Below are 144,179 nucleotides of genomic sequence, written 5' to 3'. Positions count from 1 at the left end.
CACATCCAGCGTTGTCCGGTAAAAGACCAAGCCCGATAGTAAGACGGAGGCTACTATCGGGTGGGATCTCTGCCAGAAAGACCTCATCTACATCGACACTCCTTCCGGTGAGTCTACGGTGGTCCACCCACGCACTCGAGCATCACGCCTTGTTGGATTCTGGGGCAGAGGGTAATTTCATGGACTTCCAGTTCGCTAGTAAGCTTAACATTCCTCTTACCTCCCTCAAACACCCCATTGCACCCTTTGCTCTCAATGGACACAGACTACCAGTCATCACTCAGACCACCTTACCTGTTTCCCTCACCACATCTGGCAATCATACTGAGGAGATATCATTTTACATTACGGACTCACCTCAATCCCCCATCGTTCTCGGTCACACCTGGCTTCAGAAACACAACCCCAGCATCAATTGGCGCCTTGGATCTGTGGTTAGCTGGAGCGAGGAATGTCATTTGTCTTGTCTTTTGTCTGCTGGTGTTAATGTTTCTGAGTCTGTGTTTCAGGGGGAAGCAGTGGATTTGACTAGCGTGCCCGCGGAGTACCACGACCTGAAGGAGGTGTTCAGTAAGTCTCGTGCTGATTCTCTTCCTCCTCATCGTCCCTATGACTGTGCGATAGAGTTATTGCCAGGTACTTCTCCGCCTAAGGGCAAGTTATATTCTTTGTCTGTTCCAGAGACGGCGGCCATGGAGAAATATATATCCAGTTCTCTAGCAACGGGGTTTATCCGCCCTTCCTCTTCTCCAGCGGGGGCGGGGTTCTTTTTTGTGGGAAAGAAGGACGGATCCTTGCGACCTTGCATTGACTACCGAGGGCTGAACAACATAACGGTAAAGAATACCTATCCTTTGCCGCTTATGTCTTCAGCTTTTGAGAGGTTGCAGGGAGCGTCCGTTTTCACTAAATTGGACTTACGTAATGCTTATCATTTGGTCCGCATCAGGGAGGGGGATGAGTGGAAGACTGCCTTTAACACCCCTAGAGGCCATTTTGAGTACTGCGTTATGCCGTTCGGGCTAACCAACTCGCCGGCAGTCTTTCAAGCACTCGTTAATGACGTGTTGCGAGACATGGTCGATCTGTTCATATATGTTTACCTGGATGACATATTGATTTTTTCTTCGTCTCTCCAGGAACACGTGCAACACGTACGACGAGTGCTTCTGCGGTTGCTAGAGAATGGATTGTTTGTCAAGGCGGAGAAATGCGTTTTTCATGCACAGTCTGTTTCTTTTCTAGGACACATCATTTCGACTGAGGGTGTTCGCATGGATCCTGAGAAGGTTAAGGCTGTGGTAAATTGGCCATCCCCAGAGTCTCGCAAGGCCCTGCAGAGATTTCTGGGGTTCGCCAATTTTTACCGGCGTTTCATTCGCAATTTCAGCCAACTAGCCGCTCCTCTGACCGCCTTGACCTCCCCTAGTTTGACGTTCAGGTGGTCAGACGCAGCTGAGGCTGCGTTTGCCAAACTGAAAAGCTGCTTTGTTTCAGCTCCCATTCTCGTCACCCCTGATCGCTCACGTCAATTCATAGTGGAGGTCGACGCGTCAGAGGTGGGGGTAGGAGCAGTGTTATCCCAACGCGCATCCTCAGACGGAAAGGTGCATCCGTGCGCGTATTATTCTCACCGTTTATCTCCTGCAGAAGTTAATTATGACATTGGCAATCGAGAGTTGTTGGCAGTCAAACTTGCACTGGAAGAATGGCGTCACTGGCTTGAGGGGTCGGGTGTACCTTTCATTGTATGGACGGACCATAAGAATCTCGAATACATTAGAACCGCCAAAAGACTTAACTCCAGGCAGGCTCGGTGGGCATTGTTTTTCGGTCGTTTCGATTTTACACTTTCTTACCGGCCGGGTTCCAAAAACATCAAACCCGATGCTTTATCCCGTCTTTTTGAGCGTTCCGATCGTACTGCTACTCCCGAGCCCATTTTACCGGGGACCATCATTATCTCCGCGCTCAGGTGGGAGGTCGAATCGAAGGTGTTGACCGCCTTAGAAGGGGTAACGCCCCCGGCTCGTTGCCCACCGAACCGATTGTTTGTGCCGGAGAGGTTACGGTCAGACGTTCTCCAGTGGGGTCATTGTTCCAGTGTTGCTTGTCACCCAGGGGTTAGTAGAACTAGATTTCTGGTCAAGCAACGATTTTGGTGGCCTGGTATGGCTCGTGACGTCCACGATTTCGTCTTGGCTTGTTCAGTTTGCGCTATTGGTAAGACTTCCAATCGACCTCCAGATGGGTTACTCTTACCGCTGTCTGTCCCTTCAAGACCCTGGTCCCACATTTCGCTAGATTTTATCACCGCCCTCCCGCCCTCTAAAGGCAATACGGTGATTTTAACCGTAGTGGACCGGTTCTCGAAGGCGACTCATTTTATTCCCTTGCCCAAATTACCTTCAGCCAAGGAAACCGCGGTAGCTGTCATTGACCACGTCTTCCGCATACATGGCCTCCCGACAGACGTGGTTTCTGACAGGGGTCCCCAATTTGTGTCCAAATTTTGGCGAGAATTTTGTAAATTGTTAGGAGCGACTGTTAGTCTTTCTTCCGGGTTCCATCCCCAGAGCAATGGTCAAACCGAACGAGCCAATCAGGATGTCGAGAGGGTTTTGCGATGTTTGGTTTCCAATAATCCTTCGTCCTGGTGTCAGCAACTCTCAGTTGTGGAGTACGCACACAATTCTTTGCCAGTGTCATCTACGGGCATGTCTCCATTTAAGTGTAGTTTAGGGTACCAACCACCTAATTTTGTCAGTACGGAATCCGAGGTTTCGGTCCCCTCCGCACACGCATTAGTCCAGAGGTGTCACCGCACCTGGACCAGAGCTCGCAGAGCTCTGCTCCAGGCTAGGTCGCGCACCAAGGCTAAGGCCGATCGCCACCGGTCGAAGCCTCCCCGTTACGTCGTCGGTCAAAGAGTGTGGCTTTCTACCCAGAATATTCCTATGCGGTCCGTTTCTAACAAACTTGCTCCCAAATTTATTGGCCCGTTTTCTATTACCAAGATTATTAATCCGGTAACCGTGCGTCTTAGCCTTCCTCCGGCGTACAGGAGGATTCATCCCGTGTTCCACGTCTCCAAAATTAAATCGGTGATTTCTTCCCGTCTTAATCCGCCTGCTCCGGTTCCCCCCCCGCCTCGTCTCGTTAATGGGGAAACCACCTATTTGGTTAATCGTATTCTGGACTCTAGACGGAGGGGACGCGGTTTTCAGTACTTGGTGGATTGGGAAGGTTACGGTCCGGAGGAGAGGAGCTGGGTTCCTGCTCGGGACATATTGGATCACCACCTTATAGATGATTACAATCTACAGGTAAAGCAGGCTGGGAACGTCAGGTGACGTCCTAGGGGAGAGGGTACTGTCACGGTAGGAAATCCAGTGTTTCCTCCGTGTCATGTTTTGTTATTGTTTTTGTACTTACGTTGTCTCCATGTGCTCGTTTAGTTGATTGTCATCACCTGGGTGTTGATTGTCTCGCTCCAGCTGATCGTCATCATACCTCTGCTACTTATACTCACCTCGCTCTCTCTCTGTTGTCAGATCCTCTCTTATGTCTCCATGCACTAGCTGGATTACCGTCCTCCGTGTTTGTGTGCTGGTTTGGATTCGTGTTGTCGTCCGCGTGTCAGTGTTCCGGTCTGTTCCTGGTTCCAACCATTGACCACCTTCACCTGCACCGCTGACTTCACCTTCCCGCTCTTCTCACGCCACCGTAGACCTTCCTTGCCATTGCCAACACTCTGGACACTCTTTATCAATAAACAACATCTGATTGCCTGCAATTGCTTCCTCCTCTTTTATCTGTCGTTACAATAACACACACTATGTGGTGATGCCGTAGGACTTAGTGAGAACCACTATGGATGATAAATTTGCTCTGCAGCCTTTTTATTATTTTCATGCACACCGCACTATAATGTGATGCATAAAAAATACAGAGTTTTGGCCGTTACAAAGTCTCCAAGTCTCCAAAATACAAAAAAATATACTCATGTGTGGTCAAGTATCCTTGTGCAGGTGTCAGGAGAATGGAAGAGACTTGTGCTGTTTTCACTCAGGAAGATTTTAGATTTGCAACAGCTCTGCAGAAGGGATGATTGAAAGCATTTTATAGATCATAACACAGACTATGAGAGCTACTGAAGTGAGACGTTGGTGATGAGCTCTAGAGACCAGGGAGCAATAGATCAGATAAACAGGTATGAGTGGCAAGGTAATGTGTGTCTGCAGTGTTACACTGAGGCTGGATGCAGATGAGCCCTGAGACAGAGACTTCTATGGAGAAACACTTATTATAAATTAAGGGAGCTGCCAGAAGCAAATAATAGCAGAAATATGAACAAATACACTAATGTTCAAAAGTTTGGGAGGTCAATAAGATTATTTATTTAAAATAAAATTATACTTTTATTCAGCAAGAATGCATAAAACTAATCAAAAGTGACAGTAAAGACATTTGCAATTTTACAAAAAATTTATACTTCAAATAATAAAAAACATATATATATTTCATAATATTACTTTTTACTGTATGTTTATATTAATTCAATACATCCTTTTGAGTACAAGAGACTTCTTTCAATGTGAAAATGCCAGGATGCAAAAAATAATAATCATCTTTACAAAAAAAAAAATTACCAAATTCCTTTCAGACTTAAACTGAAAATCTATTGATTGATAAAATATTTGTAATATTAAAGGAATTTAAAGTCAGATTCCACTACAGTTGTTCAAAATGCCTAAAACTAAAAAAGCATCACAATTAATCCTAATTTTACAGTCTGACAAAAAAAAAAAGAAAAGATTTTATTCCTCTTGGTTGAAACAAGTCATTTGATTGATTTGCTAACTACACATACTGTGTTCACCCTCAACAGGTGCGTCTACAGTGAAGCAGTGCTCAGTCACCGTGTTCGTCCTTGTGCTGACTTAGGAAATGTTGAAAGTAGGTCTCAGCTGTGAGGAAGCAAGCAGGCTTATGTGCCAGTTTAGTGCTGAGGCAACAGTTTTCTGGTCATGGGATATACGGTTTCTTCTATCTGAGATTAATTATTTTTAACTATAATATCCAGAGGATATAGGATCAGTGGCATTATGATTTAAAGGGACAGTTCACCCATTTATTAATAAAAAATAAAAACAAAAAAGAAATTGGTCCATGCACTGAAAGCCAGTGGGGTCCAAAACAGCACTGGACCCCTATGACTCTCATTAAAAATCTTTTCCTTCAAAATATATTACAACATTATAAAAATTAGTAAGTTATTTTCATTTTGGGGTGAACGTTCCCTGTAACAATCCATGGCAAAAAGTGATTAATGATTTACTTAATTTATTCAAACACTATAAAACATGGTGTCACAATGCTTTTATTTGACTATTTTTCTAATGCAATATAAAAAAATAAAAATAAAAATAAAAATCAAAGGACATACTTACCAACTACCCTCCTGCTGTCATTATCATCACTGTCTCCATCCTCAGATGAACTTGTGCTGGCTTTTCTTTCACGCTGCTCCATTTCTCCAGGGCTAGGAGGCTGGAAGACAGAGAGAGGACACAGAGTAAAAATAAACCAGTGCTGTAACAAAGTGCAAGTACAGTAGGTCTACGTGTACAAGTGTGCATTGGGATAACAGTGTGCTAAAAGAAGGCCAAAGACAGAGGAATGGAATTTTAAATAAAGCCTAAAAACAGTGCGCTACTGTACCTCCCTGTTTAAACCTTGTACAGGTGATCGGACAAAAGATCACTGTTCACATCTTATTAACATTTAAATACATCTCCTGTGACCAATTGTGATTCCAGAGTCTCTGATGACTACTACTAACTGTGGTTTGATTTGAAAACATTTTGGATTCAATTTACACATCAATTTAATATTCTACTGATTAAACTAAAATAAAGCAAACAGTAGATGCTGCCTTAACTAAAAATAAGCATAAGTATGTTTTCTCAACCAAAATATTCTGAGAAGATGGAGAGAGGCATTATGACATATGTGCGTATGTGTGTGTGTGTGTGTGTGTGTGTGTTCAACAGAAGAAAGAAGTCCATACAGGACTGGAACAACATAAGGGTTAGTAAATGGTGACAACTGTATTTTTTCGGTGACCTATACCTTTAATATAATGCAGTAGCAAACCCTATGTTACAAAATAACAAAGGTAAAATTTCCGTTTTTATTGCAGAATTGGAGGTCACACAAGACACTTCAGACAGTAATTTTCCATTCTGCAGCAGGGAAGTAAACTTCAATTACAAGCGGTGCTGAGAAGCTATCAGTGAACTAACATCTGGAGCTGCAGTAGCAGCCGTAAAGCATCACTCTCTAAATTCGATTTCACTGAATATGCCACTCACAGCTGCCACTGCCACCATTTCAATCAAAATTCAATTTGCTGTTCAGCAGGACAGGCAGGAAGCAGATTCGTGTTTTCTGGGGTGTTGGTAATGCGAAACTCTCCATGCTGTTTCTGCACCAGCCGCAGATGGATGCGGGACACTCAAAGAATAGCCATGAGCTTGCTTTCCTCTGTTTAAAGAACAGTCTCACTCTTGACATGCTATCTGTCCCCACTGAGTCTAATCCCAGGCCATACACAGTGGGTGACTCAAGTGATTTCTACAAGCTTATGGGAAGCTGGTCTTTCAAACATGGATCTGCCATTCAGCAGGTAGGCTGGTATTTCAGAGTTACACACACACTGAAAATGCTGAGCGCTTGAGGAATAAATCATTCTGTAACACAGTGCCTGGCCAGCAATAAAAAAAAGGATAATAAGTGAGAGAGGGGGGCGAGAGCCATATTCAGCACTTTACATAAACTTAGAAAACCTACACTGGAGTTTCTTTCAGTGCCAATGAAGAAAATGACATTAGAACAGGACTATATTTAAAAAATAAAAATAAAATGACAGCAAATAACCAATAACAATCCAACTTCCCGCAGAGTTGAGCTCCAACACACCTGCCTGAAAGTTTTTAGTGACGCTGGCCTGAAGACCTTGATCAGCTGGTTCAGGCGTGTTAACTGGGCAGGAGCCAAAGGAGGCCCTCCAGTGGGAAAAATAAAACATTTCAAAGGACCCTATAATAATAATTATTATAATAATGAGGTTTTATGAATTCAGTTGATTAACTTTTTTTCTTTTATTAAACCATTTAGATGGAATCTAGAAATTTTTTAACTGGGAAAGTAATAATAATAATAATAATAATAACAAAATGTGTGAAAAAAAAAAAAAAAAAAGATTTCATAGGGTGTTACACCAGGAGTGGGGCTGAACACCTCTGGTTTATACCATACAGGCTGGGGTTACCTGTAATTTGTAACAATGCAAAAATGATACAAAATGATGTGAAAAACCTGTTTTTCTCAAGAAATGTTTCTTGAGCACTAAATCAGCATATTAGTACAATTTCTGACACTGAAAATTCAGCTTTGCCATCCTAGGAATAATTAACATTTTAAAATATATTCAAACAGAATTTTTATTTTATTTCAAATTGTAAAAAACAATTCACAATATTAATAATATTACTATTTTTATTGTATTTTTGGTCAAATAAATGCATCCTCTGTGAGCATCAGAGACTTCTTTTCAAAAACATAAAAAAATTCTACCAAACCCAAACTTTTGAACTGTAGTGTTTCAAACGGTCATATAAGATGGTCACATTCTGCACTCCTATGGAGCTTTTCCACTGCACGGTATGGCTCGGTATGGTTCACTTTTGGGGGTTTTCCACTGGGTACAGTACCTGGTACATTTTTTTTAGTACCACTTCGGTTGAGGTTCCAAGTGAACTGTACCGTTACCAAAGCGTGACGTGTAAACTCTGCTGATCATGGATTGGCCGGAAATAATCATCACTACCTGCATCACTGAACTTGCAACACAAACACAAAAAAACTGCTAGATTTAAACAAGCACAGCCAGCGAAGGATCGAACACAACTGTTTTGAACAGGCACAACAATAAAGACGTGAATAATCTCCCCCACTCTAAAGAGGTACTAAAATGCAGTGGAAATGCAAAGCGAGTCGAGCCGTGCTGTACAGTACTGAGCCGTACAAAGCTGAATCGTACCACACAGTGGAAAAGCACCACTATATTGATGTGCTAAATGGCCTTGCAAAAAAAAAAATTACATACACGCAAAATCAAAACAATGAAATTCTTTAAAGGGGTCGTCGGGCGTTCATTTTCCACAAGTTGATATGATTCTTTGGGGGTCTTAATGAAAAGCCTGTAACATAGTTTGGTTAAAATTTCTCAATGGTAGTGTACTAAAAAAATTTTTTTTTACCCTGTCAAAAACAGCTCTTTTCAGAGCAAGCCATTTTGTAGCATTTTCCTTTAAATGTTAATGAGCTCTGCTGACCACGCCCCTCTCTTTCCTAGCCACTGTCAGAGGGACTGTTTACTGTAGCCACACTCATGAAACTTGCTAATTAGCACATTATTAGGAAAGGTGATTTGCATAGATTCCTTAAAATAACCTTATACTCACTACTTCTGTTGGTGAAGCTGGATCACGAATGATTCATGCAAAGATAGACGCATTTAGGTAGATCGTAGGGCGCATTCCTTTCAGAAACAAATGTAATCCACTGCGTCTCAAATGTTAGGAGCAAATGACGACTGCTGTGTTCATTATTACATCCAAGAACCGAACACCTTGATCGCTTAAGAGACATTCTTGAGTAAAACAAAGGACTGATGACAGCTCACTCAGAGTGGGTCTAAAATAAGAAACCAATCCTGGTGAAACCCTACTGTCAATCAAACAATTGTGGGAGGGGCCTATCTGTGTAACATCACAAAGATGGGCATTTAGTAGAAAAAAAAACACTGAGTAGATTTTTATCATTACAGGGTAGTTGTGTACACACACGGCCAACATATATTTCAGTTCAAACAACTAGTAAAAGAGCATGTAGCATCAGATGATACCCTTTAATATAGTTTGTGCCAAGCTAATACGTAGCCTAAGGTTAGTTTGTTAATCACACAGACAATTTAGTTTACACGGGCAAAGTGAGCTCTATTAAGTCTAAAGGCTTTAAAAATAACATGAAGAACCCTCAAATAAGAACATTTTTTCAGGAAAAAGAAAATACAAAATATAATTAATAAATACATTTTGCATTACGTGAAGAATAATTTGCCCAAAAAGACCAAATTTCAACAAAACCTATTATGGTCTTTGCTTGTTATCTGAATGTTTTCAAATGAGTTTCCACTATATACGAAACATACCTACTAAATAAATAAACAAGTGATATGACGACTAATATTTTCTAGAAAATAAATAAATTAATCCGTATTAATTAAATACAAATGTTTTTTTACTTGATCACATCATGTTTATTTGTTTACAACCTTGTCCCTTTAAAAATCTGTCTAGGGAATTTATGATTTATAGACAGAATTAATGAACCTGTAAAAGGCTGGTAAACAAAGAGTGTTTATAATAGTTTTTTTTTTTTTTTTGTCTGTGTTTATATTGCTATGATACACAGGTAACGTTCATCTAACACACTAAACAGCGCCATCTGATCCATGTGTAAGGAAAACCAAATCTAACACAAACACGAAGCGCTTTAAAGTGCCCCATCGTGATAAACATACATATATTTGTGTTTTAACGAGGATAGAGTGATGTCCCTACCTCATCTCTGGATGTAGGACTCATTTTCAATACCGTTTCGGACTCGTTTGACTCGGGCGCAATATTTCCTCTTTTACTGTCTATGAATATTTCCCGCGGTCTTCTGGGAGTGATGCTACGAAGTTCAAAAGCGGAACTCAACGCGTTGGTTCACACTGCATTACTGAACATATGCTAGTACGAGATGATTATCACTAATGGAAAAAACAACTATGATCCAGGAAACAGATGCCTTGATATTGTTTTACAGTATATTTTAATGTCTTGAGGCTAATTTAATGTTCTGTCCACGCCACAGCAAAATAAGTGTAATTTAATAATTAATGCTAAGAGAAAGACAGTTTTTTTTTTCTTTTTTTGATTGGTTTGTGTTTTTCTTACAACTATTGTTTCCAGGAATCACTGTTTATGTCATAGTCGTCAATTAGTGGCACTTTTGATTACTTCGAATCCTCTGTCTTAATTCATCACACATCTTAGAATAAAGATCTGATCATACTTTGAAAAACCTTCAAACTAGTAGGCCTAATACCGGTGTTTTTTTTTTTTTTTTTTTTTTTTTTTTTTTTTATCACAACTCTCAAAAGAATAATTGATCTGATGCTTAATAAACACTTTTAGATCATGAGAGAAAATCAACAACATTTCTGATCTTCACACACTGTCCCTCCGGTCTGTTCACCAGACACCTCTTATTAACATTTACATTTAGTCATTTAGCAGATGCTTTTATCCAAAGCCACTTACAAATGAGGACAGTGGAAGCAATCAAAAACAACAAGAGAGCAATGATATTTACATTTAATCATTTAGCAGAATTTAAATAATATAATAAATAAAAAGAAAACAGATAGAATAGATAAAGAATAGAGCAAGCTAGTGTTAGAGATCTTTTTTTAAGAATAGAATTAGAATAGTGAGTGCTAAATTATTTCCATCAAAGCCAAAAATAAACTCTTTTTAAAAGGTGCTGTCTAAATTTTTTGGCATGATATTAATAATAATAATAATAATAATAATAATAATAATAATAATAATAATAATAATAATAATAAAAAAATTCTACACCTTAAAAAAATTCTACACCTTAAAAAGGCACAATGTATAACTTATAATTTTGGCTATGATAATTTATCATGTAAAACTTGGTAATATAACTTATTTACTTTAAAATCATAGGGGACAACTGTTAAAGAATCATATACATCATTAACCTGAAAAAAAAAAATGATTTAATTTAATTTAATTGAACTGTGAATTAAAAAAAAATGTATCTAAAGCTTACAGCTGTTTTGCATAAACTGTTATCCACAGTAAAGTATTTATTCTATAAAATGCCCATTTCATCTAATTTCATATCATCCCTTTTTATCTCTTATCATAAAGGCACATAAAAAATTTTTTTTAAAAACTTGCACAAAGGGAACGGATGCTATATGTCTATAAAAAGAGATTGGTATTTAGTTACAGGCCATGTAACAGTGCCCATATTTTCAACCGTCTCTGTATCATTGTTTACATTAATCATTTCAAGGATTGCATTTGGTCTGTTGTACAAATCCTCTTGTTTATTGACACTAACCACAATCTCTGGTTCTGTAAGCTTTTAACCGTACAGCTCTTAATACTCAGGATGCATGTTTTCTTAGAAGCATCACTCTGATAAATGCTGCCTCCTCATGTAGGCTATGCATGAGTCATGAACAGCTTGTGGTTTGAAAAATACCTACACCTACTTTCAAACCATGTGTTTGACACAATAAATAACTGCATTTATCTGCACACACTGTATAATGACAAAGACAAAATGAGCGTTTAACAACTTCATGCCAAGCATTCTTGACCGATCATGCTCTTGTTTCGTGAAGGCTAAGACAGTGGATATTTTTTTTTGTTAAATAGGCTATTATTCCATCCCAGAGGGCGTTTATTTTCCCATGCAGCGTTTGTTTAAGGGCTGATGTGTCATTTTCTTTAACTGAAACAACACGTCTGTTGTGAAGTGACCTGAACTGCCTCCTTGCTATTGTTGTTATTTCCACTTCTGACTCTCTCAAAGCAGTTAGTCTGCAAAAGTGTGAATGTCAAGGGACATAAAATATCTGTGCCGAGCTTCAGGCTACTCAAGACATCTCCTCCTCTTCCAGGAGCAGAGCTTTTCACAATAAAGTGGGGGAGGGTATAGCTCTTACACTTTTTTGCTAAATGTTTACAGTAAAACAATTATGAAACACAAACATATTTACACTATGATGCAACAAAAGGTAAAGGGAAACACTGAAAAACAATTCACTCAGAAGTATCTAGTCAATTTCAAATAATTACAAAGAAACGGCAAGTAACAGATTTAATTACGCATGCAATAATGAATCAGAAAGGCTGAAATAATTTTTTGTAAAACTTACTTCAATAATCCACTAATCTACACTGTTTTTAAATAAACAGAAAATAATTTATGTAATAATCTACCAAAATCTATCAATCAAACCATTATTTTGGACAGCAGATACTGGAATTAATTCATTTACATTGGTTAGATGGTCTTGAAAACAAGAATTTTTCACCTTAACATTTTGCATTCAAAAATTATCTTTGAAAAAAAATCTAAATTATCATGAAAATACTTAGATTCATAAAATAAAATACTTTTTTCAAATACTTAGATACTTCAATTAGGATATATTTTTAATTAAAAATCAAGGTCCCACTTTATATTAGGTGGCCTTAACTACTATGTACTTACATAAAAAATAAGTACAATGTACTTATTGTGTTCATATTGTATTGTAAAACACTTTTGCTGCTATTGAGCTGGGATAGGGGTAAGGTCAGGGAGAGGGTTGGAGGTATGGGTAAGTTTAAGGGTGGGTTAAGGTGTAAAGTATGGGTCAACAGTGTAATTATCAATGTAATTACAGAAATTAAATACAGATGTAATTACATGTAGTTTTTTTTAAATATAAGTACAATGTAAAAACATGTATGTACACAATAAGTACATTGTACTAAATTATTAATTAAAATGTAAGTACATAGTAGTTAAGGCCACTTAATATAAAGTGGGTCCAAAATCAAATATATTACTGTAAATATTAAATATAAAATATTTTATGATTGGGACAGTAAGTTTTTTTTATTTTAAGATTGTATATGTATATTATCAAGGATGCATTAAAAATAGATCAAAATAAATAATTTAATGCTGCTCTTTGGAACTTTCTATGTATCATTTATTCTTATTCTATTTTTCATTATATAAAGTGAGTTAAAAGGTTTTTTTTTTCTTTGTCCAAATAAATAAATCTTATATTCAAAATACAACACTGCCATCTATTGGTACTAAAAAGTTCATTGACTGCACTTCCTTCGTTTAATTCCAAATTAGAGCAGAAACAAAGTACACAATTTATAAGAACAATTAAAACGTCAATATTCAAATGTTCAGAATACCTGATATGCTATACAGCGCTCAAATCTAAGCCCTTATAAATTTATTCATGTGTATTCATGTTGGTTCCATACATTTTTTAACTAAAGTTTTGATTTAATAACTTTACATGTCAAGTTGTACAATGGTAAAAGCTTTTCTGTACTGAATATACACACAAGTATACACATCATTTTCATAAAAAGAAAGCTTTTAAAAAGCTCAGACTCTTATTTAGACATTTTTTTAAACATCTCCCAACATCATCAAGACAGAATTTGAATATATCAATTGAAAACGTGTTCATTACTGGAAAGTGGTATTCAGGTTACTGTCTTCTATCACTTAAATAGACAAACAAATGTTTTTCTGTCAATGGCTGTGTATAGGCAGCCTAGCTTTGAGTAATATAATGTTTGACGTGCTACATTTATTCTGTCCAGAGTCAGCTGAAGCAGCAGGCACAGAGCTACTCACAGCAGCCAAACGTTTCATGCTCCTATTTAACGTGCAAAGTTGCTTCACATTTAATGTTCCTTAATGTGAACTAGAGGATAAACAAACAGCATAATGATTCCCTTAATGTACCATGCATAAAGAGCTGATCTCTGTGCCTGACAAAAATATAATGTATGTATTTGTTACATTTTATTGCATTTTATTGCATTAGATTTATGTTGAGTACCTCAATTACAATACATAGTACAGCTAAGCTAAATATATTAGTATAAATATGAAATATAGTTTAATCATATATACAGTGAACAATCAAAATAAAAATACATTTAAATTACCATTTTAAAATAATCAGTTACTTTTTTTTAAAGAAATTGATATTACTTTTCAGCAAAGATACATTAAAATAATATATATATATATATATATGTTGTATTCATTAAAAATTCAAAAAAATATGTTATTTTAAACTTTCTCTAATTCAAAAAATCCTGATTTGAAAAAGTATAGCAGTTTCCATAAAAATATTAAGCAGTTCCGTTTTCAGCATTGATAATAGTAAGAAATGTTTCTTGAGCAGCATATCAGCATGCTAGAATGATTTCTGAAGGATCATGTGGCACTGAAGACTGGAGGAATGATGCTGAATAATTTACATTTTAAAATATTTTGAAATAGAAAACAAATTGTAATAATATTTCACAATATAACAGCTTTTTCTGTTTTTTGAATCAAATAATTGCAGCCTTGATAAGCAAAAGAGACTTATCACCCCCCCCCCCCCCCCCCCGATTTTGAGCAGTAGTCGATTTTGATTTAAAACATGAAGCTACTTTTTTTTTTTTCGCAGTGAAATTTTATTTTAAGCACCTGATTCTCTTGTAAATGCAAAAAGTCAAACAATCAGAATTTGGGAGAAAAGAGCTCAATTGTCAATTTTCTGTGAAATGGAATGCTAAGGTAATTATCCTTTTGAAAAGCCAATGGTAGTTAATACATACATACATACATATATACATATATATATATATATATAGTATTGTTCAAAATAATAGCAGTACAATTTGACTAACCAGAATAATCAAGGTTTTTAGTATATTTTATTGCTACGTGGCAAACAAGTTACCAGTAGGTTCAGTAGATTGTCAGAAAACAAACAAGACCCAGCATTCATGATATGCACGCTCTTAAGGCTGTGCAATTGGGCAATTAGTTGAAAGGGGTGTGTTCAAAAAAATAGCAGTGTCTACCATTGACTGTACAAACTCAGAACTATTTTGTACAAACATTTTTTTTTTCTGGGATTTAGCAATCCTGTGAATCACTAAACTAATATTTAGTTGTATGACCACAGTTTTTTAAAACTGCTTGACATCTGTGTGGCATGGAGTCAACCAACTTGTGGCACCTCTCAGCTGTTATTCCACTCCATGGTTCTTTAACAACATTCCACAATTCATTCACATTTCTTGGTTTTGCTTCAGAAACAGCATTTTTGATATCACCCCACAAGTTCTCAATTGGATTAAGGTCTGGAGATTGGGCTGGCCACTCCATAACATTAATTTTGTTGGTTTGGAACCAAGACTTTGCCCGTTTACTAGTGTGTTTTGGGTCATTGTCTTGTTGAAACAACCATTTCAAGGGCATGTCCTCTTCAGCATAGGGCAACATGACCTCTTCAAGTATTTTAACATATGCAAACTGATCCATGATCCCTGGTATGCGATAAATAGGCCCAACACCATAGTAGGAGAAACATGCCCATATCATGATGCTTGCACCTCCATGCTTCACTGTCTTCACTGTGTACTGTGGCTTGAATTCAGAGTTTGGGGGTCGTCTCACAAACTGCCTGTGGCCCTTGGACCCAAAAAGAACAATTTTACTCTCATCAGTCCACAAAATGTTCCTCCATTTCTCTTTAGGCCAGTTGATGTGTTCTTTGGCAAATTGTAACCTCTTCTGCACATGCCTTTTTTTTAACAGAGGGACTTTGCGGGGGATTCTTGAAAATAGATTAGCTTCACACAGACGTCTTCTAACTGTCACAGTACTTACAGGTAACTCCAGACTGTCTTTGATCATCCTGGAGGTGATCATTGGCTGAGCCTTTGCCATTCTGGTTATTCTTCTATCCATTTTGATGGTTGTCTTCCGTTTTCTTCCACGTCTCTCTGGTTTTGCTCTCCATTTTAAGGCATTGGAGATCATTTTAGCTGAACAGCCTATCATTTTTTGCACCTCTTTATAGGTTTTCCCCTCTCTAATCAACTTTTTAATCAAAGTACGCTGTTCTTCTGAACAATGTCTTGAACGACCCATTTTTCTCAGCTTTCAAATGCATGTTCAACAAGTGTTGGCTTCATCCTTAAATAGGGGCCACCTGATTCACACCTGTTTCTTCACAAAATTGATGACCTCAGTGATTGAATGCCACACTGCTATTTTTTTGAACACACCCCTTTCAACTAATTCAACTAATTGCCCAATTGCACAGCCTTAAGAGCGTGCATATCACGAATGCTGGGTCTCATTTGTTTTCTGAGAATCTACTGAACCTACTGGTAACTTGTTTGCCACGTAGCAATAAAAAAATATACGAAAAACCTTGATTATTCTGGTTAGTCACATTGTACTGCTATTATTTTGAACAATACTGTATATATATATATATATATATATATATATATATATATATATATATATATATATCCAAGCAAGTATTGCAGTCTGGATAAAGTGTTATTACACAGCCTCAACAGATCCTGAATTCTATATTCATGCCAATCCACCAGTGACTTCACAGTTTACAGTATGCCACATAGCATGACCCAGAACAAATATCCACAGGATGTTTGCAGAAATACTTTCATAGCACTGCAAACACAGATATGAGATGGATATTAAAAATAGAAATGGTTGGCTGCTTTCTAAATGCAATATCACATAGAAAAAAAAAATGATGGTCTGATTCTTTTCCAAGTTGTCCGTGGAGGATATGAATAAATGATTTGTTTCATCTCCTTTCTGTTCCATTAAGTGTGACTAATAGGTTTGAGCTGACATGAGTTCAAGCCATTGCCACAGTCCCGCCATGATGTTATGAGACAGAATATTGTTTAGAGGGCAGGTTATCACAGCTCAGAGTTTTATATGTTTGAATGTGAAATCAAAGAAGCCTGGTTTCCCCACGGGAGACAGGAAGGATAACAAGAGGATACCGGCGTAGAGAGAGAAAAGCAAAGGAATGTCAGAAGCTTGTGTGCTGTAAGCATTGTGTCTTTGACAAAAAAACAATTGCAGCCTTCTAAGATACATAATTTTAAGAAATACAGAATCCATAGCAATAAGTGGGAAAAAATCAATCTGTGATGGTAGAGGAAGTAAGAGAAATTACTTTGGATTGTGCTGATAGTTAAAGAGATAGTTCACCCATGAATGAAAATTTAGTCATTTACTCATTTTCAAGTTGTTCCAAACCTGAATGAGTTTCTTTCTTCCACTGAGCGCAAAAGAAGATATTCTGGAGAATGTCAGTAACCAAACAGTAGCCTACCACAGTATGGGAAAAAAATACAGTGGTAGTGGCTCCTTGCAACTGTTTGTAAATGGTGACTGAATTTTGGGTGAACTATTCCTTTAAATAAAGATCCAGATTTTTGTTTATTATTGTCTCATGTCATTCAGTTTGGACTTTGTTGTCTGCATGCACTGTTCCCCTCCACTGAGTTAATTGTGCCATTCTGTTCAGGTTCATGTAGTTCATTCTCCTTGTTTGGTCTGTCGTCTGTGTATTTAAGTTCCTGTCTGTTCAGTTCCAGTTTGTCTGGTCTCGTCAGCGTTTATGCTACACTGTGTGTGTTGGATTGAAAACTTCATAAACTTTCTTTTTCGTCTTCCTGCATTTATTGTTAGAAGCGTAGCTGTGACAGTTATCACATATTGTTGCGTTTGATATGTATGGCCTCAGAAGTGTAGCTCTGGATCATGTAATTATTTATCATTCTGATACCATACCAAAATACCATATTTTATATAATAATAATAATAATAAATAATGGATACATTATTATTAATATTATATCAATATTTTATATTCATTCAGTGTCAATCTTAAAATGGCTTAATAAAAGTTTAAAACAATTGGCAGTTTTGATTATGTCATATGTTTTTATGATTAGTTAGTAATTTCGCAGCACTTTAAAAGCAGACTCTGTTGAAATCAATTTTGAGTTGAGGTACCTGTGTGCTAACTCTATATGTGTTGTTCCCTCTGTAGTGCTCTCCAAGGTTTAATGTAAGTCAGGATGTTCCCTCAAACGGCTGCTGTCCATATAGCTAGTAGATATCAAGGCAGCTTGGTAGGTTTTGGAGCAGAGCCATGCTGAACCTTTGGGAGAGATGAGCTCTCAGAGTGAATAAATGATGTGATACACAATGTGATTGTTGGTTTTCATCCCAGTGAACTGTTCTCTGGGGGCAACAGGAAAACTTATTGACATGCTCCTGGTGTTCCATGAAGAGCATGTCTCGGCTCTGAATCGATAGAGCTGGATACATCTTCTCTGTCCTTTCATTGACAGTCTGATGCATTTTGCTCACAAAAGTAGTCCAATTTGTTGTCTAAATTGTGTCTCTGAAAAAAATCTGTACTTATTACTTTACAATGGGCAGAATATATATAGCTTTATCTATTTTTCCTGGTGTATTCTGTCTAACTGTTAATTGAGTTTAATTATATACAGTATGATTTATCGTATTTTCCAGAAAACAAGTCATACCATGACTATAAATCACACCGGGTTGCTGAGAAAAAACAAAACAAACAAAAGAAAACAACACTGATAAGTCACATCCAACCCAGTCTCAAAAGAAAACATAACTATTTTATGAAGTAGTGATTTCATATGAATTTGTAAGATATGATTCATAAACCTACAATAATAATAATAAGAAAAAGTAAGCATGAAGGTCCACCACTACTGATAACCATCAGTAGGGCATTTGTTTCAGAATGTTCAAAGAACATTCAAATGTAACATTTCCATAACGTGTGCAAAATGCTAACAAAAAATAAATAAACATTAGCAGAATTGATTGATTTATTTTTATTTTTAGGAATATAAAACATAACTAGAACATAAATTAAAATATAAATGATTGTGGCTTTCATTATAAACAACATCTATTATAAACATCAAGCCTAAACTCATTTAATGTGCTACTATACAAATAAGCTTTGGTTTACGTACCCCTCTCATTCGGCACAAATCCAGATGTGTCAGCTTTGCATGTTTGTTGTTAATGGTATTATTTGTCACTTTGGAGAATAAGTTGCAGCACAAGGTGATTACATTTTTCTTATATATATATATATATATATATATATATATATATATATATATATATATATATATATATATATATATATATATATATATATATATATATATATTATTCTAAAAACATTTAAAAAACATTTCACCCCCCCATAAAATGCATGTACTTGTAAGTGAGTGGTTAGTCAGTGTAGCAAGTATAAGTCAGTGTGGACCAGAGCACTTTAGTCAGTTACCCCTATCTACATCTGATCTCTCTATGTGAGATTACAATGTTTTTTTTTTTTTTTTTTTTTTTTTTATCGAGCTGTTGAGATGTTCTACACTCCATTAAACATCACACTATTTGAAAGAGGTGTGATTCTGTGAGGCAGAGATCTGTGTCTGTCATTAACATCTGACAAAGCTGTGTTTGAGAAGCGGAAGATCTGACCATTTTTGTAATCCCTGCAACCTTGTGTTTGTATAAATTGAATAGTGGGCAACTGGACCAGAGTTGAATGCAGCTGCTGCCTGAACAGATACCAATGCTTATTGTGAAGTCTACCTCTACTCTGTGGGCAACCGCAGTGCTAAATGAACGGTTACGGGGGATGTGATGAAGTGAAGCAGTAGGAGGTGAATCTGTGGGAGGAACAGACCAACATTTAGCAGACATTTTAATTAATTCAGCATTTTGAGCATGTATCAACATTTTTTTAGCATGTATCATCCTGTTTATTGAACATCTGATTACCCAGCTTGATTTACGGCTTGACTAAGAGCAGTACTAACATTCGGTTTAATGTTTTTTGCAACAACATGAGGGTGAGTAAATGATTTTCATTTTTGTGAAAACTGTTCATTCATAGACCAAGAGGCAGTAGAAACACACAACTATCAAAGAAGACCCACAACTTGCTGAAAATGACTAATTATGTTATTATGACAATTGTAGATTACGTCAATCCAAGAAAAACTTGATGTGAACAATGGGCAATGAGAGCTTAATTTATCCCATTCTCACTGGGATTATACCCAGTGAGCAGCCGGACGTGTCTTTCACCAGCTCATTATGGGGTCTAAGCTGATAGGTAAGTAGCAAGTGATGCCAATTTCACAGGAGACTGGAAAGCTCAAGCTAGCTAAACGAGCACTTTCAAAACAAAAGCTGCCTTCTGCACTTCCTGCGAAACAGAGCATGCATATACCGAAAGCATGGCACACTTAAGGTATGGCAGATCTGGCACAATGTCATGAAACCAGCATATTGCTGTTGAAATGGGCTAATGTAAGTAGCTATCAAAAATAAAAGTTCACCCAAAAAAGACAATTTGCTGAAAATGCACTCACTCTCAGGCCATCCAAGATGTAGATGAGTTTATTTCTTCTTTTTTTTGGAGAAATTCAGCATGACATCACTTGCTCTACAAAGGATCCTCTGCAGTGAATGGGTGCCGTCAGAATGAGAGTCCAAACAGGAGATAAAAACATCTCAATAATCCATACTGTATGTATTCCACACCACTCCAGTTCATCAGTCAATTTTTTGCAAGGTGAAAAATTGCATATTTGTAAGAACCAGATTCATCATTAAGGCATTTTAAAGTTGAATTGTTGCTTCTGGTTAAAACATAAGTGCATAATAATGCTTCCTCTAGGAAAAAAAATCCAATTCACTGTTGTCCTCTCTCATTAAAATCAACTAACATATTCGTTTAGAACTGTTTTTGGACTGTTTTCGCTGTTGTAACTGGTGCCTGATCTGTGCATATTTCTCTACTGATTCAGACAAAACATCTTTTTCACTGGATAAAACTACGACATACCACAACAGAGAGAGACGGAGGCTGGAAAGTTAAAGTCTTCTTGGTATTATCCACAAATCTGAAGCAATTGCATTTCATTGAAAGATTATGAATCCATTTTTTAAACCAACAAATTGTGCACCATGAGACACAATTTATTAGGACAGTAAATAGGGTGAGTTTTGACTCCATGTTGATTATTAATGAAAATCGGCAAAGGCCAGAGAAGAAAAGCAATATTGAGAAAGGAGGATAAATCACTGTTTGTTTTCTGGGCCTTTCATCCCCCGAGGCATTTGTCTCCTGGTGTGTGCCGTGTGTGTTGCGGCTGCTGTGCTGATGCCCTAGTTTTCTGTAATTACGTAATCTAACTTGACTGCCTTGTGGAGGTACCTTTTCATTAAACATGATTTAACACAATTTATGGTGTCATCCTGCAAAGGTTTTTCTGGAGGGGGTATCATCTTTGCGATTAAGCCCATGAGACTTCTCTTATCTGCATTGTGTGTTCAGATGCAGCTAGCTTTTTCATAAATGTCTATTCATGTCCGTTCAGGCAGAGCAGCCCTGCCTGTCAAAAACAGGTTAGATGATAGCGCTGCTTTAATCCAGCAACACACACTCAGCTGACACCTATATTGATTACGACACTGAACACAATGTTAAATTCATCATAAATAATTAAAATGGCCCATTATGTTCTGGCCTAATTTAGAACATGTGCTCAGGGAGATTCAAAGAAAAAGAAATATAAGAAACTGAATATAATAAGCCACTTTATGCATGGTTTTACTATAGTCCACCCCAAAATGAAAGGCCATCTAAGATGTAGATGAGTTTGTTTCTTCATCTGAACAGATTTAAAGAAATTTAGCATTCACAATACAATACAAGGGGTGAATGAGTCAGAATGAGTCCAAACAGCTGATAAAACCATCACAGTATTCCACAAGTTATCCAGATGATCAATTACCATCCTTTGAAGTGAAAAGCTGCATGTTTGTAAGAAAACTTTTGAACTTTAATCCATTGTTTCCAAATAAAATGCAAGTCCTCTATTCATAATATTACTTTCTCCAGTAAAAAAAAAGGCATCGTGGCTGAATTGGCAAGAAATATGCACAGATCAAGCACTATTTACAAGAGCGAAAACAGATCTAACAAATATGTTGGTGGATTTTGATGTGGGAAGATAACGGGGGATGGACTTTTTACTGTAAGAAGCATTATGATGGATTATGGACTATGGATTATATTTTAGCCAGAGGTGACGACTCTGGTGAGCTTTAAGTACCTTAATGAGGGATTTGTTTTTTACAAACATAAAGCTTATCGCTTCAAACTAATTGATGGACTGTTAAATTTCTCCAAAGTTGTTGTGCTGTAGAAACAAACTTTACATCTTGAATGGCCTGAATGTGAGCATATTTTCAGCAATTTCACCTTTAATCTCATCAAATGGAATGATAACAGCATCTTATCGTTGTTTGGCCATGAACTAAGTTCAGTTTTCATTAGTGAAAAGCCCTGATCTCCAGCCTCTGGCAATTTAAAGGCCTTGTGAATGTTCTTCTGAATGCCTGAGGAACTTTACTGGTTTTTGTCTCTGATTGTGTAATGTAGAGTAACAGGTTTGAGTGGAAATAATTCACTCTGTATCGAAAAAATGAATAATATATATGAGAAGCAAGTGAAACATTATTCTTTGGACATTTATACATAAGAAGTAGAAAAAGACAAATTGTAGATAAGATGCAGACATTCAGCTTGTATGCAAAGAAACACAGCACAACTGAGATTGTTTCTCTTTAACTAGTCATAACTTAGCGGCTATCTCCATCCAAAATATTATTGACAAAGCTTTGGCTTTTTCTAATGTAGGTCCATGGACATTCTGGGTGTTTAAACGGCATTTACAGAAATTGCCAAAATTAGAATGAGGTCCAGATTTTATACAAAGACATTTCAAACCTAACAATGTTATAATAAAGAAAATGGAAATTAAAACAAGTGAATGATTATTTAAAAATAACTGCATAATTACATTTTTCTGTCATAAAAAAAGAAATGAAAAAGACAAGTAAAAAAGAAAGGTAATAAAAATGTGTTATTTTTAAATGAATCTTGTATTTATTAATTTATTTGTTAATTAATTTATTACTTTAATTTATTATTTTTGACTTTGTCTTTTTATTTTAAGGTCTTTTCATAATTATCTTTCATTTCATAATCATTATTTATCTGTTTTTTTTCTTTCATAATTGTTGTATAATTATTATCGTAGTTATTTAAAATAACAACACAATAATATGCACCATAGTGTACCATATATTGTGCTCTTAAATGAAGCTTTTTTTGTTGTTTTTCTAAATTGTGCGTTGATCGAGTGTTTAACCATTGTACTGTGTACTGTTATTTAAAGAAAAATGGCAGATTTTTTATACTTCATTTCATCCCATGAACGAATGATCTATTTTTGCAACTTTATGAATATATAAACAGTGCTGTTCTTGAATTCCAAGTTAGTTCCTATGGAACGTTCTATAAAGCATTAGCAACAGTAACCAAAGGCGGGAGCTTAACTGTGATTGTTATCCACAGATTTTTCACCTTGTACCAAGTGGAACTTTAAAATCTGTTGAAGTGTACGGCCAAGAATTATCCATGATGGAAATTTTAGCTTTGTCATACTTGCTATAAGCATCAATATCAACTTCATAAAAAAATAAAAAAATGTAATTGGAGGGAGCAATCTTAGTCTTAACTGACACACCAACCACCCTCAAAGTGCATTACTATCCATCAGCATAATAAAGATGACAGACAGGGCCGAGTTAGTTTCCTGGCTCTGAGTGGATGTGACAGGGGGTTTATTTCATGTCAGTAAATTCAGAAGCATTACAGTAATCTGGCTATAGATTTAATTAGTTTTGAATAATAGCGTTAATGACTTGGAACAGAATGTTTAATCCACTTATGACGACACAGGCTGATAGATGATTCTGCTCGATGAGCTGACTTAAAGGAAATCACTGAGCAGGCTGAGGAGCTTTTTAAAAACTGAACTACTTGACACGGACCTCAATCAATGCAACGCCTGTCATAAACAACTACATTTGTGTAATGTGAAGTTTTTGGAAAGCATCTAATTTTGATTTAACCGAGTTTCAGCAAATACGACTTTAATATCTATGCTTGATTTTGAATGACTGAGTGAATACTTTCGTGACTAATGAAGAAAACAAGCTGCTAAAGATTCGCTGGAAATCTCAATCAAATTTGAGGTCCAGAACTGTTGTATTAAAAAAGGACAAGTAAATGGGACATATGATGCAATTTCAAGTTTTCCTTTCTCTTTGGAGTGTTACAAGCTGTTTGTGAATAGATACGATCCCTAAATTTGCAAAGACTAAAGTCTCAAACCCAAAGAGATGTTCTATTTAAAAGTTAAGACTCATCCACACCTTCCTAAAACGACTCGTTAAAATTCGCCCCTACATGTCTTCGTCACTGTGTGGGAAGATTTGCATAACACCACCCAAATGTTTACACAAAGAAAGATGGCGTAACTTTTATTCTCGCTGTAGTATTGTTGCTGCCGCCGGTACCATGTCGTGGAGACGCTGTTTTTCATTGTGAAAGTGAAACTACTTTGTTTGGCCTTCCAAAAGAGGACACAACTAGAAATCAGTGTTTAAGTTGTATTCACAACACTGTTCCAGAACAGTTCAACCCATATATACGTGTGTGTGCAACGCATTTTACAGAGGACTGTTTCCTGAATAGCTGGCCAATCAGAGCAACACCTCACTTTTCAGTCCGATGAGCTAAATTATTATTGTGGAAAACAATGTTTTTGATACCTTAAACTGCATAAACACATTTTATTACACTTAATACACAAAATAATGTTTTTTTTTTTTTTTTTTTTTTTAGCAACGTCATATGACCCCTTTAAAGTGTTGTCCTGATCAGACTGTCAGGGTTTATTTTGTGACAATGATCAGCTGACTATGCATTTTTGGATGAAATACTTATTTAATACATTTTTTCAATAAAGCTTGCTGCAGCTGTTCATCAGAACTGTACATTTTTGGTACAAATGGGCATCATCCGGGACCACTGACATGCACACACCATGCACATTGCACATATTTGTGCATCTCTATCATCCAGCCCCTTAACAAGCCTGAGGCTTTAATGCTGGATGACATCTTTTAAACATCAGATCTCGCTACAGCTGCTAAATGCAAACAGTGTGTTGTCGGCAAGTGTCCAGGGCAGGAACTAATTGTTGCAGCACATGTAGTGAGCTTGAAATAATCATACAGCTTGAGTGAAATGTGCAGGTTCTCTTTGGAGCTGGCTCAGCACTCCAAACACTCCTCATTATGCTGATCAGGTTTCACTCGCTTCCATAACTGATAATTGTGCTGAGAGAGGGAGACATGGATGCCAAAAATAAAAAAATTAACCGTGAGATATTAACTTACGCCAGAATAATTTTAGAAGTGTTAGATAAATAAATAGACAGACAGACAGACAGATAGATAGATAGACTGATCCATGCTAAAATCAAGCCAGTAAAGAGAATCCTGAAATTAGGAAAAAGACAGACCCTTCAAGCTAAATTCTCATCATGAAGCAAAAGCACATTGTAATGAATGTATCTTTAAGTGAAGTGAATTGCTCTGGGGTAGTGTGATCAGTTTAACCTGAGGGAAGCTATAAAATAGTCAGTGGTGTAATGTAATGAAGTAAAAATACTTTGTTACAGTATTTTTTTGGGAGTATCTGTAGGCCTGCTTTACTTCAGTTCAGTCAGACGTTAGCATGTAGGCTATATCACCAAATCACTCACAGAGTGCACGCACATTCCCACATAGCAAAATGACTTGGCCCAAATGTTGCCTCAAGCTGCACTGCTGGCCTCCTGTTGGCAATGACATGCACCCTTTCAGCCAGAGCTGGGCCATGTGTATCTCCTTCCTCTATAGCTTTAGTAACAATTCGACAATTTGCTGTTAAGAAGTTTTACGGCAGCGATATCAAACACTGATTGGCTCTCGCCGATGTCGTCATAGATTGTGACATGCTGTGTTTATGGTGATGCGTGTTTTCAATGAGAAACACGCGCCTTGATGGAGTGGATTGTTATAGTATTTTCAGCGTTTAACAACTTAAATTATGCCCTGCTCCTCGCACTACTATTATATTCTGCCAGAGAGGAATGCAACTGCAATGCATCGTCATTTGGACTGCTGTGGTACTGCTCTTTGACACATCTTCAATAAATGTGTCCATCTGTTATGTTTCTCTTATAAACTGTGTACTTTATACACTCACTCTTTATTGGTTGATTTGTTCTTTATAAAAATAAATAGAACAATCAATGCAATAAGTTTTTTTTATTGCAGTTACATGATTTGTGGGTTTTAAGTCTGATTTTCTATTCAGTTTAATGTACTTTATTGGCATAGTTTGTGTGTGCATTACCAAAGCATGTCACAAAAATAATAATGGTGACTATAGTAATAATGCAATAGTATAAAATATAAAAACTCTGTATTCCCAGACAGCAACATAGTGTTGGCCCAGATCAGACCCACATATTGCGCGAGTGAAATCCATGTGGGCCAGATTTGGGCCTGAGTTGGGTCTGGGCTATTTAAGGCTGTGTGGATCAGATTTGGGGATTCTGGTTTACTTAAGGCAGAGGATTGGCACCAATAATAAAACCAGTTTTGGCCCAGTTCAGGGCCAGTTAAGGGTGATTAACTGGCTGAGATTCGGGCCGGTTATGGCCCATGTGTGGCCCTTGTCTTTAATCTAGTTCTGGGCCACTTCAGGCCGTCATTCTTTGTGGCACTTGGGCTGAGGGAAAAGTGATTGTTTGATTTGTCGGATTTGGGCCAGAAAACATTTGCTATGTGAGTTGATTTATTAGTCTATTAAAACTCTAAATTCCAGGCATTCTTAATTGTAGATGGCAAAAATGGTTCTGTATGCTTTCTATATTTACATAATTTAACGTAGGCCTAGTTAACTTAATCTATATCATACAAAGAGTACCATTTTTCGTACCAGATATTAGTATTCAACATTTTATGTTAAAAGCAAAACAATACGCCTATTTATGTATCTGTAACTGTATATATATATATATATATATATATATATATATATATATATATATATATATATATATATATATAGATTTGCTTCTTTTCCATTTTGCATTTATTTGTTCTTTTACTTAAAAAGATTTAAAAAATACTTTTCATTCTTAAGTACAATAAATATCACATACTGTAAGAGTTTTACTTAAGTAATTTTAACAGTGACTTCAACTTCTACCAAAGTCATATTCTGGTAAGATAGTTGTACATTTGCTTGAGTATGACTTTCAGGTACTTTACACACCACTGAAAATAGGAATAGAGTATTAAACACCTCATTCAAAGCAGAATTTGCACAATGACAGACACCTGGCCTGAAATAAATGAGATGAGCCTCAGACAGCCTGGGGAAATTGTTCTTCCATCAATTGTGTCTAATAATAATAATATAAAAAAAAGGAAAGAAACTGATAATAAGAAAAATATTAAAGCAAGCAGACAACATAATTACAAACCAGTTTGATGTTTTATTGTTACACAGTGAGGTTTTTTTTAGCTACTTAGTCATTTTCCCCTATTACTTTTTACCAGTGGGAATTCAAAAAATTATTCAACAAAACCAAACCAACCAGCATCAAGATTAATCAGAAACCCCACCCCCAGAACCCACTCCCACAAAACATTAAGCATTATTATATTATATATACTGTATTTTGATCAAATAAATGCAGGCTTGTTGTCTTAAAATGGAGATTCATGTCTAGTAGAAGTAGGCTGTGGTGAAAAAGAGGTTAACCGTAAACAGAGAAGGTGAAAAGAAGTTCCCTTCACTGAGCGCCACAGGAGGCCGGGACGAGTTCTGAATGTCAGAGGTCCCAGTGAGGACCCAGAGTTACTGCTGTGCGTGTGTATGTGTGGGAGAGAGAGAGAGATAGAGAAAGTGAGAAGGGTGCAGATGAAAAGCTCCTGGCTCAAGTTTTGCACGGCAAGTCTGTTCACGCTAAAATCACAAAGGGGAATTTAGCACACCTTTCAGCTGAATAGTTTATCAATTATGCTGTTGCATTCAAACACTGAACAGTGCACTGGAACAGTAATATGATACATTATCTACTACTGAAAACCATTTACTATTTTTTTTAGATCTGAGAATCTTAAATATGTACATCCAGATAGAGAGATTATATGTACAGATAGAGATATTGACATAATTTATATACTGAATATATTTTATTCGGGAAGTCGTGGCCTAATGGTTAGAGGGTTGGACTCCCAATTGAAGGGTTGTGGGTTCTAGTCTCGGGCCGGACGGAATTGTGGGTGGGGGGAGTGCATGTACAGTTCTCTCTCCACCTTCAATACCACGACTTAGGTGCCCTTGAGCAAGGCATCGAACCCCCAACTGCTCCCCGGGCGCCGCAGCATAAATGGCTGCCCACTGCTCCGGGTGTGTGCTCACAGTGTGTGTGTGTGTTCACTGCTCTGTGTGTGTGCATTTCGGATGGGTTAAATGCAGAGCACAAATTCTGAGTATGGGTCACCATACTTGGCTGAATGTCACTTCACTTTACTTTTATGATATAATTTCAGATAGAAAATCTCAGACTTTTTGACCTCTTTTACTATATTTGAACTGTATTTTCCCTTTCTGACATGGGATTGAGTGTGAAAGCAGCTTTACTCTGCATGCTGGCCTGTGTGCCACACCGAACACCAGGTGCATGCAACAGCCAGCACACTTTCTCCTTTCCAGGCGCATGGCATATAAGTACATCACTTTTGTGCCTTTGAGGCCTTTAAAGGGATTTCACATGTAGAAGGATATTTCCTCATCTTATAAAATATTTATTTTGAAGAAACCAAAGCAGGAGACTCTAGAACTGGAAAAAAAACTCATTAAATTACATTAAATCATTTGGCAGATGCTTTATCCACCTTTTTCTTCTATGCGGAAGTAAGCCTGTGGGTGAGACTTTCGGTTCATTAGCCGCTATAGTTAAATAATGAGGGGAATAACAACGTGCAGTAAACGGTAAAATTGTTTGCACTACAAACCAGTGTTTTTATAATTAAGATTATACATTAAAATATGATAAGCCACACAAACTTTCAATATCAAGCGGCAATTATGTAATTATACACATGTTATACAGTTTATCAGCATGCATGTCCTTGGGAATCCAACCTAAGACTTCGGGTTGCTAATGCAAATCTCTACCAGTTAAGCTACAGAATATTTTAATGTTCTTCAGTTATAAATTCAGGACCTTTTCTTCTTTAATATTTTTTTTTTTAAATTATTAAATAACACACTTAATACTTAGCAAATGACTTTTGTAATAAAAATAGAGTTTTGCCAAATACCTTTCAGAAAGCATTTGCTGCAGAAAATTAACTACACATTACAGGCAAATTGTTACAAAGAATGACTTTTTGAGGATTTGCAAAGGAAACCAATATCATATGTCTCTGCGGTGGTTTAAATCATTTAGTGCTTTATACAAATTAAGATTCTTTATTAGCAACGCATGTCACTGGGAACTGAACATGTGACATTAGTTAAACTACATAATAACATTGTAATGTTCTTCAATGCCAAATTCAGGCCTTTCCCTTTTATCTAATATTTAAATTGATTAAATAACACTATTAAATAACTCTTTACAAGGCTTCCCTTACAAAACAGAGTGTTCTGCCAAATCCCTTTAGAAAACATTTGGCAAACATTGTAGATGCAAATTAACCACACATTAGCAGCAAATTTTGCAAAGAAAGATGCTTTGTAAAGAAAACCAATATCATATGTCTCTATGGCTCTGGTTTATAAACTAGTGAGCAGCCATAGACAACTATCTTCTATGGCAGCATTTAAAATTAATTTTCATACCTATATGAAACAGTATATGAGAGAATCATTAAAAATATAGCCGACAAAGAGGTCCATTTCCCACTGTCTATAGTGTAGTAATGCACAAAGCTCCTTTCACACAAAAAGTCACTTCCAAAACAATAAAATAGGATTCTTTTGGTCATCACGGTGAATTTGCATTTTAAAAAACTAATGCAAAATCTGCCCAATGAAATGTCCCGCTCTTACGCGAATGACTGTGATGGGGAGTTTGGTCAAACTTTGGAAAGGATACAGCAAATGATTGTGTTAAATTAAAGACGGCAACATCCGCGGAGCCATTTGCTAGTCTCCTGGTTACCATGTCAGAAGCTGCAATGCCACAGCAGCAAATTCAGCAGCTTTTAGATCTTGGTGGTCCGACTTTGTCAAGACAAACTCGATGGAGCTACAGTAGCCTACCCCTCTGCCGTATAATTCAGCTGCTGCCAGCTCTCACCTTTCCTTCTCTTTTATTTTCTCTGCCATAGTAGCTTTGATTGGCCTATATGATTTTATTGAGTAGGTCATCCAATAACAGAAATGAGTGATTTACACCAATAATGTGATGTGGCTGCTGGCACTCAACCCTGGCTGTGGAGTAAATAAAAACACTATGGAAAATATATTATGATATTATAAATTACACTTTCAAAGGCCAGTGAAGGCATACTGCCAGTTAGTGATACGCATTATACGTTTGGGCACGAGGTTGCGGGTTCATTTAAAAAATAAATAAATAAATATTCAGGGTTGGATGTAGTTTCCAATTTTTATAATTTTTTAGAATAAGATCCCACGAGTCCTCATAAAGGCAATTTCAACTATTTCTTAAGAGATTTCTTGTTAAAAAGCACTCTTACTAGATTTTTTTTTTTTTTTTTTGTTGGACTTGTGTAGGCCTATGTTTATTTTATTTTTATATTTTGTTAAAAGCTGTTAAATTATTAAGCAGTGTTTTTTCTTAGTATTTTATATGTTGACCACTGGGAGGAGCTCGGGGAGTATATTTTTCTTCCTTGATGTGATGTATGTTGTAAAGTGAAAGTAAAAGTTTATTTCCTACAGGAAAGAGTTCTGTGTCTTTAAGTCAACACTTTTTTTTATAAAGAACACCGCTTTCTCATATAATGCACTGAAGCAGCCCGTGCAGATTAATTATTTCAGCACCACCGCCACGGACAGCGCCTGGTAACATCTCACATAAGAAGGTATACCTTAAGCAACCTAGAAAACACACCTAGAAAAGGTATAGTCTAACTTTAGTTAAGATATAATTTTCGAGTCTTCGTAGCGTGCTAACAGACAACGTTATCAAGAAACGCACTTTAGATTTCTCGTCTGATTTTCAGAACAGACTGGCATCTATGCTGGACACTCAGTGAGGCGTACCAGCCGCCCTCAGCAAGATCTAGTTTTTCAGCCCTCCAGAATTAATTCTCACTTTAGTGTCTGCGATCCAGTCCACTTCCTCTTTATAAATATTTCATGCCACCAGTCTCTGTGGGAAATCTCACTCTGCTCCTAATACAGAGCTGACAGAAGGTATCTTCAGGTTTCTTCCAACACCAAATGGATGCAGTCAGAGACTTTCACCTCAACTAGCCTGGTTAATGGCTGACTCGCTCACTTCCTGTTGGTTCCATCACAACAACAGCATGTGAAACGAACAAAATAAATAATTGGTCAAATGAGTGGGACCTACTTGTCTAAAAAAATTATCACGCAAACTGCTCATCTCACTGTAGAATGCTGACATCTCTATTTTGCTCCATGAAAGCACTTCATTTTTATAGCATCTTTGGGTCAAGGCGGCTCGTTTCCTTAAAAGAGACTCGCGCTAGATCTGCCAGACTCAATCAGAAAGGCAGGGATGCATAATTGAACAGCTGGTAAATTACACAAGAGCAGGTGATTACATTTCATGAAGGTCTTTTAGCGGTAATGATGCTGCATTACACTCATGCTGTATTGTCTAAAGGTCTGTTTGGTGAATCCCACTTTTATTGGTTCTTTTATGTACAAGGAGCTTATTTTTATGTATAGATTTGATTGTTTTACTCTTTTCAACAGACATCAGCCAAATAAATTAAAAAAAATTGATATTCTTACATTTTCAAAAAGCTAAGATCTAAACAAATATTGAAATAAAGATAAACTTTTCATATTTTACATAAATTGTATAATGTTATTATATTATAATTACATTATATTTCTGCAACAGTTGTGCAATCCATAAAGGTTTTTCAAAAGCTAGTGTACTTGTTTACCATATTAAGTATGGGGAAAATGCTATAAAGTTATAAATAAATGGCCTTTACTTATTTACACTTTTGTGAAATTAGAAAAAAAAGTGTGAAAGTATAATTTAAATGTGTATATTTAGGATACATAAATGCTAGTGATAAAATTAGCCTTATCAATACAAAGCATTCTGTCATTTTTTGTTTTAAAATTGTCTTTTCCACAACAAAATTGTTGAGTATTTGAGGTTGAGGTGATTTTTTTTTTCCTATGGTTGTTTATGACAAATGTTTTGCATGGATTTATTTTTATATTGGACAAAAAGTCAAACAGGTTTGGAACAACTTTAGAATTAGCAAATGATGACAGTTTTTTTTTTTTTTTTTTTTACTATGCATTTAAGAGAGATTAATTCCTTTGTCCAAAGGTCTAAAAATGGCCACATTTAACACGCAGCTCAGTTGATGGAGAGAGGCCGTTTTCATCTCAGCTCTTGTTACACTCCAGTTTTTATCATCTTGTCAAGTGATAAACCTGTGTCATGTTCTTCATTATCTCCCCCAGCGCTGGAATCACCATAATGAATCCACTATTATGTGTGAGCTTTGTAAAGAGCATGGCTCTTTTTCACTAACTGTAATGTGATCTTAAAATCTACCGCCTTTCAGAGAGATTGCAGTTTAAAAGCTTCCATATTTATTTCATGTCAATTCATTCACAAGACCAGACTGTGGTTACGGTGCTCTCTCAGAAAAATGAAAAGGGAAATGCAAGATTACATGTGCCTCCGAGGGACCCTTTTCACTTGTTAGACCAAGAACAGACAGTACAGAGGCCAAAGAGAGTAGAAGATCAGCACTTAAAATTGCACTATATTTGCAATATATATTATATGTACAAATCCAGATGTGAAGTTGAATTTTTTTTCTGTTTTAATGAACAAAACTCTAAAGGTATACTATAACACACACACACACACAATTAAATTCAAATTTTATCAATGATTGATTCGTGAAATCGGTCACATCTATGAATATTTAGTGAGAAAAGCCACATAATATCGATCATTTGAAAACTTTAAATCATCATGTGGCAGATGTGTAAAGCTGAATAGCCCTGGTTTTTGACCACTGCATTAAGTGTGATTTTTTTTGGAAATGAAAACAGATGCTTAGGTTTTCACACAAGACTACTCTAAAGGAATCTGGCAAATTGAGACCTTGTTCGTGTTTGGGACTGAGGATAAATATTTTTCTTTCTCAAGACTAGAAGGAAATCATTAACTGTGAATATAACTGTGAATATTTTATTTTATCGACAGACATAGTATTTAATATATTTATATGGGGGAAATTTGCATTTGCTTCCAATCTACATCTTTGAATACTTTCAAATATTTGTTGTATCTTTCTAAGGAGTTTCTCTTCAGTGATTTTTAACTTCTAACAGATTTTGAGAAATGGATTATTACATCACTTGCTTGCTCACCATTGGATCCGCTGCAGTGAATGGGTGAGAATGAGAGACCAAACAGCTGATAAAAACATCACAATAATCCATAAGTAATTATTATTGTGATGTTTTTATCACCTGTTTGAACTCTCATTCTGACGGCACCCATTCACTGCAATGTATCCATTGGAGAGCAAGAAATGGAATGCTAAATTTCTCCAAATTGCTATCATCTTGGATGGCCTGAGTATGAGTACATTTTTAAGGCAATATTTCTGATAAAAAAATGACTGTGATTTTATTGTAAAAAAAAAAAAAAACTATTAAAATGCTACAATACAAACCTTTTAAATGGTTAACGGTAATTTCCTGTAAAATTTACAGGGAAAAAAATGTAAACTGACGTTCCCAGAATTCTCTGCATTGCATTTCAAATTTTGTTTGAATTTGGTGTTTTTTCTTTGAAATAACAATGTTTATTCTTATTTTTTTCTTATCTTTTCTGTTTATTAGAGTTGTATGTTACATATAATGTTGTTAAATTAATGTTTATTGCATATTTCAGTTTAATGAGTCTCACTATGATGTTGTTTAGTGCTTGAGTGAATGACACTTTGCACATTCTATTTATCTTATTATTTAAAAGCAGATGTGCTTTGGTTCATCACGTGATTTTCTTATCAACACCTGCTTTTGGTGGTTATCAGTGTATTACAAAGGTACAAAACAGATTTCAGTACTTCAAAAGGTTGGTATATTAACATTATATCAGTTAATGAAATTACGGTATTTAGCTGTAGTTTTAAGGTAAAACCATAAAACCTACCCTACCCTTTTACTGTAAATTGTACAGATTTTGTTTTACAGTGCAGGTTCATACATCACTCTACTAGTAGATGGAAAAAAAAAATGCTGTCAACTTAATACAAAGTAAATATTTTCCAGAAAATATTTTCCACTGAACTTGGGAGCAGATGAGCGACAACATATTCCCTGTGACTGTAAAGACTTCATTAAACTTTACTGAAATGATGAGCCCTTAAGGACACGAGTGATTGTGAAACATGGCAGGATTCAGTGTCTACCTCCCCGGAGAGTCCTCTGAAACATTTGAGACAGAGAATAAAGAGTCACACTCTCCAGATCTAAAACTGGCTTGAGAGAGAAGAAACCTCAGAAATGTTGGATAAGATCTTGTAAATGTGATAAGTGCTCAGACCCAAGGGGACTGTGCTTGGTCTTGAGCAAGACTGTTTTGGCTATCTTCATTAGAGTGTTCTTCTCACTTACAGCCATGAAAACCCCAGAGGAGTGTTGCCGCCTGTCTCTTCCTTAGGAGGAATAAAAATAGAAACAAATGAGACAACTGTTGAAATACAGTATAGCAATAAAATTAATTTGGGAAAGATAGCTCAGATTATGTTTTTGGGAGAATTTGACTCAATAAATTAATAGTGAAATAATTTAATTATAGACTTTGGCATTTTGGCAAATGCAGTTTTACCTCTTTTTCACTGATATTGTCATTCATCGTCATTCACAATTTCAGTAAAGAAAAGTGGTTCAAAAGTTTTGACATGGAAAATGTAATCTCATATTCTCACCAAGGCTGCATTTATTACACTTACACTTTACTTTACTTGTCCTTTTAAAGGCAATTAGTTTTAGACATTAGAGGTAAAGGTACTGAATAATTGTTCAAAAGTTCAATAAATAATTCCTTTTCTTTTTTATTGTAATTTTAAATCATGCATAAGCAAACTTATTCATATCAATGTTGAAAACAGTTGAAGCATCCAGTTCAGCAGTATTATTATTATTATTATTATTATTATTATTATTATTAAGAATTTATTGAAAAAAATAATACTTCAAAAGAAAGTTTTTTTTTCTTTTTTTGTGTGAAAAAGTAACATTATAAAAGTATTAACTGTCACTTTGGGGCAATTTAATGCATCCTTTGAATAAAAATATTATTATTGTTAATTTTATTTTTTTATTCTAATCCAAACTTTCATGGTTTTCACAAAAAATATTCAGCAGTTGTTTTTAGCATTGATAATAATAAGAATAGTTTCTTGAGGAGCATATTAGAATAATTTCTGAAAGATCACATGGCACTGAAGAATAATGTGACTGCTGAAAATTCAGTTTTACATCACTTGAATAAATTAAATTTATTTAAATTTATTAAAGTTGTAAACAATTACTTTAAATTATATTTTACAATATTACTATGTTACTGTATTTTTGATCAAATAAATGCAGCCTTGATTATCATAAGATACTAAAAAAAAAAAAAAAAAAAAGGATTATTCCAAACCATCAGTGTATATATGTGTGTTGCTTTTGGGAACAACATACAGTTATCAAGTGACCTACTGGCCGAAATAAAAAAATCAGAATCAAGGACACATTTTACCTCCATTTTTAAGTGACATCCGTGTTTCCCTTTCTCTTGAGAATCACCAGCTGCCTGTAGTCATATTCACAAGTCCAGAGATGTGTTTCCACTCCCCTGTCTTTAAGGAGGGATGGAAAGACAAAATTTAATTTGGATCATCTGGTGGAGAAAAAGAGAGCAGCTCAAGAGTGGGACTCAGTTGCACCAAGGAAGGATTTTGAATGCAATCATGCAATCAGCGCTCACTTCCTTGGGGTGCACTTCATTAAGTAGGCTTCTTTGTATCACACACACACACACACACACACAAGCATATGCTTATTTCCCAAGGCCCCAATACAGAAGTTGCTGAGAACTACAGCAGTGTCGGAAAAACTCAAGCATCTTTATACAGCATGCTTTTTGTAATGTCATTGTAATGATGCTGTTTTACAGATCAAACATCTGTTACAGCACACACACACACACACACACACAGCTATGCGCTTTTGCAGGAACAGCACTTTCAAAACACACTCAACTGCCAAATTGGATCCGTTTTCAAGACCTAACTGCAATAGAGGCTTGGAAGATGTCCTACTTTATCTTCAGCTCTGTTTGACTGTAAAGGTTTGTGTTCATGTGGCGAAGAGCTCAGTAAATCACATGCCGAAGTGAGGGGGAACATCCATATTTTATGATGGAATAAGGCGGAAACCTCCAGCAATTCCAAACACATTTTCGTACATGAGTGGGAGGTCACAGCCCGTTTTACAAACAGTCAATCAGGAGGATGAGCTATTGATTTATGTCCCATCGCTGCCTTAAAACAACCATATGAATCACATTTCATTAGGCAAAGTATCACTGAATTAATTCACTCCATTCATAATTGGAGTCAGTCTAAATGAGCCAGGGTCATATTTGATTTGAGCCGGAGCCTTGCAGACCAATCTATCAACCTCTGTGATGTGTAACATTAGTTTAAAGACCTCATGGCCTCAAGAAGCTAAACGCTGGGTGTGAGGGATTAAAGACGGTCTCTTATTAGAGGATCTTCTACAATAGAGGCCTTTCAAGCCATAACCCATAAGCACAGGATTTATTTGAATGAATTTTTGAAGGCCACCAACAAATGAAGAAGTAAAATAATTAAATAGAGCATGCCGGCACTGGTAGGAAAAACTAAATATTCAACATAACATTTTCTGGCCATTGAACAAAGAGGTGCCCTGGATATAATGTACACTAAAAATGTTAGCGTTAGTTAGTCAAGTGCTGATGAAAAAGATGTCTTTAGGAGTTTTTTGGAAGATGGCCATAGACTGCTGCTCCACTAGCTTGGAACAGTCAAGGTAAAGTCCCTGAGAGTGATTTCATGCCTCTTTTGGATTTTACCACGAGCCATCATTCACTTATAGAACACAAGCTTCTGAAGGCTACATAAGTCTGAACTATCGATTTTAGGTACTTTGGTGCAGACCCAGTGGTTGTATTGTAGGCAAGCACCAGTGCCTTAAATTAGGTGTGAGCGGCTATTGGCAGCCAGTGCAAACTGGTGAAGGTGTGATGTGCGCTCTCTTCGGCTCATTAAAGACCACTCTTGCCACAGCATTCTGGATAAGTTGCAGTGGCTTGGTAGTGCATGCCAGAAAGCTACATGTAGGACAACTCAAGGTATCGCACACTGGACGCGCACATTCTATATGCGTGAGCTCAATTTCGCAGCAAGATGGGCGCTCTGTGGCGCGGCAGAAATTTGAACAGCGTTCTGAGTCGTAGCTGGGCGCCGCGGACAGACGCCGAATGGCGCCGCCGGTGTGTGTACTCACATAGAGAATAATGTGTTCGAATTTTAAAGACGTGGCGCGACGCGACGCGGCGCTGCGCTTCTCGTCCGGTGTGCGACCCCCTTTAGAATTCTCCACTCTCCACGTGCTTTCTAAAATTGCTGGTTTTAGAGTGGGTTTCTTAAACAGTGGGGTTACTCGAGCCAGTTTAAATGTTGTGGGAAAGATACCAGTGTGAAAAGGGGTGTTGATGATGTGAGAAAATGCAGGTATAACTGAAGAAGAAATGGCCTGAAGGAGGTGAGTGGGGATAGAATCAAGGGGACAGGCAGTATGATGCTTGAAAAGGATGTAATACATTTAATAAATTATGTATTTATATAGTTGCATCATAAAAAAATGTATTAATGTTATATATAAATATGAAATATTTTCAATAAAATCTTTCACCAAGCATTCAAATAATACATCTCATAATTTTGAAATACAGTTATATCTGATCAAAAGTGCATCATTATTCTTTAGCTTGGGTTAAATTAATTAATTTTACTTGATAGAAACAGCAGCTATGCTAATTATGTCTCTATTTGTTTAAGGGCTCAAACGATTCTTCGAGTAACTCGATTACAAAAAAATGATCGAGGCAAATTCTTCTGCCTCAAAGCCTCTTTTAATTTATTTTAAATCTCACGTCAAGTTCTTTCGCAATGATTTTTGTAATGTGACATAACGCATTTACGTCACCCACAAAGTGGAAGGAGACACAAGCGCTGCGTCAAAAATCACATACTGCAAGGAGTCAGCAGTGTTTTGATTTGAGTGCGCGGGGAAAGGTAAAGAGAATGTCGTGGCGTGTGTCCATTGCAAGATAGAGCTTGCATACCACAACTAGGGCCCTATGATTTCTGCGATGAAGAAAACGTGGAGGGAATCACGGAATCCAGTCATAAAAATGGAATTTATATATTAATGTGGAATGGCACGGAATTTGCCAAATTTTGAACGAATTAATCAAAAATAGGTCATTGCACTTACATCAAATCAGAATATGGACTAATATCTGTAGTTTAGTTTAAAGACAAGTATTTGCCAGATATGTATTACTTTTCTTCAGCAGAATGTAAAGTCTACTAAAAAAAAAAAAATGCACTTAATTCATCTGTCAACTTTATTGTCATTGTTCACAGTACAAGTATAGACAGAAAAACAATGGGTAATAAAATTTTTATTTTTGATGTATGCATTGCATTCCATGCATTTAATATATATATATATATATATATATATATATATATATATATATATATTTTTTTTTTTTTTTTTTTTCTAAAGTTACAGCCCTAATTTGTTTCTCTGTTTTGCCATGGTACTGACATCCCATGGTAACTAGGATTTACACAAGCTCTAGTCTGGATCCAGAATACCTGAGAAGAGATGATTCCAACCGTTTAGAGGACCTCAGATGATGCTGACCCTGAAACAACATACAGAACTAAAAAATTTTACTATAATAAGTGTGATTGCATAATATAATAATTGGTGTTAATAGTGTTCATCGTTTGTTTGACTACATCTTTAATTGATTTTTCCGAACATTTCTGCCAAATGCACATAAACTGACAGTCAACACTGATAAGCTACTACTAAATACTGTAGAAACTTAATTTTCTGTAAATTTGCTTTGCAATTATTTGTATCGTAAAAAGCGCTATACAAATAAACTTGAATTGAATAAAATTCAATAATTCTTTGTCATGAATATTAATCACTACTACAGTAACATGAATCATCACTGAAAATGGGAAAACAACAACAACAACAACAAAAACAACACAAAAATAAAAACAGTTGAATTATAGTACTGAACCCAAGCATACTGAGGATTACTGGCATTGATCCTCATGTTACTTTCATGTTGAGATTTATGTAAGACAAAATGACACAGCCAGTCATTGCAAAACAAAACTAATAAATACTGATAAGGTGACCAGGACCTCAAGGTGAAACCCTGAAGGGATTAACTTGAGAATAATGACACTATACAATGTAACCTGATCCTATTGCCCCTCTCTTTTTCTATCCCATAATTTATTGTCTTTTCTCTGCTTTTTTACAATAAAGTAGTAGCAAAAGGATCCAAAAAACATAAAAAAAAGACAAATTTTTTAGAGGAAGTTGAGCTGAAACATAACTTTTAAGTCAGCAATAAAAATAAAAGGCCCCTGAAGGGCACACAAATGACCTGACAGTGTTTCCCTCAGCAAAATAATCCATCGACTGACAGCAAATCTCTCAAGCTACACTGTGGGATCTGCACACAAATCAACACCATGATAACATATGGAGAAATGCTATTCTTCTGCATACCACACCCTATTGCAGCACAAAGATCATCTCAAAATGGTTCAGCCCTGTGAAAACCACAGCAACACTACTGATGACCACACAGTGCTATATGTGACAAAACTGCTATCTGCTTCCAAATTCAATCCAGCTGAGAACTGCAGCAAAGAGATCCGAGCAGAGAGAGAGAGTACGTGAGAATAAAGACACCTCACTTAAGAAAGACTGAGCCACATCTCTTTCCCCCAGTGGGACAGAGGATCTTTTTTCCTCCCTGAAGCGGGTTGAATGTGACACAGAGGCAGAGCCATCCCCTGACAGAGAAGCTCCAATGCAGGGGACAGATGTTCCAGCTGGGCCTGGCTGTCGTGACATCTCGGGCTGCAGCTGCTGACTACCCAATTTCCCATTACTCACAGAAGTCTTGCTATGGACAGGCCTTTGCTTTTCAAAAAGGAGAAATGGAATGGAGGGAGCCTAAATAAATTAGAGTGTAAAAACCACAGCCTCAGCTTGAGACTAGATACTGTAAGATAACTAGCATCACATTAAGATAGATCCACACTGCAGAGGATTTTGGTCAGGAACACCCAGTTAGCTGTTTTAGCAGTGGAGCGGTTTTAAAATAACCAACTATACTTTCACTTTGTTTTATGAGCTCTTGAAGGCCAATCTAAAATCAGATAAATGTGCAACATTTTCATAGTTTTAATACGCCTTTAGCATGAACAATTGTGCAATATCATAAGAAAGAAAATGCTAAAGAATTCAAACTTTTAACAGCAAAGCACACTTTGCACAATGTATCCCACAATGCAATGTAATAAATTAATAAAAAATAGTTTTATTTACATAGAACAGAAATCAGCATATTAGAATGATTTCTGAAGGATCTTGTGACAATGACTGATAAAAATTCCACCTTATCACACACACACACACACACACACACACACACACACACACATATATATATATATATATATATATGCTTTTATATGTATAACAGGTTTTTAAGAAGTCTATTGTGTTCATCAAGGTCACATTTATTTGATCAACAGTACAAAAAAAGAACTTTATGATTTTAATATATGTATAAAAAATAATTATATTGAATTTAATTTATTTCTGTGATAAGGTGGAATTTTGTCACAAGATCCTTCAGAAATCATTCTAATATGCTGATTTGGTCCTCAGGAAACATTTCTAATTATTACCAATGGTGAAAATAGTTGTGCTGCTTAACAGTTTTGTAGAAACCATGATTTTATATAATATAATATTATATTTTATATTAATATAATTGTTTTGTATCAATTTAAAAGTCTTTACTGTGACATTTGACCAATTTAATGCATCCTTGCTGAAAAAAAAAAAAAAAAAAAAATATATATATATATATATATATATATATATTCACCCTAAACCATTGAATATTAGTGTATGTTAATAAATTAATCAAATGTGTTAATATACTTTAAGGTAATTTAAAGTTAACACAGAAAAATTTAACAATAACAGAAAAAGTTATATGCCATCTGGACTGCCATGTGCAGGAAATGTGAAAAGGTCATGTGATAGTAATGTAGCATACTGTATTGTGAGCTTTCACTTCTTTTTCTAAATAACTAGACAATATATCATGTCAACTGTGCAGTATTCAGTAAACAGTAGCCAGTATTCCATACAAACAGCCAAAACTGTACTTGTTTACTTTCTACTAAGTGTGTCAAACAAATCTTTGAGTCAAGAGGTTAGATGTCATTACACTGACTTTGGCAAATTCTAGTTGTTCTTCCCTGGAAGCGCTCACTGCCTGGGAACATGTAAACATGACTGTTTCCCGACGGACTGATAAAAACCTCTGTACTAACTCCCAGAAATTGCCCAAATCTAGCCAATCAGATTGGCCATTTTAAGGAATCTCTTGCCATTTTTAAGGGCAATTCAAGACCCATTGCATTAGACATTCATTGCTTGGCATCTATGTGGCCTCCAGTGACATGGAGGTCCAGAGAGAACCAGAGAACACTACACCTTGTCATTCACACATGTCTCTGACTGGATTACTACCACAGAAACAGACACAAGTGGAAAAATTTAACTAAAAAAGCATGGATTCATTTAGTAATGGAAAACTGTGTGTTGCTCAGAAAAGCACAGCAGTTCAGCTGTGGCTTTGTTTGAAACTATTCTTGTTAGTGAAATTGAGCAAAAACAGACATCTTAAATGTAACAGTATTAACTTCTTTCTTATTGAACTGCTGTAAAAAAATCATTATCACATTTACAATCATCCAGATATTTGGGGGAAAACAGCACTCTTGCACGTGTGATATTGCTAAATCATATCAAAATGTGCTATATCCTTATATTTATTTGTTACCCCTCCATCCTAGTACATCCCTGCATCTTACTCAATCATATTCCATTATAATTTATAGCACAATTGTTTATACACTTATTTATTTGCCAAATTGTTATTTTATTTTTTTGTCTGTGTGTTGTTGTCTCTGTATACTGAAGCTTATGTCAATGAAACAAATTCCTTGTATGCGCAAGCATACTTGGCAATAAAGCTCTTTCTGATTCTGATCATAGGACATAAAAATGAGACAAAAAGCTTAAGGCATTATTTGCCCTCAAGTCTTGAATTTTAGGGGCAAATAGCTGCATTCTAATAGACTGCATCTTGCAGTCACTTGTCGTCTTGTATCATGTTCATCACAACTGAATGCAATGTAAGATGATGTACGGGGTGTTAAATCGGTTAATAATTTTAACAATTATTCTTTCATAATTAAATTGCACCAAATGAATGTGGTAAATTAATAGCCCTAAAATACATGCATGCATACTGTACATACAGTTGTGGTCAAAATTTTACATACACTTACAGTATCTGCAAGAGCGATCAGGCAAATCGCGCTTTTTTTTCCTTCATATTACTGCCCTTCATCACCTGCAGAATAAACGTGTTTCCCAGAAGACAGAATACGTTTGATTTATCCTGATCTTCAAATTCAAAAAGTTTTCACCACAAGCTCTTAATGCACCATGTTTCCTTCTATAGCATCAGTGAGGGTTTGAACCTTCTGTAAAAGTTGTGTCAAAAGATGGATCTCAAAATCATACAGTCATTGTTGGAAAGGGTTTAAATATGCAAAATATGCTGGAAAAGCAAATAATTTGTGGGAACTGAAGTATTTTCTAAAGAACAGCAAGCAGTTTCACTTGTTCAGGACAAACAAGGGACTCATGAACAACTATCACAAAAAAAATAAAATAAAAAACCCTGTGGATCATTACGGAAACAACTCAGTGTTAAGAAATGTGAATGTCAACTTTTGAACCAGGTCATTTTCATAAATCCAACTATTATTTTCTATTATCTTGGGGAAAAATGTAGGAGCAGCATATTATTGGTTACTTTAATATATTGTTGGAAATAAAGGAGCAGTATTTAAAGTTGAATGGTGAGAAAGTGAGGAAAATAATACTTTGTCATATGGCTATGCTGTATACCATACATAGCATACATGTGCAAAAATAAAAGTGCATGTCATTCAAAACCCCACAGTGCTGCACAGTGAAACACCACACAGAACACACAGCTCTCTGCTCACACGGCACGGCTGCACTCCAGAGAATCACACATGTATCGAGCAGAGAGAGAGAGAGAGAGAGAGAGAGAGAGAGAGGAAACAAGAAGAAAGGAGGCCGATAAGATCCACTCAACTCAGATTCGTTTCTCACACAAAGCCGAGGCGCAGTGTGACGGTGATATTTAGGATTTTAAAACACTGAGACAAATTGGCTTTGTGTAAAATCTCAGAGCCAGGTTTAATGGAGGCTCCCCAAGGGAGCACAGAGAGTAATTTGTGGTGGCACAGATACAAACAAAATGCTTAGGGCTTGCTCTGACAGCCACAGATGGATTGCATGAAGACTTAATGTGAAGATGGGCTTCAGTGCACGAGCTGACTTAAACATGACCCACATTCTTCAGTCTCAAACCCACTGCAGGCCTCAGATCGATGAGCAGAACTACTCTGGAAGCTGCTCAGCAAATCAAGTCAATCAGAGAAAAAAATAATAATAATACATTCACAGGAGGTTGAAAACCGGTGACATGTTTAAAAGAAGAAAAATGAACTGCTGCCTTCAACAACCTTTAAAAAAATAAATAAAATAAAAATAATATATATATATATATATATTACTGTTTTTTTTTTAATGCCAGTTCCCTGTGAACAATAATAGAGTTTAGAATATTTATTAAACTAATATTAACTGTTGTGATCAAAAGTACAAAAAAACAACAACAAAAAAAAAAACCCCACTGTAATATTGTAAACATTTCCATTTAAAATAAGAGTTCAAAAATGTATTCTTGTGATGGCAAAACTATAATTTTTCAGTATATTCAGTGTTAAATAATCCTTCAGTAAATCAGTCAAAGTTGTTGATTTGGAGCCCAAATACAGTTCTTATTATATATAAAAACATAGTGTAACTCAGAAGCATAAAGCCAGTCAGTCAGATCAGAACTTAAAAATACACATAAAAACACATATCATCTTAAAGAAGCACAAGAAGACATCAAATGAATCACTCTTAAATAGCGCCCTGCTTCTGAATAACAGTGACAGCTTTTTTCCACAACCAGAAATGAAACCAGCATTCAGGAAACTGCGGTGAACTAACAAGAGCATTAGTAAAGAAATGGGCAGAAGAGGGTTGTAGAGAAAAGCTCTGCCAATCTATCACAAGAAAAGCCTTTTGTTCTTGAATGTGAAGGCCCAGCTCCCAGACTGTGATACCCTCCTCCAGCATGGCACCTCTGGCCGTGTCAAGTCCTCCATCTCTGGCAGGGAAGCCACCCGCCGATTAATAACCTGTAACGGCATGAAAATCCCTCTGCCGGCCGGCCGTGATCCTCAGTGTGAGTGACCGCTCTCCTGTGGCACAGAGCGCTATTCATCACGGTCAAATGAAAGCGGCTGTAGCAGAATGGACCTCATTCACATCGCTGTCCACTCAAATTACACCAGCCACAAGGGGCCGCCACACAATGTGCCTTGTTTTGGATTTTCCTGATGGGATTCTTCCAAAAGGCCGTTCACGGAAACACCTTGTATGAATGGACCGCCAGCAGCCATTAAGCATGGAGGATGTCCAATCAGTCTCTAAAGTGTTGAGCGTGAAAAGCAGAAACTGTAATGGAACAAAACCAGGAGAGCCAAAGACATCAGTCAGAGTCAGTCTGCTGGAAATTAAATTCAACTATTTTTGTAAGCCTAAAGTCTTGAGAAAAAAATACCAGGGGATGTGGAATAATACTAAGTCTACTTAAAAAAATACTTAAAATTAAAGTTCATTTTAATAATAATACTGTTAAATGTATAGCAAATCTCAAACTGAACCTCCATAATTTTGCTGTAGTACATTATAATGTTGTGATGTTTTTTTTTTTTTTAAGACCTCTTATATATAAAATATTAGTTTAAAGTGCCACATTTAAACTATTTTAATGTTCATGGTTCTCTTGTGTCAATAATAATAATAACAGTGATAATATAGGTGTAGTAGTAGTAGTAGTAGTATGTTTTAACTTTTAATTAGGGGGAAAAAAAGTCTGTTGTAAATTAAAATTTTACTGTCAAAGAAAAAATATTATTTGATAATTATAGTTAAATGGACTATACAGTTCTTAAATTGTAAATGATTACATTAACAGTTTAATTATTAACAACATTAAATTTTAGCCTTTGATTTTAATCATGCCCCATGTTTATTTAAATTTTACATTTGAGACAAATAAATGTTAAAGGGGGGGGGGGGGGGGGGGGGTGTGAAATGCTATTTCATGCATACTGAGTTTTTTACACTGTTAAAGAGTTGGATTCCCATGCTAAACATGGACAAAGTTTAAAAAATTAAGTTCTACGTTTGAAGGAGTATTTCTGTTCCAAAAATACTCCTTCCGGTTTGTCACAAGTTTCGGAAAGTTTTTTTTCGAGTATGGCTCTGTGTGACGTTAGATGGAGTGGAATTTCCTTATATGGGTCCTGACGCACTTCTGCCGGAAGAGCGCGCGCTCCTGTATAGCAGAGCACTGAGAGCACAACAGACTTCACTGATCAGAGCGAGAGCGTCGCGAAATGTCACAAAAGGAGTGTGTTTTTGGTTGCCAGGGCAAGACAACCCTGCACAGATTACCAAAGAGAAAACAGCATTAAGGGACCAGTGGATGGAGTTTATTTTTACAGAGCATCAACGGAGTTGTGCAAGTGTTTGTGTTTGTTCCCTGCATTTCGAAGATGCTTGTTTTACAAACAAGGCCCAGTTTGACGCCGGATTTGCACATCGTTTATTTCTTAAGGATGATGCAATTGCAACGAAAAAGGGTCACGATCGTGTGTTGGAACGGCAGGCGGTGAGTAAAACTGCTTCAAATATCTCTGCCTCCTTGTTAGTGCGTCCACCTCCCATGCCGGAGACCCGGGTAGGAGACCTGCTGCTCTCGTTCAGTTTCAGCCTCGGGATCTGATTCTGGATCATAAATAAACGGCTGAATCTGACTGTAAGCCATGGTTTGTTTTGGATGATGTTTTTTTCCTCACGGTAATGTCACAGTTTCCAAACGCTCTCAATGCAAAAGCTTACTTGCGCTCGTGATTCTTTAGCTCCGCCCACACGTCACGCCTCCAGCCGGTCGTGTTTTTCTGGGAAAAATCGGTACAGACTATCTTTCTCTTATGAATATAATAAAACTAAAGACTTTTTGGAGTTATGAAGGATGCAGTACTACTCTATAGGTACTCAAGATTAACAGGATATTGAGTGAAAACGAGCATTTCACCCCCCCCCCCCCCCCACTTTAATAATGGCCATTTGTCTTTTATGGAGCCCTTAGGAGCATGATGATGGAAAAAATATATATTTAAATGTTTTTGTGTTCTTTTGCAAAATGTCTGCGTTCCACTGAAAAACTTGACTAAGTCGTCAAACGTTTTGCAAAGAAATCAATTCTCTGGGGAACACAAAACATATGCGGTAGAGAATGCATTAAAAAAAAATCATTAGAATAGTATTTATCCTCTCATCTCACATTTTTCCCATCATGATGTCCCTTTAGGAGCTCTGTAATATTTTATTGTCCATACCATGAAAATATTTATTAGTATGGGAGAAAGTTTTAATATTGGTGCGTGCATCCCTGTTATTTGAGAGCAATTATTGAGAAGAATGTCTTCAACAGTATTAAAATAATCAGCATGAAATCAGAATTGTTAAATTCCCATTACAATTCCCTTTCCTACTCAAAATTCAGTCACTGCATTTTCCACAGAGCGGTACGGTTCAGTACAGTACGAACTGATGGCAGGGACAGACAGCGAGAGACGAGATGAGCATAGTGCGGCTCCTCAGATGTCATTAAACCATTTAAGCAATTCTTACTATCTGACATCACATGACAGGCCGTCATAACTAAGTGGAGATATGAGCGCAGTTATTGGAAGGTGTGCAGTCTGTTGTGAAGCCAGGCAGTGGTGTTGAGTGTTTGTTCCTGGCTGCATTAATGATGAGGCCCATCACACAGAACCAGCACTAAAGATCATTCTCCAGACTCGTACCTCAGACACTCTCATCCATTTAAACCAGGTCACAGACTGCCTCTGGAGTCATCCAAAGGGATGGTGGATTTCCTGATAGGAAAAAAAAAGGAAATTTAACTAAATATCTCTGGTCTTATTGTAAGGGTTCACATACTTTTTAACCAATAATTTTACATAACCTTTGATTTGAAGAATTCACTGAAAAAGGTATCAACATATCATCGGTTTGATTTTGACATTTAGGATTTTCCTTTTTAATTTTAGTGTTATTTTGTATGTTTTTGACATAATTCATTTCTGTTTTGTCACGTATATGCATGTGTTTATGTATAGTTTTTATACATTTTTATTTCAGTTTTACTTATTTTAGTACATTAATTTGTATTTAATTAAAAGTAGGCAACTACCGTATTTTTCGGGCTATAAGTCGCACCCGAGTATAAGTCGCATCAGTCCAAAAATACATCATGATAAGAAAAAAACATTTATTTAGAACCAACAACCAAGATAAAACATTACCGTCTACAGCCGCGAGAGGGCGCTCTATGGCCCTCTGGCGGCTGGAGACGCTCATGTTTTCTCTTGGTTCATTTCTCTCGGTTTTTTAGGCCAAGACATTTTTTTTATATTTACATTTTAGTTTTAGCTGTAGCTGACAATAATAATCCTGCTTAGAGCAGATGCTAACTAGAACAATTAAAATAAAATAAAATAAAGATAACACAAATTACACGTTGAATTAAAAGAGAAATGTTTAAAACATACTCTAATAACCTTTATTTAACTTGGGAAAATATTTTTTTTACAGTGCACCTGAAATTCTAGGAAGTATAGAAACACTGTATTGTTGTTCAACAAACTATATTTTAAGGAAAAAACTTTTTTAATAATATTATTTTTATTAAATATATATATATATATATAATTAGCCTTTGTGAGGGAAATGGTGAATAAAAGTTTTTTTTAAAAAACATTAATATCATTGTTATATGATAGCATCCCATAACAAAATTTAAAATAAATAAATAAATAAAGTAACTTCTAAATGTAAATTAATTCTTCATACATTTCAACTGCAAATTCAGAGTATTCTATAAAAATCCTTTAAATGACTAAACATTATTGCTAGTACATGCTTGCCAAAAAAAAAAAATAAATACACTTCTTATCGGTTTCAGCCGAAAGTTTTTCAGGTTGAAATAAAATTAAGACATGAAAGATGTACTATTGGCTTGCCAGGAGAGGATTTTGTCTCACACAGCACGGTCTGACACGTCATCCATGAGTTTCACGAGAGCGTGTGGAGCTGAGGTCGTCTGCTATCTCAGCAGTCACAGAGCATCTGTGTTTCCTTCTGCAGGAATCACTGAGAAAAGCAGAGCAATAATCCACCTCTTCACAGGTCCGCTTCGATTTTAATTACCTCCGCACCTAGCAGACGTGGCCCACAGGACCTCAGGCACACAAAGAAGCCACTAAAGACCCCGACATCATACAGACCACTGACAGAGAGACACGCTTATTATCATCTCCAAAGTCACACTAAACCAACTGAGATCAGATAAAACAGTACTGACAGGACCACCCACCCCCTATATCATACATATGCATACATATCCCTGGTCTATAAAACCTGTAAGAGCCTTTCTGTGTCATTCATCTCCTTTGAGCCTTCATTTACATGCTGTCATGCTGTTGAACAGCCAAAGTGTAAACATATGTAAAAAAGCTTGCTGTGGCAGTGAAAAACACCTCTACATCTCAAGTAGTGAGCAGAGGAAGGCAGCAGGGTGTCCTCACACTGAGATTTTGTGAATGAAAAATAGCCCCTGAAATGAATTATTCCTTGACTGTAAAGGAAACATCTTCATTCAGTCGAGCTGCTGCTTGTTTGTTATCAGCGTCCGCTGCTGAGGGGGGTTTGTTGAACACAATCTAATATTGGGAACGTTTCTGAAACATCCGCTCCAGTTTCGTTTCTCGTTCGTAATCACTAATAGAGCCACTGATCCTGGTGTGCGTGAGGAACAGTGTAACGTGTGGTAGAGCATTGCGCTATCAAGCATAAGGTTGGGGGTTCGATTCCCCGGGAACACATGATAGGTAAAAATTGATAGCCTGAATTCACTGTAGGTCGCTTTGGATAAAAGCGTCAGCTAAATGCATAGATTTAATTTAATTTTAATGTATAGCTTGTAATGCAGTCAGTTGGAACAGCTGGGAAGAATTGAGCTTGAGAGAGAGAGAGAGTCTTACATCATTATTCCAGCACGTCAGAGGAAGAGAGAGATAGACAAAGAGTTGGAGGAGAGAAAAGATGAGTGGATCACATAACCTGTAAATATAGTCTGCAGTCAGGTTTCTCTGCAGGGTACGATAGGGCTGTTCTCTGACATCCTTGTAGGTAATTATAATACATCCAGCACAATGGGGCGATCACATCTACTAGCTCGTGTCTTTTCATCTCACCCTCCCATAAAATAATGATTAAGGGGGCAATATTCTACACTGCTGCACTGTTTTTCAATGAACTCCACTAATGTTAGCTAGAGCCATGTGATATGATAGGGTATGCAGAAATGTGTTAGCATTTGAAGCAAAATACGTATTTCCACAGCCGTTCTAAATGTATTCGTAGGGGTGCTCCGATCACGATCTGCCGATCGTTATGCGCATCTCGTCAGTAAAGCCGGTTGTCTAATCAGCGGTTAATTCCATCAGGTGTGTGATTTCACATAGAGCAGCTGTTACTACACAGAGCCGTTGTTAACTGAGAAGATCCGCCAAAAAACGCTGAAAATGAAGTGGATTTGCGCATCTTCTCTATTAACAACGGCTCTGTGTAGTAACAGCTGCTCTATGTGAAATCGCGCACCTGATGGAATTAACCGCTGATTAGAGAACCGGCTTTACTGACGAGATGCGCATAACGATCGGCCGATTGTGATCGGAGCACCCCTAGTATTTCGCACCATGCTTTTTTGTCAATTAATATTTTATTTTAGTCCGTCAACTAAAATGGTCTTCTTTTTTTATGTGTTTTATTTTACATCAAAAAAAAAAAAAAAAAAAAAAAAATCACAGCTCTGTCCTATTGGTGATTAATGTAAAATAAGACACAAAATAGAGGACTGTTCTTGTTGAGTGCAGATCACATGTACCAGCACAGCAACAGTGGACCAGACTGCTTTCAATCTGAAGATAATTTGGTTTCATTTAATAGAAAAATAGTCACGAGTATTGGTAGACAGATGGATAGAACAACAGATAGATTGATAGACAGACAGACAGATAGAACGATAGACAGACCGATAAATAGAATGATAAATTGACAGAGAGCTGTTCAGAACGACAGAAAGAAGGATAGACAGAACATAGACAAATAGTCGAAACAACAGATAAGACCGTTAAAACAATAGACAAAACAACAGAGAGAATGACAGACAGATTGATAGACAGACAAACAGATAGAACAATAGATAGACAGATAGAATAATAGATAGAACAAGAGAGAGAATGAGAGAACGATAAATAGACAGAACGATTGATTGATCAATAGATCGACAAATATAGATAGATAGATAGATAGATAGATAGATAGATAGATCAATTGATAGATTGAACAATGGAATGGTAGAACAATAGATAAATAGATAGATAGATAGATAGATAGATAGATAGATAGATAGATAGATAGATAGATAGATAGATAGATAGATAGATAGATAGATAGATAGATAGATAGATAGAACAATGGAATGGTAGAACAATAGAATGACAGACAGAGAGATAGATAGATAGAATGATAGGTAGACAGAACATTAGACAGACAGAATGACAGAACCAGACAGACATCAAATTAGTTATTTAAAATAAAAAACTAAAGGCTGGTTCACACGGGACGATTTTAAAATTGTCGGCCGATTTTCCAAACCTGAGAGACCCCACACACGGCGACAAAAAATCACGGGTCTAACAGTTTTGGTCGTTCAGTGTGTGGTGTGCAGCCACACGGCAATATCAACACATCACACACGAACCGATTTGACTCCCGAGCATTCCCAGGTCAGACGGGAAATCTCGCAAAATCCCTCGAGATCAAACGTGACTTCAGAGTAAACAATCATGGCGGACGAAGAGGATGCAGTGGCCATAGTTTGCGCTTTGTTTTTAACGGAAAAAAAACATAAGAAAAACAAGAAAAGGCGATGGTCAAAGAGGTGGAGACAACTCGAGCATGGACTATACTTGCTATATCATAATATGGAGATAAGTTGTTGTTTTCTCTCATAGAAATGTTGTTACGTACTACACAGATTAATTACCGTTGAAATAAACGTTCATATATGCGTTTCCATGAACTCTGGTGGACTGCAGTTGTGGATGTAGTTATGCCCATCGACTTATTTGTATTTGTTATATTTGTTATATTATATACGCGGCTGTTTTGTACTTCCTCACCGCCTCGTCACCTCGCTTTCTGATTGGCCACAGTCCACAGTCCACAGGCTGCGTGATTGTTTGTCCTCGGGGGACACCACACACGAGAAGAAATCGGGCCAAATAAATCCAACATGTTGGATATCCCCGATTTGAGATCGGAGCGGTCCCGACATTCTTCCGAGCAGAGGAGAGCAGTCTTATCACACCACACATGGCAGGAATATTTGATCAGATTATTTTACGATAATCAGAGCATCCTAAGATTGTCGGAAGGGGTGAATCGGGGCTAAAATCGGCCTAATTATCCTGCCTTGTGAACCAGCCTTAAGTTTCCATTGCAGTGGGAACCCTTTGAAATGAAAGGTTTCCGGTCTTTTCATCAATATCAAAAATGTTGAGGTCTGATGAACATTATCAGCATGATTAAAAAAATAAAAATGTAATAAAAAAATCAGAGGCAAATACATTTGTGAAATCACAAAGACAAAAAATCTAAATCATCACCCTGCAGCCAGTGGCTCTCAGACGCCCAGTGTGCTGTACTGCGTTCTAGAGCAGGCTGTTATTAGCACCAGTGGCTGAACCTCATTATGACTAATGGAGGCACTAAGACATGCAGACACTAGATCGCGGATCTCAACCACACACACCAAAAGCTCTCGGATCACCAGAGCCCAATGGGGCTGCATGCGGGAACAGGTGATGTTGATTAAAGCCAATTTTACTGATCTGATCTGTAACCATTTCCACTGTTTTTCCCATTCGGTTTGTAAATGTTTTAAGCTGGTCTCAGATCAAATCTTTTGGGCCATTAAACAACTACTACACATGCAATGTCCTCACACCACCCTTCCTAAAAACACAGAGAGTGCCAGTCCAGCCCAAGGTGCAGGAATCCTCCTCAAGTGCAATCTGAGAAGCACCAGTGCTGTCATTTTGTGCTGAGTGTATTTTTAGAGTGCATTTAGGTCCAGCAGCTCAATCATGTGTGTGGGAGAGGGACACAGCCTTCATTTCCATGCCCTCCTGTTGCTGTTTTTTTTCTGCTGATGGTGCTGTGCAGCTCTCTTTCAAATTACTGTTTCCATTTACTGTTTTTTATCTCTCTGTCACTCCATGCTGAAATCTAAATCTTGATGTTGCCCCTGGGCATGCACTCTTGATTTAAGAGTTGCAGGTGTGTGCTGTGTCAACAGCTTTTTCCGTGAATGAATATGCAAGCTCATCTCTAAAGCCATGTTGTATCATCAGAGCTGATGGTGTGTTGTGAAGATCCTCGTAGATAAAGCTGGATAAACTGCAGCACATGCAAGGGTGTTAGTTACCGTATACTGTATATATACTCATGCAACAGGATCCACATTACATGTGACTTTAAAAGTGTAGCTTCCCAAGCAACAATTTCTGAATAAATTAACAAGTAAACAACATGAATGTACTTTCTATTGAATTAGAATTTTGAATTAACTACTGCTTTAAATTTGAATTCAAACACCTATTCTGCATTCTGTGTGCTACATAAATTCAATTCCAATTAAAAAAAAATTCTGTTGATGATTAGTTATGCTACACCGCTAATCGCTGGACAGAGTAGCTTGTCACTATCAAAATGGCTACACTAAAACAGCAGCTGAGCTTTGGGAAATTGCAGTTAAGTTATAGTACTGTCGCTGTTTTACTCCCCGACATTGGCCTATGGGCTGACTAAACCACAATAAAACAATCATACACTTCTTTAAAACACACTGTGGTCCATTTGCTTAAAGCCACAGCGTCACAGCAGGGAAAATATCTATTTAATAGCTTGCTGGATGTTAATCAATTAGCCCCTGAGTGCCATATCTGAATGCATCTAGTGTGCTGATGTTGAGTGACGTTGACTCGTGTCCTGTGAATGCCCATTAACGGGAGGACCGATCGAGTAGTCAGCTCATTGGAAATGCCTGTTTAACCTCTTCTCCCACAGCTTAAACGAGCTTACAGAGAACCATGGGCATGATGGGAGCAAGACCTGGCCAATGGGGCGGCAATGACAGGCGCTCTTCAAAGAGAAATTAATTCAGTGGTGGTTCACTCAGCTGACACACTTCACACCGTCAATGGTCCATAAAGGATCTTGTCCCGAGTCTAAATTATCTTTAAATGAATGACATGGCGCTGATATTGTGCACACAGACCGGGTCATCGCTCACGGATGTCGATAAAGTGATCCGCAGCTCACGGTAAGAAACCTTTTAGTGAAGCATTCGTTCAGCTGTCAGAACGTGGCCGAGGAGATGATCTTACAAAATGATGGGAAATCAATAATCTGTGAATGCACAATGTCCTGGTTGACTTATCTCACATTATGATTGGAAGTTAAATGAAACTGATTGATTTTTTATTATTACATTTCCACAAATCCAATGACATCAACATTATATAGGTCAAAGGTACCTATAAATTAAGGATGTGCAAAGCTACACCTTTTCTCTTTATTAACTAGTCTACAACATGCTGATCAAACATGTCTCCTAAAGATTGTATACACAGCATAAATAATGAAAGTACTAATGCTTTGTCAATGTGCTATTCCTAAAAGGAACGCTCAGTCTACTGTTGCTATGGTTACCTCAATAAATTGACATTTTTGATCCACTTAACATTTATTTATTGCAACAATATGCAACAATAACAACAATAATACACAGCAGCAATAATAATAAGTACCGTATTTTCCGGACTATAAGTCGCACTTTTTTTTCATAGTTTGGCTGGTCTTGGGACTTATAGTCAGGTGCTACTTATTTATCAAAATTAATTTGACATGAACCAAGAGAAATTAACCAAGAGAAATTAACCAATAGAAAACATTACAGTCTCCAGCCGCCAGAGGGCGCTCTACGCTGCTCAGTGCTCCAGTAGATTACACTGAAGATATAGAGCGCCCTCTCGCGGCTGTAGACGGTAATGTTTTCTCTTGGTTCTTGGTTCTAAATAAATGCGACTTATAGTCCAGTGCGACTTATATATGTTTTTTTCCTCATCATGACGTATTTTAGGACTGAAGCAACTTATACTTAGGTGCGACTTATAGTCCGAAAAATTATGGTAATAAATAAATAAAAACACCAAACAAGAATATAAAACTAAATAATATATCACTGTAAAAAAAAAAAAAAAAAAAAAAAAAAAAAAGTAAGAAAAGTAATAATATAGTCCAACTGTAAAATTAAATTTCCTTAATCTTTTAAACATCTAACAATTGAGTTTTATTTCCCAATTTTGCACCCTGGGTTTAAATATATATATATATATATATATATATATATATATATATATATATATATATATATTTCCATTATACAGACCTACCTATATATAGCAACCTAATTGAAAACCCATTACACAATGATTCAAAACTGACACATCATCTTCAAAACACAACACTCATGGCAAATAGGCTGAATTTCTATAATGCTTTGTTGAACAAAACAATCATAGTCTACACAAAATACAGCAACCTTTATGAATAATAACAAAAACATTGCTCACAGCAGGCGATTTCAAGTCTGAACTTTACTGTTGAAGGCGGTGGATTTGTTACATTGCTGTAGCAGCAGTGCTATAAAAGGGATGCATTTAGAGCATTGATGTTTAGAAGAGAGTTTACAGTTGACAATCTAACAATACACTGTCAGCATGCAAAAACCGCCTCACTTAAATTAATCCGCCTCACAGCATTGCTACTATTAAGTACAAAAAGAAAAAAAATCATAATAATACAACAACTCAACAAGACCTCACTAAACTAGTCAGACCCATGTAATAACTGGTTTTACAATATTTAGGTAAAAAAAAAAAAAAAAAATCTGCTGTAGAAACTGAATTCTCTGGCAGGTTCTCCAGAGGACTATCAATGCATCACTTTTGCATACATCGCCTGGGTGACGTGAGAGGCCATCAATCAGGTATTCATAAGGACCTGAGGTCAGCTGCAGTCTGACGGAAACAAATGGAGCGAATGAATGCATAGAGAAATACTCATATCTCACAATACAAGCATGCAAATCACATGCGTATTTCATGTATGCAGCACCACAGTCATGTACGAGATGTCAGAAGACATGACGTCATCCTGCTGTAATGGAGAGCCTATGCTGAATATTTACACGCAGAACCTGAAGCAAATTCACAATAAGTTCAAGACTTAACCAGGATTGGGATTTAGTTAAAAGAACAGTTTAGCCAAAAATGAACATTTTGTCATCATCTATCTAGCAAATGTTGTTCTGTGCAATGAGAATGATATTTCAGTCCATTGAACATGGAGCTCTCATCTGGTTTCAGAAGACTTTGGGCACAAGTTGTATGGACTACTTTTATGGTGCATTTATACAGATGCGGTTAAAAACTAATTTCACTTTCCTTGTATGGAACAGATGCACTGAAATAGATTGCATTACTGAAACAAAAAACCTTTTAATATTTTGGCGAATACCTAAACAAAAAAATTGCGTTTATTTAATCAGCATTTAAATTAAAACAGAGTCGTATATTTAAACAGTTCGAATTTAAATTGCACGTATGGCAGTTTGACACACACACACACAGGCCACTTTTAGGTACACCTTGCTTGTACCAGGTTGGACCCCCTTTTGCCTTCAGAACTGCCTTATCTTTTTGTGGCATAGATACAACAAGGTGTTGGAAACATTCCTCAGAGATTTTGGACCATATTGACATGATAGCATCACGCGGTTGCTGCAGATTTGTCAGCTGCACATCCATGATGCGAATCTCCCATTCATCCACATCCCAAAGCTGCTCTATTGGATTGAGATCTGGTGACTGTGGAGTCCATTTGAGTAAAGTGACCTCATTGTGATGTTCAAGAAACCAGTCTGAGATGATTTGAGCTTTGTGACATGGTGCATTATCCTGCTGGAAGTAGCCAACAGAAGATGGGTACACTGTAGTCACAAAGGGATGGACATGGTCAGCAACAGTACTCAGGTAGGCTGTGTTAAACAATGCTCATTGGTGCTAAGGGACCCAAAGTGTGCCGAGAAAATATTCCCCACACCATTACACCACCACCACCAGCCTGAACCGTTGAGGATGGATCCATGCTTTCATGTTCTTTACGCCAAATTCTGACCCTTCTGACCCGACAAAATGTACATTTAAATTATAAAATTAACATATTAATTAAATTACTACTTTCAGTGAATTTTATTAATACTTTATTATATGAATTTCCGAATTTCAAATATTTTTGTTTTCGGAAGATGAGAAAACCACTGGCTTGGAATGGCATGGGAGAGAGTGAATGGCACAATCAGCGGGTGCATGACATTCATTCTTGGCAAATTCCTCCCTACTGTAAGTCTATATTATACAACAACAAGAGGCATTATAGAGCAAAACTAGCTCCTGGTCTATTAAACTAGTGATTCTTCCCACACGGGAGAGTAATATTTAAGCAGCTATTTTAATAACTTCACCAACATGATTTCTGTTTGATTAAGGAATTCACCAAAAGACATAACTTGTCAGTTTATACTCTGCAAACATTATGCAAACACCACAGGATTTCCACATAAATCTTGTTGATGTTTGCCGCCACCCACATTTGTGTGGAATCGTCCTGGTGCGGCGCAGCTGACACAAAGCATCTCCAGCCCCGTCTCTGCTCCATCATGTCTCTTTAATGTAACAGCACTTCCCTCGATCACATCTGACCACGGGGAGCTGCCATTTACCACCAGCCGCCTCACAAATCACAGGCGCTGTGGTTTGATCTACATTTCACAGAGCTGCAGGACGGCCTCTTATTAAAGCAACAGTTGTGACACAAGTGAGCCTCATCAGGAGGATACTGGATACAGGAGAATACTGATAATGTACAAGTTAACTTATGAGATAGTGTTTGCTTTTTGAGCTATGACACAATGAAAAACCAGTTAATGGAATAGTTCAATCAAACATGAAAATTTGGTAAAATTGATTCACCCTCAGGCCATCCAAAACTTCTAAAGCAACTTTGTTGCTAAAACTAAACTACTTTAAAATAATTACAAATAAAATATGTTTATTTTATTTTATGTTTATATGTCATATTGCCTTGAAAACATTGAAACCTAAATAATTAAAATAGATGATACAAAATAATATAGAAAAGTAAAAATAGACTAAATGAGAAAAAATATATTATTTAATAATCAGCATTTAAATTTAAACAGTAGTATATAATAATTTAATATATTTATGCATATTTATTCTATTAAATCATCATATTTCTACTCCAATTTGTTGTTGAAATATAAGCATCGCAGTGATTGCAAAAAAAATGTTCATTGCAGATTTATGCAAACATTCATTAAACAATAAAGACAACAGGTTAAGCAAAAATTAATAACGTAGTGCATATAGCTGAAATAAAAGAAAATATTAATATCAAACAAAAACTAAACAAAAATTTGAAATGTTACTTTGAAAATTAAGTGAAATAACTTTAAGGTGAAACACTAACATTACTAAATGGAAAGCATGTTACGAAAAAATTAAATTAATCAATAAAAATAAGAGTTGCAAAAATAATTACAAATAAAATGTATGAAAATAATAATAATAATATTGAACATACTGATACTAAACTAACTGAAAGAGATAAGTACAAAAGAAATGAATTCAATTAAAGCTAAAAATAAATTAAAATGACAAGAGCACATTTCAAAATGACAAACAAACTAAAATGAAAATGACAATATAGAAACTATACTAGAAACTAAACTAGAAATTAATTAATAAATAATTAATAAATAAAATATTAATACTGTTTATAATACAAATAATCCTAAAATAACACTGATTATGCATCTGAGCCAATATTTCTTAAACTATCTTCACACCTACGCAATCTTCACACCATAAAATGTTAGTAACGAGAACATAATCAGCGATCAATCCAAACTTGACACAACCGCAAGCACACCATCCATGTGGCAGCTCTCCTTAATTGAGTGAGCATTGAAATGAATGTATCAGCAGAACAAAGGAAGACAAAAGGGATGAAAAAAAGACTGTGGTAATGAAACTCAAAATCATCTGTCTTTGTGTATATCCTGTAATCCCTCTTTTAGCCCCAGGCCTCAGCAGCAGAAACTGGAAGTAATGTCCCTAGACACTCAACAAAGAGAGCACACACCCATCACATTCACAGCTCACACCTATTTCTCACTCAACACGGCCTTCATGGGAGAAATCATTGTACAAGTCATCTGCGGTGATTGGAAATATGCTCGTCATGAAAGAAGCCGCATTTGTTTTGAAACATCCCATAGGTTTCAGCACAGAAGCTTCCGTGTAAATATGTGATCTAAGTGGCTTCTATCTCTGCAGTGAGTCGTGAGTTCGGAACAGTAATCTGTCATAATCTATTTTTTGAAAAAAGCATCATTTAAATGACTGTGAAAGACCTCCAAAATGCAGCATTCAAAAGAAAAGTCATGCCTTCAGTGACTCGCAGGAAATGCAGCTCCCCCAGGGGTCGTTTTGACCCCTGCCAAACCGACCTTCAGGTCTACATGGATGCAAAGATCCCATCCTGCAGAACATGATAGCTTAACTAGAGGAAGGAAAGATACATGTGCTGTTAGGGCAGAATTTTTTTTTTTTTTTTTTTTTTTTTTATGTTTAGCTTATAGGAAGCTTACTTGCACACAAATTCCTTTTTATATAAAGCCTGACAAATTCAAAATTGTGTATATTTAATGTTGGTCTTAAATTGAATTGGCAACACCATTGACTTGGCCAATGGAAGTAGAATTGACCAAACTGTAGTTCATAGAAATTAAACAGGTGGAAAATACAGTGTTCTTCCATTATGGTCTATAAATTATATATATATACAACAACAGAAATTTAAGTACACATTTCAATACACCATTAAAAAAAAACAAAATCTTTGTGCTGCCTTGGGTATTTGAGTTTGAGTAAATTGAAACTTGAATTAAAAATTATACTTAAAAAAAAAAAAATACAGTGTAGGTGATATTCAGAATGCATTACTTTAAAAAAATGATTGAAACCTTTCAGACCAGGTTTTGTAAAATTATGCAAAGTTCAACAATTTCCACATCCTTAAACTGAAATTCTGTTTTCTGTTCGCTACCTCAGTTCATAAAATAAAAAAGATAAAAATTAAATGAAAATTTAAATTTAAATTGCATTTGCATCAAGCTGAAACAGATACATTTAATTAGAAAAATGACTAAAACAAAATAAAAATTCACTAGAAATATTAAATATATATATATATATATATATATAAAAGATATAAAGGCACATAAAATAACCAAAAGTTAAATTAAAATGAAAACTGAAAATACAAAAATAACAGCTTCAAAATTCAAATTATTATATAGTATATAAATAATACTAACATAATACTTCTTATTCACTTGTGACAATGTTGCTTAAACTACAAGAGCAATCTTTGCACCATAATATGTTATTGACAAAAACAATCAGCTATCAATCCAAACGTGACACAACTGAAAACAAGTTTAACTGAGTGTGTATAGAAATGAATGCATCAAATTCAATCGGAACAGAAAAAGATTTCTAAATTCAATTTTAAATAACACACAACCCTGGAAAACCCCTGGCCGCATTCTGTTATTTAACGCATGTTTCGCAATTAAACAAATTTTTTATGGATAAATCGCTGCCTTATGAATCAGTTACTCAAAACCTAAAGAATCAACTCCTTATGGATAGAGTGACGAATCAATGAATATCCTGTTTCTGTTGGAAACACATCAGAGGAAAAATTTGGCAAAATCAGACCCAAATGTGTTGGAAACCTTAACCAGCTGTCCCATATAGCTTCTTCAGGACTAACCAGCAAACTACACCAGCCTAGAAATTCACGCTAGACTCTTTGCCACAGGGAATAAGAAAGTGATGGAGTGAAATCACACAAGAAACAGGCTATAAAAGTGGAGACCTACATGGCTGAGTGAGCTAAATCTCAAAAAAACATTTGATAGCCACATGCACCAAGCCTAGAATCAGCCCACCATTACATTCTATTACCCATCAGGGGAGCCAGGGAAGAAGTGGCCGCAGATTGCAGTGATTAAAAACAAACTCTGCCAGTGAGCAGTCAGAAAGGAGGGGCTGCACTTCACTTAGTGGGAGCTGAATAATACAGCTGCTCTTCCATACGGACAGGGGCTGGAGTCGGCTCGCTCTGTCTGTCTGTGGCCTTGGGGACGCCTCTTGAAATGCCTGCACCAGCCAAAAAAAAATAACCAGAGCCGACTTCCCACTGTCACCACAAACCACCGCTGCACACCTTCCTCCAAACAGTCTCTAAGCCACAGCTAAACCCAGACAGAGAGAGTGAACACACATATTATATATATATATATATGTATATAAATAGATCAACGTGGGACAATGGCTTCTCAGTTTCTTAGGCTTGAAACCTACCCTGTGTAAGTAAGGGAGCATGATTGCTTCTAGCTATGCAAGTATGACTTCACACATTGTTCCGAAATGTGTCAGAACCACTAGCCTACCACAAATCTCTGAAGCTCCCTCACCAAAGAGCAGTGAAATCACAAATGGAAGTTGCGCATGAAATCTAGCCCTTTCTTCTCCAATGTTGATTCATTAGCCACTGAGATGTTTCTTTGAAGTTTTCTGACAAGTTAAAAGGAAGTTATATACACTCTGTTTACTTTGATGATCTTGTGATGATCCTTATTTTCGGTTTCAAGCACAAAAACATAATTTTTGAGTGGGTGTGCAACATATTTACAACTTTTCACCTCCAATGCAATAAAAAGTATCTCTTTTACGCCCAACTAATGCTAATAACTGTATATTGCTCAAGAATCAAAATTTGATTGCACTTAAGTGAGAGCCATCTAGAGAGCCAAAGTCAAACATATGTAAAAACGCTACATATTGTAATATATTCTACAGCACATCTGTTGCACTATGGAGTAAGTTCATTCTTGTGTGTTAGTGTAAGGCAGGAAAGGTGTGGAATTCTTTAGCACTCATAAGTAACAATATTATATTCAGTCTATTTCCATTTGAACACACAGCCAGTGGTAGCGTAGCAATTGTGCTGTCAGAGGACACTGGACCCGGTGGAGATGCAAAAAGAAAGAGGAATAGGAGGGGGCTGTTGATGATTTGAGTTCAGCGGCATGTTAAAGCATCACGCCAGTGGCAAATATGATGAATGGATGAAATGCATTTGTCTGTGTTTCACGAACCACGCTTGCAGAAAGTGCTCGAGAAACAGCATCTCTTCCGCAGCTTGGTATACTTTCAACTCTTTTATTTTTAGTCTTGGGCAAGATTATACAACATTCACATTGCATGATTTTTACATAAAAACGGTGACAGTACACCGCATTAAATCAACTGATCATTCTTGTTTTCATAACCGCTGACCAAATTCAAAAACTAAACTAAAATTAAATCATCTTTGAGAGCAAGGGGTGTTTTAGGGGCCCTAAGCAGCTTGCGTAATTTGCGAATAGGGAGGATCGGCTTGAATGGCTGTCACCGGAGAAGCAGACTTTGTCATCCAGCAGGGGCTAACAAGGTAGCCAAACTTTAATAAAAAAAAAAAAAAAGTTTATTGCACAAGAAACGCACTGCAATGGTTAAAAAATGTCCATCTGATGCTTATGCACATTGACCAAGAATTAAAAACAGAGGTGATGTGTCCTACCACCCCACTCCCTGGAACTTTCTTTGATACCTGGATAAACAAAATGACCAAAATTCCCATCCTAGTGGATCCTTATGCAAATGTTTTATTGACTGCTGAATGAAAACCCAGAAACATCAAAACAGTAGCTTCCGACAGATGAGGCACTGTGATTTTTCTGCTGAAAACATAGACTCCAGAGTTACCACTGCTTACAGGGCCGCATTCACTGGAATCCCATCAATCAATGGGACCTTATCTCTGCTGCAAGTGTTTGGCATCCTTCCATGCATATTTGCACAACACAAACAAAGACACACACACACTCACAAGTCTGGCACAGTCTGAAAAGACAGAACAAAGAGAAGACAATTTATTAATGACAAGTTATCAATTTCCCTCTCTGTTGGTAGCTAACAAAAATGTTTTCACTTTTAGCATAACCAATCTTGTTAACAAAAGCAGAGAGTGAGTACAGTGCCTGTCTGCACAGTATCAAAAAGATCAGAAAGATACCTGTTATTAGAACACTAGACAGGCATCATCTGATTTTGTCTAAAGAAAGAATAACACACTCGTGAATGCTTTATTTATAAGGCTGACACAGCAGGCTTGTTTGAGATTAGCAAGACCTGTGCATGACAATCACCACCCGGAGCATGGGTACAAATGCTGTCCAACTTGCTGTGATGTCAGAAAAAATAAAAAATAATAATAATAATAATAATAATAATATATATATATATATATATATATATATATATATATATATATATATATAATACTCTAACGATAGCAAGGTTTTCAGAGCCAGGTGCTGGGACTGCCTTCCACCAAACGAGGAAACTAAAACTATAATGGGAAATTATTTGCTTACAATGGAGCTTAGTGGTTATTGCTTACTACTCTAAATATAGGAGGGCGTGTCTGTGGTTAGCAATTTGCACAATACACACCCAAACCATAAAGGCATTCAACGCAAAAACCCCTCTACAGCAAACATTAGCTGCAACTGTATGCTTTTTATTTGTATTTTTCTGGAAAATGAAATATCCAGTATCAATCAATCAATCACCTTTATTTATATAGTGCTTTAAACAAAATACATTGCGCCAAAGCACTGAACAACATTCATTTGGAAAACAGTGTCTCAATAATGCAAAATGAATATATGTCAGTACACAGTCACAAATTAGACAGTGTGACATATATTCACCTAAAGGATTATTAGTAACACCATACTAATACTGTGTTTGACCCCCTTTGGCGTTCAGAACTGCTTTAATTCTACATGGCATTGATTCAACAAGGTGCTGAGAGCATTCTTTAGAAATGTTGGCCAATATTGATAGGATCGCATCTTGCAGTTGATGGAGATTTGTGGGATGCACATCCAGGGCACGAAGCTCCCGTTCCACCACATCCCAAAGATTCTCTATTGGGTTGAGATCTGGTGACTGTGGGGGTCATTTTAGTACAGTGAACTCAGTACCGGTGTACTAGTACAGTGAAAGTGACACAGTGGTAACAAGGCTTGATGAATCCATGTTCTCATTCTGTTTATGTCAAATTCTGACTCGACCATATGAATGTCTCAACAGAAATCGAGACTCATCAGACCAGGCAACATTTTGCCAGTCTTCAATTGTCCAATTTTGGTGAGCTTGTGCAAATTGTAGCCTCTTTTTCCTATTTGTAGTGGAGATGAGTGGTGAGTGGATTATTAACATTTTTTAATTAATTTGTTTTTGGGGGCTGTACTGAGAATTTTAACATTTGGCATTTAATTTGAATGTCAACTAATGATACCAACTACGCTTCTAATAATTCTTAGTGGGTGTCTTCTATAAATCAAGGTAAAAAAAAAAATCTTAGACCACATCATTTTCACAAAATATAGTTTTTGTTGTTGTTTAAAAGTAGATTTAAACAACAGCAATTTAAACATCTATTGTTGTTATAGTTGCCATTTTAATAATATTCATGAGAATGCTAAATGATATACAGCAAAACAGAAGTTAAAAAGAAAGCATTTTTAAAGCCCTACTGATGGGGCTATGGGAGTACTAAGACAAAGATGGCTTGGAAACACTGGTATATACTGCATATACTTTCCAGTTTTCCTAGTACTAGTAAGCTAGTATTCCATTTCAAACATTCTGAGGCTCCTGGCCAGTGTCAATAAGCTCAGTATTGTGTCACAAATGTAGAGCCTGGTGTGCTGTTCCTCCCTCTGACATCAGACATGCATTCATAAGTTCACACAAGCTCCTACTCAAACAGGGTCTCCATAAAAAGCCTCAGTGACGGATCTCTTACACTCGAGGAAGTCCTCAGTGTTGCACTTCAGCACATCAACAGTCCCGTATGTACAGAAAGCGGTCCGTCGTTGAACCGGTGGGGTCAGGAAAAACAGAACAGATTGCACACAGCTGCTCTCTTTAGTATGCTGAAAGAAATGAGTATTTAAACAATTCTAACTGAATTAGTTATAGAGGCTCTCCTCCAACACTATACACAAACAGATCTCATCTACTGTGACAGCCAAAACGTATAAAGTTGACTTATAAAAGGAATAGGAACAGCAACCAGCTGTGCTTTTTTAAAAATATTAATGTTCTTTTCTGCTTCTATATGCTGACAGCTTAATTAGGAGATTATAAATATATTTAAGTGCACAATAATTTTGTGTTAAAGCAATTCTTAAATGTACTCCTGTTTAACCTTTTAGGCACAAAATGTGGATTTAAGTGGAAGCAGTGTTGCTCTATGTTATGTAAACTTTTCATTTTTTTAACATAAGGCTATTTTTTTTCTCATCAAATCAGTTTTTAAATGGCTTTAAATAGCATATGATTTGTTGCATTCCAATTTTTACACAAACTGTTTCAGGTCAACCACAACCCCACTAAAAGGATTTTTAGTTTCCAAAATACTGCATCATTCGTTGTAATAGATTTAAAAAAAAACAACCTCTAAAGCATCTTTTTCTTGGCAAGCACAATAACAGCTCCCTTGTTATAGGCACTATTATTGTCTGTCCCAACGCTCTCTTCTTCCTGTATATGTCATTCCGTGCATTTTTCAGCACACACGAGCATATTCACTCGCCAATTGGTTCTCTATTAAACATGGCATTTATAGGCCATCTTGTGCTTTAAATACAAAGGAGGAAAGGAAATAATATAACCATAATTCTTGTATTTGAAGTCAACTTTTTAACAAAATTGACACTTTTTACTCTCCTAATGCACATTCTGAGACCTACTGCCCGTATTTCATCAGTTGTGTCTACGTTTCACATTTCATTCAGTTCACAATAGATTAAATCAAGGCACAACCTACAATTTTTCTAGCTTTGCACTGAGATATATTAAAGTATGTAATTAAAATGGGTTGCAAACAGGCGTTTCATGCTGACTTTAAAGTGGTCATGACGGATTTAAAGATATATAGATTTAAATATGCTCCTTAAGGTTCACCTAGTTATTTTTTGCACACACACACAATTATATACATAATATAATTGGCAAAAAGCATTTTTTTCAACCCTCAAACTTGCCAAATTTAATAATTTCGGATCCCTTAAGGCTTGTCAATAAATTATCACTGTTGTGATTGGCAAATGCAACAGCATGAAAAAAAAAAAAAAAAAAAAAAAAAAAAAATTATATATATATATCTATATATATATATATATATATAAATGTATTATTCACAGTGTAGATCGTGTCAGTCATTATAATGGGTTCAATCTGCTTTTAAAGTGATGCTTGCATCTAGTCAGCCGTTAAGTGATTGAACACCAGTGGGTGGGCCTGTGATGTGATGACAAAATTATTTGGCAATGGCTGCATCCGGAAACTCTAAACTCTACTCCTTCGGAGGCAGCATTCCAAGGCAGAAAGGCAGAAAGGCACGTTCGAATACAAATTCTGCTTTACTTCCTGTCTCCAGAGCTACCTTCTTCTTATCAAATTATCCAACAATCCTGTGCGTTCCATTCCGTGATGGTTTAGTTAAAAAAAAAAATAGATAGCATCTGAAAGTTGTGTTTGGTGGTCAGTCGGTGTGAAAATGTATATTTCTAACTAACTTTTTGCATTTTCGATGTGAGTTCTAGTGAGAAAACAGTATTACAGTAATTCAATACTTGTTATATCTTGTCGTAGATCATTAAACTGTTGCACTGGCTCTGATATCGCTCCGAAATCAGTTTCATAAGTTGCCTTCGTGCAAAAACGCCGCCTGCAAAGTCATTTCCTCATAGGGCAGAGAGGCAGCAAGTCAGCTGCCTAAGTTTTCGGATGCAGCCATGACTTGCTCTAGAACAGGAGTGTCAAACTCAATTCCTGGCAATTCCTGGAGTGCCGCAGCCCTGCAGAGTTTAGCTTTAACCTGAATTAAACACACCTGATCCAACTTATCAAGTCCTTCAGGCTTATTTGAAAACTACATGGGTAAGTGTGTTGGAGCAGGTTGGAAATAAAATGAGTTGACACCCCTGCTCTAGAAGTACTCATATGCAAATGTGTTTTCCCTGTGTGATGTCGCAGACTTCTCAATATCCATTTGAGCCATATTTTACTCTTTTTGTATTTAAAGGGTTAGTTCACCCAATAATCAAAATTATGTAATTAATAACTCACCCTCATGTCGTTCCAAACCAGTGAGACCTCCGTTTAACTGTTTCAAAAAGATACGGTGTCCTGGCATTTTATCCTACCCTGTCAGATTTTCCTACCCGGGTTTACTGCGCACGCGCACATCAATATCGCATCCTTTGTCTCATGCTAAACAAAGATATTTAATGTATCTGCATTACTGTAAGGGTAGGTTTAGGGTTGGGGTAGGTGTAGACTTTAATAAAAACGCAATCTAATTGGTAGAAAATAATATTTTTTGTTGGTTTCCTGTAGCTGTATCCCTTCTAGCTACAACCGCGAATATAACACATAATTACTGTATTTGCAGTACTGTAAGGGTATGATTAGGGTTGTGGTAGGTGTAGATGTTAATAAATCATAATTTTACAGTATAATTTTTCGTTGTGGAATTGTACTACCCACTGTTTTAGTGGGAGGTAGGAAAATCTGACAGCGTAGGACAAATCGACAGAACAACGGTTACATCGAATGATTCATTCGCGAACCGGATATCACAAACTGCTTTGTTTTGAACTCTTTCACAACAGACCCGGAAGAGAAGACAATGGTGAATAAAGTCATAGTTTTTGCTATTTTTGGACCAAAATGTATTTTCGATGCTTCAAAATATTCTAACTGACCCTCTGATGTCACATGGACTACTTTGATTATGTTTTTCTTACCTTTCTGGACATCGACAGTATACCGTACACAATGCTTCAATGGAGGGACAGAGAGCTCTCGGACTAAATCTAAAATATCTTGAACTGTGCCCCGAAGATGAACGGAGGTATTATGGGTTTGTAACAACATGAGGGTGAGTTATTAATTACACAATTTTGATTATTGGGTGAACTAACCCTTTAAGAGGATGTTTTAATCTATGAAACTTACAGGATGTTTTAATGGTACAAAAACATCTTATAAGTCAAAAGTTTAAATTAGATTTTTCATGTCACAATTTCATTAAAGACAAATGTCACATCACAGAGATTTTATGTTAATTCTGTCATCAGTTACACTCCAAAGTCCATCCATTTTCAAAGGATAAACAACATCTTGGACATTCTGCTAAGTGTTTTTGTGTTCTAAACAAGGAAGTAAGTTATATGGGTTTGGAGCGCCATGGAAGTTTTTAGATGAACTTTCACTTCAACAAAATATCTCTGGTCATTATATTTACAGACAAGTCGATCCATTTAGATACAAGGCAATTCTACTCTGTTGTTTCTTAATATCAACATTCCTGTCCTCACAAGCCATCTAAAGCATTTTATCTCTCCACTTATATTTGATTTTTATCATGGCTTTTATAATTCCCTCTGAGCTTCTGTATGTCATTTCTTTGACATCCAGTGGCAAGCACAAACCCACACGGTTCTGTTTTCTTTTCCTTCCCCCTGCTGTCAACGTGCTGTCACACACGATAAGCACAAGAAGTGAGGCACCCGCACACATCACACTGCCGAGATGCTGGAAAAAAAGAAAGAAAAAAATATTACCTAAACCTGCTCTGCTCCCATCTCTCCTGGAGATTATCACTTAGAATGTGCTTAGAGTGACGGCCGTGTAGAAGACAGGAAAACAGTGTTGCTCACATCACAGCACTCTTGTTTAGTGGAGTGTGACATCATTTGCATCAAAAGTGTTCTTTAATCTAACATTTCAACACAGGCGAAACTGAAACAGAGTTGGCATGAGCAAATGATAAAGAGATTAGCATCTCAGTCCACTGAGGAAGAATAGATTTGAGCTCTGAAAAAGTATTTGGACACTTCAAGTCACACTTAAAATGTCTGAATGACATTGATAGCTAAATATCAAAGCAAAATAAATCGTCTTCATTTCTGTCACTTGACTGAGTTTGGGTTCATTGCTGCTGTCATCCTTTGGCTTGCTATGTTGAAGACACTATTCAGTAATATCATCGATTTGACGAAACTTAACTTTCTGCTCTGATTGGCCAACAGTGCATTGTGATTGGCCAAACGTCATAAGCAATTGTCAGAAATGTAATGCCCCTTTCAATAATTGCGAGCTTCATCTATCAAAATAAATGTAATGACCTTAGTTTTACCATCAGTTCAAGCCCAAAAGGGGAACAGAGTCACAGGACAGACACAGTGATGAAGCTCATATGTGTTTGCAGTTCACAAGCCACAGACCGTTAAGACAGCTGAATCCACCGTGATGTGACCATCTCTCTGTGACCATCACACCAGCGCATTCACGCGCACGCACAATGCGCAAAACTCTGCATTTGGACAGTCAATAGCAAATACTTAAACTAATAACAAAACATACTTACATTAGCTGATTCAGAAGCACCAGACTGTCATAGCAAAGCCAGAAATGCCTCTTCACCTAGGTTCACGAAACGGTGGTCCATAAAATGTGTTGGTGTTCTGTAGTAACTTGTAAGTAATCTTAAAGTTCTTAAATGCATCTACTTTCAGAAAGCCAAATGAAGTGCTTTTACTTTCGCCTAGAAGCACACAGCATCTCCCTGACATGGCTGTTTCAACACTAACTGCGTTTACGGACCACGTCTTCTTTCTTTGCGTGAACATTTGGGCAGCATTATGCAAATATTTCCACATAAGCCCCTTTCACACTGCGATTCAGGAAAATACACAGGTAATGTGTCTCGGCAATTGTTCCTGGGTCACTAGATTTCGCCCCCTTCACACAACCAGTGATTACCCGGAATATATGCATGCATTCACACACAACCCATAACGGTTCCGTAATGACACGTGACATCAGGCTGTGACGTATAATGTATGAGTCGAAAACATTAGGCACGTTAACGTTCCTTTAAACTGGTGAATGATCTCAGATTCAGTGCTGACAGTGAGGAACTACCTGATCTCTGCTTCTTTACAGTTTGTACATATTTTTTCGTCGCGAACGTTGATCTGCCTTCAAAACACCTGGTAAAAGAGTCGCACGATAACGTGCGTCATCACTAAAACACGGCATTTGTTCTGGCATTTGTTCACACAGAGCTTGTTCTGGGGCTGAACCCAGCAATGTTACTAGGTCCCCAACCCAGGATCAATCTTGGAATCAATCCCAGGACATATTCGCGTTCACACAGTAGGCGATCCAGCAATGTTCTGGCAATTTTACGGGTCCAACGTGTAGTGTGAAAGTAGCTATTGTGACGTAGACATGTGGGGGCATGTTTGAATGAGCTGCTTTAGGGGGGCGTGGCAGAGTCTTAACTTTGATAAAGAATATCTCTTTGGCTTTTAGACTTTAGTCTTTGCAACTTCAGGGATCTTATGTATGCACAATCAGCTTGTAACACTCCAAAGACAAAAGAAAACTTGAAATCATATCATATGACCCCTTTAAACTATGGGATGAGAATAAAATATGAACTGAATTGAGATAAATAATGACAATTGGCTTTATAGCTGAATTGTTTATAAATTTTGAAAGATGGACACAGTTACTGAATTGAATCAACACTGAACTGACTCAAGCTGAATAATGACTAGGTCTGTGTACTGACACAAATTTCACCATTTTATTTAATTTCAATTCAAAAGCTTAGGATTTGATTTGATTCCGATTATTTTGGATATATATTAGGTACAGTACATGGCAAATCCTTCAACTAATGCTGTAAAATATATACGATTCAGTTAGTACTATATTACTATAATATTAAAAGGTTAAAACAGAATTTTATACAAATTACATTTATTTATTATTATTATTTTGTGTTGTTACTAGTATTAAAGCGGAAGAGATGATCAATTTGCATGTACCTTACACTTACACTGCCGCTTCTCTTGAATTGAGGCTCTACAGCGATCTGTCACTCTACACTAAACAATGCCAAAAAGTTATTTATTGTTTGAATATTGTAATAAAATGGACAGAATTTGAAATCAGAGACATTTCACAGAATATTTAGATATCTAAGGTTAACTCACCTTTATTCATATGACGATTCATACAATAAAGTTTGTTTCAAAGAAGTTTCACTATAACAAACAAGAAAATAACAGAATAAATGATGCAAACTTCTTCAAACATGAAACTAATTCTTCTGTAAAGAGCTCTAAAAAGACAATAGTGTCATTATTCAGTTCAAAGCAGATCAGAGTTGATTCTTTTTAAGATTAAGCAAAGTGATTCTCCTTAGCCCGTACACATTTTAAGTTTGGACCAAAACTAAATGAACTAAAGCTTGCTAAAGCTTTCTGGGTGGTAACCAGTAACGTAGAATAAACTGTGAATTTAGGAGATACCTGAGTGGCATTACTGTACAGAAATAGACATGCAACATCAGAGCTATTTTTAAATGCTGTCAGAGGAAGGAAGACTAACATTTCAGCGAGGGAAATAATTGGGCAATGTTCCTTAACATGTCAAATCACTTACAATTACAAAAACAGACACTACTGTCTACAGTGGAGTGTCTAAAAGATAGCTATAGAGATTAAATATAATGAATGAAATACAGTTGCATTAAGGGAAAACAGAATGTACTATAACACTATATCATAATCTATGCACTATGCACTACTAAAAATGTCTGGTCATGTTCTTTCCAGATTATATTCAACACTGTAGACAAAAGAGATAACATACAATATAATATAAAGAAGACAGATAGAACAGTATATACTTATAAAGGACTGAAGCAGGAGATCATAGAATAATCACGTAGGCCTATATAGAATTTGTACAAAATGTATTATTGAAAAGGAAAACAGCATATAGAACAGAGAAGTACACTTTACTGACTATAGAAAACCAGAAAGAGCAGTATACTAATGGCAATTGAGAAGTGAAACAGTTAACTATAGAGAAAGCAGAATGTATTTTAGACTATACTGACCTCATGCAGAATATACTATTGAGATAAAGTAGTAAATCAGAATGTAGAATAGAGGAGTACCCACCACTGACAAGAGAGGAGGCATACAGCGGCACAGAATGAACAACAGAGAAGTCATGCAGCGCTGAACAGGGACACCCACCTGCAGTGGAATTCCAGCCAAACTTCTTACTCACGCTCAAAAGTTTCCGTGAGCTGATTGCTCTCACCATGGTGCCGTCCCAACAACAACAACATGTCAAAACTTCCTCGCGACGCCACAACATCCCCTCGTTCTGGACACGCCGCTGATGTCTTCTTCACACGCACGGTGATCGTTTTTAAATCCAACTCAGGTGGAGCATACCGTGAGGTGATACAATTTCACGTTGGTTTAAAGGTTGTGTGGGACCCTCCGAGGCGGTAGACGTTTATGTCCACGCGCTGTACAGCGCCGCCCGTCGGCCCCGAGTAAAACTGCAGCGCCTCCTCTCCTTCCTACTCTCCAATGTTCACAGCTCGGCCGGAGCCCGTCGTCTTCCCGGCTCCATTTCAACTGGATTTTTAACACTCCTTACCACACCAGATCAGGACAGGACCGCGTCTAAGGTAAAGAAGAAACTCTAAGGGTCTCGTAGAGTCCACATTAGGCGGGGTAACATCGTCCTTTCTCAGTGTTTTCAGGTCTGAAGAGAGGGGAGCTCGAAACTGACTTCACGCATCAGTTGGTACACCATGCTGATACTGGAGTGCCTCCTACCATAACAAACCTCTTACAAAGGATTTTAAAAGATCCAATCTGAATCTTTTCGCCCCGGCGTGCGTTAAACGACTCGATTTTTCCTCGCAATCCGCTTGCGATATCGCCTCGTTCTCCTAAAGTGAAGGGGGTGGACATGCTGCAAATAGGTGCAATTATTGCTTTCCTTTGCAGCTCTTGAAATCTCCTTCTTCTCAGCGCTAGATTCTGCTGGAACCGCCGTGTGTTTTTCTCGTTTACTCTCATAAGCTCAGTCGCTTGCATCTATTCAGCTGATGGAAAGCGAAAAAACTCAAGGCTTCTTTTCGCGGAGGAGGGTTTCGCGACCGCGCGATGGTCGCTGCAGCTTGAAACATTAAGCGCAAAACTGATACAATGTATCGTGGATCCATGTGAAACGTCATAATGGTTGCATCAGTGTTGCCGCTGCGCTATTTACAAATACTATCAGCTCAGTCACTAATGGATTAAGTTGGTGTGTGTGTGGTTTAACGTGTTAAAACGTGGACGTTTTGTCCTTCAGAATGACAACAGTTTGATGTAATTGGATCGGATCATCTACACGTTTGCTTGTGTTTTCGGAGTCCAAATACTGTGGATTCATTTTGATTGGCGCTCATGGCAAGCCGTTTTCGTGTTTATTGTTCACAACTAACACATACCTATTTTGTTTACTTGTACTTCTTAATTATCAGTGTATGTAATCCAACACTGACTAGTGGCTTCATTAGTTACCAGTACTGATTAGTTACTAGTGTTTATTCATTAGTTGCATTAATTCCTATAGTGACAAGAAACTAGTCCAGGGTTAACTAGTAGCATATTTTTGCACGGAAATTCAATGGGAATCGGTGATTCAGATATTAGCTATTCACTTCCAACTGGTAAGCATTCCAGCTGTTGCAGGTACCTATTCCAGTTTTTCTAGGACCTGTTTATTAGTTTCTTTGAACTATTCAAATAGTTGCACCTATCTATTTCACTTTTCCTTAAAGGCCTGTTTGTCTGAGAGTAGTGTGTGTTCCTTAAAGGCCTGCTTATTAGAGACAATTGTTACTTGTAGATTTAGATTTATGCATTTGGTGGAAGTATTTATCCAAAGTGACATGCATTGCATTAAAAGTATACACATTTGATCATTTCTTGTACTGGTAACATCTTTAATCTCACTAAATTTTAATTGAACTATAAGTTAGCCATTCTTTCTAGTGATCACTTACAACATTTACTAGTAGAAATTGGTATAGGTACTAGTTTATCTAATAAATAAGTCATAGTAAAGCTGAAATGGACAGAAATAGATACAGAAATAATTGTTAAATAAGCTTGCCGTGATATCCTGATTGCTTTTAGAAAAGTCTAAATGAAGTGTCTGTGATATGACTCTTTGTGTTTGCATACCCTACCAATTTAGAAATGTTAGGGTTGAAGTTTCCACTTAGCAAATTTGAGATTTGCTTAAACCCCAGGAGACTCCGCAGTCAGCCCTGGTTCAGAACCTCTTGTTTTCATTTACAAAGGTGGAAAATGTCCAGTGAAAGACAACGGTCAGATGACGAAAGTCCCAGCACCAGCAGCGGCAGTTCCGATGCGGATCAGAGAGATCCTCCGGTGCCAGAACCAGAAGAACAAGAGGAGCGAAAACAACCCACACCTCCACAACAGCAGAAGAAGTCCACCAAACTGTCCAGCAAAACAACAGCCAAATTATCCTCCAGTGCGAAGAGGTAACGATGACGAACTCTATCGGTTTTGCCTTTGAGCATTCAATGTCCTTTTTTTTGTTATTCAGGAAAAAACTTCTGTCAACACATTTAACACTTTTTGTGCATTAAGTTCATTTTCAGAATGTACCAATTAACAGCTTTAGCATCTGTGCTCCATACTTGAGAATAAAAGCGCTAAGCTTAGATAATGCTTTACTGCATGAGCAAAGAAGCCGTGTGATCAGCTTATATTTAATTTCAATGTTTGCTTGGCATAAGTTCTTTTGAGGCATCCCAGAACTTCTAAGTCAAGTTATTTGAGGAACAAGAGATGTGAATCAAATCCGTCTGCCTCGTGGATACTAATAAATACAGAAGTTCTACCCTCAAATTTCATTGGCATTGAAAAAACAACAACAAAAAACCCCAGTAACCAATCAATCCACACCAGTGCTCATTAAAACACCAGAGACGTTCTCAATGTGGGTGGAATGACAGACAAAAAACAAACTGTTATTCTTAGAAAAGGTAAAAAATTCTGCCCTGGCTCCTTTACACACTGTTGATAATGCTTTAGTAACAGCACCCGAGCTGTGCATTAAAGCTCTTGTCAAATATGCCCGAGAACACCCCCCTCCCTCCCTCTGCCTCATTTACATATAAGCTTGAAAAGAAAATCTTTTGTGCTTAAAGTGACTTAAACCCGCCGATGAGGGGCGGGGTGTGAGCTAAGGGGAGCGGGCTTTGAGCTGAGGTGACGATCAGCAGTGTGCGATGGAGGGAAAGGCAGAAACCAGCACGGCAAAGTTTTCCTGTTATGGGATTCGGGTTATGCCTCCGAGAACAAAGAGGAAGCAGCCATGTTAGCTTTGCTGAAGGGAGAGCCAGCCGTGCAGTAAACGCAGCAGAGGTAGAGGGCAGTGTAATTCCCTGGCTGCTTGCAATTCTCACAGCTTTCTAACCATCTCTCCCTTTCTCTCTTCTCTCCCTCGCAGAATCCAGAAAGAGCTTGCAGAAATCACTCTGGATCCTCCACCCAACTGCAGGTATGTTATTTAAGCGTTATTTCTTTTATGGGCTGGTTTGAGAAAGGTTTGCTGTGGGAAAAGAGTCGACTTTTAGCACCAACTGTTGGAGTTTTTAGACTCGTTTTAAACTGATGGACTCACTCAGGACGGATGTGGCATTTTGCTCCTCGGCTTCAAAGAGCTAGGAAGGACAGTGTTTTGTTTTTTTTCTTCCTCTGTGCATTTATTGTTGCTGATGTTCCTGTGGTCTTGGCGTTGTTGTGTTTTTAATAATACGGCAGATGCTGGTCTGAAACATATGGCTCTGATTTCACATCCTCAAGCTGAACTCACTGCTGAACCCCCATCTGTTTTAATGAGCTGACCTAGAGATGCCAGAACAAGACGAGGGAGCTTTTAAAATTCCCTTTAGCTCTCTTTTTTATGCTTTGAAGGACGGACGTTTTCTGGTTGTTTCTTGGTGATTTTTACAGTCCTTTCATTGGGAGGATTTTTATTGAAAGATTCCCCCTTTGGATAGTATTGTAATATTCTTAACAGTCTGTGTTGGATATGTGTTTTGACTTTCTATAATATTGGAAGATTTATGCTTATTGATTTATGCCTTTTTCATAGATGTTATGTCATGTTTTGGCTTTATCCGAGGAGTTTTGATTGTGTGCATTGATTGGGATCATATTTTAATCTATCACTAAAATATGATTCCAATAAATGCACAGTCTATTAGACTGGTCATTGTGAAATTATCAGTATTGGTTGTCTGTTTGGAGTTTTTTAATTTTGAGGTCAAGTAAGAAATTGATGCTTTTGTTCATTACAGTAATTTTTCATAATATTACAAAATATTATTGTGACAACCTTTTAAATGTTCTATTTATCAAAGAGTTTGGAGACAAGACTAGTTTTTATAAAAATAATAAACCATACGACTGTTTTAACGTTGATAATGATCAAGCTATTTAATTAAACATCTCCTGAGTGCTAAATTGGTATGTTAAAATAGTAATTTGAGGAGTCATATGAGTAATGACTGGAATTTTGCTGCTGAAATTTCAGCTTTGCCATCACAGTAATAAATTCCTTTTTTTTTTATTAAGATAGAAATGCCATATAACATTTTTATTATTAATTATAAGAGATGTCTTTCAAAATAAATAAACAATAATAATAAAAAAAAGTACTGATACCTGATTTTTGAACCCTATTGTTAATTTAGCAGTCAAGGAGAGTGCTAGAGTGTCTAAGTTACCCAACATCAGATAAAGCTGAGTGCAAGTCCAATGTCCAAAAGCAGGCATTGAATACAGCAAGTTAATTTGATCCAACGTCTTGTCAGAAACTCTTCCAGCAACTGGTCTCCGCTCGGTTGACAGGTCATGCACTACTGACTCTACGCACTCTGGTTGATCAAGCACAGCGGATCCAGAAAATGTACCATGGTATGATATTGTGTTTTTACATATTTTAGCACCTGACCCGGGTGACAGTGCGCTGCTGTTCAGCACAGTTTAGGCGGTGTGACGTCAAGCGTAAAAGCAATGCATTGATGTATGAGATTCATTACATGTTTTTAAATACATTTACTGAAAGTTGAAAGTTTTTTGCACAGCAAATTTTTATAACCTTTGAAACTTAACAAGTATGAAATATAACAGCTGAAATTTTGGTGTGTTCATTAGACTGAAAAAAAAAGTTGGTGTAGAAATAGTTTTCACTCTGGAATTGCAAGTAAACTTCATAATTAATTACAAAAATAGCAAATAACACATTTATTTAAAATTTGGAAGTGGAAAGACTAAAATAGTATTTTCTTTTGTAAAACATACTCCAATAATCTTGTAAGAATATTTTTTTTGCAGAACACAAAATATTGTATTGCTTCAGTCTTATTTGCCACTTTTCATGATCCTTTTATGCAGATTTTTTTTTCTTCTTAACTATTTATTGTGATTGAAATACAAAAAAGCAGCCATGAATTTCTCCCCTTTTGTATCCACAGAAGTAAGTCGTACAGGTTTCAAACAAACGGATCATTTTCAATTTTTGGGTGAACTGTTCCTAAAAGCAAATGTTCAGAAACGAAGAAATGCCATGCTTTTTTGAGAGGGTGCAACACAGCGTGCGCTCTGCCAGCCGCGAGATCAGTTCAGCAGCTTGGAGCCGCAAGCCAGAGATGCTGATAATGGTAATTGACAATGCAGGGATTTGGTGGCTTTTCATGGTCTGATCTGTGCAGCCACACAGTTCAGCACACTGAGATGTTTATCCCTTAACGTTCATCATTAGCTCCCTTTACTGACACTTTTCTCAGACAGCGTTTCCCTTGAGCGAAGTTTACCTGGAGGCTGACATATTATACTGATTTGTTGGTAATGTGCCACATCACATAATATCTGTGGGAACATATCACAGATCACTCTGGGCTGCCATATGGCTCTCTTTCTTTCAGTAGATCTGGGCTTCATTACTTGAATGAAATGAAAATTCATACCATTCCAAACAGGAACACTGTTCTTTTTCTTGAGGAGAAAAAAGTTAGAATTTTTGAAGTATTTTCTAAGCAGCTCTTGCCATATATAGTGACACTGACCAAATGCTTTCAGTGCTTTCAAAAAAGATTAAAGGAATAGTTCACCCAATTTTGTTGAAAGTGTGCTTACTCTCAGGCCATCCAAGATGTAGATCATTATTGGAACAGCATAATTTCAGCCACAATCAGCTTAATCAAAAGAAATTTGGAGTAGTTTAGCTTTACATAACTTGCTTACCAGTGGAACCTCTGAAGTGAATGGGTGCCATCACAGCTGATAAAGATTAAATGTAGTTGAGAGGACTAGTATTTTAGCTGGAAACAAGAATTTGAAGTAAAAAAAAAAACAATTCTTGATGCAATTGATGGACAGGATTTTTTAAATATATTTTGTTATCATCAGCGGTTTGGAATCTCAATCTGACGGCACCCATTCACTGCTATGGATCCATTGATGAGAAAGTTATGTAATGCTACATTTCACTAAATATCTCAACGTAATATCTCTTCAAAGATTCTGAATAAATTCTGGAAACTTTGATTACATAAGAAATGTACAGTGTGAAATGTGCTTTTTCTTGACAATATGTTGTTTTACTCGCCAGTGTTTCAGTTTTTTATTTTCTTAAGGCTCTACGAAGGCATAACGCTTTAATGACAGGACAAAACATCTGATATGTTAAAAGTGATCCGTGCATTAGTGTGAATGCATCCTTTAAAGCCTGCCATCTATCATCCGTTATAATTAAACCATAATAATGTTGGGGAAATGAAAAAAAAAGCCTTTTTTTGCTTATAATTGGTTATATTGTAAGTTGAAGATGTATTTATTTAATATTTCTTAACAATTTGTATTTTTTTACGTTTTTTTAAAAAAAAGCACAAATACATGTGATATTCAATAATGGTAGATCAAGTATTGTTTTGGAACTGGATTGTGATTCTCGAATTTCGAATCATATGAGGTGCCTGCTAGATTGAGCACGACTCATTTCCACAGTATGTAGGGGTCCTGAGACAAACATTTTGGGTGAGATATTCTTTTAATCAGGCAGCGCTCTGGTGTTTCTGTCAGCTTTCCGTCAGAGATTGATAGCGTAAACTGTGCTTTTGTCACTGGTTTCACGCTGCTGTTGTAATAACTGTTTAGGCAGGCACAGTTACGCTAACGTGTTTGAAATGATGTGTTCCAGCATGACTAAAGGGGGAAATGGTTATGGTGATTCACTTATAGACACAGTCAAATGCTTCTGTGTTCAGGTGCTGCCTGACTTTTAGCATTTTCCTGCAAATGTCTGTCCAGCCACTCGCTCCGTCGCTGTGATTTACAGCTAGATTCTTCCTAAAAATCAGATTTTTAAAAGCAATGTGGAGAGCGCTCTATGAGTTTAAGAAATCTATTAAAATTCATGCCGTGGAGCGAGACGCCGGTTGCTTCCCGGCATGAATTTGCATGTCTTCATAAAAATAAACAGTAAAACTCAAATGGCCTCTAAAGATGAATGATTGGTACTAGTTGAAGCCTTTCATCCATGCTGAACAGACAGAAAGAGGAAGCACTGCAAAAAGAAAGATAAAACGATCTTGCCATCTAGTCTCAGCGAAGCATTTGTTTATATTCTGTACAACCGCTGTTTAACTTCACTTGTGGTTTATGGTTTGAATCGTCACATTTGTGAAAATCTAACATGTACTGTAAGGGTTGTAAATAACCCCCCTAAGGTTCTTAATAACCAGAGTATGTTTAAGGAAGTAAGAGGCTTTGACATGAGCTTGCTTGGTGTGTTACAGTATGTCTGCTTGGCTGTGTTTATCCCTGTCTGGTGTATGTGTGTGTGTGTGTGTGTGTGTGTTAAGCCTTTGCAATATAGCTGTGAAAATATTTGTTTAGCCTTTTTGGTTATATTAATTGCATCTCTTATCCTGCCTGAAAGCTTATTTTATTTATTATTTATTTTTGTTTAATTTAATTTAATTCTGCAGAGTAAATGTGATTAAAAATAATCAAGGCATATATTCAATTTGACATCTTTTAAAAGAATTAAATCATTGCATTTTTGCTGCTGAGGTTTAAAGCAATAAAATAATCAGTGTTTGTTGATTTCTGTAAAAATAAAATAGTTTTGCATATACAGTAAATACTGTGTTTCGACCAGCATAGTGTGTGTGCTGTTCTGATCTCAGAAGCGCTACAAGTGATAAAAGTGTTCAGTGATTTTTTTTTTTTTTCGTGATTATAGAATTCCACAGAGTAAAGAGTTGCAATATTGACCCACATTATCACAGCTCTCTCATTTGAGAGTTGAGCTTTCATGCCTCTGTTGTGGCTTTTTTTCTTTCCTGTTTCTTAGTCTAGATGTCGAGTTTGTGACCCACGGCTACAGTGCCAAGTGTTTGACTTGTTGAACATGTCACAGCCGTGGATGAAGGTGTTTTACACGGTGCTGATGCAACAGTTTGAAACACCCACTGTAGACAATCCACTCCGGGATTTCTGGGTTTCTTTTTGTTCTTGTTATTTAATAAAGAGTGTACCATTTGTTTGGTTTAATGTTTATTGTTTTCTCTGCTCTATTAATGGAATCTCTTCATTGATTCACCCGTCTCACCAGTGTGTGAAGCAGGATAGTTCAGCATATACACTGGCAGGAACATTGGCGAAAACATGGTAAAACAGAAGACTGTTTTCAGACTAAATAGTGTTTGAGTTAGTACTGTATTTTCTTTACTTGAGTACAATATACACCACCAGTCAATATACACTGGGGTCAGTAAGATATTATATTATTAATTTTTTTTGAAGCAAGAAAATTAATACTTTTATTCATGAAATTAATCAAAAGTGACAGTAAAGACTTTTACATTGTTATAAAAGAAAGAACAGAACATTCTATTCATCAAAGAATCCTCAAATGTTTCATGTTTCCCTCATTAAGGGATACATATTAAGCAGCAAAGACGAATCTGAATGATAAATCATATGACTCTAATGACTGTTATTTTCAATTGTAATATTTCACAATATTACTATTTTTACCATATTTTTATTAAATAAATGCAGTCTTTGTGAGCATACAAGACTCATGTTAAAAACATTAAGAAATCATACAGACTCCTAACTTTTAAATTGTAAAATATTAAATTCACTGAAAAAAGTGCATTATTGAATAATATTTATTTATTTGATACATTATTTGTACAGTGATTTTGGCCATATCATAGCTATGCTTTTTTTTTTTTTTTACACTTGCAATAAGAACCAAGCCGATTGTTCAGATTCCTCTGTTGACCTGGAAGGGCTGTTTTGCTCGTTTTCTTTATTGATTTTTAATTCTGGCCACTGCTATAGATTTCCCACAATGTCTTTTTGTTCTGCTCTGCAAATATTGGAACAATAATATCAAATTTATATACTGTAAAACTAGACCGTAGCAATTTTCTTTTTATGTCCGTCTGTGCTCTACACCAAAGAAATGCTGTTTAAACTAAATGTCCTACAGTTACGGCGTTTAGACAAATGAAGGGACTCATTACAGATGTAGGGTTCAGGAAGCTTGCAGCCTGTACGGCACAACATACCATCTTCATTGTGGTTATTATATTGGACTGCTGCAGCAACTCCCCTTCATTATGGCGGAATAAATAAGTGCAAGGACAATGAAGGGAAGCGGTGCGCGATTCAAGTCCATGGCCTGCGTGCTGAGACGCTCTGAGTAAATATTTAAAGAGGACTCTTGGCAAGATTGTGTAATTGAGATCTGATGCATGCATACTCATGAATCACAGAAAGCATGGCCTGTGTCCTCATGTAGTTTGTGCTGATGGGGCTCTCAGCGCTATTACTCACGGGTCAGGCTCTCCGCAGGCAGTTTGTACTCTATAAAAATTCTTGCAAATGTATTCAATGCTCAGCAACCCTTTGTCTAAATTGAAAGGTAGCCCTACAGCAGCACCTCTTTTTCTCAGGGGGTTTTCCTTAACCCACTTTCTTTCTCTCCTTGCATCTCGCTTTCTTCTCTTTCCCTTGGTGAAGCTCACATTTATTACAGGCTTGTGACAGTGACAGCGTTTATCATGCCCTGGCTCTGGTCCAGCTGTCAGATTCACTGTGGGGCTTTTTTTCTTTTTATTGGTGTAGTGTCAGAGAATGTCCTGCGGACAGCCTCGCAGGATTCACAAGACACCCGTCTTTCACACAAAACAGAACAGTAATGCTTAAGGAGATGCTGTATTGAAGTCAACATAAAAATTGATCTAGTAAAATATTTTAATGCACGTTTAGGGTCTTATTGTTAATGAATCATGGGTATGTGTTATTTTAATAATAAGTCTCTTTTTTTATCTTTTTTTCATTAAATACTAGGTTTTCCCTATTCAGCTCATCTAAGCTGCTTGATAATGTAAACTAAACGCCAAATAGCAATTTTATTTTATTTTGCCTTAATCTTTTTTTTTTTTTTATCTGTTTCCATTGTATGTTTATTTTACATATTTTGGCTAATTTTTATGCCCCACTGATTTCTTTTAAGCATGTGGATAGGCCACAGTTCTAAAAATATATCACTTTCTAATCATGTCTTATTCATCAATGTATTATAAAAAAGTATATAAGTGGCTGGAATAGTGAAGAATTCTACATATTTTGCACAATTTGTTTGTTGCAGTAGTTTGGTTGGCAGTTTTATAAAATCTGTGTCTTCGTGCTTGATAAAGGGGATGGTAGAGCAGTAATTTCCTTTGACTGGAACTGCAGCCATTACTCCTTTTGTGTCAGCGCTCACAAAGAGGTGAAACAGTCTGAGCCGCATCTATCCATAGTCAGCCATATCCTGTGCCCCGTCTCTGAGACTGCCTGAGGAAGCTGGCCTGTTTATTTCTGCAGATCAGTATTAGTGCTGTGACTGCATGCTCTTTGATGAACGATGTTTGTGTTTTTTTTTTTTTTTTTTAAACAAATGTTCCACCGTCACTGTGATAATCACTTATCAGAGTGCTCGAAGGCCGTGGTTCTTGGTAATGTACTTAATTGTCTTGAAGTTAAAGGGGTAGTTCACCTAAAAATGAACATTTGATGTTTGCCTGTTTACCCCCAGGGTAAAAAAAAAAAACATACACACACACACAACAACAAAATCTTGCTGATCTGATTTCCTAAAGTTAAAGCAAAGTTATTCAAAAGATTAGATAGTACACGGTAGGGCTGGGACAACGCGTCGAGGTCATCGATGACATCGACTCAAAAAATATGTAGACGCAAAATATGCGCATCGATTCGTCGACCTGTTTTTATTTCTCTAAAAAAACGTTTGCAAAATGTTTACCTTATGTGCGCTGAATATACGCGATGGCCTGATCAACATTCTGTCCAACGTTATATAACCAATCCAGGGTTTTTTCTGTATTGATCTTTTTTTTTTTGGCAGCTGTCAAAGCTTTATTTGATCGGTGAGTGATGTAGAATAGAATTACTTCTGCGCCTGACAGGGCGCGTAAGAGAGAGAGCCCCGGCTGTGCGCGCGCACTCACAGTCTTCAAACAACACGAGCGCTTCTTGCTCTCTCTCTCCCTTAGGGATGCACCGGTTGACCGGCCATAAATCGGAAGCGGCCGGTTTTTGCCTAAAATACGCGATCGGCTTTTGTTTTTTTTTCGGCCAATTTTTCTGGAAGTGCGCTCGCGTGCACAGACTACATTGTAATCGTTCGCTATGTCATTTGTGTGGAAGAGTATTTCGAAATCTGTGTGCAGGACACAGGCAGCCGATCAGTACTGGAAATGCAGAGTTTCATGTCTGAGGCAGGAAGCGAACAGCCGCTGGTGTACTGGCGCACAAATAAGAGCCTTCCTGCGCACTGAAGTTGCGCGAGCATATACTGTACCGGTCCGTACCCTGAACATGAGTAGACCGTGAAGAGATGTTCAGCTCAACCTCACACGTGTTGGATGAGAAACGAAACAGACTAAACTGTGACAAAACTGAAATGTTTTTTTTTTTTTTTTTTAGAACTTGCATACACATTTGAAAAGCCAGAAATAAACGTCAGTTCTGCATTAGGATGATTATTTTTATTTTACCTTAAAATTACATAGACTTAATTTGATTTAAAAATCACCTGCTGTAGCACACTGAGAAAAACCGTTTTATTCATCCAATTAAAACATTTTAGGGTAATGATTCACATCTATATTTTTTTTTACTTGAGACAATAAGTTATTTATTTTTCATTGGCTCAAGTAAAAAAATATAGATGTGAATCATTACCCTATTCTTTTTTTTAATTGTATGAATGAAACACTTTGCTTCTTTGTTTTATTTTTTTTTTTTATTTAAAAGCAAATTTAAAAACTAAAATACTAAATGCTGATTAAGAAACATCTTATTGAATGTGTGTTGATTGTGTTGTTTGGATTGTAGATTGCAGTTATTGCCTTTAATTTCACATGATTACAGTTAATCTTTTAATTTAAGGCCAGATCTGTAGTTTCAACCCAATTCAAAAACAAAAGCTAAATGCTGATGTCTGTACCATCTATGTTTGTATTGAATGTAGGCTACTTACTGTGCAGTTACTGCCATTAATTTCAGATGGTTACGGTTATTGTTTTCAATAGCCAAAAGCAAGTTTGGCCTATTAAATACCAAATATCTTGTTTATGCACACTTTCCTTCTTTCTTGTTTGTTGCTTAAAAAAATCGGAAATCGGTATTGGAATCGGCGAGTTTGCTTTGTAAAAAATTGGAATCGGCCATGAAAAATCATGATCAGTGCATCGTTACTCTCCCTTTTGCATAATAATTAAACACTATAGAAAAAGGTCGAAACACCAAAGTTTCACGCGCGCTCGTGAACTCACAGTCTTCAAACTACACCAGCGCTGTCTCTCTCTCTCTCTCTTTTGGGTGACCTTTTTTATTGAATGCTAGACATCAAGTTGTTGTTATTTTCATCTGAAAGAAGAACTTTTTTCAGTAAGCTAGGCCCTATGTGTTCAGTAAGCTTGTTTCAGTAAGCTATGTGTTTTCAAGGCTTCAAGGTTTTATTGAATGCTATCTCTATACAAGTGCAAAGTAATGCATTCTTGGTCAGTCTTTTATTTTGTAATTTTAAGAGCAATAAACATATATTGAAATGTTAAGGAATTCATGTTTTTTTTTTTCATTCAGATATGTAAATCAACATGTATAAATTGTTAGTAGTCAATTAATGGGTAGATAATCGAAATCGAATCGGTCTGGAAAAAATTAATCATTAGATTAATCGATGCATCGAAAAAATAATCGCTAGATTAATCGTTTAAAAAATAATCGTTTATCCCAGCCCTAGCCCTATTGTTAAGGCGGGTTCACACCAAGAATGATAACTAAATCACAATAGCTTTATTAGTGTCCACAATAATAGACGATAGGACTGCACGATATTGGGAAAAAATGATATTGCGATGTTTTATTTTTCTGCAATTATATATTGTGATATTTTTTCTTACACACAAATGGGGTGAGCACACTTACATTCTCATTTTAAATGATTTAAACATCTACAACCACCGTGTCAATTGATTAATATGCGCGAGGGAGAGAGAGCAAGAGTGAGCACAAAAGTGTTGGCATGACATACAAAGGTACATATTGCCAAAGCATTGTACATATCAGAATAGAAACAAACAAAACAAAAATACATATATATTCATAAGAGGAAAAAAAAGAAAAAAAAATTACATGCAAAATAAATCCATATACATTTCTATAAAAATTGATGGTACATCTAATGTACTCTCTCTCTGTCTCTCTCGTGCGCGCTCTCTCTCTAGCAGCAGCGCGCCAGCCCAGCGCCGCGTCAGGCACGGTTCTGGTGTAAAGACACAGAAAACGCGAGGCAGCCACCACGCTTCTGGGACACTTCAGACATGCGACGCTCACGCCACGCAGCCAGTGTGTCACCGGCCTCTGTCTCTCTCGCGAAAGCTCTTTCTCTCTCTCTCTCTGTCTCTCTCTCTCTCTCTCTCTCTCTGTCTTTCTCTCTCTCTCTCTCTCTCTCTCTCTCTCTGTCTTTCTCGTGCGCTCTCTCTCTCTGTCTCTCGCGCTCCATCTCTCTCTGCCCTGTTAAACTTGCATGTGGTTTTCAGTCCTGTCAATGATAAACTTTCACTCTATGATGGTTTAGCTGTGCAATTAATCCGCGAATCACATTCGTCAAGGGCCGGGGAGTAGCTGGCCCATACAGTTAATGAATAACGGATCAACTACGACAGCCTACATCGGATTCGTACTATCTGGATTCGTACATCGCGATATCGATGCTTAAACGACACATCGTGCAGCCCTAATAGACGATAACTTTGTATATAAGTGTGCAATGCAGTTTTGTCATCTGATGCTTTAAATGCTAGAGCTCTTCAAAGATTCTGATTGGTCAATGTTTTTAATTGTTCAACAGCTGGGGAAAAAATGCTCTGAATATGATTCCAATTATATATTTTTTTAATGTATTTTAACATTGTTGTGAGAATACTGTAAATGTTCATGAAAAACTAAATTTTTCAGGTGTTAAAAAAAGTTCCTTTAAAAATGCTTTATTCATGGATTTTTTTTAATCCATGAACATCTAAATGACCTATAAGAAGTACCTCAGATCTGTTTCAGTTGAATCTTAAACCAGGCTAGTTGTGCAAGGTATCCTTAAAACCATTTGCTTTTTTATTCTCTAATGCAATCCATCAACTAGCTGTTTTTTTGTTTTTTTGTTTTTTTTAAAGATATAGGCCTAGTTTTGCACTGGCCAGACGTGTCTTTTTTTGTTTGGAAATGCAAATGTAGCCACATTCTACTGGTCTAAAGCATGTGCATACACCAGATATGTCTTTTGGATTCTTGTGTCCGCCCTGCCTATTAATGGTGCATGATCCTCCCCAACCCCCACACCACTGAGAGCCATCGCTCCATCACCCACGGCTGATAAGACAGGAGAGTCATGTTGTGGCTCGACCGTTTGGCCTGGTCTTTAGATAACCACCCCATAGCACCTCACACTGTGACTGTGATAACCAGAGCCTTTTTCTTTCAAACACACACACACACACACACACACAGTAGCCTTGTTCTCCAGCACAATTACATCCACTGCGCTATAGGGTTCTGCCGATAGACGATAGAATCGTGCATCGACGATAGTCAGAGATATCGACATAAGCAGATCTCTCTGTCTATAATCAAAACGATATTAGGCACATTCCTATTAATGTATTAGATTATAATAATAATAACTTATTTTTTTTTATATTTTTATAAGGTGGCCTATTATAATTCAGCTATCAAACTGCCAAGCTATTTCACTTCAGCACCACATTACACACACACACACACAGCGCGCGCAAAAGAGGATTAGAGCCTGTAGTTGATGAATAAATTGTTACGATTTGACTCGGAGAACTCGTTAAATCCATGAAATGAAAGAGATAGAAAACGAGGAGTTGGTGCCCCACACATTTAATGGCTGCTACACGACAACACGCTCTTCTCATACATGACAGATTAACTATTTCTTGGCGTTACAAATAAAGTAAAGACAGAATAAAAACAAGGTGGCAGAGAGAACTTATCATCCATAGTGGTTCTCACGTAGACCTTCTATTAAAGACTGATCACTTGATCACTTAACTAATAACACACACTATGTGGTGATGACGTAGGACTATGGCCCCGTCCACACGGAGACGGAGCTTACCCCAATCCGATCTTTTTTTTTCCTCATCTCAAGAAATATCCGCGTCCACACGAAACCGCAAAATGATGTAGTATACATGCCAGACCAGTATGTGGCGCTGTAATTCTGCCACGGAGATACACTAAAAACAGAGAAGAAGACTTGGACTATGCTCATAAACCTTGTGCGTGGTACACAAACGAACATGGAACAACACATTTATTAATCAGTGTTAATGTTAGTTAATAAAAAGACAATCGTTCAGTGTTTGTTCATGTTTTTGATGCTGTTACGTGACGTAGAGGTGTCTGACTAGGGGGGAGACGTGGGCTGATGACGTCATCGTTTCAGAAAATATACGGATTAGCCGTCCAGACGAAAACGCAAAGACGGCGTTTTCAAATTTATCCACTCTGGGACCCGGTTTCAAAAAATAGCGGGTTCACCTTGCGAAAACGCTAGATCCGTGTGGACGAAATGCCTATCTGATAAAAATTTTTTGCGTATTCACAGAAACGCGTCTCCGTGTGGACGGGGCCTATGGATGATAAATTTGCTCTGCAGCCTTGTTATTATTTTCATGCACACCGCACTATAATGTGATGCATGCAAAAAACAGAGTTTTGGCCGTTACAAAGTCTCCATCCACAAACAGATGTACATCGTCTGCAAATATAAGGTATTTCATTGCACTTTAACATGTAATCTGAACGGACTATATATGTGCACTATTTTAAACGAGCCCTCACTAACTGCGTTTAATGCTAAAGTTATGTTAGGATGCATCTCATTCTTGTTTCTGTGGGGGGGCATCGAGCTCATCATGAGGTGATGCAGCAGTTCAATTCAACTTCACTCCAAATATATGAATTTACCTGTTTTGAATACTTTGATATTTAACATGTTCGATTATGTACAATATTAGTGTTAAACGGTTGGACTTTAAATTAAATCTGCTATTGATTTTCACCGTTGACTGATTTTGCATAACATTAACTTCCGTAATATTGTGTATCGTCGATGTCACGGGCTGATGATATGACGATTTGAAAAATTACCACATCGCCCAACACTACTGCGCTACCCTACTCGTCTGTTAATATGATTGGGCTCATACATGCTGTGTTTCACAGACTTGTTGGGATGTGTAAAGACATGTTGTATCTGAGCATGAGGGTTTTGTGAACCTGTTTGAAAACTGAATATGCATTTTGTTCGGGCTCATTAAAGTCGTTTATAAATTATAACAGCACAGATACTTGATCAGTCTGCTTTAATCCTATATGTGGGTATCCAAGAGGGTCCCTCTGAGCTGTTTGCTCTCAAACCAGCCCCCCATTTGCTGTGTCTCCCATGGAGACGTAACATTGTTAGGCCATTACCGCTGCACTATAGCCCCCATGACGCTCGGGCTCTCTGGGGCCGTGTATTATGATGCCTGCCACTGGCTGCTGCTGGGTTATTTGCACCGTGGTGACATGAAATTAGCTCCTATTCAGCTGATTTCACAATTATCTTGAGTGTAGACCTAAAACGCTCAATAAAGCTCAGTGATTTCTTCATTCTTGAGAGCTGCACTGTTCATTTTCCTTAATGGCTTGTGTTTTGGATGAAGGCTGATGAGTAATGAGCCGTTTGGGGAGTAACTAGTGTAGTAAATAGTCGAGATTTGCTGTTTTAATTTGTGCTGTTCAGAGGTTTTAGGGTCAGAAAGGTTTTTGAGGCTAGGTTTTTGATACTCACAAAAGGCTACATTTATTAGATTAAAAAAATATATATATATATCATTACTATGTAAAAGAACTAGTTTCTTTTTTAAATGTACTTTATTCCTGTGATGTAAAGGGTGCATTTTCAGCATCATTACTCCAGTCTTCAATGTCACATGATTATTCTGAAATCTTTCTAATACGCTGATTGGAGATCAGTAGCTATGTGTTTGTAATTAAGTATGTATAATTTTGGAATTATATTATGTAACCTTTGTATATCTTGTAATATCGAATTTAGTGAAAAGTGACATACATCGGTTAAATATTTACGAAGGGTAGGCTTAATAAACAAGGCTTCTGCCTATACCTTTTTTTTTTGTGAAGAGTTGTCTGTAAGGATCGAGATAAACAGAATTGAACTGATATAGTATCTATGATTCTTTAATGAATAGAAAGCTTTAAGAGCACTATTCATTTAAAATGTAAATCTTTTGATAATACTTTTGACCAATCTCATTCCCTCTTGCTGAATAAAAGTATTAATTTCTTCAAAGTCCCCAAACTTTCAAATGTTAGTGTATGTATTTTGTCACATTGCTACAAGCAGCTGTACAGCATAGGGAATTAAAAAATAATAAATTTCACTCTAATATTTTTCTTTTCCTCTTCATATACCATCGATAAATGTGATAAATTCTAGTCCCTGTGGTGTGGGTCATTTTTTACATTTATTACAAAGTGCTGCTATTCAGCTTCAATTTTGTTCATTACTTTTTAAAGGGTTTGTAGTTTAACTACTTTAAGCTTGACTGTACGTAGTTTAAATGTATGAGTAACTTAAGAAGCTGTTAATAAACGTTCAGAATAACATTAATGAGAAATAAGACAAGAAACAAGAAAGAATTTGTATGAGTTATTACTTTAACTTGTAGGGTAAGTTTAATGTGCCAGAAATCATCTATCGCCTCATTTCTCAAATTAGGCGCCTTTCATCTTCCTGTGGTTTTCGGGTTTCCCCTGCTTATGCTGCAGAAACAAATCCTGACATTTTTAACGTTTGTGTGTCTCTAATGCTGTCTTGTGGCTTAAAATGGTCTCAGATTTAGTAAGAACTCTTTCAGATAGCTGCATTAAGTCTGCCAAGTCGTCTTAATGTAAAAGCAGCAACTATTTAGCCAAATCCTTATCAAATATCTTGATGCGGAATCACAACAACTTAGTTTAAGGCTGTGCTTTGCTTTATCACTCATTTTAATCTCACAGATTGTCAAAATTGTTTGTTTCATGGAAGAAGCTGGTTTTGTTGGGAGAACCGTTCTGTTCAAATAGATTAAAATGTTTGTTTGTTTTTTAGTCTTGAGGCTTTTAAGTGAGGGCTTTCAAATGAATTTGAATATCATGTCAGGACTGTTACTTCAGCTTTAAAAAAACAAATCCTCCTGTCAAATAAGCAAATGGTTTTATCTCCAGGCTTGAGTTTTGCTCACCTGACTGAATGTCACACAGAGTAGCACACCATTTACACCGAGCTTGCGCGTGTGTGTGTGTGTGGGACAAAGGATAGCCTCGCTGCTCAGCTGGGACAAAAGCAGGCGGGCCCTTAGGCCGAGCACCTTCTCTTTCCAACACGCACACAAAAGGAGGATCGCCTTCAAAACATGTCTGCTCAAATTGATTAAGCATTATCACAGTTCTCCCCTTTGAACTGCACAAAGGTCCCAAAGTGGCCTGTCAAGGAGATCTCCTTCAAAATGCCACTGGTATTCAGACAGGTTTTTATAATTGCGATATTCTGTCAGTGAGCCATTAGCGCATGTTCATCCTACTGGAGAAGTGTCAGCTGATAATAACTTCATTATTTTAAAGCATTTGTATGTGTGCATATGTACAAAGCGGATTTAAAAGGAACAGTTCACCTAAAAATGAAAACTGTCATCCATTTCTCACCCATATGTTATGTTTTTGTTGTTGTTGTTTTTTTTTTTGTTCAGTGCATCATAAATGGAAATGTTTAGCAGAATGTCCAAGCTGCTGTTTTAGATCGGTGTCATTTTAGTAATTGTTATATACTATTATAGTATTTATTAATAATTTTGGCTGGTTTTTATATTTTCAGTTTTAGTAAATTTTATTGGTTTATGGCTACAATATTTAATTCGTGCATGTGGGTGGCGCTAAAATGCCCCTTTCATTTGATTTGTCGAATAACCACTTCTTCTGTATAAAGAGTGCTACAGTACTGTTTTTAAACTTTAGTAAAATATTGTAGCACACCACCACTCACTGCTAACTGCACATGGAAATATTTGATGTTGCTGGGCACGTAATTATATGCTTATGTAACTTGCCATGCATCGCCTCTAGTAATCAAGATAAAGTATGTTAAAGTAATATACAGGACTTGTACATTCGGTGCACGCTTGCAAGATAAATCACATGCAATAGTTAATGTGGATCTTGTCAGTAATGCCAGTTCTGTAATTAGTGGTAAATCACTATCACCTGCGCGCTTTCACATGGAGCTGCATTTAGTACGTACACCAAGCCATTGTTCACTGACAAGCTTGTGCGCACACTCTTGCATATTGAACGCTATACCAGTCATCAAAAGGCAAGTAAATAAACCGATTTGTAAACCACCACCAACAAAATAAAGAAATGTTAAAAGAAAATGTAAAAATGCTCATTTTTCTCATATTTTGCTCATAACACTTTCCAAGCAAGTATGAACATTATTGATGTCAATAATCTTAAAATGGCTGGCTAATTGATGGCACATTGTCTACTTTGTACATTGTTTTAGTATAAGTGAATTCTTGTCTTGTCTGTCTTGCACGTCAGGTCCATGTGCCGCCCAATGTCCTTTTACTGACCTTCTAATGGACATTTCTCGCAAAAGTGGCAAGCATGTTCTTGATTTGGCAAGCTCTTACCTGATTGGCTGACTTTGCTGTTGTCCTTTGCAAGTATTTCCAAACTTGTTTTTTTTTTTCAGCCAAACTCCATTAATGTACAAAATTTACTTTAAGTACCCACTGAAATTTTTAACTAGTATTTCAGTAATTTAACCTAACATTCTTGCTTACGGTTCTCCGAGGTTAATTAATAGTCACATTACATGCAGATAAACAGTTTAAACAATTTTAAGTAAATGAAAAATTATTGCTTGCATTTTGGAAGGTTGTGAACCCCAGTTTGGAAAACCAAGGTTTACTGGCAACTTATGGGGAGTAGAGATAAGACTGCCTCAGTTTTCCTGAAAACAAAGCTGTTTTTATCCAAAATAATACAATGAGTGCTTTTGAAGAAGAGTTACTTGGTCAGTTTCTGAAAGTTTGTGAGCTTAGTGGCATGACATTTTTGACACTTGGAAGCAGTTAATATAGATTTCCTGAGAAGTACTATGTGTTCTTGATTTTATGTCCGTTATCTTTGCAGACAAGCATGTAACACTGCTGAGTCATTATTTGGAGGCGTTTCTGTCATGGAAGTCTGTGGTTGTGATATCAACCATTTCAGATGTACCAGTGCTATCTCGCGTCAAATTTGTACGTATTTTACGAGGGGGCTAATTCATACGAATTCGTACGACCTCAGTCATACGATTTGTCTAGACCCTAGTGACGGGTAGGTTTAGGGGCAGGGTTATGTGTAGGTCATTCGTACAAATTCACATGAATTAAATACGTACGATAAAGCACAAATCGTATGAATGAGGTCGTTCAAATTCATACAAATTAGCAAACCTTTAAAATATGTACTAATTGATGTGAGCCCAAGCTGGATATACCCATTTTTAAATAATGGGTAAAAAACAAAAGGAACTGCGATTTTTTTTTTTTTTACATGTTCTTAATCTTCTGGTAATCAAAAGTCTGGTTTATTTCCTCCACAGTAAAACAGTTAACACCAGTATCCAGATCTCTCATCCTGACATACCGTACTTATGCTTCCTGTAGCCTAAATGAGCTTAATTCAATCTTTCTTCGACATAAGAAAGGCTCCTAAAATAATTACCACTCCACCGGTGCCATTTTACCTCAAAGTTAATTCAGCAGCTGTTAATGGGCGTCAGATATCTCCTAATCCACTATTAAAAATCTCGACCGATCCCATGGCAACAAGTCTCAGGCTCAGCCGAGGGAGCTTAAAGCGGGATGCCGGTTATTCTTTGTCTTCTCTTCTCTCTTTTGCCTTTGCTGGATAGAAGCGTGGTTGTTCTTAGTCTGCTTGTTTAGTGCTCTGATGGTTTCATGATTGTGAGATCTTAGGCTGACGGTGGGCTTGATGTGTTCAGCGGGGTGAAACTGCCTTTAAACGCACCGCTAGAGCAGGACGTGTCCTGTAAGCCCAGGAAACCACACCGTCCTGCCGTGTCATGACCTGCTAAGGTTTTTGCCGCAGATGGGATTAAGTTCTCACTCATGAAGCATGTGGATCTTTTTGCATGTAACAAGAGAGGACTGAGTGGAATATTCTGTGTCAGCTGCCAGAGGTGTTTATATATTAACATTAACATACACATGTACAACAGGTGTTTTTGAAAGAAGTCTCTTATCCTTAGGCTGCATCCATTTGATTAAAAATACAACAAGAATGGTATTGTAAAAGATTTCAAATATCAGTTCATGTGATGGCAAAGCTGGATTTTCAGCTTTACATCTACTTTACATTATTGCGTAGCATTTCATTCAATGTTTAGATGCTTAATTCACTACATTATTTACCCAATTATGGTCATTGACACATGGTTATTTAATAATAATAATAATAATAATAAATATTGGATAAAAATGAATTATATTATGATTATACCATTACTGTGATTGATAATATTACACTAAGTCTGTGGTCATACCGCCCGCCCCATTATGAGATCATGCTTTCAGATCACTTTACAATAAGCAGTAATACGTGTGGGTCATTTGCAGCCATGACACACACACACACACGCTCTCTTTCTCTCAGTTGTGTGGCAGCATGCTCTGAACATGACTCTGATATGGACTGTATGTGGTTAGTGCTTCAAAGCTGCTGTAGATATTGCAAGGTGTAGGAAACCACTTCCTGTAGCAAGTGCATCATAATAGAGGTGATACACCTCTCGCTCAGGGGTCTCGGGTATTTATTACAGATGTGATCCAGAATCAAACCTGCACGCTGGGGGATGTGTTTGTTTGTTGTTTCTCCAGCCAGTACAGAACGATTTGAGTAATTTCATTTTACGGTCATTGTAGCTTAACAATGGATTTATGTATTAATTCCTTTTTGGGCATAAAAATAAGTGTATTAAAAATAAAGTGGTAATTCTGGTCTGAAAACATTTACTGAACAGATTTATATTTGGGTTTTGTGTACTTAATAGAACGGCAGAGGAATGTTTCAATTTCTTAGAACAGATTACTGCACTGTTCAAAAAAAAAAAATACACTCTCAGAAATAAAGGTACAAAAGCTGTCACTGGGGCAGTACCTTTTCAAAAGGTACACTTTTATACCTATTGGGTTCTAATATGTACACTTTAAGCACTAATACGTACCTCAAAGGAACCAAAATGTTCCAAAACATATACAATTAAAGCTGCAAGCAGCGATGAACGGGCCCTCGCACCCGGGCTCACCGGCAGCGAGTGGCTTTAGTTAATAGGTGAACGGTGAGAAATATGCGTTTAAACTCATAAATATAAGTAGAATATATCAATGTTTATTCCATATATGTGCCAATCTTCCTGTTGCCAGCAGGTGGCGCTATCATTATAATGGAATATTGGCCTTCAGATGTGTTCAGGGCAGGACTTTTATCGAACATCTGAGGTTTGGGGAGGATTGGACATTTTATGCCTGAGTTACAACAACATCCTATTTCATGGCGAAACAATGAAATTTGTCAGGCCGCCATGGACACGCCCTTTAACGAAACCTCAAAATCTTCGCAATTTAAGATCGCAAAAGGCTTTAGATTACACTGACCAAGTTTGGTGTTGATCTGAATAAATATCTAGGAGGAGTTCGTTAAAGTACAACCCCTGAAAATGGCCAAAACAACACTAATTTTGCAGAGAATATTCCAAATAACTGACTTCCTGTGGGGATTCGGACTTCGTACCAAGAGACTTTTTCGTAGATATTGGTGTGTTACATATGTGTACCGATTTTTGTACATGTACGTGAAACATAGCTCAAGGCGCACTCCGTTTAAAGTGTATACGCACTCCGTTGAAAGTGTATAGGTGGCGCTATTGAGCCATTTTGCCACACTCGATGGAATATTGGCCTTCAGATCTGTCCAGGCCAGGACCCTTATCACACAAGTGAAGTTTGGGCAAGATCGGACATTTTATGCCTGAGTTATAACATCTTTTATTCCCATGGCGAGACATTGAACTTCATCACGGCGCCATGGACACACCTTTTAACAAAAACTCAAGATCTTCACAACTAAACATCACACAGGTCTTTAGATTAGACTGACCACAAAAAAGACATTGATGTCATAAAATTTCTAGGAGTAGTTTGTCGCAGTGTAAAATATGTAACTTCCTGTTGCCAATAGGTGGCGCTATGACTATAACTGAATATTGGCATGTAGATCTGTTCAGGTCAAGAGTCTTATCCAACATGTGAAGTTTGGGGCAGATTGGACATTGTATGTCTGAGTTACAGCAACTTCCTTTTTCATGGCGAAACATCGAAATTTGTCAGGCCGCCATGGACCCGCCCTTTAACGCAACCTCAAGTCCTTCGCAATTTTTTATCGCAAAGGGCTTTAGATTACACTGACCAAGTTTGGTGTTGATCTGAATAAATCTCTAGGAGGAGTTCGTTAAAGTACAACCCCTGAAAATGGCAAAAACAACAGCAATTTTGAAGGGAAAATTCAAAATAACCGACTTCCTGTTGGGATCCGGATTTCGTACCAAGAGACTTTTTTGTAGGTATTGGAGTGTTACATGTGTGTACCAATTTTTGTACATGTACGTGAAACATAGCTCGAGGCGCACTCCGTTGAAAGTGTATAGGTGGCGCTATAGAGCCATTCTGCCACACCCGGTGGAATATTGGCCTGAAGATCTGTTCAGGCCAGGACTCTTATCACACATGTGAAGTTTGGGGAAGATCGGACATCTTATGCCTGAGTTATAACATCTTTTATTCGCATGGCGAGACATCGAACTTCGTCGCGGCGCCATGAACAAGCCTTTTAACGAAAACTCAAGATCTTCACAACTGAACATCGCACAGGCCTTTAGATTAGACTGACCACAAAAAAGACATTGATGTCATAAAATTTCTAGGAGTAGTTCGTCGCAGCGTAAAATATGTCACTTCCTGTTGCCAATAGGTGGCGCTATGACTATAACTGAATATGGGCATGTCAATCTGTTCAGCTTCGGAGTCTCATCAAACATGTGAAGTTTGGGGCAGATTGGTCATTGTATGTCTGAGTTATAGCAACTTCATTTTTCATGGCGAATCATCGAAATTCGCCAGGCCGCCACGGACACGCCCTTCAACGAAAAGTCAGGATCTTCGCAATTTAACATCGCAAAAGCCTTTAGATTAGGCATACCAAATTTGGTGTTGATTTGAAGAACTCTCTAGGAGGAGTTCGTTAAAATACAACACATGGAAATGACCAAAATTACACAAAATATGCTCATAATATTAAAAATAACCGACTTCCTGTTGGGTTTAGAATTTCGCTCCAAGAGTCTTTTTTGTAGGTATTGGTGTGTTACATATGTGTGCCAATTTTCGTGCATGTACGTGAAACATAGCTGGAAGGCTGTTGATTTTCTTGGTATAGGTGGCGCTGTCGAGCCATTTTGCCACACCCTCTTCTGAATCCTATATCAGACAAAAATTTTCACCAGGTTTGACGCGTGTGCAAAGTTTCATGACTTTTTGAGCATGTTAAAGCCCTCAAAAATGCGATTCATTCGGGAGAAGAAGAAGAAGAAGAAGAATAATAATAATTAAAGCTGCAAGCAGCGATAAACGGGCCCTCGCACCCGGGCTCACCAGCAGCGAGTGACTTTAGTAAATAGGTGAACGGTGAGAAATATGCGTTTAAACTCATAAATATAAGTAGAATATATCAATGTTTATTCAATATATGTGCCAATCTTCCTGTTGCCAGCAGGTGGCGCTATAATTATAATGGAATATTGGCCTTCAGATGTGTTCAGGGCAGGACTCTTATCGAACATGTGAAGTTTGGGGAAGATTGAACATTTTATGCCTCAGTTACAACAACTTCTCTTGCTGTGGCGAGACGTCAAATTTTGTCATGGCGCCATGGACACGCCCTTTAACAAAAACTCAAGATCTCCACAATTTAACATTGCTCAGGCCTTAAGATTAGACTGACCACAAAAAATACATTAATGTCAAAAGATTTCTAGGAGTAGTTTGTCGCAGCGTAAAACATGTCACTTCCTGTTGCCAGCAGGTGGCGCTATGACTATAACTGAATATGGGCATGTAGCTCTGTTAAGGGCAGAAGTCTTATCTAACATGTGAAGTTTGGGGTAGACTGGACATTGTATGTCTGAGTTACAGCAACTTCCTTTTTCATGGCGAAACATCGAAATCTGTCAGGTCGCCATGGACACGCCCTTTAACGAAACCTCAAGATCTTCGCAATTTAACATCGCAAAGGCCTTTAGATTTAACTGACCAAGTTTGGTGGTGATCTGAATAAATCTCCAGGAGGAGTTTGTTAAAGTACATCCCCAGAAAATGGCAAAAACAACACCAATTTTGCAGAGAAAATTCTAAATAACCGACTTCCTGTTGGGATTTGGATTTCCTACCAAGAGACTTTGTGGTAGGTATTTTGTAGGTATCTACCAATGCATTTACTAATGTTAAAAATGAGACATTATTTTAATTTTTTTACCAAATCGTTAAGTAATTAAAAGTGTTTTGTTATAAATTTATTGACCTATAAGCATTTGTGAAATAGTTCTGCTTGCATCACAGCTTGGTCGTCATCTGTGAGCTGAACAGTTTTACTGTTACATCCATGAGATTATATAAATTCAGATTAATGTCAATCACAGGGTGTCAGAGGTCAGTATCAAATGAGTTTGAAATTATGGACCCACTTTATATTAAGTGGCCTTAACTACTATGTACTTACATTTTAATTAATAATTTAGTACAATGTACTTATTGTGTACATACATGTTTTTACATTGTACTTATATATTTAAAAAAAAAAAACTACATGTAATTACATCTGTATTTAATTTCTGTAATTGCATTTATAAATACACTGTTGACCCATACTTTACACCTTAACCCACCCTTAAACTTACCCATACCTCCAACCCTCTCCCTAACCTTACCCCTATCCCACCTCAATAGCAGCAAAAGTTTTTTACAATACAATATGAACACAATAAGTACATTGTACTTATTTTTTTATGTAAGTACATAGTAGTTAAGGCCACCTAATATAAAGTGGGACCGAAATTATTATTTGCAGCACAAATAAGTATTTTTAGAATTTTTTTTTTAATCACTGAAACTGTCAGAAAAGGATAAGGCCTAAGAGATTTCTTAAGCTGTAATGAAAACAGCACAATTAGCAACAACAACAACAACAACAAAAAAACAATTTAAAATAATATTTTTTTTTTCTGGTGATTAAAGAGATGTTTAAGTCCCTCTCTCTCTTCCTGTCTGTCTGCCACTCAGCTCATGCCCATCCCCCACTCACACTCACACACACACTCAGTCAGCACACATACATTCCTCAAACAGAGGGACAGAGTGAGATGAGATGTCTGACAGTTTTTTAATTTTCTTTTAATCATACAGTGTCGTAAAGTCATGAAACTATGCATATTTCCTCAGAATGATTTGATCACTGTATGAGAAAATGATTTTAAGTGTTTGGAAGCTGCAATTTAAAAATACAAGACAGTTGATGATTCCTTTTTTGACTGTCATTTCAAAAAATCACCACGACAAAACCGTTCAAGCTAACCAAAATCCGTTTGCAATTTACGTTCCTCAATGTTTTTGCAATATGTAGATAAAGTTTGGTGAGTATAGTGAACTTTTCCTCTGAGGAGTATGGATTAAATCACAGCTAATTTTTTTTCCAAAAATCCATATTCAAATCAAAATAGCCGACTTCCTGTTGGTCGTAGCTGATAACTGTGAATTAGAAAGTTGTCCGTCTTGATAAGAACAATATACGTACCGAGTTTGGTGTCTGTAGCTAAAACTAACTCCCCCCACTTTTGACAAAAGGTGGCGCTATAGAGTGCCTCTTCCACGCCCTTGTAAAAGCTTTTTCCATTGTCTAGCTGTCAATAATACTGATATGTGTTTTGAGTTTCATGTAAATCTGAGGTTGTTATCTGCCTCAAAATCACCATAACAGAATATTCAAGTTTGACACGTTGCCATGGCAACAATATATAAGATATCAATATTCCCACAACAGGTTTACATCGGCCATGTTTTGTCATTATTCTGATGAAGTTTGAAGCAAATCGAGTAAAAATAAGATGCTGAATTCAAAGCATTTTGAAAATGACTCAATTTCCTGCTGCCAGTTGGTGGCGCTATAACGTTGACTCTTAATAGTCACATATATACGATCGGTATCATACTTCGAACAAACCGATGAAGTTTGATCAAACTCAGGTAATGTATGTGGATGTTATTAGGCATTTCCTGTTTCTAATTTTTTGCCCTAAATTCAACGCCACGCCACGGGCAAACCGTTCGAGATATCAAAAATCCCCTCGCAATTTTTCATCCCCAATGTCTTGAGATCATGTTCACCGAGTTTTGAAGCAAATGGTTGAAAGTCCTCAGAGGAGTATTTCAAATTCCAGAGCATGCTTTTTTTAAACAGCCCTGAATAGCTGACTTCCTGTTGGGCGGAGCCTATGACATAGAGCGCAAAAGTTGTTCAGCTCAATGAGATCTATAAGTGTACTGAGTTTCATATAAATACATGCAAGTGTGTGTGAGCTATGGTTCAAGGTTTCTGACTGTGTTCCAGGGGGCGCTGTAGAGCCCCTGTGCCACGCCCGGGTCCCAGCCTCTGTGGCGTCCTGATGGCCGCAGGTTCCAATGTGTGTGCCAATTTTCAAGAGTTTTTGAGTATGTTAAGGCCCCCAAAACCCCCCAGAAGGTTCATAAAAAATAAAAATAATAATAAGAAGAATAATCCTTAGGGGAACAATAGGGCCCTGCGCCCATTGGCTCGGGCCCTAATAAAATATAGCTGCAAGCAGCGATGGCGGGCTCAAGCCACCAATGCCATCGCCACCCCGGTGCCATCAGGTAAACTGTGCCCAGCGGGCACATGCATTCACAATATCCCTCTGGCAGTGAGGTTTTAAAGGATACGCCAGATAAAGGGTTAATCCGAATCATCTAGACTTTAAAATCACATTCACAGAACAATATATATTTAACTTTAGTAACACTTTACAATAAGATTTCATTTATAAACATTATGTTAATATGAACAATATTTATATAACATTCATTCATGTCAGTTCATATTCCAAAATTAAACATTAAAACATTGTTTTATTGTGATTTTTTTTCCAAGCACATTTGACCAATTCCAAACCATATCAATCTTAATAACTACCATTATTTTTCATTTAATCATTTATGAGTGCTATACAATAATCCAGGAAAGCTGGAAGAGAAAAACTCCTTATATTCATGTGTGCAGAATTATTAGGCATGTTTTCTTTTACAGATGAAATGCGCTAAAAAAAGAGTTTTAACTCAAACTGTAAAGTCAAAAATTATGAAATACCCATGATAAATATCAAACACACATGCAATACAGAAATGGATAAGTTAAGACTTGACCATTGTACAAAAAATGCTGACTGGGTCATGAGGTCAGAAAAGAAGAAGAAAAAAACAGGTCAAGAAGAACTGACAAAAACAATTGCAAAATAATTAGGAATTAATGTGAAGATTAATTTTTAGTCAATTCTGCAAGACAGACTTTCAGGAAAGGAGGTGGAATAAAAAAGAGCTCCTAAATCTTAATCCCGGATTCTGGAAGATATATTCCTCAAACCATCGGAAAAGAGGAGGTGGTGCTGGTCCTTCACGAGTCACTCTAATCTGTTCATAAAGCCTATATATAAAGTCTTAATATATAGTATTTCACAATACTTCATGGTATACTAATTCAATCATTTTTTGGAATCTTAGATCTCTCAGAACCTGGCACATTGTAATTCTGAGACTCCAGGAAAGTGGCAGTTCTGTAAAATGTTGGCGCTGGAGACTAAATGCTCCCTGATAGTTTCACACCTAATTCATTTAACACACACACACACACACATTACCCACAGTGACAGAGGGACAGAGTGACATCAGATGTATGATAGTTTTTTAATTTTCTATCATCCATATAGTGTTGTATAGTCATGAAACTATGCATATTTCCTCAGAATGACTTGTCTTCTATGTGTACATTTTTTTGAAGCATTTATAAGCTGCACTTTAAAAAAATAAAATACATTTACTGGTTACTTTTTTACTGTTATTTAAAAAAAAAATCACCACGACAAACCATTCAAGCTATCCAAAATTCATCCGCACCTCTTCTGTAAGATAAATTCTTTAAACAGTGGTAAAAGAGGATGTGGTGCTGATCCTTCAAGAGTCTCTGAAAACGTATCTGTCCATAAAGCCTATAAAGAATTATTCTTAATATACGGTTCACACTACTTCAGCTTGTTTTTCTAATTAAGTGAGGGTCATTTTATCAGTAAAATACATAAAATTCATATTATTTTTCTTTGAAAGATTTCTATAAATGATTTAAATCATACTTGTTTCTACAATAATTATTTAAAAGTAATCCTATAGCTCCATCTGGTGGCCATTATTGGTACTAAGAATTGCAAGCTTGATTTATAAGTTATGATAGTTTTAATTTTATGCTGGCTCTTGAAAATGATAAAGCTATGAAACTTACTGTGCTTCCTTCAAATGATGACTTCTACGTATTAAAAAAAATTAAAGATATAGTAAAATAACTATTGTATTTTTTTATGTTACTTTAATAAATCGCTATGGCCACACCATTTAAGGTATCCTAAACCCATTTGAAATTTAACATCTTCAGTATATGGCTTCATGTTAAAACAGTTTGGTGTGAACTACTTGTGTCTTCTTGGAGGAGAATTAATTCATTTACAGGCTGAGTTTATCATAAATCCACAATAACATTTCTGAGTTCTGTATCAATCTGTGTTGTTGTTTGTTTATTTTTATTTTATTTATTTTCATAGGAAGATAACTGACCCTTTACTCTCCTTTTTAATAAATGTGCTTATAAACCAAGAACAAGCTATTTATAGCTGTATTTATAAACTGCTTACTACTGACTATTAATATTGGGACAAGGCTTTATAAAGAATGAACTGACTATTTACTAATGAGTGCAGTTATTATAAAGTGTTATCAATGCATTTGCTAATGTTAACAAATTAGACATTATTTTACAGTGTTATCAAATCCCTTAAATGATTTGTAAGTGTTTTGTAATGATTTTATTGACCTACAAGCATTTGTGAAAGTTCTGCTTGCATTACAGCTTAGTCTTGATCTGTGAGCTGAACAGATTTACTGTTACATCCATGAGATTATGTAAATTCAAATAAATATCATGTCACAGGATGTCAGAGGTCAGTATCAAATTAATTTGAAATTATTATTTGCAGCACAAATAAGGTTTTTTAGGATTTTTAAAAATCCCTAAAACTGTCAAAAAAATATAAGGCCTAAGATTTCTATGTGAGTGGCTAAATTTATTTGTTTTTATAACTATAATGCATAAACTATAAAATTATACAAAATGTATAAAAAAGTACAACAGTTATTCTTTTCCAATGTTTTTTATTTATTTAAACTTTTTTTTTTTTTTTTTTTTTTTTTTTTTGGATTTACATTTAAAAAAAATAGCCTACTGCATTCATTCTAAACAGCTTGAATAAAACCTGTTAATATTTATTATAGACCACTGTAACTGTGTATAATCTAACAAACAAGTTTATTATGAAAATAAAAGTGTACACCAGATAAATTGGACGATAAAGAAATTGCTAACAATAGTATAATAGAGCATGTTTTAGGTTTTTAGGCGTTTAGATGCAGAAATGGACAAATCAAATGTAAAATAAAATGTAATTGATTTAATTAAATATAGATTAAGCTTGTTAGAGCAAAATAATAAATAAATACGTACACATATTAAAAAAGCAGCCAAGATGAATGAGTTTAATTTTTTATATAGATTAAAATTGAAGACAGAAGCAGCTGGTATATGCGGTCACTTAATATTAAAATCCAGTAGATCCACTTCAGATTTAATTCTCAACAGTTTATGTTCACGTGGCTGTTTTCGTTTATATTAGCCAAGCTATTATGTATTTTGAAATAATCTTGTCCTTGATGTGTTCGTTCGTACGACGAAAGGCAGAATCCTGCAGCTCGAGAGATATTCTGCCAGTCGCGTTTTCAAGTAGTCTTGCACACTTAAACGGGTCACAAACACCTGCATTTAGCTCTTGTGTTATAATGGGTGTATTGTGTGCATTTATGGCAATATTTTATTTGAAAAAGCTCTTAAACAAGAATAAATTCGTTTGTTTTGAACTTGTGACACTGTAAGCGCTGATCGGAGGCGGTGATTTGAGATAGGCAGCCGCGAATATTTCATTTTCACACAAACAGTTCAAAAACATCTGAATTTAGCTCTTGGTGTGTTCTAATTGGTGAATTGTGTGATATCGCTTTAATATTTTATTTGTTAAAGCTATAAAACAAAAATAAACTCGTTTTTCTGAGCTCGTCATTCCACACGCTCATGCTCAGAGCGTGATTCATCTCTCGTGTTTCTCACGTATCACTGACCACACATCAATTATTAATGAGCCCTGACCCGGTAATAATCATATATGTTGGTTTAGCTTGTCAGTGTGAATTAAATCCAAGTATTATTTTGTATTTTAACCGATTTAAAAATGAAACTAAAAGAGAGTCTCCTCCCTTTCAGTCGAATTTCCCTTTAAGGAATTGAACCTGTAGGGGCGCATTTTCTCTCAGACAATGTAAGTCTCAGCACATAATACTCAAACAGAGGGACAGAGTGAGATGAGATGTTTTTTAATTTTCTGTTATCCATACAGTGTTGTAAAGTCGTGAAACTATCCATATTTACTCAGAATTACTTTTTTTTTTTTTTATGAAAAAAGGTTTTGAAGTGTTTGGAATTTAAAAATGCAGGACAATTAATAATTCCATTTTTACTGTCATTTAAAAAAATCACCACGACAAAACCGTTCAAGCTATCCAAAATCCTTTGGCAATTTAAATTGTTTAAAATGTTTTGGCATCATGTAGACAAAGTTTGGTGTGTATAGTGTTACTCTCCTCTGAGCAGTATGCATTAATTCACAGCTAAATGTAAAAAAAAAATCCACATTCAAATCAAAATAGCTGACTTCCTGTTGATCGTAGCTGATGACTGTGAATTAGAAAGTTGTCCGTCTTGATAAGAACAATTTTTGTACCGAGTTTGGTGTCTGTAGCTAAAACTAACCCCCCCACTTTTGACAAAAGGTGGCGCTATAGAGTGCCTCTTCCACGCCCTCTTATGAACTTTTGCCAGTGTCTAGTTATCATAAATACTGATATGTGTTCTGAATTTCATGAAATTCTAAGTATGTTATATGCCTTAAAATCACCTGAGAAGTATTCAAGTTTGACATGTTGCCATGGCAACAATATTTTTAGATATCAATATCCCCCTAGCAGATTAATATAGGCTGTGTTTTAACATTATTCTGATGAAGTTTGAAGCAAATCGAGTAAAAATAAGATGCTGAATACAAAGCATTTTGAAAATGACACACTTCCTGCTGCCAGTTGGTGGCGCTATAACTTTGACTCCTAATAGTCACATATATGCGATCGACATCATACAATAAATAATCTGATGAAGTTTGATTAAAATCAGGAAATGTATGTGGATGGTATTAGACACTTCCTGTTTCTCATTTCTCGCCATAATTTCAACGCCTCGCCAGGAGCAAACCGTTTGAGATATCAAAAATCCCCTGGCAATTTTTCATCCCCATTGTTTTGAGATCATGTTGACCGAGTTTGGCGGCAATCGAGTAAAAAACCTATGACAAGTATTTCAAATTCCAGAGCATATGCTTTTTACATAACTCTAAATAGCTGACTTCCTGTTGGGCGGAGCCTATAACATGCAATACGCAAGTTGTTCGGCACGATGAGATCTAAATGTGTACTGAGTTTCATATTAATACGTGCAAGTATGTGTGAGCTATACATCAACATTTATGACTGTGTTCCAGGGGGCGCTGTAGAGCCCCTGTGCCACGCCCAGTTCCCAGCCTCTGCAGGCTCCTTAAGGCCACAGATTCCAAAGTGTGCGCAAACTTTCAAGAGTTTTTGAGTATGTTAAGAACCCCAAAAGCCCCCACATCTTTGACGACAAATATGAATAATAAACCCCAAATAGCCAACTTCCTGTTGGGCGGAGCCTATGATATGCAATTCGAAAGTTGTTTGTATTGATGAGTTCTATATGTGTACCGAGTTTTGTGCGTCTACGTGCAAGTATGTATGATATATGGCCCTCAGCATTCCAGGGGGCGCTGTAGAGCCCCTGTGCCACGCCCGTGTATCAGTCTCTGCCCGGCCCTAATGGCCGCAGGTTCCAATGTGTGTGCCAATTTTCAAGACTTTTTAAGCATGTTAAGGGCCCCAAAAGCCCCCGAAACCTTGAAGAAAAATAATAATAATAAATAATAATAATAAATATAGCTGCAAGCAGCGATGGCGGGCTCAAGCCACCAATGCCATCGCCACCCCGGTGGCATCAGGTAAACTGTGCCCAGCGGGCACATGCATTCACAATATCCCTCTGGCAGTGAGGTTTTAAATGATACGGCAGTTAAAGGGTTAATCCGAATCATCTAGACTTTAAAATCACATTCACAGAACAATATATATATATATATATATATATATATATATATATATATATATATAACTTTAGTAACACTTTACAATAAGATTTCATTTATAAACATTATGTTAACATGAAAAATATTTATATAGCATTCATTCATGTCAGTTAATATTCCAAATTAAACATTAAAACATTGTTTTATTGTGATTTTTTTCCAAGCACATTTTACCAATTCCAAACCATATCAATCTTAATAACTACCATTATTTTTTATTTAATCATTTATGAGTGCTATACAATAGTCCAGGAAAGCTGGAAGAGAAAAACAGGTCAAGAAGAACTGACAAAAAGAATTGCAAAATAATTAGGAATTAATGTGAAGATTAATTTTTAGTCAATTCTGCAAGACAGACTTTCAGGAAAGGAGGTGGAATAAAAATGAGCTCCTAAATCTTAATCCCGGATTCTGGAAGATATATTCCTCAAACCATCGGACAAGAGGAGGTGGTGCTGGTCCTTCACGAGTCACTCTAATCTGTTAATTAAGCCTATATATAAAGCCTTAATATATAGTATTTCACAATACTTCATAGTATTCTAATTAAATAATTTTTTGGAATCTTAGATCTCTCAGAACCTGACACATTGTAATTCTGAGACTCCAGGAAAGTGGCAGTTCTGTAAAATGTTGGCGCTGGAGACTAAATGCTCCCTGATAGTTTCACACCTAATTCACTTAACACACACACAAACACACACACACACACACACACATTAACCACAGTGACAGAGGGACAGAGTGACATCAGATGTATGATAGTTTTTTAATTTTCTATCATCCATATAATGTTGTATAGTCATGGAACTATGCATATTTCCTCAGAATGACTTGTCTGCTATGTGTACATTTTTTTGAAGTGTTTAGAAGCTGCACTTTAAAAAAATAAAAGACATTTACTGGTTACTTTTTTACTGTTATTTCAAAAAATCACCACGCAAAATCATTCAAGCTATCCAAAATTCATTCACACCTGTTCTGTAAGATAAATTCTTTAAACAGTGGTAAAAGAGGATGTGGTGCTCAACCTTCAAGAGTCACTCAAAACGTATCTGTCCATAAAGCTTATAAAGAATTATTCTTAATATACAGTTCACAATACTTCAGCTTGTTATTCTAATTAAGTGAGGGTCATTTTATCAGTAAAATACATAAAATACATATTATTTTTCTTTGAAAGATTTCTATAAATGATTTAAATCATACTTGTTTTACAATAATTATTTAAAAGTAATCCTATAGCTCCATCTGGTGGTCATTATTGGAACTAAGAATTGCAAGCTTGATTTATAAGTTATGATAGTTTTAATTTTATGCTGGCTCTTGAAAATGATAAAGCTATGAAACTTACTGTGCTTCCTTCAAATGATGACTTCTATGTATATAAAAAATTATGAAGAGTTGGAATGAAAAATTTTAAAGATATAGTAAAATAACGATTGTATTTTTTTATGTTACTTTAATAAATCGCTATGGCCACACCATTTAAGCTATCCTAAACCCATTCGCAATTTAACATCTTCAGTATATTAGCTTCATGTTAAAAAAGTTTGCTGTGAACTTGTGTCTTCTTGGAGGAGTATGAATTCATTTACAGGCTGATTTTATCATAAATCCACAATAAAATTTCTGAGTTCTGTATCAATCTGTGTTGTTGTTTGTTTGTTTTTTTTTTTTTTTTTTTTTTCATAGGAAGATAACTGACCCTTTACTCTCCTTTTTAATAAATGTGCTTATAACCCAAGAACAAGCTTTTTATAGCTGTATTTATAAACTGCTTACTATTGACTATTAATATTGGGACAAGGCTTTATAAAGTATGAACTGAATATTTACTGTTTGAGTTTGAAATTATTATTTGCAGCACAAATAAGGTTTTTTAGGATTTTTAAAAATCCCTAAAACTGTCAGAAAAGGATAAGGCCTATAAGATTTTATGTGAGTGGCTAAATTTATTTGTTTTTATAACTATAATGCATAAACTATGAAATTATACAAAATGTATAAAAATGTACAACAGTTATTCTTTTCCAATGTTTTTTATTTATTTATTTATTTAAATTTTTTTTATTTTATTTACATTTCAAAACATTTGCCTACTGCAATCATTCTAAACAGCTTGAATAAAACCTGTCAATATTAATTATAGACCACTGTAACTGTGTATAATCTAACAAACAAGTTTATTATGAAAATAAAAGTGTACACCAGATAAATTGGACGATAAAGAAATTGCTAACAATAGTATAATAGAGCATGTTTTAGGTTTTTAGGCGTTTAGATGCAGAAATGGACAAATCAAATGTAAAATAAAATGTAATTGATTTAATTAAATATAGATTAATTCTTGTTAGAGCAAAATAATAAATAAATAAATAAATACGTACACACATTAAAAAAAGCAGCCAAGATGAATGAGTTTCATTTTTTATATGGATCAAAATTGAAGACAGAAGCAGCTGGTATATGCGGTCACTTAATATTAAAATCCAGTAGATCCACTTCAGATATATTTCTCAACAGTTTATGTTCACGTGGCTGTTTTCGTTTATAGTCGCCAAGCTATTATGTATTTTGAAATAATCTTGTCCGTGATGTGTTCGTTCTTACGACGAAAGGCAGAATCCTGCAGCTCGAGAGATATATGCTATTCTGCCAGTCGCGCTTTCAAATAGTCTTGCACACTTAAACGGGTCACAAACACCTGCATTTAGCTCTTGTAGTGTTACAATGGGTTTATTGTGTGCATTTGAGGTAATATTTTATTTATTTAAACAAGAATAAATTCGTTTGTTTTGAGCTCGACACTGTACGCGCTGATCGGAGGCGGTGGTTTCAGATAGGCAGCCGCAAATAATTCATTTTCACACAAACAGTTCAAAAACATCTGAATTTAGCTCTTGGTGTGTTCTAATTGGTTGATTGTGTGATATGGCTGTAATAATTTATTTTTAAAAGCTTTAAAACAGGAATAAATTCGTTTTTTCTGAGCTCTTTACTCCAGACGCTCGTGATCACAGCGGTGATTCATCTCTCCTATTTCTCACGTATCTCTGGCCAGAAATAATTTATCCATGAGCCCTGAACCGGTAATAATCAGATATGTTGGTTTAGCTTGTCAGTGTGAATTAAATCTAAGTATTTATTTGTATTTTTAACCGATTTAAAAGTGAAAGTAAAAGTCCGGGAATTGAACCTGTAGGGGCGCTATTTCTCTCAGACAATGGAAGTCTGAAGCACATATACTCAAACAGAGGGACAGAGTGAGATGAGATGTCTGACAGTTTTTTAATTTTCTGTTATCCATACAGTGTTGTAAAGTCGTGAAACTATCCATATTTACTCAGAATGACTTTTTTTCTGTACGAAAAAAGGTTTTGAAGTGTTTGGAATTTAAAAATGCAGGAAAATTAATAATTCCATTTTTACTGTCATTTAAAAAAATCACCACGACAAAACCGTTTAAGCTATCCAAAATCCATTGGCAATTTAAGTTGTTTAAAATGTTTTGGCATCATGTAGACAAAGTTTGGTGTGTATAGTGTTACTCTCCTCTGAGCAGTATGCATTAATTCACAGCTAAATGTAAAAAAAAATCCACATTCAAATCAAAATAGCTGACTTCCTGTTGATCGTAGCTGATGACTGTGAATTAGAAAGTTGTCCGTCTTGATAAGAAAAATTTTTGTACCGAGTTTGGTGTCTGTAGCTAAAACTAACCCCGCCACTTTTGACAAAAGGTGGCGCTATAGAGTGCCTCTTCCACGCCCTCTTATGAACTTTTGCTAGTGTCTAGTTATCATAAATACTGATATGTGTTCTGAGTTTGATGAAATTCTAAGCATGTTATATGCCTCAAAATCACCTGAGAAGTATTCCAGTTTAACATGTTGCCACGGCAACAATATTTTTAGATATCAATATCCCCCCAGCAGATTTATATCGGCTGTGTTTTAACATTATTCTGATGAAGTTTGAAGCAAATCGAGTAAAAATAAGATGCTGAATTCAAATCATTTTGAAAATGACACACTTCCTGCTGCCAGTTGGTGGCGCTATAACTTTGACTCCTTATAGTCACATATATGCGATCGACATCATACAACGAATAATCTGATGCAGTTTGATTAAAATCAGGAAATGTATGTGGATGGTATTAGACACTTCCTGTTTCTCATTTCTCGCCATAATTTCAACACCTCGCCACGAGCAAACCGTTCGAGATATCAAAAATCCCCTGGCAATTTTTCATCCCCAATGTCTTGAGATCATGTTGACCGAATTTGGTGGCAATCGGCAAAAAAACCTATGACAAGTATTTCAAATTCCAGAGCATGCGCTTTTTACATAACTCTAAATAGCTGACTTCCTGTTGGGCGGAGCCGAATGACATGCAGTACGAAAGTTGTTCAGCACGATGAGATCTATATGTGTACTGAGTTTCATATTAATACGAGCAAGTATGTGTGAGCTATACATCAACATTTATGACTGTGTTCCAGGGGGCGCCATAGAGCCCCTGTGCCACGCCCGGGTCCCAGCCTCTGCAGGCTCCTAAAGGCCACAGATTCCAAAGTGTGCGCAAATTTTCAAGAGTTTTTGAGTATGTTAAGCACCCCAAAAGCCCCCACAACTTTGACGAAAAATATGAATACTAAACCCTAAATATCCAACTTCCTGTTGGGCGGAGCCTATGACATGCAGTACAAAAGTTGTTTGGTTTGATGAGATCTACATGTGTACCGAGTTTCGTGTGTCTACGTGCAAGTATGTATGATATATGGCCCTCAGTATTCCAGGGGGCGCTGTAGAGCCCCTGTGCCACGCCCGTGTATCAGTCTCTGCCCGGCCCTAATGGCCGCAGGTTCCAATGTGTGTGCCAATTTTCAAGACTTTTTAAGCATGTTAAGGGCCCCAAAAGCCCCCGAAACCTTGAAGAAAAATAATAATAATAACAAATAATCCTAAGGAAAACAATAGGGCTCTCGCCCTCCAGGCTTGAGCCCTAATAATAATAACAAATAATCCTAAGGAAAACAATAGGGCTCTCGCCCTCCAGGCTTGAGCCCTAAATATAGCTGCAAGCAGCGATGTCGGGCTCAAGCCACCAATGCCATCACCACCCCGGTGGCATCAGGTAAACTGTGCCCAGCGGGCACATGCATTCACAATATCCCTCTGGCAGTGAGGTTTTAAAGGGTAGAGGGGAGCGTGCATTTGCAGTGGCTGGGCCACGACTCTGGAATACCCTGCCTTTAGAGATCAGACTGGCCCCTTCCTTGTCTATTTTTAAATCTTTGCTAAAAACTTTTTTATTTTCCTTAGTGTACTGACTACTGTGTTATGCTACATTTTGAAATGGGTGGTTTTAAATTTTTTGTCTGGTCTATTTTTATGTATGTGTAATATTCTTGCTCTTATGTTAAAGCACTTTGGTCAGCCAGGAGGCTGTTGTAAATGCGCTATACAAATAAATTGAACTTGAACTAGAACTTGAACTTGATATGGCAGTTAAAGGGTTAATCCGAATCATCTAGACTTTAAAATCACATTCACAGAACAATATATATATGTATATATATATAACTTTAGTAACACTTTACAATAAGATTTCATTTATAAACATTATGTTAACATGAACAATATTTATATAGCATTCATTCATGTCAGTTAATATTCCAAACTTAAACATTAAAACATTGTTTTATTGTGATTTTTTTCCAAGCACATTTTACCAATTCCAAACCATATCAATCTTAATAACTACCATTATTTTTTATTTAATCATTTATGAGTGCTATACAATAGTCCAGGAAAGCTGGAAGAGAAAAACAGGTCAAGAAGAACTGACAAAAGAATTGCAAAAGAATTAGGAATTAATGTGAAGATTAATTTTTAGTCAATTCTGCAAGACAGACTTTCAGGAAAGGAGGTGGAATAAAAATGAGCTCCTAAATCTTAATCCCAGATTCTGGAAGATATATTCCTCAAACCATCGGACAAGAGGAGGTGGTGCTGGTCCTTCACGAGTCACTCTAATCTGTTCATTAAGCCTATATATAAAGTCTTAATATATAGTATTTCACAATACTTCATGGTATTCTAATTAAATAATTTTTTGGAATCTTAGATCTCTCAGAACCTGGCACATTGTAATTCTGAGACTCCAGGAAAGTGGCAGTTCTGTAAAATGTTGGCGCTGGAGACTAAATGCTCACTGATAGTTTCACACCTAATTCACTTAAAACACACACAAACACACACACACAGTGACAGAGGGACAGAGTGACATCAGATGTATGTTTTTTAATTTTCTGTCATCCATATAATGTTGTATAGTCATGAAACTATGCATATTTCCTCAGAATGACTTGTCTTCTATGTGTACATTTTTTTGAAGTGTTTAGAAGCTGCACTTTTTTTTACTGGTTCCTTTTTTACTATTATTTCAAAAAATCACCACGACAAAACCATTCAAGCTATCCAAAATTCATTCACACCTGTTCTGTAAGATAAATTCTTTAAACAGTGGTAAAAGAGGATGTGGGGCTGAACCTTCAAGAGTCACTTAAAACTTATCTGTCCATAAAGCCTATTAAGAATTATTCTTAATATACAGTTCACAATACTTAAGCTTGTTATTCTAATTAAGTGAGGGTCATTTTATCAGTAAAATTCCTAAAATACATATTATTTTATTTGAAAGATTTCTATAAATTATTTAAATCATACTCGTTTCTCCAATAATTATTTAAAAGTAATCCTATAGCTCCCTCTGGTGGCCATTATAGGTACTAAGAATTGCAAGCTTGATTTATAAGTTATGATAGTTTTAATTTTATGCTGGCTCTTGAAAATGTTAAAGCTATGAAACTTACTTTGCTTCCTTCAAATGATGACTTCTACATATATAAAAAATTATGAAGAGTTGAAATGAAAAATTTTAAAGATATCGTAAAATAACTATTGTATTTTTTTATGTTACTTTAATAAATCGCTATGGCCACACCATTTAAGGTATCCTAAACCCATTCGCAATTTAACATCTTCAGTATATTAGCATCATGTTGAAAAAGTTTGGTGTGAACTACTTATGTCTTCTCGGAGGAGTATGAATTCATTTTTACATGCTGATTTTATCATAAATCCACAATAAAATTTCTGAGTTCTGTATCAATCTGTGTTGTTGTTTGTTTATTTATTTTTTTTTTTTTTTTCATAGGGAGATAACTGAAAAGATTACTCTCCTTTTTAATAAATGTGCTTATAAACCAAGAACAAGCTATTTATAGCTGTATTTATAAACTGCTTACTACTGACTATTAATATTGGGACAAGGCTTTATAAAGCATAAACTGACTATTTACTAATGAGTGCAGTTATTATAAAGTGTTACCAATGCATTTACTAATGTTAACAAATTAGACATTATTTTACAGTGTTATTAAATCCTTTAATGACTTATAAGCATTTGTGAAAGAAGCTTAGTCTTCATCTGTGAACTGAACAGTTTTACTGTTACATCCATGAGATTATGTAAATTAAGATAAATGTCATGTCACAGGATGGAATAGGTCAGTATCAAATGAGTTGAAATTATTATTTGCAGCACAAATAAGTATTTTTAGAATTTTGTTTTTAATTCCTGAAACTGTCAGAAAAGGATAAGGCCTAAGAGATTTCTTAAGCTGTAATGAAAACAGCAATGTTAGCAACAGCAACAAAAAATAACAATTTAAAATACATTTTTTTTCTGGTGATTAAAGAGATGATTAAGTCTCTCTCTCTCTCTCTCATTGTGTCTGCCACTCAGCTCATGCCCATCCCCCACTCACACACACACTCACACACACACATGCACTCAGTCAGCACACATACATTGCTCAAACAGAGGGACAGAGTGAGTTGAGATGTCTGACAGTTTTTTTTTAATTTTCTTTTAATCATACAGTGTTGTAAGGTCATGAAACTATGCATATGTCCTCAGAATGATTTGATCTCTGTATGATTTTTTTTTAAAGTGTTTGGAAGCTGCAATTTAAAAATACAAGACAATTAATGATTCCCTTTTTACTGTCATTTCAAAAAATCACCACGACAAAACGGTTCAAGCTAACCAAAATCCGTTCGCAATTTAAGTTCCTCAATGTTTTTTCAACATGTAGACAAAGTTTGGTGAGTATAGTGAACATTTCCTCTGAGGAGAATGCATTAAATCAGAGCTCAATTTAAATATTCAAATAAAAATAGCCGACTTCCTGTTGGTCGTAGCTGATGACTGTGAATTAGAAAGTTGTCCGTCTTGATAAGAACAATTTATGTACCAAGTTTGGTGTCTGTAGCTAAAACTAAACCCCCCACTTTTGACAAAAGGTGGCGCTATAGCATGCCTCCTTCACACCCTTTAAAAGCTTTTCCCATTGTCTAGCTATCACTAATACTGATATGTGTTTTTAGTTTCATGTAAATCTGAGGTTGGTGTCTGCCTCAAACTCATCATAACAGAACATTCAAGTTTGACACGTTGCCATGGCAACGCCATATCAGATATCAATATCCCCACAACAGATTTACATCGGCCGTGTTTTGTCATTATTCTGATGAAGTTTTAAGTAAATCGAGTAAAAATAAGATGCTGAATTCAAAACATTTTGAAAATGACTCACTTCCTGCTGCCAGTTGGTGGCGCTATAACGTTGACTCTTAATAGTCACATATATACGATCGGTATCATACAACGAACAAACCAATGAAGTTTGATCAAATTCAGGAAATGTATGTGGATGTTATTAGACATTTCCTGTTTCTCATTTCTCGCCATAATTTCCACGCCTCGCTACGGGCAAACCGTTCAAGATATCAAAAATCCCCTCGCAATTTTTCGTCCCCAATGTCTTGAGATCATGTTCACCGAGTTTCGTGGCGAACGGGTTGAAAACCTCAGAGGAGTATTTCAAATTCCAGAGCATGCTTTTTTTAAACAGCTCTGAATAGCTGACTTCCTGTTGGGCGGAGCCTATGACATAAAGTGTGAAAGTTGTTCGGCTCAATGAGATCTATAAGTGTACCGAGTTTCATATAAATACATGCAAGCGTGTGTGAGCTATGGTTCAAGATTTCTGAAGGTGTTCCAGGGGGCGCTGTAGAGTCCCTGTGCCACGCCCGGGTCCCAGCCTCTGCGGCATCCTGATGGCCGCAGATTCCAATGTGTGTGCCAATTTTCAAGAGTTTTTGAGCATGTTAAGGCCCCTAAAAACCCCCGGAAGGTTAAATAAAAAATAAAAAAAATAATAAGAAATATAGCTGCAAGCAGCGATGTCGGGCTCAAGCCATCAGTGCAACGCCACCCCGGTGGCATCGGGAAAATTGTGCCCAGCGGGCATAAGCATTTACAGTAACCCTCTGACAATCAAGTTTTAAGGGATGCGGCAGTTAAAGGGTTAATCCGACCAATCTAGACTTTGAAATCACATACACAGAACAATATATATATAACTTTAGTAACACTTTATTTTTATATTTATAAAAAATGTATAAGGCGTGCATTGTAGCTGACACCTATATGAACACATTACAATTGTTTTGTGACTGCAAGTCTTTCTTCTCAAATGCTATTGAGCTTCAAATTTGCATTTGAGCCCATGTGAAAAAGTAGCATAATTTACATATGACTTACAGTTTGTTGTAATAAATATCAAACATTCAAATTAATTGTGCATTATAGCTGTCACCTAGATGAACAATTACAGTTGTTTTTATGACTGTAAGTCATTCTCTTCAAATGCTACTGACGTTAGAAAAGTGTATAACAATATCACATGTAACTTTAGAGACCGGCCCTAAATTTGAGACTCTAGAAAGTCCAATGTCAAGACAACTTTATGCCTGTTTTATTTTCTTTATTTTTCTTTTCTCTGTGCCGGATTGCTGATGTCCTATACCCAGGCATAGATGTCCATCCATCAATTACGAACATTCAGCCGCAAACATGAGGTGTGAGCGGTCGCGAGCGCGGATGGGAGAATGGCGCATGTTTTTTTTTTTTGTTTTTTTTTTGAGCAACTGGGATGGTGCCCCCTCTGGGAGTTGGTGCCCTACGAAGACTGCATACTATGTTATACTGCATAATGTTAACAAATTAGACATTATTTTACAGTGTTACCAAATCCTTAAATAATGTATTAGTGTTTTGTAATGATTTTAATGACCTATAAGCATTTGTGAAATAGTTTTGCTTGCATTGCAGCTTTATCTGTCAGTTGAAGAGTTTTACTGTTACATCCATGAGATTAATAAATGTCATGTCACGTCACAGGTTGTCATAGGTCAGTATCAAATGAGTTTGAAATTATTATTTGCAGCACAAATTAGGGTTCTTAGGATGTTTTTAAATCCCTAAAACTGTCAGAAAAGGATAAGGCCTAAGAGATTTCTTAACCTGTAATGAAAGGAAAAAACACCACCATTAGCAACAACAAAAACAATAACAATTTAAAATACAGATTTTTTTTTCCTGATTATTAAAGGGATGATTAGGTCTCTCTCTCTCTCTCTCTGCCAGACAGCCCCTCCCTACAGTCCACACACACTGTCACAGTCACCAACCCCCTCACACTCCCCCTCCCTCTCCCCCTCCCTTCCCTCACACAGACAGGGTGGCCAGAGTGAGATCATGTCAGTTGAGAAGTCTGACAGTTTTTTAATTATCTTTTATCCATACAGTGTTGTAAAGTCGTGAAACTATGCATATTTCCTCAGAATGATTTGATCTTTGTATAAAAAAATGCTTTTAAGTGTTTGGAAGCTGCAATTTAAACATACAAGACAATTAATGTTTCCCTTTTTACTGTCATTTCAAAAATTCACCACGACAAAACCGTTCAAGCTAACCAAAATCCGTTCGCAATTTAAGTTCCTCAATGGTTTTTCTTCATGTAGACAAAGTTTGGTGTGTATAGTGTACTTCCCCTGTGAGGAGTATGCATTAATTCACAACTGTAAAATCTCAAAAATACACATTCAAATCAAAATAGCCGACTTCCTGTTGATCGTAGCTTATGATTGTGAATTAGAAAGTTGTCCGTCTTGATTAGAACAATTTATGTACCAAGTTTTGTGTCTGTAGCTAAAACTAACCCCCCCACTTTTGACAAAAGGTGGCGCTATAGCGTGTCTCCTTCACGCCCTTTTAAAAGCTTTTGCCATTGTCTAGCTATCAATAATACCGATATGTATTTTGAGTTTCATGTAAGTCTGAGCTTCTTGTCTGCCTCAAACTCACCATAACAGAACATTCAAGTTTGACACGTTGCCATGGCAATGCCATATTAGATATCAATATCCCCACAACAGGTTTACATCGGCCGTGTTTTGTCATTATTCTGATGAAGTTTTAAGGAAATCGAGTAAAAATAAGATGCTAAATTCAAAACATTTTGAAAATGACTCACTTCCTGCTGCCAGTTGGTGGCGCTATAACGTTGACTCTTAATAGTCACATATATACGATCTGTATCATACAATGAACAAACCAATCAAGTTTGATCAAATTCAGGAAATGTATGTGGACGTTATTAGACATTTCCTGTTTCTCATTTCTCGCCATAATTTCAACGCCTCACCACGGGCAAACAGTTCGAGATATCAAAAATCCCCTCGCAATTTTTCATCCCCAATGTCTTGAGATCATGTTCACCGAGTTTCGTGACGAACGGGTTGAATACCTCAGAGGAGTATTTCAAATTCCAGAGCATGCTTTTTTTAAACAGCCCTGAATAGTTGACTTCCTGTTGGGCGGAGCCTAAGACATAAAGTGTGAAAGTTGTTCGGCTTAATGAGATCTATAAGTGTACCGAGTTTGATATAAATACATGCAAGTGTGTGTGAGCTATGGTTCAAGATTTCTGAAGGTGTTCCAGGGGGCGCTGTAGAGTCCCTGTGCCACGCCCGGGTCCCAGCCTCTGCAGCGTCCTGATGGCCGCAGATTCCAATGTGTGTGCCAATTTTCAAGAGTTTTTGAGCATGTTAAGGCCCCTAAAAACCCCCGGAAGGTTTAATAAAAAATAAAAAAAATAATAATAAGAAGAATTAAAGCTGCAAGCAGCGATGAACGGGCCCTCGCACCCGGGCTCACTGCCATCGTGTGGCTTTAGTAAAAAGGTGAACGTTGAGAAATATGCATTTAAACTCATAAATATAAGTGCAATATATCAAAGTTTATTCCATATGTGTGCCAATCTTCCTGTTGCCAGCAGGTGGCGCTATCGTTATAATGGAATATTGGCCTTCAGATGTGTTCAAGCCAGGACTCTTATCACACATGTGAAGTTTGGGCAAGATCGGACATTTTATGCCTGAGTTATAACATCTTTTATTCCCATGGCGAGACATCGAACTTCGTCATGGCGACATGGACGTGCCTTTTAACAAAAACTCAAGATCTTCACAACTAAACATCACACAGGTCTTTAGATTAGACTGACCACAAAAAAGACATTGATGTCATAAAATTTCTAGGAGTAGTTTGTCTCAGTGTAAAATATGTCACTTCCAGTTGCCAATAGGTGGCGCTATGACTATAACTGAATATTGGCATGTAGATCTGTTCAGGTGAAGAGTCTTATCAAAAATGTGAAGTTTGGGGCAGATTGGACATTGTATGTGTGAGTTATAGCACCATCATTTTTCATGGCGAATCATCGAAATTTGTCGGGCCGCCATGGACACGCCCTTTAACGAAACCTCAATTCCTTCGCAATTTAACATCGCAAAGGGCTTTAGATTACACTGACCAAGTTTGGTGTTGATCTGAATAAATCTCTAGGAGGAGTTCGTTAAAATACAACCCCTGAAAATGACAAAAACAACACCAATTTTGCAGGGAAAATAAAAAATAACCGACTTCCTGTTGGGATTCGGATTTCGTACCAGGAGACTTTTTTGTAGCTATTGGTGTGTTACATATGTTAACCGATTTTCGTACATGTACATGACATGTAGCTCGAGGCGCACTCCATTGAAAATGTATAGGTGGCGCTATCAAGCCATTTTGCCATACCCAATGGAATATTAGCCTCCAGATGTGTTCAGGTCAGGACTCTTATCAAACATTTGAAGTTTGGGCAAGATCTGATATTTTATGACTGAGTTACAACAACTTCTACTCCCATGGCGAGACATCGAACTTTGACATGGCGCCATGGACACGCCCTTTAACGAAAACTCAAGATCTTCTCAATTTAACATCTTACAGGCCTTTAGATTAGACTGACGACAAAAAAGACATTGATGTCAAAAATTTCTAGGAGTAGTTTGTCGCAGCGTAAAATATGTCACTTCCTGTTGCCAATAGGTGGCGCTATGACTATAACTGAATATGGTCGTGTCAAACTGTTCAGGACAGGAGTCTCATCAAACATGTGAAGTTTGGGGCAGATTGGTCATTGTATGTCTGAGTTATAGCAACTTCCTGTTTCATGGCGAATCATCGAAATTCGCCAGGCCGCCACACACAGGCCCTTCAACGAAAACTCAAAAGCTTCGCAATTTAACATCGCAAAGGCCTTTAGATTAGGCATACCAAATTTGGTTTTGATCTGAATTAATCTCTAGGAGGAGTTCGTTAAAATACAACGCATGGAAATGACAAAAATGACACAAAATTTGCTCATAATATTAGAAATAACCGACTTCCTGTCTGGTTTCGGATTTTGCTCCAAGAGACTTTTTTGTAGGTATTGGAGAGTTACATGTGTATACCGATTTTCATACATGTACATGAAACGTAGCTCGAGGCGCACACCGTTGAACGTGTATAGGTGGCGCTGTTGAGCCATTTTGCCACACCCACTTCTGAAACCCATATCAGACGTAAATTTTCGCCAGTTCTGAGGTGTGTGCAAAGTTTCATGACTTTTCGAGCATGTTTAGGCCCTCAAAAATGCGATTCATCTTAGAGAAGAAGAATAATAATAATAATAATAATAATAAACAGAGCAATTCCAAGAGGGTCCTCACACCATCGGTGCTCGGGCCCTAATAATCCTTAGAAGAACAATAGGGCTCTTCGCCCCTTCGGGCTTGAGCCCTAATAATCCTTAGAAGAACAATAGGGCTCTTCGCCCCTTCGGGCTTGAGCCCTAAAAACAAAGCAGATACAAGAGGGTCCTCGCACCTCGGTGCTCGGGCCCTAAATATGTACCTTTTGAAAAGGTACCGCCCCAGTGACAGCTTTTGTACCTTTATTCCTGAGAGTGTACGAATCGTAAATCTTTGTGGTGAATTAAAGACATGGCAGTGGATTAGTTTTGTGCATGTCGAGCTTCAAGACTTTCAGTAGAAATAAATCAAGTAACAAGTAAAATGTAGTTTATTGCTGTTTATTGGTATATTGATGCATATCAATAAATGATTCAGTATCTTTATCCCTTGTATTTATTTAGTTAACAGTGGTATGGACAACATATAAAATCATGTTTTAACTAGATTTTACTCCCTGCTTTAAAGAGTTTGATTGTATTCTGTTATAAAATAGCTAAAAAAACAGCGATTCTTGCAAATACATAAATATCAAAAGAGGATTTGATGTTGTTGAGTGTGTAATGCCACTCACTCTCTTATTCTCCATTGTCTCTGAAGCGCTGCCTGTAGTCATCATGCGCTCCCATCAGCATCACAAAGCTAACTCACGCTCAGTGTAATGAATCACTGTCAGCATTCAGCTCAGACAGAACAACTTCATCAAAATCATGAACAAGTTCTTAACCAGCATGAGGAATCTTTACTGGGTCTGGCTGGGTGAACTTCACCCCAAAAAGGACAGTTCACCCCCAAAATTGAAATTCTGTCTTTATTAACTCATCCTTAAGTTGTATGAGTTTGTTTCTTGTGTGGGACATAACATTCTTCAAAGTATTACCTTTTTCTATACCTCCTGTATCTCTTTTCATAATGTATCAGTATACCTCACAAACAGTAAAAAAAAAAAAATGCACAGAAGTTTGTGGTTAAAACGGCTCTGCATTCTTGTGGTACACATTCCAAACTGAAAGACCTGTTTCAAGTTGATGGTATGAATAAGTGTACTGTCTGTTACACCCCCAATATGCATAAATCCAGAATCTGAATTCTGTTGTTTAACCTCACTTTGTAAAACGGGCACGGGACTGCAGCTTTTCTCTAATCCTCTTTCTTATGCCTATATAAAATCGCCTGCTCTGTATGAGGAGTGGAGTGGGTTTTGCCATTGCTTGGCTCCTTCCATTTCCTGTCCATCTACCTAGCAGAGGGCAACCCAGCCAGTGCGCTGCTCATCTGAGCTGTCAGCCTTCATCAATCTGCTCTACATCATCATCATCATCATCACAGGCTGATGCAGCGGGCTGACACTCCCCCTACTGATGTCTCAGTACAGGTTTATTTTTACACACAGGCCATATTGACTCAGGGCTTATTTTTGCCATAGTGGCTTCTCATGCTGAGCAGAGAGAGGCAGCGCTCGTCCAGGGGTCCTGTATCAATGCACTTCAGACCACTGAAATCAATAGGCCCTCCTCTACCAAGAGCAGGGATTCCAGGGCACACAACATTGGTATTGGTGTCAACCCGAAACAACCTGGATACTTGATTATTTCTGATGACTTTATTTGTTTTATATATATAATACTGATCGCAACAATCATATTTTGTCTTATTTATAATCTTGTTTTTTATATTTATTTTTATTTTATGTATTTGTTTTAGATTAACCTACTGATGCAAAAAAAAGATGCAATTTAGTGCATTTGTGTGTATACATATGTATATTATACATTTTATTATAATTATTTTATATTTAAAATCTTCTCAAATATATTCCAGTGTTATTTTAGTATAAATGATGTACTTTTATAATTTTTTATTAATATTTTGAATTATTTTTATTTAAAGTTTAAGTAGTTTCGTTGCGAGGTTTGGTCATTTTTTAGTATTTTTATTTTAATAAAAAAAAAGTCTAAAGGTCTTTTTTTTATTGTATCAGTTACCATTATTTTAGTAAATCATGTTAAACAAAAACAAGTTGCTTTTGTCACACAGACACATACACGCATATTTATTTATTTATTTATACATACAGCTTAGAAATTCTGAATATATATTATATACAATTCAGAATGTGAGTTTATTCCTCTGCCTTCATACTTGGATGGCTCTCACTAAAGCTGACAAATTATAAAAGCTATCAGTAAGTATTGATTTTTTTTCCCCCATTTATGTTCATTGTGTTCTTTTCACTACATTCATTTTCTCTGAGCAGTTTTTCATTTGCTCGTTGATGTAAAACAATGCATCTGCCGGTAAATAATGTACACCAATAAAGAGGTAATATAAACTCAAGTCACCGTCTGAATGAAAGATTGCTACGGCATCTGAAAAGCATCGCTACTTACATTCACAGCTGATCTGATTACAGCACAACCATTAGTGTGTGTGTTCTGTCTTCTGGTATCTCATTAATTCCTGCATTTCAATAACCTGCTCTAAATCAATTTCTGCAGGAATAGTGTTGAACGAGAGAAAGAGCTCATGCTTTCTGCTTGATAAATGGTGTGGTGTGACAGTGGTTACTCATGTTTGATGCTGAAGAAGGATGCTTATGTGATTGTGTTATGCCTCTTTTGGGAAGGATCTCTCAGATAAGCGCAGTCTTTTATTTTTGAGTTGCTGTTGTCATATTTGTCATTCTACTATAAGAGAACAGTTGTAACTTGAAGGTGTTTTTCCAGTGCAGTGTGTCTGAATGATCTGGTGTTACATTTTTTATGTTGTCAGTTTCATGCAGTGTTGAAATGAGGTGAAAAAGATGACGGGGGAAATAGTAAAACAGGTTAGTGTTGTTCTTTTAAAAACATAAACCAACATTAACTGAACATCTTGCCCTCCAGAATAGCACTCGTACAAAAGCACATTTCTGCCACGAAATAAAAAAATTGAAAAAGGCAGTGGCGACTTTTTATTTTGCAATTTAAAAATTATTTTCTCACATTTCTAAGAAAAGTCTGAATGGCAAGATCTAAACTCACAATTGCAAGAAAAAAAAAGATTCTGGATTTTGAGATGTATGCTTTCTTGTAATTCTGAGTTTCCATCTCACAATTCTGACTTTTTGTTTCCGCCACAAATTAAAAAGTAAAAAAGGTAATTATGACAGTTTTCACAGTTTTGATTTATTTATGTATTTATTTATTTACTAAAATTACAAGTTTATATCTTGCAATTCTGTGTTTACATCTTGGAATTCGGAGGTTATATGCAAGAAAAAAGTTTGAGATGTAAACTCAGAACGGCGTGTTTTTTTATTTTTATTTTTTTATTATTGTTATTATTATTCCATGGCAGAAACTGGCTTCCATGCAAATCTTTTGCATTCTCGCATGTTCAGATTTGCCACACAAGAACCAATAAGGTTTGGCTTCACTCGTGGTGCATTGAGATTATTATCCTTTCATATAGCTCTAGAGGAAAGCAAAAGCTTTAACAAACATCCCACACAATTCCTCAGCAGTGAATTGGCATATGAACAAGCACTTATCCTCTAAAGAGGTCCGTGTTTATATCATCATGAATAAGAACAGGATGTGAGCTGAAACTGATGAAGATGTTGGTGAAAATGTTATTTGTCTGATAGCAATGTCTATGCTCTTCCTATTGTACTTTCTTGGATTCTTTAAACTTGCAGGGACGTTAGACTTCCAGTCAAGCTCTGTCAATTGCTGCTCTTGTGTTCATCAGTCTGTTGTGTGTCCACTGTGCACACTTTGGTAACGTAATGCCCCATAGATCATCGGGTCGCAAAGGAGGTCATAAGAGAAAGAAAGATCACGACCACAAAGACGCTTGTAAGAAGTCTTTTGAGTCATATCATGACAAATGATAAACACTGTGGTTTCGTACACTTTGTAAGCAAAGCCCGCAAGTCCATTTCAAGTGCATTTGGGACAAGGCCTCAATATTTTGTGCTTGTCATTGATAATTTGGTCTCATGGAATCAAAATTAGCATTTTGTGGCATTTGAAATGTTCTTGAAGACTTTTATGCTCAGCAGGGCTGCATTTATTTGTTCAAAAGTACAATAAAATAGTAATATTGTGAAATATTTCAATTTCAAATACATTTTTAAATATATAAAAGTAGATAAGTTACCGTATTTTTCGGACTATGAGTCGCACCTGAGTATAAGTCGCATCAGTCCAAAAACAGGTCATGATGAGGAAAAAAAAACATATATAAGTCGCGCTGGACTATAAGTTGCATTTATTTAGAACCAAGAACCAAGAGAAAACATTACCATCTACAGCCGCAAGAGGGTGCTCTATGTCTTCAGTGTAGATTACAGGAGCACTGAGCAGCATAGAGCGCCCTCTCGCGACTGTAGACGGTAATGTTTTCTCTTGGTTCATTTCTCTTGGTTCATGTCAAATTAAGTTTGATAAATAAGTTGCACCTGACTATAAGTCGATGGACCAGCCAAACTATGAAAAAACAGTGCGACTTATAGTCCGGAAAATACTGTAATTTACTTCTGTTGTTGCAAAGCTGAATATTCAGCAGCCATTACTCCAGTCTTCAGTGAAAAAAAAAATGGTGTACAAACAATTTTAATTCAGAAATCGCTAGAATTTTTTTTTTACAAACTGTTAAAAGAAATGGCAAGTAGCGCATTGAAATACACATGAAATTTTGAAGTAGAAAAACTAAAATATTTACTGATTTAGTGCAACGTTGAAAACATTGTGTTGCTTGATATTTAATACTTTTTATCAGGATTCTCTGATGAATAGGACATTTTAAAGAACAGTTCTCTTTTGCTCTTTGTATGGTAATAAATTGCCCAGAATTTGACATTTTAAGAGCTGAAATTATAGTAATTCATATAATGTCATCATAATTACAGGGCTGCGCATGACTTTATTCCAATTGTCAGATAAATAACAGCATGGGACACTGGCAGGCAGTTGATTATAGTTGTGTATGCCAGCAGGAGAGGAGGAACGGGGGGTTGATCGCTGAAAGAGACCGTATAAAGCCCAGCCCCTGAGGTTAACGCATTAATTGTGGCCAATTTCAAAATAAGCATCAGGTCATTGACTCCGCTGCTGAATATTATCTGACATTTCTGTGTGTGTTGGCTGGGAAATTTAATGTTGAGTGACAGGGGATTTATTACAGCATTTAAAGCGAGTGTAGTTTTATTAATAATGTTTTAATTGCTGATATAATTCCACTGTGGCCTGCTATAAAGTGTGAGAGAATATATCTGAATGGCTGTTTCCAAATAGCAATGCGTCTTATGAAGAAGATCTTTGTTGCTGCTGTGAAATTGATTTATTGATTTGTGCTGTGGCTTAGCCGTTTACAAATGCACCAACATGTTAGACGGTGGTGCTGATGCGGACAGTTTGAGTTCAAGCCCTGTTTGCATATTTACCTACATATTTGCATATTATTGCTAATATCACTGTTCCCACATTTAAATATATTTCCGGTAAGCTCTTAAAATGGGTTTTGTTGTATAATAGCACTGTGACAGGTGATTGGGAGGATGTGCATTCATACAGTTTCTGACTCTTACCACTCATTTTGCATCAAATACACTTTCAAATATTTAAGCTTAATATTAAATTCCTATGTAGTGTTTTTTTTTCTTCTTCTTGTAACTGTACAGAGATAGAGTTAGAAAGCAAGAACTGGTTCTTATTCCATAACAGATCTGTTTACAACATTCTTTTATGTTATGCTAAATCTGTGTATTTTCTGAATATAATTAAGTTTTGACTAGTGTAATAAAAAAAAGAAAAAGATAACTTAAATATTGTAAAGCAGTAGTATATTGGTAAAAGACTATAAGGGGCTGTTTGCACAGAACGTATTTTTGCATTCCATCACACTCCGTATCTATAGTTATTCTATGTCAAATTTAGCTAGACACACATCTTTTAGGCAAGGCAAGTTTATTTATATAGCACATTTCATAACCAATGGTAAATCAGATTGCTTAACATAAAATAATAATATTAATAAAAAATAATCACAAAAACTTCAAAAATTATTTAAACATTGATTTAAGATGTTTAAAATGAGTATAAAACGGTTAAGAATAGAAAATGATTATGCATAAAATATAGTGCAATCAGTTTAGACATTGCACAGTGCTTTTAATGTTACTGTTTCAATTTCTTAACATGCATCTCTAGGCCTTATTTCATACCCTGTGTCTTGTGTTTTTAAACTCAAAAACATGCTGTGTGAATGGAACAACCTTTTGCAATTATTTACATTTTTGTAAAAAAAAAAAAAAAAAACTCTGTGGGCCCTATCTTGCACCCAGCGCAATTGACTTTGTACACCGACGCATGTGTCATTCCTATTTTGCACCCGCGCAAAGCGCGCTTTTCCCTCCACAGAAGTACGTCGCTAAACTAGTGAATGAACTTGCGCTCCCTGGGCGGTTCAGCGCAAAAAAGGAGGCGTGTTCCGGCGCAAACAATCCCTGGTGCTATTTTGCTGTTCCATTAAACAATTGCGCCACTGACCAGAAAAAACCTAGTCTAAAGTCAGTGGCGCGTTGCGCGTTGTTCATTATGCTATTTTAAGGGCGCATGCTTGACCATAATGTATAGCGTGCACAACGCGCATACACTTTGCTCATGTAATCTACACAGATGCAACAGTTATTTTTGCAAATCATAAATTGTTACACTAAAAAAATATTAACACATGAGATGACGGAAATCATTGTGGTGTGCCACGAAGATGTGAAAAAATAGGCATACATCTAGCTTACAAATTATTCAGGCTAATTGTAGTAATTAAGGATCAGACCTGTTTGAGGTCATATATGTATATAAGGACATCTGACAAATTGATTTGTCCGTCAAGAACCAGGAAAAAAAATCGATGAAACAATTGTGGCTATTTCCTCCCACGCCTGTTTAACCGACGCTATTTTGGGTGGGTTTCTCCCATCCCCATACAACACAACTTCTCTGTCTTTCACTGCTCTTACAAGAACATCAGTCTCCTGGGCTGTGAACCGCTCCTGGCGTGCGCCTGGTAAATACGCCATAATAATAGCAATCCATAATGGAACTTGCGCACCTGCTTTTAAAGGGAATGTTGGATGACGCTCTGATTGGTTTATTTCACGTTACGCCCAAACCACACCTATGAATAATGAAGCTACTTCAGACCAACCCATTTTAGATTTGCGCCGGGCGCAAGAGCCATTTATCCCGCCGGGAAAATAGCAACAGCGCCGAGACCCGCCCACAAAGTTACTTGCGCTTTGCGCTTTGACACTTGCGTTTCAGATCGTTAAAATAGGGCCCTGTGTATATATATATATATATATATATATATATGTGTGTGTGTGTGTGTGTGTGTGTGTGTGTGTGTGTGTGTGTGTGTGTGTGTGTTATTTATTAAGGGTGTAATGATTCACTCGTTTTCTCGATGAATCGATTTTCGTTTTACTTTTCTGTAGTTTGTCAATGGCTCTCTGCATCTTACCGACGGTAAGAAATGTAAGTGGTAAGAAATGATAAATGTGTTTAAACAATGCGGATGAACCGAATATATGTAGGAAACTGTTAAAATTAACCACAGCATTAACAACGACCTTGAAATAAGAGCGCAAGATTTATCTAATAATCAGATGCATGAAAGTAGCGTTTGTTTCATTAGCAAACAGACATCTGGCGCGTTTTCTCTCAGAATTATTCGCTGATGGAGAGGAAAAGTTAAATAGAGATGAAGATGTTTTCACACTGAAAAGAAGCGATCTCGCTTTCATAGACGTGCCAGGCTATATCTGCAATAAACTGAATAAAAGCAGAATGAACTGATGAAACTAAAAAAAAACCACAAAAAATTTATGAATGATGCAGTGCTAATTGACATTTATTATAGTAAAGAAACTATAAAGTATATTTTCTACCTTATTCTGTGCAGAAAATTTTAATAAATGCTAATTAAATGTAGCCTAGTATATAAAACAATCATAAAATTGCCATTAGAAAAAAAATATCGATTACAAATGATTGATTATTGTCCAGCAGTGTTTGATTTATTACAGCTAATTAATAGTAATTAAAAAAAAGATAATTCCTTGTTACAAAAAAAAATATATTATTATTATTATTATTATTATATAGGCTACATACATAAAATGAATGTATTTGACATTTCTGTCACTTCTGAAATTATGGCTAGGCCCCTGGTGTGACAAAATGTTAGCTTATACATAATACTCTTAAAGCTCTTTTTTAAAAACTTGGCTTACATACATTTTTACGTATGCCATGTCGCATCATTAAACTAGCATTTAACAATGGACAAAAGTTTTTTTTTTTACTAACCTATGGTTCTCTAACCATAAATGCTACTGTAATTTGCCCCCTGACTAAGCATTTAAAGAATTTAGTAGAATCATTTAAATAATCCCGTGAATGCACTTAAAGAATGCAGAATCGAATCGTTATAATCGAATCGAATCGAATTTAATTGTGAATCAAATCGAATTGAATCGTTCTAAATTTGCAAAAATCGTTCTTGAATCGAATCGAAAACCTATGAATCGTAATCGAATCAAATCGCTGCCTTGCCAAAGATTCACAGCCCTATTATTTATATATACTGTGTGTGTGTGTGTGTGTGTGTGTGTGTGTGTGTATGTGTATATATATATATATATATATATATATATATATATATATATATATATATTATAAAAAATTAAAGATTACATTTAATTTATGCATTTATCAGACACTTTTATCCAAAGCAACTTACAGTGCAGTGAATTGAACCCACAACTTTGCGCTGCTAATGCAATGCTCTACCACTTGAGCCACAGGAACACTATGTATAATGGGTTTCTCAGGTAGATTTTTTATGCAATATCATATGAAACTACCATGCGTTCTCCAGTGCTTTGCTTGCCCTCGACATCTTTCTGGGTTATCTGAAATGACAGATGGAGATTGATAAATTGTATATGTTTGAGCTTAGGTTAACTTAATTATTTTCTCAGCACTATCTTCTGTGTAATCTGTTACACCCGGAGCTCTTCACAGACAGGCAGACAGATTGGTGAGCCGGCAGGCTTCGATTCTCCAGACACAGCGGTAGCTTAATATCATAAAGGCTTGTTCCTTTCAAGAGAGCGTGTAAGAATCTGAATGGAAGCTTGTTTTGTTAAATGGTTGGAGTTTGCTCTGAAGCGTTAAAGGATAACAAGTCGTTGCTTGGTCATTAAAGCAGTCTCTGTAGAGAGAAATGTGTGCAACAGGAAGTGGGCGAACTGCAAACACATATGAGGTGATTATAGTGTGTGTGCACCTCAAGGGAGTGCTGGATTACACAATCCCCAAGCCCAGAGCCCATCGCTGCGGTGGCAGAGCTGCCTACCAGCCGCTAGATTATTGAGGTCACCCCTGTTTTTCAGGTGGATTACTGCCTGAAATTCACCCCTAACATACTTTCTGGATTATATAACATTGACACAGTTGTAATTGCATCATAAATGTGGTTGTTATTGTTGGCGGTCCTCCCCATACCTGCTTTAGGCTTCCCCAAAACCACTACAAAAATATGAGAGTGAAAATCTGTTGAAGTGGGAAATTTCCAGAGGAATTTTTTAAAATTGTACAGAAGCGGACATGGTCATTAAAAAAATGAATAAAATAAAAATAAAAACATAATATAAAGGTCAGAAGTATAAAATTCTTGTCTGGGTGCAGTTTTATGGGGACATGGAGAACACACACACACACACACACACACACACACACACACACACAAAAAGTTATGCTTTTGCATTCTCTTGCATTTTTTTGTCATTGTTAGCTTCAGTTTATTTTATATATTGCCTTTGTTTACTTTTTATATTTTTTGAAAATCTTGTTTCGGGTTATTTAGCTTATATTTTTTAATATATATCATTTATCAATATTTGTTGCTTAATTAATTTTAAGTTTTTACCCCCATTTACACTGGTTTATTTCAGAAAACGAAAGTGTTTTCATTGCAGCACAGGTTTACTAAAGTTCAATTCCATTACTTTTCACAATGCGGTTGTCATGCTCAATAATAACTAAACATTAACCATATTTAGCATATTTTAGCTAAAATGGAACTGACCATATATTCTACTGAATTATGAAGTTAGCCTCTGAGTTTATTTTACTCTGTATTATTTCTGAGTAGATCTGATCCCGTGTTTGTGTGAATCTCTTGTATTTGCTGGAAACCATGTGGAGGTGATTGTGTTTTTCCGAGAAGCATGTGTCGGCCTTGGTCTCAACAAATGCAGTTGTCCACTTGATTGCCAAGAATTCATTAGTCTAGAGGACTTGTTCGGCTATTAACAGTGGCTTTTTTCAATCATTTGCCACTGTTATGTTTTAGTTAAGAGTTTGCTAAATCTGTTTATGAGTGGCTCTTCAATGTCAACATAATTGCTTCAAATCTTCGAAGTCCAGCAACAAGAGTGCAGGCAGACACTTTATCATGGATGGGAATACATAGAGCCACATTTGTAGCGGCTGCTCTTTACTGTGATGCGTCTGTTCATCCACCATATTGAAGAGGTTATGATCAGAGGTAAACACATGCAAGTGAATTGACAGATGCGGCAACAGCAGTCTTTACACAAGATTTGGTTCGTCATGCATGACAGACTATTTGCATATTGCAGATTAGCCAAATGCAAAATGTATTAGCATTTATGGGTTTTACACTTGTGTGTGAGGCTGTGTTGTAGAGTGTCTTAAAATGACCACTGATACCTTATAACGCATTAAGAAGTTTGTTTTAATGCTTCATTTAATTGATTCACCATTTGAACAACAATAGAAAATTGTATGTTGTTTAAAACATTGGTAGTTTTTTTTAAAGAGCCAGTAACCTGTACCTGTACAACAGGTTTAAATCCATGCAAGGTTAAAAAAAAAATTGTCATTTTGTCAAAATATCATTTTAAAATTACCTCAGTTCTCAGAGATCCCCAAACGGTTCGCGCGAAGCTGTTCAAAAGATTCAGTTTCCTTAAACCCCACCTTTCGGTAGCATACTGTGTTCTGATTGGTCAACTGACATAGTCAGTTGTGATTGGTTGTTCTGCACACAACTTCACGGTAAACAATGCGTTAGCATTAACATATAGTGCTAGCGCGACATACTGATAAGACGCTCGGGAGAAAACAAAACACATAACTTCATAATCATACTTACAGGTTGTGATTCGGAGATGCTTGTTGGTCCAAATAAAGATGATAATGAACCCTCTTTTATGGCCAAACGCTTTGAAAATCCCACCTTCAACTCAACGAGATTAGAAAAGCAGCTACATCATACACTTTAATACAGGTTACTTTTGATTTCCCATCTGTGTGGCTCTTTAAATGTTTTTAAAAGAAGTCTCTTCTGGTTATCAAGACTGCAGAAACTATAAACTATTTACATTAAGTCATTTAGCATAAGCCTTTGTCCAAAGTGACTTACAAATTAGGACAAGCAATCAAAATTAACTAAAGAGCAATGCAAGTGCTTTAACAAGTCTCAGTTAGCTTAATGCAGTACATGTAGCAAGGTTTTTTTTATTATCATTATTACAAGCAATAGGACAAAAACTCCAGTAGAACAATTAAGAAATGCTAAATGTTCCATTACACTTTTTCTTTCTCAGGTGTTTGCTTTCAGTTGAAGGGATAGTTCACCCGAAAATGGTGTAGAATGCTATTGATGTAGAATTTAACCATTCAAGACCTATAAAGCGGTAAAAATAACGTTCAATACTTCCGCACTCTAGCGTGCACGTATAGCGAAATGAGTTCTCTTTCGCTGCTTATTCCATTTCAACAGCTTAAAATCACTTGTTTTTAAACTGCAATGCTTTAAAACACATGCAAACGGTACGCATTCATGACCAGCAACGACACATGAGCATGTAACAGCAATAGAGACGATAGTCCAAAATATTTCCTGGCTGACAAATTTCTTCTGGTTAATCTTGTAGCGCATATTGCCTACCCCTAATATTATGGTATATACAATTTACTAATTAATATATTAATATTAGTATATATTTCTTTGTTTTTTTATGATTGGGTTTTTATGGCTGATTTTACAGTATGTTAAAATCATTACAGTTTCAAAAACAATTCCTTCAGCATCTGTTTGGGGTTAGATGAACTTGAAATCAGCCTGATTAAACAGGGTCTCTCGAAGACATTTGGTTGACTAGTCGATTATGAAATGAAGTAGTTTTTCACATCCTTAAGATGAGGTTGCACACTTCCTATTGTATGAGTTTAGTTGCTGTGCTGACAGAGTACCTCGCTTTACTTAAAACACCCTACCAAAGCCCTGTCAGAATTATGTTCAGATGCATTAAAGATATTTTTCTATTTCTTTCTCATTCCTCTCCTTGTAAGCTACCGTTATATGATTTACTATGACGTGAGCTAAAGCCTCTCTAAATGTCATGTGTTGATTTTATGGCGTTAAGCAATGGCCAAAGACTACCCTGCGTGTCGCTGTGCTATTAAATGATCTATGTAGCAGGTTGCTCTTGCTAAATCTGCCATTTATTGATCTTTACTGTTTTCAAAGCATTTTTTTACCCTTGCTGCTGTGCGTGAGGCAGTCCAATAGTCCCGGATAATTTATCAGGCTAAAAGAATTAAGTAAGCTACGTGGCAGCTATGAATTCTTCTGTTACTTTTCACGCCGTCCGCTTCTATTATCTTCCCGCTTTGCTGTAATTCTGCCTATTCTTGGCCCTCCACTTTATGCCAATTTGAGCTTGACAGTTGTGCTCTATTGCTGTAAAGCACGAGTGGATATCCAGTGTGTAGGCTGGTGACTTGCTGGCAGAGACGAGTGTTTCATCACATGTTAATTGAGCAATAGATGTGGATGATAAGTGCCTGCTTACGGCTGCGTCTGCTACATTCACCTGGCTCCTCCATTAGAAGCTGGTCTCTCGCGCTTCTACACCAGCACAGAATCACAGGAGTGGACCTTTAGATTTCCTACATTGCCCTTATTTTCCTCCATTAGCTATGTTTGTGTGCTTGTCCCCGTTATCTCAATCTGTTCTCTGACTCAACCTGTGTTGCAGATATTTCGCATGCTCTTTAGGTACTACATACTTAGATCCTATTTCAGTTTAGTTTAGATGCATTTTCAGTGTAAAGATTCTGTTTTACTAACATACACTAGTACTACCAATCAAAAGTTTGGAATAATTGTGTACATTTACTATTAATTATATTATATATACAAAGGCTGTGTTTATTTTATTAAAAAAGTAAAACCGTAATATTGTGAAATATTATTGCAGTCTGAAATAGCAAACATATTAGAATGATTTCTTAAGTATCATGTGATACTAAAGACTAGAGTAATGGCTGCTGAAAATTTAGCTTTGCATTACAGTAAAACACTACATTTGAAAATTATAGAAAAGTTATTATTTCAAAAATATTATAAATCTTAATTATTACACATTTTTGACCAGTATTGTAGGTTCTGACCTGTCAATAAAAATTGTATGAGAAGTTTTTGTTACCTGTTTTTTTTTTATTATTATTATTAATTAGGCCTATCATATCATTTAATTTAATTTGATTAATATTGTTCAGTGCCACATCAAAGTCAACCTTTATGTCATGTCTCGTTTTCTTGTCTGTGAGCAAGAATGGTCAATTTTACATTGTGTCCTGTGATTGTGATCATGTGTAAATATGTTCATGCCACATCAGTGCTGCTTTAAAAAGTGTGTGGTGGTGTCATGCATGGAAGAGAAGTCTGTTAATAACACGTTTGTCCTGTATACTATATGCATTGTGATGTGCAGAATTAATAACAATTAATATAAAAATCTGATTGTATTTTATTATTATTTCTTTAATTTTATTCATAAACATTTTGTGCAGAAAAGTAAGCTGAAAGCAAACCAAATCAAATAATTTATTTATTTACTAAAGTAATGTATTTATTTGGTTTTGAAATTGTTTGTGATACATTTGGATGTTGGTTTGCAATGCTTCTGTTAATCGGCCAATGCCACTATTCTGAAAATAGACTGATATTGGCCAGTGTTGTAGTCTGGGTGTAAGACGCTCAATCACCTTGTCTTATGTGTGTGTTTTTCAGTGCGGGACCCAAAGGTGACAATATCTATGAGTGGAGATCCACCATCCTGGGCCCTCCGGGTTCAGTCTATGAGGGAGGCGTTTTCTTTCTGGATATCACCTTCTCTTCCGATTACCCCTTCAAGCCACCAAAGGTACAGTGTGGAAAACCATCTTCCCTTTCTACTCACTATTTTTGAGGTGTTAAAACAGAGGATGCTTAGTCCTGCTTCAGCTGATCTGCCTTCATGCATTGCTTACAACTCTAATCAAAGTCTTGAAAATTGCAGGCAAGTGTACCAGGATGGTCATGCTTTCTACTGCTTACATAGGCTGCTGCCTTCTGAGGGAGAATCCTGACTGAGATAGCACTTTATAAGTGATTGATACCTGAAATGCTTAGGAATGCCTTAGAACTTGGTCAGAAGCAGGTGTCTCAGAAGGCAGCATCATCATGTTTTTAGAAGCTGCATTGGCAGCTCATTATGTTTCACGACAGGATCTCAATCTAAATGCAAACTCAAATGCACTGGAATGTATTTGGAAGCATTTCAGACTGAATACATTAAAGCTGTTCTTGAATGTGGGGCAGAACTTAAAACAGCTGTTTCAGCTATTTGATGCTGTTCTTGGGAACCAAAGCTCATGAATCAAAGTCCCATGACATTTCTAAGCCATATGAAAGCAGATGATCATTTAAGCGTTATATAATTTGAAAGTTATTGTAAAGTGGTTCCTCGTACATTTATTTACTATGTATTCCATTGTTTTGAATTCTACAGCCTTATCACACATCAGCATGGTGGAAAAACAAGTTTACAGCCATTGTTGAATATTTAAAGGGTTTATTGTTGTGTGTTCATATGCTGGTAAATATCATGTCATATCATGATGATATGTCATGACATCATCATCATATCATGATGGTAAAAGGTTTTCCCAACCGCACTGGAAAAAAACAAGGCTGGCTTTGAAACACTGCTATTAGATTTCACAAATAATTACAAATAACACATTGAATTAAATGTGAAATTTTAAAGCAGAAAGACTGAAATACTATTTTCATTAAAAACATACTCCATTAATCTGTTTTATTTACATCACACGATCATGTGTTGTAATTAGCTGAATTAAAAATAAGATTATAAGTATTTAAGAGACAAATAATCATAGTACTACAATACATCTCACAGTGGGTTTAAAAGTTCTAATTTTTAACAATGTAAAAAATGTTATGATGTAAAATATTTAAGATTCTGCACTGTTTCTTGTTCACTAATCTTAATAGTCTTTTATAATTATTATTATTCCATTAAAGTTCAAGGTGGAGAACGAGTGTTTCAATTCAGCTTTTCACTGGAATTATTGCTGCTTATATGATTTGTAATGGAAAAAGCTAATAAGCTGTTATAATAAGATACACAATAGAAGCATTTTCACAAGTGGACTGTGGATGTGCAGTTTGCTATTATTAGTCTATAGAGCAGTGGCCTTTAATTAAGATGTATTAGCTCTACCAAGGACACTCTGTAAGAGATCATTCAGAACAGGTATTGACCTCTGGTAAAATATCTCAAGGATAATGTGAAGCTGAACGATTGTGTTTTTCTAATTTGTGTGCTGGATGGCTAAACGTACTCCTTCCGAGCACTGGCTATGTCCAGTGCAAAGCAATAAGTGAGATGCCGACAGGCAGCGATGTGGTTTAGGGAAGCTGGTTTACTACAGCTCCAGTTATAAAGGTGAAAGAGTCAACCACGGCATTTCGGATTAATTAGCATCCAAATCTCCTTCGTTAGCATGTTTGGGAATTTGCCCCGCTCTGAGTGGCTCTCTGCCTCAGTCTGGCCTTCATCTCGACTGTCAGTGGCATCTGTATAAAACAAGTTTATATAAAGCTCATGGGCTGGAGGGGGCTCTTTGTTCAGATCAAGCCACTGCAAAGCTCTAATCCACTAATTATAAACAGGATTCATCCTCTGCGGTGGATGGTGGGCAGAGCTGGTGGCCCGCACCCCCTCATTCTTTTGTCACCAGATGAAACGCGAGGAAACTTGGGTGCCGATCTCGCCTACATGTGTTTGGGTTGGTGCTCTGTGAAGTTGTTGCCCGCTCTTGCTCACTAAGCGGTGAAGCTTGGTTTGTGGTCCGCTAATCTGTGCTTTTGTGAGTAAGTCTGTCTGTGTGTGTTTGGGAGCAAAGAGAGAGACTTGCATTTCATCCTAAAAGTATATCAAGAAATAAAGGTATTGATTAACTCGAGCTGTAAAAGGCTCTAAAGCATTGGCTTGTTTACAGATCAGTTTGGTTGGGTCATTATCTGCCTTTAAAAAGAGCTATTTGTGTTTTAGTTTGTCTCTTGTGTCTGTTTTTTTGTCTGTCTCTGTCTGTTTAGAAACTCTAAAACCCTACGCGGCTGCCTTCAGTGTTGATAAGCTAATAATGACATTCCTTAATAAAAGGATGATCGTTTAATTAAGATCTGATTATGTTTTGATTAACATTCAAATAGGTTCAACTATCAACCCGTTAATTTGCAGTAATCTATCTCTGAACTTGGGGAGTTTTTACTTTACATGACATATTTGTGGATATGCGACAGCTGTGTTTTGGGGATTTTGAAAACGATAGTTATAATCTGTGTAAATGACAAAAACAAAACTTTGACGAAAAAACGGTGAAGTCATGCTTAAGCAAATGACATGTTCCCGTAGTGTTTCTTTAGAAGGTGGCATCGCCAACGACTGGCCTGTCATGCACAAAACAATGTTTTTATCATTTTTGCAGATCCATGTAAATGTGGATCATTATGGAAATGTTGTTGTCTGTTTACAAATCTTTAAAAAAAAAAGTGAAAGCAAAAAATAGAAATAAAATAACATTTTTTTTTTTATTATTGTAAATATATTTTATGCATTAAAATATATTTATATTACATATTTTATGCTTATTAAGTGTATGTCTCTTTTGCATTAAATTTACAAGTAACACATTTTATGTTAAACATGATACATTTAAATTAATATTAAATATAATTGATTTAGAATTAATATTTGTAATTTGTTGCAAAATTCCAAAATTCTGGGCAAAGTTGAACATTTTAGCCACCTTAAAAATTTAGCCACCTTAAAACTTTAAACTTAAGACTCACCCAGAAATACACAGCACATACTATTTTGGGTAAAGTAGGAACATTTCTCAATATTTCTCAATATTTGTTTACATTCAACATTCCTCTCAACTTGCTCTCTTCTTGGATTAATATTTCTGTGTAAATGTGGCTCAGGAATGCTTGAGAAAGGGATGGCCAAAACAGTAAATATTATATTTTATAGTGTGTGAGATTTATTTTTTAAGTGCCTGTTTATTATATTAATTTAGGATAAATAAAAAAAATCCTATAATAATTTTTTTTTTCAGATGTGCAATGTATTTCTGATTATTGTTCGCCTACATTTGACTAAAAAAGCCATCTTAAAGAACAACTTCCCAACTTCAGGAACAGTCTTTGCATGGCTAGTGTCATTATGTTGCCTTAAAATGCTATATAGGCAGCTCAATAGGTTTTTCCTCTCACTTTCTCTACATAGGCCTCATACAGGTTGTCCGTGTCATGGCTGTGTTTCTGAACTCCAAGACCACCGTGTTCATACAATACCCGGATTGTGCCAGCCAGGCAGGGTTATTTTAGTCTCTGTTTACGCTGCATCATGTGACGGGTGTCTTAGTAGCTTCTGCAGGGGGCAGAGTGAGACGTAGTCAACAAATAAGAAGCGCTCTTTATGTGCTAATGGAGCAGACTAATGCATGACCCAGACTGTCCCTGGCAGATTCGGCCCTCCCACAACACTGCAGTCAGCGGTGTCCCGCCAGTCCTGTAAGCCGGGGCCATAAGTCGTCAGTTGGGAAGCTGGGTCAGGTTAAGCTTGCTTGACTTTCTCTTCTCACTGGATCGATAGCTTTCAGAGTTCAGCCCTGGTTTCTGAGAGAGCTGTTAATGAGAGTGATCCAGCTCTCAAAAGCCCCGTCTATAATAAAAGCCCTGTTATAACACATCCAGAGTATTAAAGCGTGGTTCTGGATTGGTGAGCTAACATCGTCCATTTTTAGATAGACTTGTTTTGTGATGCTTTTGCTTTCCTCCTCTTGTGCAGGTCACGTTCCGTACGAGGATCTATCACTGCAACATCAACAGTCAGGGTGTGATCTGCCTGGACATCCTGAAGGACAACTGGAGCCCAGCTCTGACCATCTCGAAGGTCCTGCTTTCCATCTGTTCTCTGCTGACAGACTGCAATCCAGGTGAGTACAGCAACTCAGGCCCAAGTCCTAAGACTAGCTTTATTAGTAAAATCAGAAGAAATTAATTCGATGTGCATTTTAAAGTGATGGTTCATCCAAAAACGAGAATTGTATCACCATGTACTCACCCTAATGTCATTCTGAAAATGAACTTTCTTCTGTTAAACTCAGTGGACCTCATTCACTTAGTGAAAGTTAACTTCCATAAATTAGTCCCTACATTTATTCATAAATTTAGCATGCATTTTATTACAAAGTTATTGGTGAAAAATGATTTGTTAGTGAAATTCCTGTATGTACACGGATGAATTAGGTTGAAATTTTTCCCCAAATTTATCTTGTGCTTACAAATACAATATAACCCAATGTTGTTTTTTATACAATGAAAAAAAAGGGCTCCATTGTTGTTTGGACCCAACTGACTTTAAAAACATAATATTTTATGCTCCATAGATTCCAGACAGGTTTGGAATATCATGAGTATGAGGGAATGATGACATAATTGTCATTTTGGGTGAACTATCCCTGGGGTGAAGTCTGGTTCTTCAATGCAGAATAGGACAAGCTATGAACATTGTAGACTACATTCTTTATGTCACAGTCAACTTGTAGTACCAAAGAAGCTGCTGACATAGTAAGGAATTAGCAAACTTGAAAATAATAATAATGATTTTCTTGTTTATCTACAATTCGGTAATCACAGAACTTCTATAATGTTCACTATCTAATTCTGTACCGCACCTAATGCTTGATTGCATAACTCGGGTTCACTAGAAGGTCTCAGCCATGACACATCTGAAAGACTACACCCACCAGATAAAAACCAATTGATTTGGTGAGATGATGACCACTTTATTTATTTGACTGAAGGCCCTAAGGCATGGGTGTCCAATCCTGCTCCTGGAGAGACACCCAGAGTTCAGCTCCAACACGCCTACCTGGATATTTCCAAAGACCTTGATTAGCCAGTTCAGGTGTGTTGAATTATGGGTAGGGTTCAAGGTCTGCAGCAAGGTGGGTCTCCAGGAGCGGATTTGGACACTCCTGAAACTCAGACTGGGAAAACATAGAAAAATAATTCGAGATTTCATAGAACTTTTAGCAGTATTCAGTTGGGTCAAATAATAAATGGGATATTCCAGGATATTAAGTTCTTAATATTAAAAGAAGGTCCTCTGATATGCTTTTAAAGAGTCCAGTATATATTTTTACGTACAGTTTTTTTTTACAATTAAGTTGTGCTGTTTTATAAAATTATATTGCTCCGCGAACAGCTTCCATTTTCAAGTTTTTATCTAATACAAAGTTTAAAAACCTGATAACGGTTTTTAAATCACTTTTTAATACTATTTCAGTCTGTTACTCACTAGTATGGAAATAGCCAAGGAAGCTGGCGTGGCATTATAAGCCTCAAATAGGCATAACCAGAACAATAAAGTTCTAGAAAATGCATGGGGAAATAGAAATATATATATAAATAGAAACATAAAAATAGATTTAATTTGATACCTGTTATGCCAGCAGAGTTTACTGTTGTCTAAACCTAAAATTAAAGGAAAGTAATTATGATTTAATGAATCAAAAACATGGGAAATCATCCCAAAAACATGTACTGTATTGAGCCTTTTTTTTATTTTAACTGAAACTCTTAAAATCATTTTCATTAATAGAAAAAATGAAATAAAATATAAATATTAGATGAAAACTTTCATCAAAATACTCCAAAAGAATGAAATATAGATATGTTGCAATGGCAGCTAACTTGATTACAAGTATAAACTGAAGGAGCAAAATGACTAAAACTACAACAAAAATGAAATAAAGCTACATAAAACAAACAAACCTCAAATTAAAACTTGAAAGAATCAAAGTGGAAGCTGAAAATCTAAAAATAATGGCTAAATCAAAATACGAATAAATGCTAAAATCAACACTGCCGATACATTTTCTAAAATGAATTCACTGAATACCGAAAGATAGACTGATGTTGAAGCTGATGACTGAACTTGAGCCTTCATGTTGCATATTTCTAGTCAGGTTCACATTAGGTCTTCATTGTTGTGAAGGTTTTGTCATGAGCAAGCAAAAGCAGACCTTTCGGAGGAGGCCTGCAGTTTGGAATCCTGTAAAGCCTTCACGGTGTTTGTCTCCGAAACATCTCTGACATTGTTGTGTCAGCTGAGTCAGCACATGACAGATGTGTCTGTAGAATCCCACACAGCTCTTTCATTTACTCTCCACGGTGTCTCGCTTCCCACTGCCCTCTCTCTCTCTCTGTGTGTGTCCTTCCCAGCGCCTGTCTGCGTCTTTCAGAAGACTGTGTTCTCGCTGACTCCTGGGTATAAGAATGTCTCACTTTTTTTCTTTCCGTTCTTCTTTTTCTCCCCTCTCCTTCCCCTCGTCTCTCAGCGGATCCTCTGGTGGGAAGCATAGCTACTCAGTACCTGACCAACAGAGCAGAGCATGACAGGATAGCTCGACAGTGGACCAAGAGATACGCCACATAGACGGCGCCCGCTCGCTCGCTCTCCCTCCCTCCCATCCACCGCCCCCTTTCTTCCCAGCTTCCCTTTGTCCACCCGTCCTTCCTGCACTCTTCTCCAGCGCCGCCCCAGTTCCCATCACCCGCAGGAGTGTAAAGATCCAGGAGAGGCAACTTTACAACGTGCAACAAATCTTTATAGCCTTTACAATACGGACTTCTGTGTATATGTCATACTGATTCTACCCCGTGTTTTTACCCGATACGGACTGGGAGCGCAGACAGGACCCGCCAGGACCCGTAAAGGCTGCCGGAGTAGAATTTTGTAGCTGTAGATTTAGTTCTGTTTAAAAGCCTACTTGCAAGTCTTGCTTCTTTGGGATATTAAAAAAACAAAAAATGTATTTTGTGATGTAATAAGGAAAATGTTCCTAAAGTCAACCAAATATTATGGTGCATTTTAGCCTAATTCATTATCCGTATGAAGTCAAAGAAAATGATGAAAAAAGATAAAAAAAACAAGCTGTAGATTATTAGAAATGTCATTTATATGAGACCCACACTCATTTCCAGTTCTGTGGTACATGCTGTTGTGAATCTGTTATACCTTTGTCAGTTTGTAATGAAGCGATCTCATTGAACGTTTTGTAGCTCGGCTGAAATGAGCGACCACTGTAACATCCCCACGAACACAATAAACGAGGAAAACTGTCCACTGTTTCTCATGTCTGCTGCACTCTTTACACCTACATTAAGATCCGATCAGCTCACAGATGATGGACTGTGCTAAAAAAAATATAACATTTTATACAGCAAGGAACGGATGCAATAAATGAGTCAAAGGTGACAGTAAAGACTTTTAAAATGCTACAAAAGATTTTGATTTTAAAGAAGAGTTCTCATGAACTTTGTGTTCATTAAAGAATCTTGAAAAAAAAAAAAAACAATCATGGTTTTCTACAAAAATAAACTGCAACTGTTTTCAAGTAATTTATTAAAAAAATACTGAAGTCTTTCAAACCTCTGAATGTTATTGTAAGTAGGCTTTTATTACCTTGAGAGATGTTAGATTATTTTATTTTTTAAACAAATGTTATGTTTTTAAAGAGCTTTATTTTTACTCATTTTACTTTTTCCCCCCCTAATATTTATGAATTAATTAGGTTCTAATTTTCTATTATTTATTTTAACCCCTTTTGAAAACCACAGCTACATATGCTTAATTTGCAAGGGTTACATGAAATAAGCATTTTTTTTTTTTTTTTTTTTAATAAATATAAGGTATTTTCTATTGTGTTGAGTAAATTTTGGGGGTTAATTTTTGAGCCTGGTTGTTTGGCTGGCAACTAATGATTATTTTGATAATTTATTAATCTGGCTTTTTTTTAAGTAATTGCATTATTAAAAAAATATATTTCCATTAACAAAAAACATTGTTTTCTGTAATTCTGTTTCCTCTGTCTCTTTAAGTTTTGTATTTTTAATGACTTCATTATTTTTCTAAAATATGTAAAATTTATTTATAACATATGGCTATGACCTGGAAGTATGTTGGGCTCTCATTTGTGGTCATGCTTAAAAAATAATAATAAAAAATAAAAAAATAAAAATAATGTTTAGAAAAACATACAAAAAAATAGACGTTTAAAAAATATCTACTGTAACATAATGAAATACTTGCATGTTGCTTGCAAAACATTTCATCAGGATATGCAGCTCTTTTTAAATGGCCAACAAAGGAGAAAAAGGCTTGGAAGCATAATGATAGCAGCGAGCAGCTGTCCATTAAAACCTGCCTGGTAAAGAAAACTTCCTGTTGATTAGGGTCATTTTGGACTCACTCACTCCACAAAACACAAGGGTATTACATTCATTAGCACTGTTATGTCATTTTTGGCATCCATGAGGGGTCACTTGGTCTCTTGTGTACATCTCACATTCACATTGGTTCTGCCTTCAGGATGTTTCTATGGTCAGAGTGAGACTGGATTTTTTTAGGGTCACTCCCAAAAGAACATCGGTCAGTGGTCTGGACTCGCTGTGGTTGAAGTGAGATTCATTCTGACCTGTGTTGATAGTGTCAGATTTACACCCATGAGGCCAGGGGTATGTGAAACTGCTGTCTGACCCAACTTGAATCGTTGCAGCCCCCTGGTGGAACCTTTCTTAATCACACTTAGCCGGGAGCATGATGGAGATCAAGCCGGTGTTGTGTAGGGCTTGATTATTTTCTTTATTTATTGTCGATTGTCAGTTGCTCATCCATTTTATGATGTGATGTTTTTTCTTTTCCCACTGATATCTAAAAAAAGTTTATGCATTTTTAATAAAAATGCATATGTATTTTTTTTTTTTTTTTACATCACTGTTTTTAAAACTTTCTGTTCAACAAGGATCCAGGGGGGAAATAAATCATAGTTTCCACATATTAATATTTTAAAATATTAATATTAGGAATACCAGTGAATCCTTACAGTAAAGTGCTGGCATTAGTAAACTACATCAGTTAATATGAACTAACA

General features: G+C 36.5%; 1 protein-coding gene, 1 long non-coding RNA gene and 1 pseudogene across 2 annotated transcripts; 1 reads left to right on the top strand and 2 right to left on the bottom strand.

Annotated features, from left to right (window-relative positions):
* LOC128020189 (pre-mRNA-splicing factor CWC22 homolog) overlaps positions 1 to 6,395 on the bottom strand; it is a 38,218-nt pseudogene extending 31,823 nt beyond the window's left edge.
* Positions 6,396 to 68,169: 61,774 nt separating this feature from the next.
* Positions 68,170 to 72,501, bottom strand: LOC128020132 (uncharacterized). The gene is made up of 2 exons (XR_008185294.1): positions 72,354 to 72,501; positions 68,170 to 68,826 (listed from the first exon to the last, which is right to left on the bottom strand). It is a non-coding gene; the product is annotated as an uncharacterized LOC128020132 (long non-coding RNA).
* Positions 72,502 to 72,650: 149 nt separating this feature from the next.
* On the top strand, positions 72,651 to 142,370 carry LOC128020131 (ubiquitin-conjugating enzyme E2 E3). Its single transcript, XM_052606761.1, has 6 exons — positions 72,651 to 72,799; positions 74,471 to 74,677; positions 75,652 to 75,702; positions 134,896 to 135,028; positions 139,028 to 139,175; positions 141,585 to 142,370. Exons 2-6 carry the CDS (start codon positions 74,478 to 74,480, stop codon positions 141,680 to 141,682), a joined length of 630 nt encoding a protein of 209 aa, XP_052462721.1. The 5' UTR covers positions 72,651 to 72,799; positions 74,471 to 74,477; the 3' UTR covers positions 141,683 to 142,370.
* Positions 142,371 to 144,179: the final 1,809 nt, after the last annotated feature.

Source organism: Carassius gibelio, chromosome A9 (genome assembly GCF_023724105.1).
Source record: "Carassius gibelio isolate Cgi1373 ecotype wild population from Czech Republic chromosome A9, carGib1.2-hapl.c, whole genome shotgun sequence".
NCBI lineage: Eukaryota > Metazoa > Chordata > Actinopteri > Cypriniformes > Cyprinidae > Carassius > Carassius gibelio.
This window is presented reverse-complemented; position numbering and strand designations above follow the sequence as displayed.

What these genes read in the sequence shown, in the direction of transcription:
- LOC128020131 (XM_052606761.1), top strand. Translation starts at nt 74,478, where the DNA reads ATGTCCAGTGAAAGACAACGGTCAGATGACGAAAGTCCCAGCACCAGC. An exon ending in TTATCCTCCAGTGCGAAGAG is followed by an intron (nt 74,678 to 75,651) that starts GTAACGATGACG and finishes TCTCCCTCGCAG; the next exon opens with AATCCAGAAAGAGCTTGCAG. An exon ending in ACCCCTTCAAGCCACCAAAG is followed by an intron (nt 135,029 to 139,027) that starts GTACAGTGTGGA and finishes CCTCTTGTGCAG; the next exon opens with GTCACGTTCCGTACGAGGAT.